General features: G+C 43.0%; 3 protein-coding genes across 6 annotated transcripts; 1 reads left to right on the top strand and 2 right to left on the bottom strand.

The window, feature by feature from the left end:
- Window positions 1-8,276: 8,276 nt before the first annotated feature.
- On the top strand, window positions 8,277-51,280 carry ACOT12 (acyl-CoA thioesterase 12). Of its 4 annotated transcripts, XM_064140290.1 has the most exons (16): window positions 8,277-8,495; window positions 10,966-11,035; window positions 16,757-16,817; window positions 17,774-17,875; window positions 20,053-20,185; window positions 22,143-22,293; window positions 25,491-25,610; window positions 34,508-34,658; window positions 37,515-37,570; window positions 38,419-38,479; window positions 39,796-39,879; window positions 46,594-46,727; window positions 48,099-48,227; window positions 49,751-49,877; window positions 50,274-50,465; window positions 50,621-51,280. In XM_064140290.1, exons 1-16 carry the CDS (start codon window positions 8,354-8,356, stop codon window positions 50,753-50,755), a joined length of 1,848 nt encoding a protein of 615 aa, XP_063996360.1. In that variant the 5' UTR covers window positions 8,277-8,353; the 3' UTR covers window positions 50,756-51,280. The 4 variants fall into 4 exon arrangements, with proteins under 4 accessions (XP_063996360.1, XP_063996362.1, XP_063996361.1 ...); XM_064140292.1 differs by lacking the exon at window positions 50,274-50,465; XM_064140291.1 differs by lacking the exon at window positions 10,966-11,035 and having other exon boundaries at window positions 8,379-8,495.
- Window positions 51,281-58,456: 7,176 nt separating this feature from the next.
- ZCCHC9 (zinc finger CCHC-type containing 9) lies at window positions 58,457-67,985 on the bottom strand. Its single transcript, XM_064140269.1, has 5 exons — window positions 67,087-67,985; window positions 65,831-65,981; window positions 65,472-65,564; window positions 64,427-64,495; window positions 58,457-60,569 (listed from the first exon to the last, which is right to left on the bottom strand). The coding sequence occupies exons 1-5, from the start codon at window positions 67,429-67,431 to the stop codon at window positions 60,454-60,456; spliced, it is 774 nt and encodes a 257-aa protein (XP_063996339.1). The 5' UTR covers window positions 67,432-67,985; the 3' UTR covers window positions 58,457-60,453.
- A 14,242-nt stretch (window positions 67,986-82,227) lies between these two features.
- CKMT2 (creatine kinase, mitochondrial 2) lies at window positions 82,228-105,493 on the bottom strand. Its single transcript, XM_064176805.1, has 10 exons — window positions 105,421-105,493; window positions 102,366-102,538; window positions 99,094-99,292; window positions 97,814-97,909; window positions 95,723-95,944; window positions 93,282-93,367; window positions 90,696-90,819; window positions 87,492-87,626; window positions 87,036-87,161; window positions 82,228-82,419 (listed from the first exon to the last, which is right to left on the bottom strand). Exons 2-10 carry the CDS (start codon window positions 102,515-102,517, stop codon window positions 82,300-82,302), a joined length of 1,260 nt encoding a protein of 419 aa, XP_064032875.1. The 5' UTR covers window positions 102,518-102,538; window positions 105,421-105,493; the 3' UTR covers window positions 82,228-82,299.
- Window positions 105,494-127,369: the final 21,876 nt, after the last annotated feature.

Genomic DNA, 127,369 nt, shown 5'->3' with positions numbered 1-127,369 from the left:
TTGCAATAAATGTTCCTCACAGTTCCAAGCCACTCTGTAGATAAATTCCCTGTATTTCTAAAGTGGGAAAAAAAAAAAAAGTTTCTGCAGATTGCTTCAACTCTTCACACAAAACAACAGGGTAATCCTCATCCCATAACCCCAGGTTATTTGCAGGTCATGTTTAAACAATTGGGCAAGTCTATTTGGGGGGAGGGGGGCGGGGGGGGGGGGCGATTACTTTAAGCATCATCAATTAAACTAACGTTCAGACCCCAGACTCTGAAACTATAGAAAATCTTAGTAGTTTTCCAAACCAGCAAGAACTAAATTTGTCAATATAAATATTCATGTAAAGAAATACATGCAAAACTTGATACTGCCTCTGACCTTAAGCATTAATATTGATAATGGGGATCTCAGAAAGTTCTTGTGTTTCAGAACAGCTGTATTTCTCCTCAGTGTGTGCTTTGTCTTCATTATTGGCAGCTACCACAAAGAGCCAAACCATGCCATACTGAAAGAGTTAAAAAAGACTGTACGAAATTTCCACAGCATCATAAATACGTGGATGTGTAAGTGGTTTTTTAGCTCGATGACCACTCCCAACTCCTCCAGACCTTGTGTGTAACTTTTGAAAGCAGCTTTTGGGATGGTTTCAGAAGGGCAGTAATCTGTGTTGATGAAAGGTCCAACACACTGCCTGACAGTGATCCCTTTCCAAATGGTTTAGGATCTTGCTTTGGGGCATTGTAAATTTTCCAGCTGCAGCCCTTGGAAGGAGTTGTACCACAGACAGATCTTCGTGTGAAGCCCTTTGGCTGTGTCAGAAAACAGACTTACCCTTGAAAGCTTCCCATCTTTCATTTTCCTTTTTGAAATATACAGCTGTTTTCCACAGCTGTTTTGAAGTGCCAAGAAGTTTGGCAGTGTTGGTTTTGTTGTACCAAAACACAACCCTGTGTGCATTTGTATATTCAGAGACCCTCCCCTCGGAGACTGCCTCTGATCACCATTGTGGCACAGCTCTGGGACTCCGGTGTTCGAGGAGGTTCCCTTGTCTAGCACCCAAACAAGGGACACAAGGACATAAAGTCAAGCCTTACTTTTATGTTTTAAAATTCCTTTCAAGATTGGGGAGCCATAAAGACGTGAACCATGTGGGTCACCAACCACAAAGTGTATCTGAGTTGGAGCCTCAGACAAGGCTGTTACAAACTGTGTTTTGTAATGGTAATACTGTACCACCACTTGTTTCTGCTCCACACTGTGGCCTAATTCATCCTACCCTAATTGTAGCTATCTAAGACTTACCAGCCTAGGTCTCTTCTTTAAGTCGGAGGAATGACAGAAGAGGAGATGCCTCTGAAGTATTGAATATGGCAGCAATTGCACTCTCCACTGATGAATCCTTCACACTTTTAAGGGCCTACAACTAGGTGGAATGAATAAACCCATGTGTTTATATATAGCTTTGTATCCTGCTATGCGAAAGTCTTACTTATTTAAGCCTGGTATAGGAAAGAATAATGCAGCTCCTAAGAACCTGAATCTGAGTGGCTACCATAGGAGTTTCTGAGACCTTCAATCTCAAACTCGAGATTTCTGCCCCATAGTTGCTATCATCTTTGTCTTCACTTCCTTTTTTTTTATAAACCAGTGTAACTTGAATGACTTATTTGGACATTTCTAGGTTTATACCTGCCTAGAAATCCTTGCCTGTATCTGTAAATTGGGCTCTCTTTGCCTGCACTCATTCATTCACTGAAAGTAACACATGAAGAAACACATGCATAGAAGAATCAACACCAGCAATAGCATATGCTGCTTTTAAATTCAGCTGTGAGGTTGTAACTGAGATATTAATGCTCATGCTCTCTAGGGATGGTTGAAGATTTCATCCCTGAGAGCTTTAGGGGATAAATCTAGGAGCTCCTAATTTAGGGTTGTGAAAGTACAGGTAGCAAAGGGAGTTTATGGGGGATTTTTTTGTAAACTTGTAGTAACTGTATATGATTTCACATGCTGGTTTGGAGATGAGGAAAGTGTCCAGTTTTAGATAGACCTGATCTTTTCAGACAGCATTACTGCAGATTAGGAAAGCCCATTTACAGGAAGTATCACCTCAGGCTTGCACCATACACCTACTTTATTCTAGTTCAACTTGATAGCTTTCACCATTAACTGCTGGTACAAAATCAAAACAGCAAGTTGTATCAGTCTTGTTGCCAACTGAGGAGTAGCTTAAGCATGAAAACATTGAAGGTTCTAACTTGCACTTCATGAAGTGTCCACATTCTCACAGCTGGGGCTGAGACAGCAGCTGCCTCCGAAGTTGCCGTATAAATTCATCACACAAAAGTAGGTGTGATTTTTATGTGAGTTTAACATTAGTGTTATTGATAGATTTGCCTTATTTCCTGAGCTGTGAGTCATCCCGTGTGGAAAATGATAGGCATCTTGTGTAGCTACGAATAAAAAAAAATGAGAATTGTTATTTATGATATGCTAGTACAATCCCTGCCCTGCTGTTCAATATTTTGAGAGCCGAACTTAACCAAAATGTTATCTTCACTGATTATCTTAGCCTCATCTCTGCATGAAGATGGGTATGAATTTCCAGTTACTGTTTCTGGGTGCTCAGTAAATTCTGGGCCAAAGGTAAGACAGTTGCAGTGGGAAAGATTGCTGTGGCAGCCACTTACTGACAACTTTACAGATCTGTAAAGCCATTCTGTCTGTTGTCTGACACTCTTCCTGTTTTCTCAGTGGATCAGCTTGTTCTTTGAATATCTTGATGAGCATTGCTGGCCACTGTAGGAAAGGTGGATAAGCTCACCATGCAGGAAGGGTGGAAATGTAGCAAGTAATGAGCTATCTTCTCCAGCAATCATTTCTTTTTAGTGCTTAATTTTCAATTAACATTTGCATCTTCAGTTATTATTTTACTATTCAGTATCTTGAGGTAGTATGAGCAAAAATATATGAATATATGTAATCTACAAGAAATACAGGCTTGTATCGTGCCTTCGTAATTCTCTTCAGCTTCAGTATCTATAAGCTATGAGCAGACAAACTTCTTCCCTCTTTTGGGGTATTCTTTACTACATAGTAGCTGATGGCTTCATTAATACTGGCTATTTGAGTCTTCTGGGTCTAACATTTATATTTTCCTGGGTGAAAATGTCCTAGTATTCTCATCAGACATAAGCACAGTGCCATATCACTGCTGCATGCTGTCTCTTAGCTTCTCTCTACATGTACTTGCATGCTGGAAATTTAGAAATACTGCTGTATAAACTGCTACATTGATTACCCAGTACAGGTGTTTTTCTGCATCCTTTTCTGCTCAAAACTCCTACTAACTTGAAAGTTGGAAATGGCTTCTAAAATGGGGTTATTGGAAGCACAAAGGATGCAGGGGGCAACTCTTCAGTAGTTTACAGGCTGCTGTAAATTAATGTCTTCTCAGCAAAGAAATGTAGCATTTTAGCAGTAACTTCCTAGTGAAAACACTGAGCGTGCTTATCACTTGAGATTTTAAGAAAACAAACAAGTGTCAAAGTGTGTAATTGTATCTCATCTAATTTTGACACTTAACCAGTTATATTCAATGTGATATGAACCTCAGTTATAGCTACATGTTCATGATACACCAACCAGCGCAGAACTGAAAGGTGAACAGTCGTATTTTAGCATCGCAGCTACACAAGAAATTGCAGCTTTTAAGAGATTCTGTTTAGATTTTATTTCTTTATCTCTTAAAATTTTGTTTTTAACCACTGAAGTATTTTTTGAGATGATTGCCCGAGGCTTCCCTTAACCAACCAATTGTAGCCTTCTGCACTGTGAAAGGCAAGCCCTGTGGAGAAATAAGGGCTTTGCGCTTGCCCAGCAAATTAGCATAAATTTCATCCAAGCCATAAAAGACTCTTGTTATTCTGTGTTTAAGTAATTAAAGCAATTAGGGATAGGAGCTTCAGGAATGATGAGGTCTCTCTGTCCTCTGTTTTGCTCTCTCTCTGTGCTTCGCAGGGATTGAAGAGTTCTTTTTTTCAAGGCTCAGCTCTGTCTCTTTAAACCACTACAGTCTAAGCATCATGTGAGATTGATTTTATGGAGATAGCTTTGGAGTGTGAAAGATTAACTTCTGGTAGCAAGGAGTAATGCTTGTCCCAGGGGACGTGGACACTTGCAAACAAGTCTGATACCAAGAATAAAACCCAAAATGGTACCAGTACATCAGACTCCATTCTACAGTGGGGGTTTTAGCTTTTGTCATTTGTGTTTTATTTTGCAGGAGAGGAGTTGGGGAATATCAGATCACATGGGGAATTGTAGAAGTATATCACTCAACAATCATTTTGTAAAGTCTAACTTCAAAATGCACTATGATTTATTAAAAAAAAAAGAAAAAGTATTTTCTTCTGTTTGCCGACATGGTCGTTCCATTTTGTGATAAGTTAAACTCAGCAGTTAATTTGTTGCACTGCCTAGCTGCATGAATTCATCCAGTGTACATATGTACCTGTGCGGCATTTCTTTGGGTTTTGTATTTGGATTTGCAGTATTGATTATTATTTTTGTATTTTACTTTGCCTCTGTTATTGGAATTGTAGTAAACATAATTTATACATATGATTTTACAACTGTTTTGCAACTGAAAAGTCTTCTTTAAATTGTAAAGTTTTATTGATGGATACTCATTAAAAATGGTATAAGAATTATATTAACAATTGTTTTGTGTTTTGATGCTCTGTACATAAATATATGTCTATTTATCTGTTTAATGGTGCTTGTGTCTTGCAATTTTGGATACATTTTAGAATAAAGTTTCATTTTACAAGAAGCATTTGTATTTTCACAAGCTGTGTCAAGAAAACAACCCCTTCTTTTTCCCACAAAATAACTAGGGTTATGAAAATAACATATTAAAACTTGAGTCAGCCAGACATTTTTTTCAAGAATGTGGATGTATATGCTTAACAAAGGTGCACAGCTACACAATGTAGTTGATTCACTGCAGTAGCTGACACCTGTATTTAACACAGTATTAAAAATACACATTTTGGAGGCCTGTCCTACAGCTGCTGTCTCCATTAGTAAGAAAATATTTGTCAAAGTGTTAATGATGTCATGATTGTCACATTAGTCTTACTTTCCACAGAACATGAAAGCTCTGCAGTTATGCAGAAAGCATTTTAGTAGAAACCCAAAAGCCAATTCTAGATGACATACTTCTATGGAATTTTGGTTCATAATTGGATCTTCTTTGCTACACTCTTGTTCTATACCATGTCTTAGAATGAATTCAGATGTGGATGAAATGGAGGTCTGGGACAGCTACACTACTAATGGAGGGGAATGCCAGCTTGCCTAAACGATGCATGATTGTATAGTACTTCTTACTAGCCATAGTGGGTTTACTTTACACAAGATTTATTCACATTTAATACTGAACTCATCTTTTATTAATAAAATTATTTACCTCTGCTGGTACAATTCTACAGTGATTGCATTGTGGCCTGTTCTTCACCATGCTGGTGACATATGCTACTGTGCTGCACAAAGCTTTTTAAAGTTAACATTGCCTCAAGTAGAAAGGCATGTTAATAGGAGATAATCTAATGCCCATTCTGGTCTTGCTTTGTAAATTTATTTAAAACAGTGTCACACCTCTTGTTGCTACTATTTCAGTTCAGCAGGAGAAGCCTCACACCATTAAGTGGGAATCACTTATTGACAACTACTTTTTATAACTGCATTAGCAAACAACAGTTTTCAATGAAGTTAGTTTCTTAGTCGGTTAACCAGACTCCAGAAATTAAGTTCAACATCAATTCTCATTTGAGATGAACAATTTCACTAAAGTTAGTGACTGAGTGATGTGTAGGTTTGGATGTAGGGGAGATAAGATAGCTTCCATCTTTCTTTGACATCTCACTACTGGGGGCATCAGTAAAGAGAAATCTTGATGGTTCACAAAGATGCTTTTTACAGACCACTTCAGCCACACAGTGTTGATTCAGCTATCTTCATCTGGTGGTGATACCAGTACAGCCTACTGTGCTACAAAACATACTTTTCAAATGGGAAACCTTTGCAAAGCACAGATCTCCTCTGTGAATTTAAACCAGTAACAAGTTTGCTAATTTTTCAGCTGTGAAAGGAGATTGACCTTGCAGGTATTTTCTGAGGATAAATACAATGAAAACTGTAAAATACTCAGTAATTCCAGTGGAACTAAAGTAGCCAATTAAGTCAACTGGAAGGCAAGCATTAGACACAACAACCTCAGCCAATGAGTGGGCCTAAAAAGAGGAGAAAGGCAGCTTAAAAAAGGGCATTTTAGTCTGTGAGTTCCCTCAACTCACTCTCCAAGTGTGTCTGCCAAATGTCCAACACAGTCATTTGGATTGTGGGTAGCCATTCCTGTTCTTGAAGGGCAACTTCTTTTACCTGGTGTCCTCTCTGAGGCCTGCATTCCAAATGCCAACTTTCTGTTACACCAACATAACTGAGAGAAGTTATCTATTCTGTTACTCTAAAATTCCTCCTAAGAGAGACTGGCTGACCATTTGCTCTGAAGCACATACTCCTCCCCGCACTTCAGGAAGTTGGAATGTGAGCAAATTCAGACTTTATCTCTCTGTGAAATGAGCAGCTTTGTAGCTCCTTATCTCACAGCAGACAACATACACAGTACGGGTTATTACCCAGAATCCATGGTGTGAGAAGTTGGTACTTGAGTTTTCATCATATGTACTATGCAAAGAAGGAAAAAAAAACAGTTTACAAACTCCATTTAGGTAGCAAGACTGAGGTATGACACCACCACTTCCAAAAGAGTGTTTCTTTCCTTCACAGAAGCCAGTCAAAGAAGAAAAGAGAAATCAGTGCAACCTTTTTTTTTTTTTTTCTTTTCCCTGAAGCAGCAGACTAGAAATAAATCTAAGGGATAACACAGCATGCTCATTTTCAGAGCCAGTATCCTCTGGAATGTAACTACTTTGATGGTACAGCCATCCTGTTGCCAAAAGAGTATGTGACAAAGAACCAGAGATCTGCTGTAGTGCAATGATAGCAACAGACCATGCGCAAGAAAATCCCTACTGCACTGAGAAACACGGTCTTGGTGAGGTAGGTTTGTTAAAGTCCAAATTTTCCTGGGTGTTAAGACTGGATCTTTCAGGGTATAAATTTAGTTCTGTATGTTTTTAACAATCTTGGGAAGCCTGTCGTTGCAATTGTGGGTAGCAAGTAGTAACTAGATAATAAAATGGGAAGGCTGAAAACAGTCTTGCTGCTCTATTGAAAACTATACTGGGCATGTGTGTGTGCAGTATACCACAGAGTCAAATATAAGTCACAGTCTTCCCTTAAAGATCATTTGCAGGTCACACACTGCTATATTGAAGCAACAGCTGGTGAGCTGGGCTTATGAGGGATTTCTTATGGGTCTCCAACCTCCTCTCTTGAGCCCTCTATAGTAATAAAGCTGTATCCACAACAATAGTCAAAAGTTGTCCTTCCTGATGACTGAGAAGCATTTTCTCTACTCTTCCTCAGCAGTGCCTGTTGACACACTGAGTCTCCTTCCTTCGTTGTATTTTCATAGTTTGCAGGACCAGCAATACCCTGCAGGACATTACCAGCCACAAGAGGAGAAGGATATGAGAGAAAGAACCCTCTCTAAGGTTTCCAGTTATTAACTTACGCAGGAATACTGACTGAAGCTGTGACCACCAAGGTAGGTGTCAAAATGCCCATGGCAGCAGTGACACTGTTTCACTAGGCTGTGGCACTTTCCTACCAGGGTCACCAGCATCTGGACATGGGAACTGTCATCTCTGGGTCCATCTGCCAGGCTGTAAAGTTGGTGATAAGAGAGCCAGACTGATTTAATTTATTTATTTACTTAATAATCCTAGACAAACTATAGATAGTTTCGCTGGTAAGGTGCATGCCGAAAAACACCTACAGGCTACAGCACAGGCTCTCGGTGGCTGACGCCAGGCCATGAGGTGGCTCCAGAGGTCCCGGAGCACGGGATGGAAACGGGAAGCAGGGCAGTACAAGCGGGCCGCAGTGCCGCTGCCAGCCCCCTCTCACCTTCGCGTCCCCCGTACGATCTGCGGTGCCCCCGTTCGCGATCCAGCACCCCAGGCACCGTCGGCGTGCACGCTCTTTCCCCGTCTGGGCAGCGTCGGAGGCCGGGCCGGGTCCATTCCACCTCTGCCCGGGAGCGCCGGGGCGGGATGGACCCGCCCAAGCACCGCAGGCAGAGGAGAGGCTGGGCTGGTGGCAGCACTGCTGCCTTTCCGTGCCCGGGGAGAGAGCTTCGGCCGCCGCTGCCCTCCGCATTCCCGGCGCCATGGAGAGGCTCGGGACGGCAGGGGCGGCGGGCGGCGATGTCTGCATGTGCCAGACCATCTTCCCGGCCCATGCCAACCACCGCGGCGAGCTGAGCGCCGGGCAGCTCCTCAAATGGATGGATGCGACTGCCTGCCTCGCAGGTACAGGGACGGCAACGCTGCGGCAGGCGGCCGGGGCCGGGGGGCTGAGGGCGGCGGCTGGCGAGGAGAGGTGTTTCAGGCCGGCGGGGAGAGGCCCCTCGGTGTTCCCCCTCCTCCCCTCAGAAATGTGCCTTAAATTTGACGTCTGAGTGGGGAGAGCGTCCCCTTTGCCCTCTCACGACATTGGCTAAGGACAGGCGAGGAGGGGGCGAAATTGTGGCCCTGGGGAGATGGCAGGGGAGGGTGGGGGATGCTTGAGGGAAGAGTTCAAGGAGGGGTGTGAGTTTCGGTGGTTCAGATTAGGAACAGGCATCAAGGGAGTGAGAAAGCATACGAGGATGGAGAGAAGTGTCACATCTCAGGGGAGAGTGAAAAGAGAGACAGGGGCGGTTAGGATGAGGAAAAAAGCAGATGAGGGAAAAAAGGGGATGGAAAAAAAGAGAAGAAAGAAACCTACTAATTTAAGAATACTGGCGCATGGATGGGAAAGAAACCAACAACCACAAATCCAATCAGCGTGCAGAGCACTCTGTGCCTGGTTTAACTCCGCTTCGAAAACTTCTATAATCGCAGCTAACTTCTGGAAGCGAAAGTGGCATCAAAAGCACGACGAAGACGAAGGCTCTGCCATGGGTCTGTCACTGAACTGCGTTTCCAAGTACAGCTGCATACATTAGCAGCCCATAATGAGCCTAGCGGAGAATAGCGGGTATATTTGGGGAACTCGTGTCTGCATGGCGTCTCCATGCGACGCGGTGACCGTGGAGCGCTCGCTGCGTAGGTGTGTGCCGCGCTCGGTGCAGCTTTATGTAATCCGCTGTTCTTATATAGGAGGAGGTGGGATCCTGGAGAACTTGTCCCACACAATAACCCAGAAACTACCTAGCATGTAGCAACTTCCCGGTATGATCATACTGGTTGGTTGTTTTGGGGTTTTTTTTTAGGTTTATTTTAGCTTGAGGGAGTCACTGGATTTCAGCCCTTCGGTGATTCACCCGTTAACAGTGCTTTTTGACATAGGGACTCTGAATTGATCTCAGCCTGAGTCCCTGCGCTGAAGTGGCACAGCCCCAGGTGCTACAAGTTTGTCCTTGCTCTCTGGACCTTGGTTAAGATGTGATGATCTTAATCAATTACAAATATGCCACCAAAGATCACTTTCGTAATTGCTTTTACTTGATTAGGCTTAGAGCAGCTGTAGTCACCCATGTCACAGGGCTACTCCTGTTGCACACAGTGGCTTTTTGACATCTTTTCTCACTTTGCTTTTTGTGTCACATTAAACTCAACATACCAGGCAGGAATTTGTGTGGCTTTACTGTCTTTGACCTGCATTAGTGCCATCAAGTACAGTTTCAAGCGCCTGGGATTTGCACCTTCTTGCTCCAGATGTAATTGAGCTGGCTGGCTGCTTTCTCTGTTTTAAAGCCATTTATGACTACCCTCACCTTACTCATCACCTTGTACCTATTGCAATGCCAACTCCATCCTCTCAGTTGTCAGTGACCTCTTCCCTTTCAGTGTGTTTTGCTGTGGTTCTACTAAGTGCCATCATATATTTTGCTCTCATATTTTCAATGGGAACTGCTTACACAACTCATGCACCATCTAAGTTTTTTCTTGAAATGATCACTAAAAATACTGGACTGCTTGGGAGTAAGAACTCCTGCCAAATGTGTGGTGCTGTTTTCTAGCTTTCCTGCTAGTCCTCTTTGCCTCTTTCACTTATGAAGCATTTTTGGAGTGAGGGTTCCCTTGCTGTAAAAAGAGGGGCTGTTAAATATTAGTAGTAAAGATGCTTATCTTCTCCAGATTAACTTTCATAGTTGATACAAATAGAGTCCATTATTCTTCCTAACCAAATGTTTCCTAGGGAGATGAAGAGCACAAGTTGAACTTTGGTAAATATATTTTCCAGTAATAAGTACTTTGATTTTTTTTACATCATGTTTATATTTGTTTTCATTTAATTCTTGTGGTTTTAGAACAGCACTAAGTATACTTTCCACTGCTGTGACCACACTAATGATCTAGTAGACATTTCTCCCGTGTCTGAGAATCCTCAATGGACAAAACTTCTGCTCTAAGAGAAATAATATTCATGATATCATATTTTGAGGGTAGGCTAACACTTTGTGGCTGTTTTTGTCTTGCAACATGCTTGTCAGCACTCTTTCATGAAAATGTTCATTTTATAAGACCTTTAATAGAGCTTTTCAGACTGAGTGGGATCACTGTCATCATTTGCTGTCATCTCCTGATGTTACCCTTATTTAATGGTAAATATTAACTTTAACCATTTTTAGCTTCTTTTTTTCCTAGGGGCCCACTGCAGATTTGCATTAGGGTGATCAAGAGAAGACCTGCAATCTACTGTGTTTTTTCCCTGTCTCTCATGCACAAGTGTACAGGGGAATACCCTACTGCAAATGCAATGTGTTAATTGTGTGTCCATGTGTCTATTCTGAAGCTGAGAAACATGCTGGTGTGTCTTGTGTGACAGCGTCTATGGATGACATACAGTTTGAAGAGGCTGCCAGGTAAAAAAAAATACAGCTAACAGTCAAATGTTTGCATTCTAGAAATTCTTATTTGGCAGAGATAAATGGAGGCATTATAAAATCTGAGATGGCAGGCCACTGAACTCTCCAGAGTCAAAATTGGTCTTTTCAGTCTGTGGTAGCCTGACCCACTAAGAAAAAAGATCAATTTCACTGGTCAGAAATCAACTCTAGCTAATTTGATGTGGCAACCTGGATGCCAGGTGAGAAACTGATGGCCCAGTGATCTTTGGTTCTAGTTAAGAGAATGTTGCAGGGCATTACTCACCTCTGTTGAATAAGGAATACATGCCTACAACAGTCATTGTATAATTTATGTTATTATTGCAAGTGCTCTTTCAGTTTCTTCCTTACCATCTCTTCCTTTAATCTCTTTTTAACATGTGTTCATGTAACAAAACAGTGTTGTTTTGCTTTATCACTGAATAGTGAGTCTACAAGATAACAGAGGATTTATTTTTTTGTTTTAACCATTTTTCATGATTTTCCAAGAGATAGAAGACACTGTAAGAGGAAATAACACATTTACTCCTAAACTATATTTTACAGAAATGTTTCTATTTTTTTTGTTTGTTTGGTTGAGGGTTTTTTTTCCACACCTTGCAGTCTATAAATTAATGAGTGCTTAGATGGGATGGACCCAGTTACACAGACTAGTGCATGTGCAGTTGTCCTGACTGTGAGCCAAGTAAAGCTGTCTGTCAGATGTACAGCTGATGTAAATTCAAAACTGTTTGCAGTAGACAAGTGCAAAATGAGCATCTACTCGCACTTCTGTACTGAAGATTTTTGGTGTAGTGTCCATTAGCATTAGAACTAGAACACAAAACAAAAGAGTGAGCATGGTCATACTGAATCTAGAATGCAAGACAATTTCTTGGTCTGTTTTACAAGTTTTTTAAAGTGCTTGTCCTGCCTGTAATTTTTCTGTGGTTTTAACTGTCTTTAGGAAAAAATCCTGTCTGTGAAGAGCATAATTTGAGTTGCACAAATTAAGTCAGGGTGATTTCTTTTTTCGGGTGTTATATTTCAGACTTTAGTAGATTCAGAGCAATTTTCCCTCTTGTTTCTGAGAGCAGGACAGAACTTCTAAAATCATTTTCCTTCCATTTTTTTTTCTGTGTCTCTGCTTCTCCTTGTGCTTGTAGTCCCAATGCTTCATTTTTAACATGAATATAAGCTACAGGTGTGTTAACATGAAGTGGTTTCATTAACTGTTTCTCAGCCTCAGGTCATTCTCTTACTGTGTAATTTATTAAATTTTGCCTGATCCTGTTGGTTACACAAATGTCTTGCATACGTGGGATTCATTAAGAAGAGTGTGTCCAGCAGGTTCTCCTTTCACTCTACTCTGTTTCTGGAGTATTGTGTCCAATTCTGGGCAACCAAGCTCCAGAGAGTCCCAACAGAGATCTATGAGAATGATTAAGCAATTGGGACATCTATCTTTTGAGGAAAGGCTGAGAGACCTGGGGCTGTTTAGTGTGGAGAAGAAAAGACTGAGAGGAGATGTTGTCAATGTTTACATGTGTCTGAGGGGTGAGTGTCAAGATGGGGCCAGTCTCTTTTCACTGGTGCCTTGTGATAGGATGAGGAGCAATGGACACAAATGGGAGCACAGGAAGTTCCACCTCTACATGGGAGAAAACTTCTTCTGTATGAGGGCGAGGGAATGCTGGAAAAGGCTGCCCGGAGAGATTGTGGAGTCTCCTTCTCTGGAGATTTTCAACACCCACCTGGACATGTTCCCATATGGCCTGTCCCAGGTGAACCTGCTTTGGCAGGGGGATTGGACTCAATCTCCAGAGATCCCTTCCAACCGCTACCTTTCTATGATTCTGTGAAATAAGAGAGCTCTTGTATCTCACCATAGTAAATCTAAAAAAGATGGTTCTTTAAGTTATTGCTCTAAGGTTTCATTTACCTAACTCAGGTTACCAACTGGTAAGGACTAATTCTGCATTTTTTTTCCAGTTGACATGGAAACAGAGATTTCCACAGGTCTATGTACTGCAAAACTCAGTTTTATGCCATGATGACAAGTCCTTCTTACTTCTCTTTTAGTATGCACCAGTTCATTGGTATTAAGAACATCTGGTTTTAAGCTACGTTTCTTTAAACTTCATTGGTACTCCATACATGAATCATATTCAGTTCACCCCAATACCTTTTAAATCTTTCTGCTTGTTACAAATGAATGCATAGTGTTCTGTGGCATCTGCTTGTTCTTACCTATCTATTTCAGTGTCCAAGTTGATGGGATCTCATGGCTGAATAAATTAGTTTGTTCAGAGTCAGACTTGATACAGTGTAAAACATTTAATCTTGAAACAGTTTCTGAAACTTAGCCCTATCTTACTGTCTGACCATATGAGTTCTGACATTTTTTTTTTCTGACATGGCTGTGGACCCCAAAGGACTACACTTTTGTACAATGAAATGTGAGTCTAGCCCTGTAGAATGCTTATAACAGCAGCAAGATGTAAGTCAGCCGGGGAATCTAATGTCTGTGGGGCCCAAATCCATCTTATTGTGGGTTTGGTGTCTGCTGAGTGAGATCACATCCAGCTTCATTATTTTGTTCCCACCCTGCAGTTTCCTCAAAGACAGATCCAGACTTACCTCTTTCAGCCTCTCTTACGCAATGTTCTTGCACAAAGAAAAGAGTCCACCAGGGAGGTGTCTCTGGCAAAGGTCAAAGAAACAGTCTTTGTCCAGAACAGTGCTCTGCTGGTTAGTCTGATTGAGGCCTCTGTAGTCCCTGCTGTGACCTTATGGACAATCCAACATCATAATCACTGAATCACAGAACTTTAGAGGTTGGAAGGGACCTCCAGAGATCATCAAGTCCAATTCCCCTGCCAAGGCAGGATCATCCATGGTAGTTTGCACAGAAACACATCCAGGTGGGTTTTCAAAGTCTTCAGAGAAGGAGACTCCACAGCCTCTCTGTGCAGCCTATTGAGTGCTCTGTTACCCTCACTGTAAAGATGTTTCTCCTCACGTTGAGATTAAACCTTCTATATTCCAGTTTGTGTTCTTGACAAGGACTATGATGTTCTCTGCAAGTATCCATAAAGTCTCAAGGAAAGCCTCATACTTGATACCAGTATTAGAATTTATCTAATGAATGTGTTCTGTCTTTTTTTACCTAATAGTTGTCATTAACTCTGCTGCTGTGTTACTATTTTCCTCTTGAGAGTTACATGACAGACACAGAGATGTTTCAGGGTACTTGACTGAGTTCTGTCTTTAAGATTTTGAAAGCCTGTTAACTTTGATGCAGGGAGACTTACTAATAATTTTTTCTTACAGTTAGGAACTTTTCCCATTAGCCTCTAGACTTCTAGATGTAAATAACAGTGAGGTCTTGAGCTGGCTAGAGTGAAGATATGACTAAAGGGGGCTAAAGCAATAAAGATTCACACACTAAGAAACTGGTCAGAACGTCAAGAAGAGATTGTAATACTGTTGGAAGGTCAGAAAGTGACAGCAGAGAATGAGAAGTAAAAGGATTTTGTCTATTTAAATGTTTCCACGCATATGTGAATAATTTCCCAACATTTAGTTAATATGTATTACTGTCAGTGTATACAAAGCATGTAGAGATCATCTTAGATGCTTGAGCGTGTCCAGAGAAGGGCGACGAGGCTGGTGAGAGGCCTCGAGCACAAGCCCTACGAGGAGAGGCTGAGGGAGCTGGGGTTGTTTAGCCTGGAGAAGAGGAGGCTCAGGGGTGACCTTATTGCTGTCTACAACTACCTGAAGGGTGGTTGTGGCCAGGAGGAGGTTGCTCTCTTCTCTCAGGTGGCCAGCTCCAGAACAAGAGGACACAGCCTCAGGCTGCGCCAGGGGAAATTTCGGCTCAAGGTGAGGAGAAAGTTCTTCACTGAGAGAGTCATTGGGCACTGGAATGGGCTGCCTGGGGGGGTGGTGGAGTCGTCGTCCCTGGGGCAGTTCAAGGCAAGGTTGGATGTGGCACTTGGTGCCATGGTCTAGCCTTGGGCACTGTGGTAAAGGGTTGGACTTGATGATCTGTGAGGTCTCTTCCAACCTTGGTGATACTGTGATACTGTGATACTGTGATCTTTGGTTATGTGAACTGGGAGGGCTACGCCTTCCCATCTACTGCTGTTAGCTGGAGTTGTTTAGCCTGGAGAAGAGTAGGCTCATGGGAGACTTCTGTACTCTTTACAACTACCTGAAGCCATGTGGGGGGTTGATTTCTTCTCCCAGGTAACCAGTGACAGAACAAGAGGACACAGTCTCAAGCTGCACCAGGTCAGGTTTAGGCTGGATATCAGGAAGAAGTTCTTCACAGAAAGAGTGATTGACCACTGGAATGGGCTGCCCAGGTCGATGGTGGAGTCACTGTCCCTGGAGGTGTCTAAAAGGAGACTGGATGAGGCACTTAGTGCCATGGTTTAGTTAATTAGAAGGTGTTAGGTGATAGGTTGAATTTGATAAACTTGATGGTCTTTTCAAGCTGGTTAATTCTGTGATGCCGTAAAGGAAATGCCTGGCTTAATAGCTATCAGCTATTAGATTTTGATTGTTCTTCCTGTGTCAACTTGTTTTCCAAACTTAAACGTGAATACCATGTTATTTTTCTGGTCACATTATCCCTTTTGTAAATGATCTGGTGCTTCTCTACAGTTTAGAACCATTACATTAATGATTGTGGTTTTTCTTTGCACTGAGTGATAGAAAAACTCCTTCTGCACATACACTTCAAAAGCTGTTGAGGGCCGTGTATCTGCAGATGGTCTTAATTGTTGCTGTAACCACTTTCCACCCCTGTATACTCAAAGGTTTCCCTTTGTGTTCATGATTGTGAGCAACAAGAAAGAGAAAGTTTCTGTGTAGTTGCTTGTTCCTGTCTGGTACTGTAAAGGAGCAGGTTTCTTATTCCTCATTCTAGTGTTTGGTAACAATTTATTTGAAGTACTGGCACTGAGAAAAGCAACTTAAGAGAAGTCTTACCTTTAAATGTCAAAATCCTATTCATTAAATTATGAAGAAATGATAAAGATTATTTTTTAAAAATAAACTGGGGTCATAACTATGCCAAATCCTTAGCTGCAAATGTCTATTTTATGGGTACTCAACTGGTCCGAGTTATATTATCCTGTCTCCGATGTAGTTGGCTGCATTTTTGCCTTCTCTGGGCCTAGTCACAGCAGTTGTAAGGTAGTTTAAATTCCCTGAAGACAGTGGCCTGACGCCCAGTTATTTTGTCTGTTACTCTGACTTGCCATGCACATCACGCCCTGCTCAACAGCACAACTGTAGGAAAAATGTCCTTCTTGTAATCAACATATAATAAGTACTTTAGTAATTCCAAAAAGAAATAAATTATTTTCTCATTCAAATTTAATTCGTGTTGGTAAAAAGATATGATCCTTTTCAGATATTCATTGTAGGTAAATAGGGAAGAGTAGTTGTTCAGATGTATGCTGTCAGGATGGAAGGGAGATGTTATAGCATTTTTCTGGGCCAGAACTTGGAAACTGAAGTCTTTCCCTATCATTCAGAGATGTCAAAGAACACTTTTTGTGTAGGATTATTTCCTCATGTGCGTATATCTGTATGCTGGAGAACACAGATGGAGTGTATCTTGTGTGGTTTTGCAGTCAGATATAATCAGCACATGATTAAGCTGCATGATTATATACCATAAAATGTTATTCTTCTCAACAGAGTTGGGCAAATTATTACCATCAAAGCAAAGGTGAACAGAGCATTCAAAACCAGCATGGAGGTAAGAGATCACCAGTCTTATTCCTAATGATATTTGAAGAGTAAGAGAGGGGTGGGAGGAGCAGAGGAGTGCAGTATGGATCCAGTGTTATTTGTTTCAGAAGGAGCTTTGTAAATGTATATGAACAATAACACCACCTGATGAAACTGTTATAATTGCATGCTTCTTGTAAAATAATCCATGTCAAATTAGAAACTAGACCCTGAAGACTTTAATTCCTTGGTAGGTGTAATGGACAAGATGGTACAGGTGGTGTTGGTGCAATCCAAGCAGTCTGTGCATCAGATCCATGAATAGCGGAGCTCTAAGTATTTTTTAAACTTTTGATACAAAAATATTTCTCTCAGGTGTACTTTTCATATGACTTTTCATATTATAACATTATGCTTACGTGAAATCAGAACTAAAGCATAGGTGTACTTTTCTCTGTTGTGCCCAAGTCCATTTCTCGTTGATGTTAATGTCAGTGATGCAGCTTCCAGTGAATGCATTCCAGAAGGTTCTGAAAACTGTGGAAAAAATCAGAAGCTTTGGTGCACGTCAGGCCTGTCTCACAGGATCAGAGTCAGTGTTTTACCTTCAAGTGTTTCATTATGCTTTACACATTTACACAGAAGGATTCATGTGGGGGCTCCAAATGGCATACAAGTACATAGGAAGAGATATACATCAAATTAAAGCATCTTTCCTAATTTTTATTTTACCTTAGAAGAGATTTTAAGCATACTTACACAGCTGTTGTACTAAAATACATCACAACTTATTGTGACATTTATATGTGTTCAGAGATGTATCAGTGATAAGAGAGTATGGTTTTTTTTTTGCATTTTTCTTTTAGGTTTAAGCGTCTGGAAATGTCAAATATGATAAATTCTGCACCATTTTGTCTCAACTCAGTTGTCAATTATGTAAATACCATTTTTTGTCTCCTTTGTCCACTACCTCCTTCCTTGTAGGTTGGCATCAAGGTTACAGTACAGGATGTTTTGACTAACACTGAAAAAATAGTGAGCGTGGCATATGCAACATATGTAGCCAAACCAGTTGGTGATGGAAAGGTATTCTTTCTGTTTTCTTCTGTGTTTGAAGCTGCTGACAGTGAGTTTCTGTAAAATAAACCAACTTTACTGGTTGTGAAACACAGGAAAACATCCATACCTGTTTATTCCAGTCAGTAATATGAAACCATCATGAAGCCTAGACAGTATGGAGTTGTTTGGTTTTTTCCCTCATCTCTGCTGTGAAGTTGTAGAGTGTGTATTACTGTTCTTCTTCCACTTGCTTATTTGCTAGTAGTAGAACCAGTGTCTTTGTAATGGCTGCAATACTGACAGAGTTAGGTACTGGAAGGGAGACTCCTCTGGGTCTGCACAGTCTCTCTCTGCAAAAAATGATGTATATACATCTTGAAACGTGCAAGGATGCTGGAGGCGGCGTTTCTTTATCTTACACTCACTCTTTTAAGGAGGTTTTCCAGACATCACTACTCAGAACATATTTTTAGTCTAGCTGTCAATCTAAACTAATTCTTTGCCATTTATGTTAATTATCTTTCATGCTAGTGTTGTTTCTTCTTCCCAGAATTTGGTTCCCTAGAGGTAACTGGAAGTCAGGCTTTGTGCTGTTTGGCCTTCACATTGCTGTGCCACATAGGCACAGTTCTTTTAAAGTTTTTTTTTTAATAAGAAAGGCCAAATATTCCTCAGATTCTGTTAATATACTGTCTTTCTTTGTAGTATTGTACTTTCCTGAAATGTGAATGGAATTATTTATCTGACTTTGCTGTCTCACTGAATGTATTTTGACAATGTGTGTTTCTTTTTAACATCCACTGCAGACTGGCAGAGAGCAGTCATCCCATAAGCAATTAATATCAGTTCAATCATTTCTGCTTTTCCTTCTGCAGTGATACATTGCAGTTTGCAGAAGAAAGGAATCAGAACAGTTTTGCTACAACTAAAGCCCAGTTTGTCTCTTAAAGATTAATGGCTAAACAGACTAACCTGCAAGCACTAAGTTAGTATAATGTAAGGATTGTTTATTATTTGTGTGATGTCATATCCAGTGGATCAACCTATTTACCTTTTGCCCAAATTTCTAGGGAGGATAATTCAGGATTAAATTGATGATGATTAACTAAGATTAGGCTTAAGACAGGAATGCCCTAGAGGGAGTTTGAGACTTCAGTTCAAATTCCATCATAAAGTAAAGTCTTGGTGAAATAAAAAAATCCATTTTTCAAATACACTTCTCTGAGCAACTGGTGCTAAAGTTGTGATGAGTCCAACAATGTGCACTCACTGTCTTAATCTTGTAGCTGGCCCATCTGGAAAAAGCTAGGCAGCTCTTGTGATAGACTAGAAAGGAGGCAAGGAAGCTGAAAGAGGTTTTGAGTGAAGACTTAAAGAATGAGAAACATTAGCAGTCCCACTGCAGCACACAAAATGTTGAATTTGTCTGTATTGTGGTGTTTGTGCATTACTTTAAGGTGTCTGAGGCTAGATCTTGCAGACAGACCACACAAGTGATTCTGCAGTGGCACCTCTGCAGTATTTGTCTCAATGTCCTAATTTTCTTAACTCATTGAACTGACACACATGGCAGTTTGCACTTAAGGGAAAAGAAATTCTGATCTTGGCAAAAGAAAGGTGTATATCTGGGCACAAGTAGTATTTTGGGCATAACTAAAATCTGAAACTGTACAAAGTGCTGTATGCTTGTGTTTCTCCACCTCAGAAAACCAGTGCTTCTCTGAAAACAGATCCTCAGATAGACAAAACAGGCTCTGTGAGTATGGAGTGGACTGTGATAGAGGGCTATTTGTGTAGCGAGTGTCAGTAGTCTGTGGGATACACTGTTGCGTAGACTACAGCACTGATCATTGTGACTGGTTTATTTCACTCTTACAAAAATTCAGTACTCAGACCTTCATACTAAGATTTTTTTTATTAGAATATTTTTTTCTTAAGTGAGAATTGCCTTAAATTGTGCATGGCCTCTGGATGTTTGTATTTAAAAGCTAAAAGAACTTTGACATTGAGTTTTGACAAATTATTCTGAAAGGATAATGCAGAATCTCTTGAACTTTAGCTCTGCACTTATTTGTATTAATAGAACTTGTCATCTTGGACAGCTGACAGAAAAAGGTTGTAGAAAATGCTGATGCCATTTTAAGTTCAAAGTGTACATTGTAATGATTATGGCATTCAGGATTTTTTTTTTTTCATTTGTATAGATTGAATTAGAACCTGTAAAGCTTGTATCTACAGAAGACCACCTGGAGCACACCCTGGCTATAGAGAGAAGAAAAATCCGACTGGGCTACGAGCAAGTCTTTCAAAACCTCATGCAGGAGAGTAACAAGGAAGGTGAATATTGTGGTCAGCATAATAGATGGAACAAGTGACTAGTGGGAAGCTGGAAGGCGGTTAAAAAGCAGCTAAAACATCTGAATAGAGCTTCTTGAGGTTGTGATACCATGTAGAAGACTCTGTACTAGTTTTATGAGGATGTATAGCATAAGTATTCTAACTCAGTGGTGTTTCTTTGTCTTTCAGAAATTACAGATATATAAATGCAGAGTTGAAGGCATTAAATAGATACAAAATGCAGATCTTCATGTAGGTTGTATGTGTAAGAGTTCCCAGTATGGAAACCCTTCCTGGATATATGGACCCCTCCCTGGAGGTGTTCAAGGCCAGGTTGGATGAGGCCTTGAGCGACTAGTGTAGTGGAAGGTGTCCCTGCCCATGGCAGGGGCATTGGAACTAGATAGTGTTTAACGTTCCTTCCAATCTAAACTGTTCTATAAATCTAAGTCTTACCGCACAAGTTGTAATGTGTCTCTTCAAGAAAACACAAAGAACTACATTCATGTCATGAAATCATTCACAGCAAATAGAAGAAACTTCATTACAGGGGTAACAGCCTCATGGCCAAATGAGAAAAATTCAGCCAAGAAGCAGGTTTGTCTGTATAACTGGTGATAATCTCTGTTCCCAAAGACAGTTGCTCTCAAAAGTTGCTGTCTTCTCCTGGGGAAAAAAAATATTAAAAAAATCACAACAGTTAAGAAATATGCTGGCATTTAAAAAAATCTGAGCCATAACTCCATATATAAACAGCAGACATTATGTGACTTTACTGAAGAAAGTTTAAATCAGTTGTAAATATAAATTCTAGTCTTCACAATTTAGTAAGACTGTGTAGAAATGGAGACACTTGTTCACTACAAGCAACAAACTTACTTGCCTTTGTGGTGTCTAATAGTACACAGCTTAATACCATGAAAGACAAATTGGAGGTTGATGACTTTGGTTTCCGCTCCCTTGGCTGGAAACTTCCTTAAGGATCTTATTGTTGTTAGCACTGATTTTTCTCCCCAAGGAGGTAGAACAAGCTAAATAGAGGAAAGACAGAGGATAATATGGTGTGTCAAGGCTTCTAGGTAGCAAAATAGGTATAGCTCATATCCAGAAAGTGAAGTTTGTCTTCTGTCTTGTGTAACAGCTTAAGTAGGTCCAAAGTGCAAATTAGTCACATGTGTCCACCCATTTATATAATCATAAAGTTAATTATGTCAAAAGTCAAAAGTGCAATTGAGATCAAGTAGCTTCCAGCACTTTTAAAATGACCTACATCATCTTATGTCTAAATCTGTTCTTGCAAAATGTGACTGAAATAAACAAAGATTAGAGTGAGGATGTATGGCTAAACATTTGAAAGTGAATTTGAGATGCTGAGTAATGGAAGATGGTTATGGATTCAGGTCCATATTTCTCTCTTTCACGTGTTTTATATTGCCTCTGGTAATCCCGAGATTTGTAACATTACGAAATAATCATATCACACTCTAATTAGACACTTTTGTTCAAGTGCCCATCGTGCATGGTGGTCAAAGTCTATGAAAGGTATCTGAATAAGTGATAACCTGCTCTGACAACATCCATTAGAGGTCATGCATGGCAACCATGAATAATGACAAGCGCATGTTGAAGCTGTTGGCTGCCTGCATTTGCAGCTAGCCACGTTCACAGTAACTGCTTCTGACACAGCTTCCTTAAAGGGTGCAGTTAGGGCTGGGAATGATCACTGTCCTGTGATAAGACTGCACCATTCCCCCACCTCTTCTCTTGCAAGAGCAAGGCAAATCTTCAGCATCTTTCCTCCCTTACAAAGAAGAGACATCTTTTGTGTCTTTCCTTTTTCCTTCTTGTCATTGTGTCTGAAGCAAATTGCATGCTTCAGTAACTAGGACTATTTTCTTCTTGGCTATCAGAGCTACTAGCTGAAACAAAGCATTATGACCTTGCTGCTGTCTTTCAGATGCTTTTGAAGAGGAAGATGGAATTTCTACTGACCTTACTCATGTGCAGAGTATTGAGCTTGTCCAGCCTCCTCATGCAAACCATCATGGGAACACATTTGGTGGTCAGATCATGGCTTGGATGGAGACAGTGGCAAGTATTTCAGCAAGGTACTTTTCTGTATGTATCTTTGCATATGGATCTAAATAGATGTGATTTTAATACAGAGGGTTTCACAATGATTTGTTTTATGCAAAATATAGAGTCAAACATTGTAGCTTTTTTTTCTCCTCAGACTGCAGGGGACCTTTGAACTGTTTATATGGTACAGTTCCCACAGTATGCCTCACCGCAGTGGGAGTCAAGTTTCTTCTTCTGTTACAAATGCAGACCCTAAGGCAAAAGAAGCTATGTTATCCTCCTGAAAATCTCTGCAGAAATACAGCATTGGACATAGGAATAGAAAATTTGCCTCCTTGTGGTTGATACAGTGTTTTCAATGCAGAGTTAAGCTAGGATCAACCCAATCCTAACCTTGTATCAATTGATATCCAGAAATAAACAGCCTTCTAAATGCTAGTATGCTAGAAAAAGAATTGAAAGAAACAAATTCTGTTGCACACACAGAACGAATGTGTAACCTTCAGCAAGTCACTTAACGTTTCAGTCTCTCTGGGTCCCACAGATGATAAGTTCTTTTTAGAAGTTTAAAGGGCTCTGACATCTTCAGGTAATAAATACGAAGTATTTTTGTGGCACCACCTAGCATTCCTTGTCAATATGGCCTAGACATATAATCATTAAATTTCCTTTCCCCCAGAGTCAAACCGTTGTTTTTCTCCCTGCTTGTTCTTGGACAGTGTACAAAGCTTCTTTGTAAGCCTCTCTCAAGTTTCAGTCTGAATTCTCCTTGCATACCAAGTGACCTAAATCAGTTCAAAGGTGTTAGATATGTGTTTGCTTTTAAACTTTAATAATTAAATGACTTCTCCATTCATTATTCATACAATTTTGATTTATAGCCAGAAGTTGCACTGATAACAAAAGATTTTCTGTAGTGGACAGATAAACAGCTTGCTCTGGTAATGTTAAAATACAGTGACCATACCCCAGTGTGTAATTCCATTGGCTTCAAAGGGACTGTTTCTGATTTTTCCCATAATATGACCCAAAATATTTACCTGTTTTCAGTTGGTAAATTTTACCTAGTGAGAGTCACGTTTATGTTTAAAAAGATAAACATCAACAATCCAAGTACTGAAAACCATTTATTTGAAATAATGAATGTCAAACATGATTTGTCATGTTGAAAGTTTCAGGAATAATAGCAAGTGACAGAGGCTTGTTGAAAATAGAGATTTTGTAGTCTGTGCTTCAGAAATAGCTAGTCTTGTTACAAATCTTTTGTGAGTCCATTCACAATTATACCTGACCTTTGAATGTGCCAGTTAAAAGTTGCTATGGCTGCAAACTCTGCTGGAGGAACAGGACAGGAGGGCTAACCACTGACAAATAAGTTTCTAAGGTAATTTTAAAGGTTACTTAACCTCCTTCTCCCCTCTCACCCTCACCTCCACTGCTTTTCACTGGATAGCTGATGAAAATCTTGCAGATAGCGATGAAATACTTTAGATGGAATATTTTGGGCAATTTTTTGTTTTTATCCTCTGTTGTTTTCAGTAGCATTGTGTTTGCCTCTTTTTAGTGAACATTGTAAATAAGATCAACATTTAGCATTTTTAAATCAGAAGAGGACATTATTCTTAATGAAATTACAAAGTCATTTGAATGTATTAGTCTATTAAAAAGCTACACCACTCAATTAATTCACTACAGATAATTGTGTTCATTTAATGGTACTAATACATTCTTTTGCAGAGTGCAGTTGAGTGGAAAACTAGGAAAAAAATCTATTCTCACATGTGCATGTGTGGTTCTTACTGAGGAGTTTTGCACACATGCATGAGGACAGAATGTGTTTCTTGAAAGTCCAAAAAGAAATGTCATTATTGCATATTGTTCCTTTTAACAGACAGAGATCCCAGTAAAGAGTGGGGCTTTGACTACACTTAGAACTGCTGAAGAAACCTGGGTTTTGCCTACTATGGAGAGGCTGCAGACTAGATTTCAGTTCCACAAACCCTTAAGATGTTACCTGCACTACAGAATTTTTTTCTGAGATATTGACGAAGGTCAAAAAAAGTAATGAATTGTTGGAATTACCTAGTGTAGGTGAAATAGTATTGCAAAACTTTTCCTTTAGGAGTGCAGCTGGGTTTGATCAGGTGTGTATCTGTTTGCCCACAGCATCAGTACAAAAGCAGCTTTGTCAGTACAGTCATGAAAAGGATACTTGCCAGGCACAGACAATCTTCAGTTCAGCAAGGTTTTACCAGAGTGGCTACAGGCTATTTCACAAGCTGTTCAGAGAGATCCAGTTGAACAACCCAGCTGAACCTGAATGCATATAATTGAACGCAGTAAAGGATCAGGTCTGAAATAAGAACAAACAGGTGAGCAGATGCAACATGCAATTGGAAGCACAACAGAATTACTTAGATTTCTGTTTATAACACTGTTGTGCCCTCGGCTTTTGAAAGGTTGCCAGCAGCAGCACTGTGTTTCTGAATTAAGCACTTGGTTCAACATCTTTCTATCCCTTTGTGTGTGTGAAGATAAATTTTCCTGCTCAGTACTGATTGTGAGCTGCACATAGTAAATCAAACCAAATTAAGAAAAAAAAAAAAAAAGTAGTAGAACCAAGTCCAAAAATGTATCTGGCAGTTCAAATAGTAGTTTTTTTATTCTTGTTTTATATAATATTAGAAAAAACACCTGACAAACAAGCAAAAAAAAAAAAGAACTAAGAAGAATAGATAGACTGACATTGCTTTTCTTGAATGTTGTTTCCACTGCTCAACCTTTCTACTCAGATTTCTTTTAATTGTTTAAAGGCTTTCAGATCTGGCATTTTTACATACTGAGCAATATTCTACTCCCCATGCAGTCATATAGAAATTAATGAAACTCTGTGAAATTATCTGTAGGTAAGGGATTCATGGTGTAGCTCCAAAACAAGGTAACACCAAGCAGCAAGAATTAATTAGTTGGTGTTTGCAAAATGTGTTGAAAATGAAACATAACTTCCAAGCTTATATATTATGTGGCATTATTATCATATTTGACGCTTGAATTATATGCTCTTGGAGCTGAACGTATGGGTTATGAAATAAATTAGTGTAATGTAGTGATCTTCTGGGTTGCGTAAACCTTGTTGTTCTAATCACTACCCTATTCAACCTAACAGAGAAGGTCCTTTAATAGGACTGTGTATTTTCCCCTCTGTCTCTCTTGCTTTCTTTTTCAGCCGTCTGTGTTGTTCGTATCCTGTCCTGAAATCAGTCAATATGTTTAAATTCTGGGGACCATCTGTCGTGGGTGACCGCCTTGTCTTCAATGCAATTGTGAACAATACATTTCAGAACAGGTAAAACTCCTCATCTGCTTGTCTTAACTTCACACACAGGTTTCAGGTTTGAGCTATCAGTACGATTTGCATTACTGAATGCATTGCTTTTTATCTAGAGCTTTAGTGTCTATCTCCCTCTATATCTATAGATATATATCTGTATCTGCATCTCTGTATATCTGGATCTGGATCTATCTGTATAATCAAGTTGTGCCAAGAGAGGCATAGGCTTGAAATTAGGAGGAAGTTCTTCAGAGAGAGAGTGATTTGGCACTGGAATGGGCTGCCCAGAGAGGTGGTGGAGTCACCACCCCTGGAGGTGGTCAAGAAAAGCCTGGATGAGGCACTTAGTGCCATGGTCTAGTTGATTGGACAGGGCTGGGTGCTAGGGTGGACTGGATGATCTTGGAGGTCTCTTCCAACCCGGTTGATTCTATGATTCTATGATCATGGAATCGCAGACTCATAGAATGGTTTAGGTTGGAAGGGTCCTTTAAAGGTCTGTGCTAGTTTGAAGCAGGCTGAAATGTTTTGGTGAGAAGAACTAGATAATTGGCTGAAAAAAGAAAACAATGGTTGTGTCTCCTTCCCTCATCAGTCTCGCTGAGAGCTCTGGGAACAAGAAGTATACATTAGATAACATTCTCCATTTTGTTCTCACTTTGCTTTTGCCTTCAGACCGAGCCACATCACTGCCACTAACCCTCCTTCTTAACCTCTTGGCTGCACCTCTTTTCTTCCTGGGAACTGGGGTAAGGTTGAGAGGGGCAGGGGGAGGTGCTGGGGTGGTTGAGAACCCCTCTTGGGGACTGAGGTTTCTGGGAGGGGAGTTGTGCTTCTGTATTGTTTATCCTTTGTATATTTCTGTATATAACTGTATATATTGTAAATATCTGCTTGTGTATTGTGCTGCTGTAAATAAATATCTTCATTTGTTTTCCTGGAGCCCGTCTGAGTTAGCTGGGGCAAATTGTGTGTGGGCAGATAACATCCAAACCACCACATCTTTATTTGGCGCCCAACGTGGGGCTAAATTCATTTGAGTGACTGTTGATTAACTCTGGGAATCAGGATGAAGCTAATTAAGCAGCTATTGTATTTGTTTGGAGCGTTACTCTGGTCTGGTTTCGGTTTTTTTGGCATTTAGTTGGATCAAAGCTCAAATTGTTGCTTATTTTATTGATTTAGCTTATAAGAAGGCTAAAGCAAAAGTTTCTGATGTTTTTTGGGCCTGGGGTCATTTTATTCTTGGTTATGCTGGTTTTAGTGTCACTGAAAACCTTACCAGTAACATTACAGGAGCACTTGTCAATAATATTACAATCAAGCCAGCCACAGCTCTCATGCGAGTAATACACCCAAGAACTGGCATGCCAGAAGTTTGTTTAGGAAGCTGCTCATGTAAAACTGTTTTTATTCTCTCAATTTTTAATGTATGTCTTATGGGTTTAGTTTTCATATTAATTTTTGCACTATGTGTGAAAAAATTCAAAGGTAGTGCCAAAATTGGCTAAAAAAGGTGTCTGTTTTAAAAGCAACCAGGAAAATCCCTTCCCCCCTGCCAGCCTCTCCACCCTCCTCTCCAGATTCTGGGGACACTGCCAGTGTTCCTGGAGGGAATGTAAACAAAGATAATGCGCAAGGTTTGGCAGGAGTCCCAGGAGTTCAGGCCCAAAATTAGAATGTTCCTAGCAACACTGATAACACCAGCTCAGCCAGTTCGAATTCCCAGCCAGCAGACCAGAATCCTGCTAAATCTAAGGCAGATTTGAACTCACAAGCTCCAGGTCAGACCCCCAATGATTCAAACCCTCCAGCAGACACGTCCAAGTCTGTTGCTGCGCAAGCCCTTCTGGCACCTGCTAAGGCAAAAGCCAAGACAAAGTGTGGTTCAAAGGAGGATGTAAGAGAGGGGACCTCTGGTGATCAGCAAGAGGAGGAAGAGGAGGTACTTAGTCTGTGAGACCTCACAAATGTGCTGAGATCCCAATACTCAAATGAGAGGAGTATTGTGAGGTTGGCTGCCAAGAAAGAGGATGGTTCCAATGAGTTTAAGAGTGCTATGAGGAAGGTTCTGTTAGGCCAGGGACCACCAGGTCAGGAGGAGGAAGAGGAAGAGGATGACATCCAAGGCTCCAATGATCCACTCAGAGAGGTCAGGGAAATTAGGAAGGAATACACAAGGGAATCAGGTGAGTCAATCCTAAGCTGGCTAGTGAGATGACGTAGCGTTAGTGCTAACGCCCTGCAGGTAGGAGACAAATCTGCCAAGCAGCTGGGACCACTCACTAAGGAGAGTGGAGTGGACAAATACCTAGCAAGTCCTCTTGATAAGGTTAGCTTGTGGACACGCCTTCTATTGGCTGTGGCTATGAGATATCCTTCCCGAGATGATTTGCCATGGGCTGCCAAGAAGTGGAACACCATTGAGCAGGGAATTAAGCTTCTGAAGGAGTTTGCTGTGAAGGAAGTGCTTTATGGAGATCATGGCACTCATGAGCCTGATGATATTGCTCTTGGAACAGGTCTCATGAAGAAGCTTATTAAGCTTGCTCCTTCATCCTATGCTAACATCTTGGCCAGTAAGTTTCTATCAAGGAGTGATAATGGAAGATCTTTCACTGTTGGTGAATTCACTGATCAGCTCAGGCAGGTAGAGGACAGCTTGTCACATTCTGGCCTAGTCTCTGCCATACAAACTATGACCACAGAGATTAAAGAGACCATGAAAGAACTGAAGGAGGATCTTAAAACCTCAATTTCCAACCTGGTAAGAGATACCATTCCTGCATCATCTGAATGGGTGCATGTTTCTGCAGTCAGGAACAGACGCCCACCTCCTGCAAGGCAATTCCAGCCCAGGAGGAGACAAATTCCACCCAGACATCAGCAATCACATGCGTCACTGTGGATAATTCTGCATGACACATACGGTGAGAACATGAACAAATGGGATGGTAAACCTACTTCAGCTCTTTCAAAGAGAGTCAGGGATCTGCAGAGTGGCAGAAACAGAGGCAACAATGCCCGAAAAGTAGCTGTCACTTCTTCAGCTCCCAAGAGCAGCTGCAATTATTCCAACAATTGCAATTTCTCTCACAATAACACTAATCATTGTGTACACCCCACATGCCATGTTCAGCATTAGGGGTGCCCTGCCTGTAGCCAGGAGGAGGAAAGGGATGGTGGAGAGAACCTAATCTATTGGAATGTATTCATTGGGTGGCCTGGCAGTTCAAAAGTTTGGAAATACAGGGCTTTAGTTGACACAGGTGCTCAGTGTACTTTATTGCCATCCAATTGCAAAGAGACAGAGTCCATTTCTATTTTTGGAATCACTGGTGGATCTCAAGAGTTAACTAAGATACAGGCAGAGATCAGTTTAACTGGTAAAGAGTGGAAGACACATATTATTGTAACTGGTCCTGATGCGCCTTGCATTTTGGGAATTGACTTTTTGAGACAAGGTTGTTTCAAAGATCCTAAGGGTCACAAATGGGCTTTTGGAATAGCATCTGTAGAGATTGAGGATGATAAATTGAAATTGTCCATTAGACCTGAACTTTCTGATGAATCTGCAGCTGTGGGACATCATGACATAGAGGATCTGGAAGTGCCAATTGCAACTCAAACTGTTCATCACAGGCAGTACAGAACTAACCGTGACTCTTTGTTGCCCATTCATCAGCTGATTTGTCAACTGGAGAGTCAGGCTGTCATCGAGAAAGCTCATTCACCTTTCAACAGTCCCATCTGGCCTGTGCATAACCTTAACGGTGATTGGAGACTCACAGTTGACTTTCGTGCCCTCAACGAGGTGACGCCACCCATGAGCGCAGCTGTGCCGGACATGCTGGAGCTCCAGTACGAGCTGGAATCAAAGGAGGCTAAATGGTATGCAACCATAGACATTGCTAATGCTTTCTTCTCTATTCCCATAGCAAAGGAGTGCAGGCCTCAGTTTGCATTCACCTGGAGAGGAATCCAGTACCAGTTCAACCGTTTGCCTCAGGGGTGGAAACACAGCTCAACCATCTGTCACTCAGTCATCCACAATGCACTGGAGAAAGGTAAAGCTCCAGAGCACATCCAGTTCATCGACAACATCATTGTGTGGGGCCAAACTGCTGAGTAAGTCTTCGAGAAAGGTAACAAAATCATTGACATTCTGTTGCAAGCAGGTTTTGCCATTAAGAGAGACAAGGTCAAAGGACCTGCCAGAGAAATTCAGTTTCTGGGAGTGCAGTGGCAGGATGGTCGCCGTTACATTCCTCAGGATGTGATCAACAAAGTCTCCACCATGGCAGTTCCCACCAACAGGAAGGACACACTTTCTTTTCTTGGTGTGGTGGGATTTTGGAGACTACACATTCCTGGTTTCAGTCAGATTGTCAAACCTCTGCACGATGTGACTCATAAGAGAAACAATTTCGAGTGGGGACCTGAACAACAAGCAGCCTTTGATCAGATCAAGTGAGAAATAGTCCATGCAGTGGGCTTGGGACCTGTGTGATCTGGTCCGGACATTAAAAACATTCTGTACACGGCTGCCAGTGACAATGGTCCAACTTGGAGCCTTTGGCAGAGAGCTCCAAATGAGACACATGGTCGTCCACTTGGTTTCTGGGGATGTTGCTACAGAGGTTCAGAGGTAAATTACACTGCAACAGAGAAAGAGATACTAGCAGCCTACGAGGGAGTGAAAGCAGCTTCTGAAGTGATTGGAACTGAGTCACAATTGCTTTTAGCTCCTAGACTGCCAGTTCTTAACTGGATGTTCAAAGGCAAAGGTTCATCACCGCATCATGCCACAGATGCAACCTGGTCTAAATGGATGGCTTTGATAACCCAACGAGCACGAATAGGTAATCTTGACTGACCTGGTCTGGTGGAGGTGATCACCAACTGGCCGGAAGGCACAGACTGTTCCAAACCTCCAGAGGAGAAAATAACTCGTGCTGAGGAAGCTCCTCCCTATGGTGGTCTCTCTGATCAGGAAAAGAACTATGCTTTGTTCACAGATGGTTCCTGTCGTCTTGTTGGGAACAAGCGAAGATGAAAGTCAGCAGTTTGGAGTCCTACCAGGAGAGTTACCGAAACGAGAGATGGAGAAGGAGAATCCAGTCAGTTCGCTGAGATAAAAGCTGTTCAACTTGCTCTTGATGTGGCTGAACGTGAGAATTGGCCTATCCTTTACCTCTACACTGACTCATGGATGGTAGCCAATGCTCTATGGGGTTGGCTAAAGGACTGGAAGAAGCATGGTTGGCAGAGGAAAGGAAAGCCTATTTGGTGTGCTGATCTATGGCAGGACATTGATGCACGGCTGGAGAAAATTCCAGTGAAGGTGCGGCACGTAGATGCACACATGCCTAAGAGCAGAGCCACTGAGGAACATCAACACAACCAGTAGGCAGACCAAGCTGCTAAGATTTCTCAAGTTGATACCAGCTTAGATGTCAACCTTGATTGGAAACACCGAGGTGAACTGTTCTTAGCTCGGTGGGCCCATGACTCACCTGGACATCAAGGCAGAGATGGAACATACCGATGGGCTCGTGATAGGTCAATTGACTTGTCCATGGACGCTATCACCCAAGTCATCTATGACTGTGACATTTGTGCTGCTATTAAGCAGGCTAAGCAAATCAAGCCCTTATGGTATGGTGATAGATGGTCAAAGTACAAGTATGGTGAAGCCTGGCAGATTGACTACATCACTTTACCTCGATCTCGTTCTGGCAAGCAGTATGTGCTAACGAAGGTAGAGGCCAGCACCAGATGGCTGGAAACCTATCCAGTTCCACATGCTACTGCATGTAACACCATTCTTGGTTTGGAGAGACAGATCATGTGGAGACATGGAACTCCAGAGAGAATCGAGTCAGACAATGGCACTCATTTCAAGAACAATCTTGTGAAAAACTGGGCCAAAGAGCATGGTATTGAATGGATCTATCACATACCCTACTATGCACCAGCTTCAGGGAAGATTGAACGCTACAACGGTTTGCTGAAAACCACCCTAAAAGCCATGGAGGGTGGAACTCTGAAAAACTGGGACAAACATTTAGCAGAAGCTACCTGGTTGGTAAATAGTAGAGGTTCAGTAAACAGAGCCAGACCTGCACAATCAGATTTGGTCCAAACAGTAGATGGTGATAAAGTTCCTGTTGTATGTGAAAAGAATCTGTTAGGGAAAACTGTTTGTGTATTTTCTCCTTCGGGCGAAGGGAAACCTGTCCGAGGGGTGGTATCTGCTGAAGGTCCTGGTCATACATACTGGGTAATGCAGGTGAATGGTGAAATTCAGTGTATTCCACAGAGAAATCTAACCTTAGCTGAGAGAGTTTAAATTCAGAGTGTATAATACAAGCTGTTAGGAGTTTACTGTTCTAGGTACCATCGGTGTCCAACACTGGAAGAATCTACAAGAGAATCTGCAATATGTGAGCACGAACCCAATGTCACCTGGGAGTCCCTGTCCTGAGCTTTTGAATCACCTACATCTGATTGAAATATTGTAATTGTAAATATTGTTTTAGTGTAAATATTGGTTTAGATTAGATTGGATAATTCTCAGCAATACTCTGAGCGAAGTAGACAGGGGTGGATTGTGCTAGTTTGAAGCAGGCTTGAATGTTTTGGTGAGAAGAACTAGATAATTGGCTGAAAAAGGAAAACATGGTTGTGTCTCCTTCCCTCATCAGTCTCACTGAGAGCTCTGGGAACAAGAAGTAAACATTAGATAACATTCTCCATTTTGTTCTCACTTTGCTTTTGCCTTCAGACCGAGCCACATCTCCATAACCTCACTGCCGCTAACCCTCCTTCTTAATCTCTTGGCTGCACCTCTTTTCTTCCTGGGAACTGGGGTAAGGTTGAGAGGGGCAGGGGGAGGTGCTGGGGTGGTTGAGAACCCCTCTTGGGGACTGAGGTTTCTGGGAGGGGAGTTGTGCTTCTGTATTTTTTATCCTTTGTATATTTCTGTATATAACTGTATATATTGTAAATATCTGCTTGTGTATTGTGCTGCTGTAAATAAATATCTTCATTTGTATTCCTGGAGCCCGTCTGAGTTAGCTGGGGCAAATTTAAAAGTGTGTGTGGGCAGATAACATCCAAACCACCACAAGGTCTTCTAGTCCAAGCACCTGCAGTGATTAGGGACATCTTCAACAAGATCAGGTGGCTCAGAGCCCCATCCAATCTAACTTGGAATGTTTCCTCTGCCACCTCTCTGGACACCCTGTGACAGAGTTTCACCACCTTCAGCATAAAAAAAAAGTCCTTATATCTAGTCCAAATCTCCCCTCTTTTAGTTTAAACCATCACTCCTTTCCCTGTTGAAACAAGCTTTGCTAAAAATATTGTTCTCATCGTTCTTGTGTGCCCCCTGCAGGTACTGGAAGGGTGCTATAAAGTCTCCCTGGAGCCTTCTCTTCTCCAGGCTGAACAACCCAACTGTCTCAGCCTGTTCTCATGTGAGAGGTGCTCCAATCCCCTGATCATCTTTGTGGCCCTCCACTGGACCCACTCCAGCAGGTCTGTGTCCTTGTGTTGAGGGCCACAGGGCTGGACACAGTAGTCCAGGTGAGGTCTCACCAGAGCAGAGCAGACTGGCAGAATTATTCTCTTGAATTGCTGGCCTCACTTCTTTTGAGGAAGACCAGGATGCAGTTTGCCTTCTGGTCTGAAAATGCATATATATCTATAATTCTTTATACCCACTTTTTAATACAACTTTTCTCAGTGAAGCTTTAAGAAGTTGCCTGCCTTTCACCCTCAGTTCGAAGAGCATTTGTAATCCGATCCCAATCCTACAAATACCACGGTGAAATTCAGGCATTTTCAGGAGACAGTTTGGTTCCACCACTTTGATTCTTCAGAAAACTCCAGCTTTCTGCCAGAAATTTCCTGTCTCAGCATTTGTTGACAAATCTGGATTGTATTTATTTCTGGTTACTGGCAGCAGTCATATTCTATTTTGTTTATTTCTTCCCAGTGTTGTTTTGGGTGTATGCAGTACATGGCTTTGCCAGTGCAATTTGAAATAAAGGGCTACAGACCATCTGCAAATTTATCTTTACCTGAGTATATGGGCAATATCAGCATGAAACATAGATTTTGACACAGTGAATGTCTGCTTCTGGAATTGAGCAGTGTGGCTGTTGACTAATCTTGCATAGATCGGGTCTGCTAATGGTTTCTTTCTCTTCCATGCATGTATTATCTCCTCTGCAGTTTTAGGGCTGCTGTTGTGCTTGCCTTAGAGAATGATTCTCCTCTGACCCTTGGCAAAGGGATAGCACCTTCCTGCTGTTTCCACATCTACAGGAGGGGCACTTTGGGCCAGCACACACTCTGGTTATGACAGGTGTATAACAAATCATCCGTGGAGCCCTGTTCCAGCAGGAGGCCATGTTCTAAAGTTGCAAAAGGTGTAGCAAGACAAGATGCAAGAAGGCAAAATCAAAAGTAATTCTTGCTCCAAATTTTGTACATGAGACAAATGCTATTCTGGCATTGTTTTATGGCCATTCTCTTTGTAGCTGTGTTTGGTCCCCACAAAATATGAGCAGGGCATGAATTACCTTTGTACTCTGCTTCTCTTGTCAAATCAGTATCATCCTGTTGACTTTTTCAGTCTGTTCTCATGGTACACTTTCTAGTGTTCATATTTTGCTACTTAGCCCACTTTCTGCTCATGTTTTTGATGCTGTTTAGCTAATGCCATCTTTTATTTCTGAAACGTGTATGGCCAGACCAAGTAATGTATTTTGTGTGCTACCAGAGGTATTTGAGTCAGACTTCCTGCACACAAGGAAGTGTACAGCAGCCCTTTTTAGTATGTGTTATGGCTGCTTCTTTATTGCTTGTAGTAGTTCAATAATTGATTTAAACTTCTATTTCAGTGTGGAGGTTGGTGTCCGTGTTGAGGCTTATAACTGTGAAAACTGGATCAAGGACCAAGCCCGGCACATTAACAGTGCATTCCTCATTTTTATCACTGTAAATGACAAAGGAGAGCAGCTCACCTTCCCCAGAATCAAACCTACTACAAAGGTCAGTGTTCATTCTCAGAAGTGGGATGAATGCATATATGAGATTATGTGGTCCAGCCCAGCACATTGTGTGCCCCATAGCCAGCCACAATAACCTTGATGAGAAAGTAAGCACTAAGCAGGGCTGTGCACTAAAATGCATCTTCCTGCCGAGGAGAAAACCCCTAAGTGAAACACTTGGCTTTGGGTGAGAGATTTGTCATTAACTTCAGTCAACCAAAACTGAGAGGTGTAGCAAAAGGAAATGGTCAAGAGAAATTCTGTAGTTAGTTGATGGACAGGGAAGAAGAATCTGCATTTTTTTTCCAATTTTTACACCTGTCTGTGTCAGTCTTGTGCAATCTTCACTGACTAGAAGCTGCCCAGACAGAAAAATCTGACTGAAACTCCTGGTTGTCAAGTGAATGAAGTTATAAATGCTTTATGAAGATCAGAAATAGAGTTAATAAGTCTGTAGGATTTGAATCCCATGATGTGGGTGGGCTTTTTGGTTCCTTTGATGTGAAGATGTCAGCATGTTTTCCAGAACATGGTTTGTGAAGCACTGAGAGAAATTTGGATACTGTTGAATGATTTGCTGTGATGTCACCTGTCATGAACCTTGCTGCTCCAACCATGAGATTTTGAGAGAGCCAGCATAGACATAAATGAAATTGTTATTTTACACTGATGAACATACATTTTTATAGAGTACAAAGAAGTCAATGTGTCCTACATACTTTTGAGGCAGTAAGGTTCATTACTGCCCATTACAGATTATTTCAAGAGGGGAAACTGACTATTCCTCTAAAAAAACCACCACCAACAACAACAACAAAAAAAAAAACAACAAAACCAACAACCCCCAAAACGAAAAGACAAGTGCAAACCATAGCTACTTAGCTGATGCCAGAAAAAAAAACAGGGAACTTAAAGGCCTGCCTAGAAAGATATCCACAGTGTCAAGGTAGGAATATGCACACCCATTCCTTCAGAGTCAAGCAAATGAGCTTGTAAAAATGAGTATGTGCTCAAGTTATTTTAAACTTTCAGTGGTCATTTGACTGAAAGAGACAGCTGGTATGGAAGTGCTCTAAAAAACAGGCAAGAGATGCCTTCAAATTATGTAGTCCTTGGTTTAAAGAAGTCTGAGATGCACTAATATGGAAATTTTTATTCCAGGAGCTACATGTTAGATCTTAAAAGCAGATGAGAGAGAAAGTTTCAATGAAATGGCATATCCTTCAAAATAACAAGTCATAGAATGATAGAATTGACTAGGTTAGAAGAGACCTCCAAGATCATCCAGTCCAACCTAGCACCCAGCCCTAGCCAGTCAACTAGACCATGGCACTAAGTGCCTCATCCAGGCTTTTCTTGAACGCCTCCAGGGACAGTGAGTCCACCACCTCCCTGGGCAGCCCATTCCAATGCCAATCACTCTCTCTGGCAAGAACTTCCTCCTAACATCCAGCCTAAACCTCCCCTGGCACAACTTGAGACTGTGTCCTCTTGTTCTATTGCTTGTTGCCTGGGAGAAGAGATCAACCCCAACCTGGCTACAATGTCCCTTCAGGTAGTTGTAGACAGCAATGAGGTCCCCCCTGAGCCTCCTCTTCTCCAGGCTAAACAAGCCCAGCTCCCTCAGCCTCTCCTCATAAGGTTTGTGTTCCAGCCCCTCACCAGCTTTGTTGCCCTTCTCTGGACATATTCCAGTATTTTAACATCTCTCTTGAACTGAGGAGCCCAGAACTGGACACAGCACTCAAGGTGTGGCCTGACCAGTGCTGAGTACAGGGGAAGAATAACCTCCCTTGTCCTACTGGCCACACTGTTCCTGATGCAGGCCAGGATGCCATTGGCTCTCTTGGCCACCTGGGCACACTGCTGGCTCATCTTCATCCTACCATCTACCAGTTCCCCCAGGGCCCTTTCTGCCTGGCTGCTCTCCAGCCACACTGTCTCCAGACTGCAGTGCTGCTTGGGGTTGTTGTGGCCAAAGTGCAGAACCCTGCACTTGGCCTTGTTCAATCTCATCCCATTGGCCTCTGCCCACCCATCCAGCCTGTCCAGGTCCCTTTGCAGGGCTCTCCTACCTTCCAACAGATCAACACCTGCTCCCAGCTTGGTGTCATCTGCAAACTTACTGATGCTGGACTCAATCCCCTCCTCTAGATCATCAATAAAGATACTGAACAGGACTAGGCCCAGCACTGATACCTGGGTGACACTGCTAGTTACTGGCTGCCAACTGGATGTGGCACCAATCACCACCACTCTCTGGGCCCAGTGCTCCAGCCAGTTCTTGACCCATATCAGAGACATGTTGACCTTTAACACATTTTGATGTGGTGTATGCTCTTGGGTCACTTCCTGCTTCATAAAAAATACCTTAGCAGGGTAATAGCAAAGGAAGGGAAAGACATGCCACCTTGAAAGGCAGATCACATCTGTTTGCACAGTGCTTGTTCTGCATCTCAGATTCATGTGCAATAAAAGGAATTCTTCCATCTTTCCTTTTTTCTTGGAACATCAGATGATGAAGATAAATGGGATTAATAGTTTATTTGGTGAGTGACACATTTAGAAAGAATTGAATGTGTGTAGTGCACTGCCCTGCTGCTGGTTTGGCACCAAAATGTGCTAGCAGTGTGTGCTTTTTTATTGGATTGCTTTTACAAACTTAAGGGAATATTGTCAAGTCAAAAGTGAATCACTGACTTGGGTTAACCTGAGGAAAGTCCAGTGCACAGACCACAATTCTTTTTTTTTTTTTTGTAATAGATCTCTGGCACTTGTCTGTAAGAAATTGCTTTTCATTGTCTTTTTTAGTCTAAAATAATCAGATGTGTTCCTGTGTGGTTTACTTTTTACAAAGGATGGTGTGAGGCGATACCATGGAGCTATCGCCCGGCAAAGAATTCGACTGGCCAGGTATTGTTGGGTTACAAGGGGAGCTTGATTAAAAAAAAAACCAAACAACAAACAAAATCCCACAACTTTTTAGTGTTATCCTTTTGAGTGTATCCCACACTTCTTATGTAGTCAAAGTCTTCTCAAACATAACTGTTACATTAGCTTTCAAATAATTTTGCATCTGAAATTAATAGAGGCTACTTGATTCAACAATATTTTGCTCATAAAGTTATTTTTCTTGCTCATCTTCTTTCTTTCTTTCTTTCTTTCTTTCTTTCTTTCTTTCTTTCTTTCTTTCTTTCTTTCTTTCTTTCTTTCTTTCTTTCTTTCTTTCTTTCTTTCTTTCTTTCTTTCTTTCTTTCTTTCTTTCTTTCTTTCTTTCTTTCTTTCTTTCTTTCTTCCTTTCTTTCTTCCTTTCTTCCTTTCTTCCTTTCTTCCTTTCTTCCTTTCTTCCTTCCTTCCTTCCTTCCTTCCTTCCTTCCTTCCTTCCTTCCTTCCTTCCTTCCTTCCTTCCTTCCTTCCTTCCTTCCTTCCTTCCTTCCTTCCTTCCTTCCTTCCTTCCTTCCTTCCTTCCTTCCTTCCTTCCTTCCTTCCTTCCTTCCTTCCTTCCTTCCTTCCTTCCTTCCTTCCTTCCTTCCTTCCTTCCTTCCTTCCCTTCTTCCCTTCTTCCCTTCTTTCCTTCTTTCTTTTCTTCTTTCTTATTTTTTACAAGAAAAAGGAGTTACTGCAAAACTGTCTTGCAACTGGAAAATGATAAAATATCTGTAAATAATTTAGAAGACCCCCTAAGACTACAGAAGTGTTTGTGTGTAGAATATATAGAAGTGTAAAGAGTTCAGATTCTTTTTCTCTTGCACTTGTTTTAGAAAATGCATGATGTCTGTGAAAGAAGTCAGACCTTCTGATCCTTGGGAGAGAAGCAACCAGGTAAACTGTAGATAGTGTCCTGTTGTCTACTTGCATAAAATGGTGTATTTTTACACTTTTTGGGTGTCTAAAGCAGTTGTACTGTTTCCAAAGTGGACTTTCTGTAATGTGACAATGGTCATGGAAGAATAGATAAAGGTGTCATAAGATGAACATTTCTTTTCTTCTGAAAAGTGTTTCATATAAAACATAAAAAATATCCTGAAGATAGACTCTTCTAATGGTCTATTTGGGGTCCAGGCTGTAAGATCTTCTGTAGATTTACATTCCAGTGTCCTCATCTCATAAAAACTGCATTCTTCTGTAAAGAATTGTTTGCCATTGAATTTCTCAAATATTGTTTTAAGGAGACAATTTAGTAAATACTACAAGTGTGGGGAGAGGAGCTTGGCAATGCCAACAGATGGATGAACAGTGAAATAGTGTAAACTTTGCTTCTGTGGAAAAGAGGTGAAAAGATTATGGTCATTTGTAGGTCCTTTGCATCAAGTCATACACGCTTCTGGTCTGGACATGCTAGGCTGCAGAATCTGCCTAAATGTTCAGTGTCTAAAACGGTGGCTGAATCTTCATTTTATCTAAGAACTGAGTGGCTCCCAGAAATTTTACTGGGTCTTCTTCCCATTAAATTGAAAAATAAATAACTGAGAATTACAATGCATGAAGTGCAACAGTTGCAGTTTGAAGCAGCATTTCTTTTCTGCAAAGGAATAAATAAAAATATGCATACAAATGGCTTATTTAAGATTTATTTAAGTTAAAACTTGCCATTAAAGACTCAAAGGCTGTATTCTGTTTATACGGTGGTTACATAAGAACTCCATCCACTGCAGTCAAGCATAAATAATGGATATATTTGCACTTTCTCTTCTCTGAGCCTGCTGTGTAAAGCAATTGCCAAGAAAGACCACAGCTTGATAGTAGGGAAAAGGTTCATTTTCTAGTAGGTTTTAATTAGGAGGAAAATGGACAAAACCACTAATTTAGTGGTCTGAGAGGTTACCTTTATTATCTCTCTGTTGGTCACAGTTTTTTTGCACTACTATATAATTGAAGAAATCAAAAGTAGTATTTTGTAGTTGCTTAATTAGGGTTGTTTTGCCAACAGCCATGTGCGCACATAATCTAGCTATTGAAACTATTTAATTCAGAAACTGCTGGACTGTGTTTGGAGATCCATGTGGGGAAAATGCACATTTATTCGCAATTGAGGGGTAATGATCAAAAAAAAAAAAAAAAGGAGTGTCTAATTTCTTCAGTGTTTAGTGAAATGAGCCTTTATCCCTTCATTTTCAGAACTGTGTCTTGTGTTTCAGGCCTATGTGAGTTATAGCAATATAGCTGCACTGACACACCTAGCAGCAAAACCAGGATGGGACGTAACCAGCATGCTGGATGATGTAAGTGTGTAATTGTGGAATGTCTCTGTAGCCACTTTATGTATGTTTCATCATAAGAAATGGATGGAGAAAAGCAGCGTTTTGCATTTGTAAATAAATACATTGGCTGGGCAGCGTTTGGTTTTATTGTCTCTGGGGCTGAAAACCAAAACTCCTAGAGTTTCCGTGAAATGTTGCAAAACAAACTCTGATTATCCAGAGTGCTGGACAAGCTTGGATGATCCCAGAGAGGCAGGCTTGCCAGCAACTGATCAGCTGTGTTAGTTTAGCAATAGTAGGCTGCCCAGGGAGATGATAGAGTTTCTGTCTCTGGAGATGATAAAAAACTGTGGACATGGCACTTCAGGACATGGTTTAATGGCCATGGTGGTGTTGGATCAATGGCTAGATCATCAGTTGCATCTTAAAGGTGTTTTCCAATAACAACAACAACAAAAAAAATCACAGGATTCTATGACACATCTCATTTGTGTGAAGATTTTGCCACATCTGCCATATTTTGTGATTTTGCCAAATTGTTTGATTCCAGTAAAACACCAAACTTGGGCAACTTTGTTTAGACAGCACTAATGACAATCTGTGGGACTTCTCATGTCACTGCGATAAGCAAAATGAGTGCAACAATCTGTACTACACTGCCTTTACCAGCTTTGCAATATGGGAGTTACTTATCAGTAGCAGTAAACAGTACAGTAGTATCCTGTGATAGTTACAAGTGGACACTGCCAGTCAGCAGGTGGCAACAATTTATATACCATATTTTATCAGTCACTGTCATCTTGGAAGATCAGTTGACTCTTTTTCTATCCACACTTTTTCTTTCAGATATTTTTCTTCCTGCCCTTTTTTCTATGAAAATATTACAAAAGCCTGAAAGCAAAGCACCTCTCTGTCCAATCATTGGGTGTTATAAGCTTGAAGCCAGTTTTAAGACAGAAAGATGCTATTGAGAACACTTGTAGCAAGATAATTTAGCTGGGAAAACTCGTTTTTAAACCTAGCTGCAGTGCATGTATTCCAAACTATAAAGAGACATCTGTTAAGGTTTGTTTTATGTAATAAAGCTAGTGACTGGCAGATTGCATAAAAATTTGGAGAAATTCTGGGACAAGAAAAGACATTTGGCAATCTTTTAGTCTGGCCTATATGTCAAAGCCCATGAAACGTCACTTGGTGATTCTTGCGTACAGTGAATAAGCATCTTGATTAAGAGCATATGTAAGTGGTAAGGAGTTCCAGTGACGAGCAGATATGCCAGCTCCATGTGTAGGTTGTTCCAGTGCTTAATAACTTTCAGTAAACAGTGCTGTGCCAAATAAACAAAGGACAGCACTTATGCTGAAAAAAGCAAATTTGAATAATTAGACTGAAACACTGAGTTTTATTTTCAACTCTCTGCTGTTATTATCCATGTGAAACTTCCTTTCTGCATCCACTGAGATTGTCATAATCTCAGTTTCATTCTTCCTTCTAAATTCTTGAAACCTGTAATAGAACCAGCACTGAATGTTGTGAAGAAGCTACTGCACAGAAAAACCCAAACAAAACCCATGTAGTCTACCTGGACTTCAGTAAAGTCTAGCCTCTGACACCATCTGCCACAACAAGCTGCTGGCCAAGCTGGCAGCTCAGGGCTTGGACAGGTTCACTTTGATATCAGATCCACCCTGTGCTGGGTCAAGAACTGTCTGGAAGGCTGGGCCCAGAGGGTGGTGGTGAATGGTGCCACATCCAGTTGGCAGCCAGTCACTAGTGGTGTTCCCCAAGGATCAGTGCTAGGCCCAGTCCTGTTCAACATCTTTATTGATGATCTGAATGAGGAGATTGAGTCCAGCATCAGTAAGTTTGCAGATGACACCAAGCTGGGAGCAGGTGTTGACCTGTTGGAAGGTAGGAGAGCCCTGCAAAGGGACCTGGACAGGCTGGATGGGTGGGCAGAGGCCAATGGGATGAGATTGAACAAGGCCAAGTGCAGGGTTCTGCACTTTGGCCACAACAACCCCAAGAAGCACTACAGGCTGGGGACAGAGTGGCTGGAGAGCAGCCAGGCAGAAAGGGCCCTGGGGGAACTGGTAGATGGTAGGATGAAGATGAGCCAGCAGTGTGCCCAGGTTGCCAAGAGAGCCAATGGCATCCTGGCCTGTATCAGGAACAATGTGGCCAGTAGCATGACAGAGGAAGTTCTTCACAGAGAGAGTGATTTGCCATTGGAATGGGCTGCCCAGGGAGGTGGTGAAGTCACTGTCCCTGGAGGTGTTCAAGAAAAGCCTGGATGAGGCACTTAGTGCCATAGTCTATTTGATTAGATAGGGCTGGGTGCTAGGTTGGATTGGATGAGCTTGGAGGTCTCTTCCAACCTGGTTGATTCTATGATTCTGTGATTTTAAACAGCATGTTACTTCTCTCTCAGCAAGGCACCAGGTACCCAGTACTACTGGGGTCTAAAACTTTCTTCCCTTTTTGGAGAGTCTTGTTTGTAAGATCTGCCTCTAAACCACTTAGGCCTTATCTGGTGGAACATCTTGAGTAGCTTTTTCTAGCTGTTCTTTTACCTAATTGAAGCAGGTATCAGGAATCCAGCAAAATCTGTCTCAGCCAGGATGTAGGGTGCAGATCACATTGATGCTGTCAAAGGGTGGGAAGGAGCCATCCATTGTCATTGTTCTGGACATTTCTGCATAGTCTGGCTTTGTCAGTCATTAGATGTTCCCTAAAGAGGTGTCAAGGGTCCAGGCTAGTACACTATGTTTTGGGTTTTCTTTCTGGAAGGATGTCTGCAGCAAGCAGTGCCACCTTGATTGCTGGGTATTCCATTAATCTGTCTTCTTGCTTGGCATCTACTTTAAGGCACAAGGTTGACTGCTGACAAAGTGTGAATGTCACCAGCAGGCAGACGGTGCACTTGTCACCATATGTGACTGTATGTTTACCTCTGAACTAACTCACTAGGTGGATTAGATTTGTTCTTTGGCAAAGAAAATGAGATTCAAATTAATCTTGGACTTCACCTATACAACTCTTGCACTTGAGCACACTCAAGATGTGTGTGGTATAGGCACAGCTTTGCCAATTCCAGTTAATGAAACTTTCCACCTTGGCAAATGCTGCTTTGTTTCATTTGTCACTTTCATGAACACTTTTGTCACATTTGCAAAAGTGAGTACAAGGGACTATCTCTTAAAAAACTGCATGTAGCTGAGAACATTACATAATCTTTCTTTAAACAATGTAGGCCACCACACACATCTGGTGTCACATTTTCTGCAGTCGTGAACTAGGTCTTGGTCCTGCTACTTAGGCTGTACAGAGGTGTAGGCAGGGAATAGGCACTCAGCCTTCAATGACAGCAATAGAACAGGGGACACAGTCTCAAGTTGTGCCAGGGGAGGTTTAGGCTGGATGTTAGGAGGAAGTTCTTCAGAGAGAGTGATTTCCCATTGGAATGGGCTGTCCAGGGAGGTGGTGGAGGCATCGTCCCTGGAGGTGTTCAAGAAAAGACTGGATAGGGCACTTAGTGCCATGGTCTGGTTGACTGGATAGGGCTGGGTGCTAGGTTGGACTGGATGATCTTGGAGGTCTCTTCCAACCTGGTTGATTCTATGATTCTATGATTCTATGAGATGCATATCAGCACCTCCAGATCTCTGCAGTGTCCATGAAATGGTTTCTTGGGAGAGGCTAAAGGAGCCAGCAGGGATCAGGTAGCAGTGCTGATTAGTGCTCTGCCTGAAGCCAGTCATGCTTGGGAAAGGAGACTGTCAAAGACATTAGACAGAACTGTGATTGAAAGTGGCACTGCGAGCAGTTTGGTGTAGAGCTACAAGACTTGTAGGCCTGTAGTAATAATCTAGTCTTGCCGTCCTTCACTTATGAGGGAGGTATTTTAACAGCTGCACATCCTACTTTGTTTTGTGATTTTTCAGGTCTAGAAGACTCCTAAGACAACATGATTTCTTATCGGTGTCTTAGAAAAATATTGATGTGTGTAACCTGTAGCTGGTTTCTGAAGCTCTCAAGCTCCTTTTTTATGCCAAATTTCAGCAAGGTACTTGCTGGATTTTTTTTTGTTTGTTTGTTTTATCCCAAAACATGTAAATAAAAAAAACATGCAAAATATGCATTGTTACATAGATGTGCCATTGAACAGAAGACTGATATTTTTTGATGGGAGGGGGGAAGAAAAAAAAAGAAAAGGAAAGGAAAAGGCAACAAAGATGATGAAGCTTATGAATTCTATATAATGTAGGAATTAAAATCTATTAAAACATTTCAGGATTTAAGAAGCAATTTAACACATCAGTTTACAATTTGGGAATAAAGTCCACTAATTCTTTGCATCTCCTTCCATTATGTAGAGGGTTTACGGAACATGCCAAGCCCTTCTTTTGTAAGGGTTGTGTACACACTGTTAATGTGCAGGTTATTCCTTCTGAATTCTCTCTGTTAGAGTTTAAGCCTATGACTAGAAATACATCCAAAATAACCAAGACAAGCTATTGCAAGTGTGGAGCAAGGATCACAGAGTCATAGTCTTAAAATCATTAAGGGTGGAAAAAACCTTCAAGATCATCAACCCATCACCATCATGGCCATTAAACCATGTCCCAAAGTGCCAGGTTTTTTTAACAACTCCAGGACCTTCCTACCACCTTTGTGCACAACACTTCCACCCAGTTTGGTGTCATCTGCAAACTTACTGAAGGAGCACTCAATCCCTTCCTGTAGATCATTGATAAAGACATTAAAGAGAACTGGCCTCAGCACTGAGCCCTGGGGAACACCACTGGTGACCAGTCACCAAGTAGATTTAATTCCATTCACCACTGCTCTTTGGGCCTAGCCATCCAGACTTTTTTTTACCCAGCAGAGAGTGCAGCTGTCTAAGCCATGAGCTGCCAGCCTTTCCAGGAGAACTCCAGATGAGCAACATCTCCATCCTTTCCCTCATTCACTAAGCAGGTCAACTCATCATAGGTGGAGATCAGGTTGATCAAGTAGAGCACGTCTTCTATGAAGGTTAGGAAGTAAGATGTTGCTCAGCCAGCAGCCCAAGCGAGAGAGAGAAAATGGCGAGAGTGTTACCTGATGTTTTCATTTCTTGTTCAGCAAGACTCTGAGGGAAGTAGACATCACCATAGTTTTCCTTTCACAGCCTGCAATCTGGTTCTTCTCACCAAAACATTCTAGCTAGCTTCAAACTAGCACACTCTTTCATGAAGAGAGACAAAACCATGTTGTGAAATAGTTTCCCAGTGCTTTACACTAAGGAACAGGGGAGGACAATATGGTATTTTGGAAAGAGAAATGTTGAGTCCTTGTAGAATAAGGAGGCATAGGCCAATGTGTGACTGATTTGCTTGAAGAAAGGGAGCTGATGTAGTTGAGCTCTACTAATTGAATGCAAACTACTGGACTGCACAAGTTGGAGATCAAAGAGGTAATCTGTATGTGTAATGAAAAATCATCCCTCTTAAAGCTCTGAAAGTGCTCTCGTGAAAATCTGTTCCCTTTCTGATGTCTCTAGATAAGCTTCCCAAAGCTGCAGTGTGCAGTGGCTTGGTTTGTCTTATTTTGATAAATTTTCACGTGTACTCTCTTGTCTCACCTAGTGTGGCCTCAATTCAGCTTGCTCCTGCACACCAGTGCCACATCCAATGGATTATATTCACAGGCTCACAGGATATTAGGGTTTGGAAGGGACCTAAGGAGATTACTGAGTCCTATCTCCCTGCGAGAGCAGGACCACACAATCTAGCACAGGTCGCAGAGGAACACATCCAGTCAGGCCTTGAAAGTTTCCGAAGAAGGGTACTTTGCAACCTCTCTGGGGAGCCTGTTCCAGTGCTCTGTGACTCTTACAGTAAAAGAAGGTCCACCTTGTGTTGAGGTGGAACCTCCTGTGCTGCAACTTACACCCATCGTTTCTTGTCCTACTCAGATTTCTGCAAAGCTTTAAGTGATCATCACCTTCAGATATTTTACATAAACCCACCTTAATGAAGTTTCTTCTTATCCTTCCTAAAATTGTATGTTACCTTTTCTTGATATCCCATATTTATGCTCTATTTCTCTAACTCAACCTAGCTCAAAGGCCAGGCTAAGAAAATGGTAAACATTCTGAACTGGTACTGACCTGCTCAGGTCATCAGTCCCTGATGCCAAATTCACAAAAAGAATTGTGTGAGGTCCTCAGGTTGTCCTGTTAGCTTTTGGAGTTAGCGAATTGAGCTGTCCCTCTGTGAGGAGACTTCCTATAACAAGGCCGAGAAGAGATTTTTATGTCAATTTCTTCTGCTGCTGCTTATGAAAGTGATGGCATGTGTGTGGTCTAGAAATTCCCTGAAATAGCTTTTTTTTTATTTCCAAAGCTCCTGCAGTTTGAAGGGTATTTGGAGACTATATATGCGTAGTGTGATTAAGAGTTCACACCGGCCTCTCTAGCTCATTCAGTTCCATTTGCAACCTAATTCAGCTGTCCCTAACCTGACGTATTTAAAACTGTGGTGTCACTATGGTCTCTGTTTGATTTCATATTGTGCTGGATTTTGATGGAAAACTAAACTTGAGTACACCTCTGCCTTTCACCTGTTACAGTTTAATACTCCTGAAAATAATCTGCTTAAGCCCTAAATGTGTAACATCATTAAGTGTGTTGAAGTTTATATATTAATAATTCCTTAGCTTTAATATGTTCACTTTTTTTTTTTTTTTCAGATAAAAATATGGACTCATGAGGAGGGTGATGTGCTGTCACTCAAAATTGAAATGCAAGTGAAAGTGCCATCACAGCGAGCTTTCTTGCTTTTGTCTGACTTCACACTCCGCCAACAATGGGACAAACATTTCTTGTAAGAACTTAGATCTTTTTCTCTGTTCAAGACCACTGACAGCTAACCTTTTCTGACACAAATAGTTTTTGAGATGTTGACATTTTCACACCTAATTAAGAAGAAATTGCTGCAAGAAGCTGACATGAAAGATTCATTAGTCAAACTATGGATTGGGGTTTTTTTTACTTTAAAACTTAATTTTTCCTTAGTCTGTAGTCAAAATACAGTTGCCCTGGACTGTCAAAAGAGAGAGCTGGGGCAGAGGTTATCTTTTTCTAAAGTGAGCATAATTCTATTTCGAGACATGTATGTTAAAAGGTTTAACTTCAGTAAGTGGCATACAACTTGAGGTGGATGTATTGTACATGGTCTCTGTAAGAAGTAAGGTCTCATTTTGAGTTCTTGTTGTGCAGAACACTGATTCCCAGCCTCATTGTGCAGTCTGAGTTGGAAATAAAGAAATTCAGTTCCTCAGCATGTAAGTGTGTAGGAATTGGAATGGGTTTCAGAATTGCTTGAGGCTTTTTATATTCCCTTATATAGTGTAGAGAAACTATGAAGAACAGGAGAATTTATATGATATCGATACAATTTGGTGAATATTCTGTTAAAGGAGAGAAGCTTTTTTTTAAGTTAGTCATCCTATTCTGAAACATGTCAGAGTTTTAAAAGTGGAAGTTTAGGGATATTTGATAATATAAATTTTCTGCAGAATTTATGTCTTGCAACCAACGAAAACTGAAAAAATGTAAGTTTTCCATATCTACAGACAAAAAAATCTCATCTGTCTTGTGACCACCATGCATCCTGACTGACTGGTCTGAATGGAACGCCAGCTAGGCAGTGCTTATTGCTGAGGCAGCAGCTGAAATTAAATTTAACTCCATTTCTGCTAGTGTACAGAAAACTGACTTTTTTCCCCCCCTTCTTTTTCCTAGCAAAAATTCAGTGCTAGTGATTCAAGACAGTGTAAGAATATGTCTTGCTCAGGTGGCCCCATCTGAATAGAGTAGAATACAGCTTGGAACAAAATTTTACAAGTGTTTCCAGTCTGTCTTTCCTGCAGTTTGTCATATGAACAATGTTTGGTCATTCAACAGGTACTATAGCTTGCAAACTGCCATCATTCCAAATAGGAATTAACAGTAGAGATGAACTTCAGCACCTTGCAGCACTTTTCCACTGTTTTGTGGCATAGAGAGGTGGCATTAGGTGAGGTGTTCCAGAGAACCTCAGTTTTCACTGGGTCTTTCTCTCTTCTTTGCTGCCTGAACATGAAAGTTGGAGGCTTGATGTTAGGATGGAACATCTATTTGTGCTGTGTTTTTCATAAGGGATGCGTTGCATGTACCAGGGTCAGCATGTGTAAATGTGTAAATTTACCTACAGAACTTGCAAGGTCCTGCAGGCTGTGACTGAAGATGAGAAAATATATTATGTAACATCTCCACCCATAACTGGCCACAAACCCAAGGACTTTGTGATTCTTGTCTCTCAAAGGCAACCCTCTAAGCCAAGGTGAGTGTGGAACTTCCAAGTTTAACTGTGAACACTTTAGAGCCATAGTTCTGGTTTTTGTTGACCTCCATCTGGGCATGTTGTTGGGTGAGAAAGATGGTATTCCATTTTAAAAGAAATTAGCTTATTTTAAAAGAAATTAGCTTAGTAGTTCTTTTAAAAACAATATGTCCATGTCCAGGTTTGCACAACCAGAGTTGTTTTGCAGTGTGAAATGCAAAGAAGTAAATTCAGAGCATCACAAAGTTGCAGTATAGGCCAGTGTAGGCCAGATAGTGACTTGTCAAAAGTAGGCTGTGAGGGAAAATAGGGCCACAATGCCAAGCAGGCAGTTTGGAAAAAAGTCGTGTCCCAGAGTCTCACATCCCAGCCAATCTCAATTGGCTGAAGCATACAAATGGGAGTTTCTGTTTGTTTTGGGCGTTTAGGAGCCACTGCAATCCCATGTAATGCAATTATGGAGATTTTGCTTGGCCTTGAAATGTCTGCGGGACACCATTTATTGTATCTGCAAATTCTGCTGCTGTGTTTGAGTTTAGAAATGCCTTGATCACTTTAGCACACATTGATTTTTTTAAATTCTATTTCCTTTTGCTCTTGCATAACAAAACACAGATAAATGGGTTCTTTATCCTCATTTTCTTTTGTTATATTCAGTAATTCTCTGTATTAACAGAACACTGCTTCTAAAAGGCAGTAGTATGTGCTGTGCTCGCTTTTTTTCTTGCCACTTCTGGGAATTTAATCACCTTTGCTTGGAGCCCTGCTGTAAGGCACCTTACTAAGGGTCACTCCTAGGCCCTGATTGTGCAAAAGTGGGATGTGAAGGGAAAGGGAAGGGAAGGGAAGGGAAGGGAAGGGAAGGGAAGGGAAGGGAAGGGAAGGGAAGGGAAGGGAAGGGAAGGGAAGGGAAGGGAAGGGAAGGGAAGGGAAGGGAAGGGAAGGGAAGGGAAGGGAAGGGAAGGGAAGGGAAGGGAAGGGAAGGGAAGGGAAGGGAAGGGAAGGGGGAAGGGGGAAGGGGGAAGGGGGAAGGGGGAAGGGGGAAGGGGGAAAGGGGAAGGGGGAAGGGGGAAGGGGGAAGGGGGAAGGGGGAAGGGGGAAGGGGAAGGGGAAGGGGAAGGGGAAGGAAAAAGGAAAAAGGAAAAAGGAAAGGGGAAAAAGGAAAGGAGAAAAAGGAAAGGGGGGGGAACAGGGAGGGGAGGGGAGGGGAGGGGAGGGGAGGGGAGGGGAGGGGAGGGGAGGGGAGGGGAGGGGAGGGGAGGGGAGGGGAGGGGAGGGGAGGATGTTGTGGGTGATGGCACTGGCTTCCCACAGAAGTCTGACTGGAGTCTGTGACAAAGCCTTAATAAGACCCAAGAGAGCTGCATCTTGTAACATGTATCTTTAAACATACAAGATCTTGTTTGCTTTCACATGAAAATGACATTGTTTGTATAGCTGTGTGTACTGTGTAGTGGCTTACATCTAGTCATTTACATCTTTTCTACATCTTGTTGAAGATATCTTTGATTCTTGCCCTACAGTGAACCCTACACCATAGCTGTAAAGTCAGTTACTCTCACGTCTATGCCACCTTCTTCAGAATACTGCAGAAGTGAAATCCTTTGTGCTGGATTCCAGATCTACAGTGACAGCAACAGCTCCTGTACAGTGAGTAGTTTTGCAGACATCAGCTGTGTCTCTTTTCTTAAGAGTATTACATGCATATATAATGTCATTTGACTTGACAGTCTACAACAATGACAGCAATACAATAGAAAAAATGAGTCATTTCCCCCTGACTTCAGTGTGATTATTAAGACATTCCTTACTGCACAAAGTGAAATCTGTCTTGCCCAACTTTGGCCATTCTAAATCCTGGGAATGAAATCTAAACTCAGCACTAGAGACGAACAGGCAGCTCCAGAGAATCATTCATTCAATCCTAAAATACACTTCTAGAGGGTGTACATTTAAATGGGTGTCTGGTGGTGTCCACCTCTCTGCACTGACTACAGTCAAAGGAATTTGTTCAGATCACATGCTCATCTCTAACTCTCCTATTAGGGAATTATGCACTCTGAATCCCTTCTCTGGACCAGTGCTTCAATGGCTGGGATTCTCTCCTCAGGCAACAGCTTTGTTCACGAAGCATGCTGTACTTCACAAGTTACACGTGTTTCTTTCTGCACCCCTGTGTACATTTACCTGCACCTGGCAGTAGTGAGGATGCTGAGATCACCAACGTACTGTAAACAGGCATGCTCTTTTTGCTAATTATTGCCTTCAGTTGCAGTAGTGCTCTGTTTCTGTTTGCACCTACACAAACTCTGACACTCATCTAGGCTCTCTGAAAAATGGCTAACTCCTGCGATCCATAGGCTTTTTTGTTTCACTTATTTTTGTTTAAACAGGTGTGTTACTTCAATCAAGTGACATCGGGTGTTATGCCTTACTTAGCTGCAAATCTTACTGGCTCATCACATTCCATTGAAGACACTGCTTTGGAATGTATAAAGTTCTTGGAGCTGAAAGGCAGTGAGTACTGAAGTTAAAGGCAGATATCTGAAGAGACCTCTAAAGATTATTCAGGAGTACTGGTTTAAATTCCTGCCCGTGTCTTGATGGTTTCTCTACAGATTAGTTACTTTGGATCATATAGCAAATATTGTGCTTGAGTCTGAGAATATCTAGTACAAGCATTTTCTATCAAATTAAAACTGGGCCCTAGGGTCTAAATTCAGCTTTTAATTTGAAAAAAGATTCAAGTACAGATTCTGCTCTTGATTACATTAATGAATTTTATATAAACGGAGGCAGAACTTGATCTAGGAGAACTGCAGGTCATGAGACTATTTCACTGTTTTAGTGGCATCCAGACCCCTTAAATCAGTGAGTACAATCTGCAGAGAAGCAGTGCTACCAAGTAGCTTATCCAGTGCTCTGACTAGGTTCTTGCACACTCCTTGTGTACGAATTGATTACATATTGTATAAATTAGAGTTTGTTACTATTTTTTAATACTTGTAGTTTATTGGTTTCTTTCAATAAATTACTGTTTCTGAGGTTACAAATGGTCGTAAATTTTATTACATTATCTCTGTAATGGCTTCAGAGGTTGCTCCAGAAAGACTGCTTTGTTATGGTGATGGGAGCTGTTGGCCTCTTACAAAAGTGCCGTGACCTCCTGCTGGCAAGTTCTATGCGAAACTGTTCTGCTAGTGCTGAATGAGTGCAAAACAGCAAGACTCGGATCCACGTCCTCACAGATGAATACGGAGAATGGTTTCTGAGGTTTTATTGTGGAGTATAGACGTTGTTTTCCTGCTCTTATTTTTGCTCAAAAGAGCCTTGTTCAGAAAACGAGTATGATGACTGGCAGTTAGATCATAACATGAATAAGGGGGTGCAAAGAGAATCAAAGTATATGAACTGTAGCTGTGTTATTTTGTAGTACTTCCATCTCATAATTGGTAGAGTGAGAGTTCTAGGGGTCTGCTGCAGTCACCACTTAAGTTTAACCTATAACAAATCAAACCCTTTCATCAGTGATTCACAGGTTATAGCACATCTGCATATGGACTGTCTTCCAAGTGCAGCAGGAAAGACACAACTGATGGCACAAGACACACACAACAAGGGCCCTCTGGGTACGGCAGCCATTTGAGTCACCCGGCCCCTCAAGACTAGTTTAGCTTGGGTACAGCCTTGAGCCAAGGCCAAAAGCCAAAACTTTGCAGAACCAGATGCTGCCTTTTACATCTAGCAAGGGCTGACCACTGTACACTCTACAACACAGGGATATTGTGGCACTAGTAATAGTTAAAAAGCAAAGCAGGTCCCTTTTCTTTGGCTCTGGTGAAGAGAATACAGGTACAGATCTGATTTTGGATCATTATTTTTATGATGTGGCTATGGTGCAATACCTCAGGCTAGTGAGTGAGGACAAGATGCCTAGGGAGGTGATAGCTGCCCCATCCCTGGAAGTTTTTAAGACCAGGCTGGATGGGACTCTGAGCAACCTGGTCTAGTGCAAGGTGTCCTTGCCCGTGGCAGGAGGGTTGGAAGTGGATGATCTTTGAGGTCCCTTCCAACCCTGACAAATTTGTGATTCTGTGATTAACAAACCTGGAGGCAGCTCCTTCCAGCGCACAGACTACCGAGGCTTTGTCTGCCTCTTCCTGGCTCAGCTGGGAATGGAAGAGTCCAGGCACCTCTGTGGACTGGGAGCTCATCTCTCTGTATCCTGCCCCACGCCAGCTGTGTGCAGATTGACTCGATGATTTCAGAGGTATTTTCCAACCTGGTTGATTCTGTGATGACAGCAGACATGCTTGAGTGGGCAGGTAAGTCTCTGTGGTCCCAATGTTTAGTGAACAGAGACACCTAATGTTCAGCTCTGAACACATGCATCACTCACCAGGAAGAAGGTGCCCAAACACCACCTGCACCAGGGATTTCTTAGCTGTTTGGGTTACTTCTTATGTAGTACAGTTTGTAACTCGCCTTTAGAGACACTTTGCTCAGCCATTCCAGTAGCCCCAAAACTATCTGGAAAACATTAATTGGCATCTTTTTAATACTAGCATTCTGCTGAGCTCATGCCTACATTCAAGTTGTACCCTCTGTCCCCAGCACTGAGACCTCAGCCACTGTTGTATGAATTACTGCAGAGCAGTGCAGCCACCACACATCTTTAGGGGTGCAGGGGAAGTATCTTTCTGACATAGACCAAGAATTGTTTTAACAACTGTAGCCATTTGAGCTAGATTTCTAGCTCAGACATAGGGGAGAGGTGAACATTCCAGGCCCTATAATGGCAACAGTGGGTAAGTTAATATAATTTCATTGGAGCATCAAGAGCTTTATGTCTAGCACAGCTTGTTCTGTTTTGCTGGCTTCTGCTGCTTGAGCTGTGCCTGCCTGCTATCTTCCCCCACTGCTGTTTTGGCTGCTGCTGCTTTTGCTGCTTCACCACTGCTTGACCCCTTCCCCATCTTCCTTAAGGTTATTGTATTTGTCTCTAGGAATTTAGTTCTCTTTATACTGTTAAACTTTAAGAAATACAATTTCATCCTTCCCTGACTTCCCCCAAAAAAATCTGTGTTGTGGTGAGTTTATCCTACTGGGGGGGAGGGATCCAGCCAGGGCAACAACCTCTGTGCAACTTCTAAGACAGGGGGATTCAGACTCCTAGCACACAAACTTCACTTAAACTATCTACCCAACTTTTAAATGTATTTGTGCATACTATATGTCTTTACATGTAGCACCTCTGCAGCAGCTCCTACACCTTTTGGCTACAGGTACCTTTGTGCAATCATCTAAAAAGATTAGTGGATGCATTTCACAAGTAGTTTTGTCTAGCAGTTAATGACTATTGACAACCTGTGCAGCTGCCTCAGAGTGTAGTGCAAGCATTGCAGTGCCTTTTCCACAGCAGTCACTGAGGCAGAGAACAAGGACGAGTATGTGCTTCCAGCCTCACCCAAGCATGGCGATTACCCGAAAACAGCTATTGCCTTATAAAACAACACAGTAGTCACATGTAGAAGCCTGACAAGCACTACAGTGCAAAGCAGATCAAAGCAACAGGTATGAAACTCAGGGCTGTCTTATCCAGTGACAGTTTTTTCCTCAACAACCTCCAGAGAGGCACTACGAGGAGCGCATGACTGCGCTGGAGAAAAGGCGGCTGGGTTCAAGTTGGCAGGACGCATACTAGCACAGCCTGCTTGTGCTCCACCGTGTTGAGAGCAAAGGTGAATCCAGCACTTCTTGCAGGATTTCTTCTGCCACAGGCATAGAATCACAGAATCAACCAGGTTGGAAGAGACTTCCAAGGTCATCCTGTCCAACCTAGCACCCAGCCCTATCCAGTCAACTAGACCATGGCACTGAGTGCCTCATCCCGTCTTTTCTTGAACACCTCCAGGGATGGTGCCTCCACCACCTCCCTGGGCAGCCCATTCCAATACCAATCACTCTCTCTGTGAAGAACTTCCTGCTAACATCCAGCCTAAACCTCCCCCGGCACAACTTGAGACTGTGTCCCCTTGTTCCTCTGAGTCATCCTGGTTTTAGCAGGCCCTCTCGCTGAGCAGAAAGAGCAGTGATCAGCAGCAGGAAGGAAGCAGTGACTTTCCATTTCTCCCAACTTGCACATCATACACATGACTTAGCAGTCTCTCAAAGGAATGTTCTGCCTCTGCCTGCAGCAGCACAACTGGGTGACTGTGTCCTATGTGGAGCCACAGACCCACAGCAGCCATCTCCTCAGGAGAAGAGGCTGTGGTCGCAAACCACTGCTCCCACATTGTACTGTCTACAAAGAGTCACAAAACAGTTAAGGGTTGAAAGTGACCTCTGGACACCAGTCCAATACTTCTGCTCAAGCAGGTTTGCCTAGAGCAAGCTGCACAGAAACACGTGTAGCAGACTCCACAACCTCTCTAGGCAGCCTGCCCCAGCACCTTCAAAGCAAAAAAGCTTTCCCTTAAGTGAAACCTCCTGCATTCTAGTTTAGGCCCATTGCCCTTTGTCCTGTCACTGGGCACCACTGAGAAGAGTCCAGCCCCATATTCTTCACCTCTGCCCTTCAGGTATTTGTATCTATTAAGATTCTCCCTCAGTCATCTCTTCTTCACAGTCTCAAGTTGTGCCAGGGGAGGTATAGGCTGGATATTAGGAAGAAGTTCTTCACAGAGAGAGTGATTTCCCATTGGAATGGGCTGCCCAGGGAGGTGGTGGAGGCACCGTCCCTGGGGGTCTTCAAGAAAAGACTGGATGAGGCACTCAGTGCCATGGTCTAGTTGATTGGATAGGGCAGGGTGATAGGTTGGACTGGATGATCTTGGAGGTCTCTTCCAACCTGGTTGATTCTATGATTCTATGATTCTCCAGGCTAAAAAGTACCTATCACAGAATAGATCCATTTGGAAGAGACCTCTAAGACCATCCAGTCCAACCCTTGACTCAGCACTGAAGGGTCAACACTAAACCATGTCCTTAAGCACCGGGTCCACAATGAAGCTTAAATCCCTCCAGGGATGGTGACTCCACCACTACCCTGGGCAGACCATTCCAATGTCTGATAACTCTCTCTGTGAAGAAATACTAATACCCACCCTGAACGTCCCCTGGCACAGCTTGTAGCCATTTCACAGTATCACAGTATCACCAAGGTTGGAAGAGACCTCACAGATCATCAAGTCCAACCCTTTACCACAGTGCCCAAGGTTAGACCATGGCACCAAGTGCCACATCCAACCTTGCCTTGAACTGCCCCAGGGACGACAACTCCACCACCCCCCCAGGCAGCCCATTCCAGTGCCCAATGACTCTCTCAGTGAAGAACTTTCTCCTCACCTCCAGCCTAAATCTCCCCTGGCACAGCCTGAGGCTGTGTCCTCTTGTTCTGGAGCTGGCCACCTGAGAGAAGAGAGCAACCTCCCCCTGGCCACAACCACCCTTCAGGTAGTTGTAGACAGCAATAAGGTCATCCCTGAGCCTCCTCTTCTCCAGGCTAAACAATCCCAGCTCCCTCAGCCTCTCCTCGTAGGGCTTGTGCTCGAGGCCTCTCACCAGCCTCGTCGCCCTTCTCTGGACACGCTCAAGCATCTCAGTGTCCTTCCTAAACTAGGGGGCCCAGAACTGAACACAGTACTCGAGGTGTGGTCTGACCAGTGCAGAGTACAGGGGCAGAATGACCTCCCTGCTCCTGCTGACCACACCATTCCTGATGCAGGCCAGGATGCCACTGGCTCTCTTGGCCACCTGGGCACACTGCTGGCTCATGTTCAGGCGGGTATCAATCAGTACCCCCAGATCCCTCTCTGTCTGGCTGCTCTCCAGCCACTCCGACCCCAGCCTGTATCTCTGCATGGGGTTGTTGTGGCCAAAGTGCAGCACCCTGCACTTGGAGCTATTGAACCCCATCCCATTGGCCTCTGCCCATCTGTGCAGGCGGTCAAGGTCTCGCTGCAGAGCCCTTCTGCCCTCCAACTCAGTCACATCTGCCCCCAGCTTAGTGTCATCTGCAAACTTGCTGATGACTGACTCCATGCCCTCATTCAGATCAGAGGATGGGGCCCAGCACAGATCCCTGAGGGACACCACTAGTGACTGGCCGCCAGCTGGATGTGGCACCATTCACCACCACTCTCTGGGTCCAGCCCTCCAGCCAGTTCCTAACCCAGCACAGAGTGTTACCATCCAAGCCACGGGCTGACAGCTTAGCCAGCAGTTTGCTGTGGGGGACAGTGTCAAAGGCCTTGCTGAAGTCCAGATAGACCACATCCACAGGCCTCCCCACATCCACCAAGCGGGTCACCTGATCATAGAAGGAGATCAGGTTAGAAAGGCAGGATCTGCCCTTCCTAAACGCATGCTGGCTGGACCTGAGATCTTTGCCATCCCTCAGGTGCGCAGTTATTGGCCACAAGAGAACCTGCTCCATCAGTTTCCCTGGCACTGAGGTCAGGCTGACAGGTCTGTAGTTCCCAGGTTCCTCCATCCGACCCTTCTTGTGGATGGGGACCATGTTGGCCATTTTCCAGTCTCCTGGGACCTCACCGGTGAGCCAGGACTGCTGGAAAATGATGGAGAGTGGCTTGGCCAGCTCAGCTGCCAGCTCTCTCAGCACCCTGGGATGGATCCCTTTAGTTCTGTCACTTGCCACCAAGGAGAAGAGGCTGACCCCTTCCTTGCTCCAACTTCTCTTCAGGTAGTTGTAGAGTGATGACATCTCCCCTCAGACTCTTCTCCAGACTGAATCACAGATCCCTCAGACACTCCTCCTAGAACAGGTGTTCCAGGCCCTCTCCAGCCTCATTGCCCTTCTCTGGACATGCTCCAGCAACTGAACGTCCTTCCTCTAGTAAGGGGCTCAGAACTGAACACTGTACTTGAGGTATGGCCTCACCAGTGCTGAGTATAGGGGGATGGTCACCTCCTTGTTCCTGCTGGAACCTGTGTTTCTAATACAAGCCAGGACGCCTTTGGCTTTTTTGGATACCTGGACACGCTGATGACTCATGTTTAGCCAACTGTCAACCAATACCTCCAGGTCCATCTCTGAGCCCACAAACCACACATCCCCAAGTCTGTAGCTTACCATGGGGTTGTTGTGACCCAGGTGCAGGACCTGACACTTGGCCTTGTTGAACTTCATACAATTAGCCTTGACTGATAGGTCTAACCTGTCCAGATTCTGTTGTAAAGCTTCTCTACCCTCTAGTAGATTGACACAGCCACCCAGCTTGGTGTCATCTGCAGATTTACTGAGTGTGCACTCAATCCTCTCATCCAGATCATTGATAAAGGTATTAAAGAGGACAGGCCCAAGTACTGAACCCTTAGAGACCGCACTAGTAACTGGAAACTAGCTCCACTCACCACCACTCTTTGGGCCTGGCCATCCAGTCAGTTTTTAATCCACTGCAGAGTGCACTTATCCAAGCCTTGTGCTGTAAGCTTCATCAAATCTCTTAGACTCTCATAACAGATGCTCCTGTACCCTAATCAACCATGTGGCCTCCCACTGTACTCTCTCCAGTAGTTCTGTCTCTCTTGAAATGGTGTAGGACTCTTGGACTTTCAAGAGGTTCATTCCTGCACAACTCTCCAGGCTGTCCAGGTCTTGCTGAATGGCAACGCAGCCTTCAGGTGTGTCAGTCACTCCTCTCAGTTTTGTGTAATCAATAAATTGCTGATAGCACACTCTATTCCTTTATCCAGGATGTTGAGGAAGATATTTAACACTATACCAACCCCAATTCCTTATCTGGGAAGCACTGGTACTGCCAGGAGGGGCACCAAGAGGCACAGTGCACAGCTTCAATTTCCTACAAGTAAAACAACATGTTAAAATATCAAAGCGTTTGTAACAACAGGAAATGATCTTAAAAGATGCCTTTAAAACATTATACTTATTCATATAATAAAAAGGCAAACACTCTTTAACCTGGAAAAAATGTCTGCTGCAAAATGTCCACATTAAAGGGCTACTTTGAGCTTTAATCCAACAGATAAAACTCCGTAATTGATTCCATCCACATCCACTCCTCTTCCCCATTTAAACATGTGTTCTGATTATCATAAACTGATTATACATGCCCTGTCTTACTGAACTTATTACACCTTTGTATCAAAAGTAGAACCAGGAAGCCTAAAATTAGAGCTCTTACTATTTTACTTTTTAACAGTCATCTGTTGATGTTGCAGAGGGGAAATTAATTGATGCAAGATGGTATTTTCCAAAAATGTTTATTAATTTTGCTATTCAAAACTCTCACCACCCCGACCACTAATGTTAGTAATATTTTGGTTCTTACATGGTCATAGAAACATTCTATGGATAATATCCAGATCTAGTAATAACCAACAAAACACATAAACATTTAATTGTACTGCAAGAGAAGATTCCCATGGTCAAATGCCGCCTGTGGCCAATATGCTGCTTGCCCAGTGGATGGGCTCAAGGAGCTCTTTCTGCTTGTGACAGCAGGCAATGGAGAATTACAAAGTGGCATTTAAGCATTTACTCACAACTTATTATTACCCGACTCATGGGGCTTAGCCACAGTCCAGACAGTGCCCAAATGCTTTCAGGGGACTCTGTCTTGTCAGACGTTGAGACTTAATTCTTCCCGGCTTCTGGGCAAAGAGGCAGACAATCTCTGACCTTCTCTCCTGGCTTCTTCTGGATGATCTGTATATATGTCCAGGAATTCTAAGCAGGACTTTCAGGTGTAAAGACAGATGTTGTGCAGTCTCAGCATGATGTCACACTGACCACACAGGCTGATCGTGCGCAGGCATCCAGGTCTGCTCCTGGTAACTCACGGCAGTGGAGTTTACCAGCAAACAATAAGACAGTAGGCAATTGCAGCAGGCATCGGCAGAGACAGCAGGGGAGCAAAGCAGCGAAGCAAAGCAGGTTGCTTACCTGCCTATCTCCTTTTACCAACGTGAACCGAGATTGACTGCCCTTTGGACACAAGAATAGCCAATCAGGATGGCAGTTAGCCAAACCTTACCATATTAGGCAAAGCCATAGGCTCTCTTTTCCCTCATTTGGGAAAAGCACAGGCCTTGCACTAGGCAGGCACAAGTTAAGTGTGTGCACCTTGCTCACCACAGGACCCTGGGCAGGCCAGACTCAGTGGCTACAGGTCCTTTTGTGTCCGTTTCCCATGCTTGCCTCTGGTGGAGCAGAAAAACATGCCTAGGCAAGGCTGGACATGCGTATTTTGGGCCTACCAGGACTATCACAACAACTGAAAATAATTAACATGTGCAACTATAGACTACATTCACATAATTAAATTCCTGTATTAGGGGATTTGTTTTTGCTGTAAGAAAAGAATGCCCAAACCTAGTTTCTGTGGCTAGTCCTAAGCAGTTCAGAAGCCAGTCCTGAACTGAAGATTGCACTTTGGTGTTTGCACTCAAGCGATGTATGGACTGTGGGGATGCTTTTATTGAAAGGGTAAATGAATAATTGAGAAGCAACAAGCTTACCACTGGGTGGCTTCCCCATTACTGCATAATGCAAGCTGAAGCTTCTAGAAGGCACATTTAAAATCTCTGGCATACTGAAGACTCATATTTGCCCAATGGTAAGCCACAGCTGCAGCAGAGGACCAAGCCTCGTAGCTACGCCTTGTAGCACTGAACAGAGACCCTGCACAACACCTGGCAGAGCTGTGTCAAGGTGCGAGTTCCAAACGAAGCACTCTGTGTGAGATAGGCTCAAGGTGCACTGCTTCAGGAATGCTGTGCTCCCTTGTTCATCTCAGGTGAGATGACCAGACACAAGAGAAAGCCCACCACCACTGACTGCAGAGGCTGAGTTATGACAGCACCTGGAGAGCTGCGGCAGGAATTCTGTTCATGAGCTGGTTTCTTATCTATTAAAAAATAAATAAATATGCCATTAAGCAGGCAGATACAACACAAAGTTTACTCCGAGCTCACCAATGGATAAAAACTGGAGATTTTTGAGCATTTTTGTTTGGCAGAGAGGTATCAAAATAAAATACACACTTGCTGTATTTCTGTTCCCAGCTTTTCAGTGAGCTAGGTGAGCCTGGGAGGCAATTCAGAAAAATAAAGGGGAATTTTGAAAAAACCATTTTAGCAGCAGGAGTCTGCTGGGTGTCCTGAAACCAGCGATCCACTCTGCCTAGTCACTGCTCTGGAGTGAAGGAATGCAGAGCAGCCATGGTTTACACTCAAGCTGCCTTCAAAACGTAACAACTTTGGCCACTTTTACTTTTGGTTGTTGCTGCTTAGGTGCTTCTGCAATTTCTTCATAATCTGCGCTCATTCCAAGGGCCCAGCGCCCAACCGTGACCTGACCTGCAGAGACAAGAGATTATGGAAAGGCTAAGCATCACCATTGCCATCAAACTTTCATACTTGAGGATGATTTGACCTGCAATGGCTTGTTATTAACTCACCAAAGATCGGTTTGGTTGGTTCTAGCTCTGAAGCCACCTCCCCTTACAGAACCTTTTTATTTTAAAAGCATTTTGTAAACTCCCTTTCCTCCCCCTCACAGACTGTCAAGCTCAGAAACCATAACTACATGTTTTCTCCTATTTAACTGTCACAAGAAACATTCAAAGAGCACGCAGATAACATATTAGTTCTCAGATAAATCTGAACAACTTTCAATTAAGATTCTAGAGTATGTTAAGGAACTCTGGATATAAAGAAAATACCTTCTCTATTATACAGGTGAAGAAACTAAACCCGGGGAGGGACAACAGAACGAAATTCAAATTTCTCAACTCAGCATCTTACTTTTGCTGTATAAACACTATTTAGACCAATTGCCACTAGTTTCCTAGAGAAAACACTGTTAACCAATGGTATTTCTTTTCTGAGTGACAATCTAATTTTGAGAGCAACAAAAAGTATCATACAGACAAACAATTGTTTACAGAATTACAGAATGTGAGGGGCTGCAAGGGCCCTTGAAAGATCATCCAGTCCAATCCCCCTGCCAGAGCAGGATCACCTATACTAGATCACACAGAAACACATCCAGGTGGAGTTTGAATATCTTCAGAGAAGGAGACTTCACAACCCCCCCTGAGCATCCTGTTCCAGTGTTCTGTTGCCTTCAGAGTGAAAAAATTCATCCTCATGTTTACACAAAACTTCCTGTGCCTCAACTTCCACTCATTGCTCCTTGTCCTGCCTTTGGGCATCACCAAGCACAGCCTGGCTCCATCCTCCTGGCACTCACCCTTTACATATTTATAAACACTGATGAGGTCACCTCTCAGGCTCCTCTTCCCCAGGCTAAAGAGACCCAGCTCCCTCAATGTCTCCTCATAAGAGAGATGTTTCATTCTCTTAACCGTCTTTGTGGCTCTGTGCTGGACTCTCTCAAGCAGTTCTATATCCCTCTTCAACTAGGGGGGCCCAGAACTGGACACGGTACTCCAGATGTAGCCTCACCACGGCAGAGTAGAGGGGCAGGAGAACCTCTCTCGACCTACTAGCCACAGCCCTTCTAATACAACCCAGGATGGCACTGCCCCTCCTGGCCACACACTGCTGGCTACTGGTCAACCTCCCAGATCCTTTTCCCCTTCCAACAGGTCAGTCCCCAACCTATACTGATCCCTGGGGTTGGTCTTTCCCAGCTGCAAGACTCTACACTTGCCCTTGTTGAGTTTCATTCAATTTGTCCCTGCCCAACTCTCCAACCTGTCCAAGTCTCACTGAATGGCAGTACAGCTTTCTGGTGTCAGCCACTCCACCCAGCTTGGTGTCATCCGCAAACATACTGACAGTGCACTCAGTGCCCTCATACAGGTCATTCATGAATATACTGAACGGAACTGGTCCCAGTACTGACCCCTTTGGGACCCTACTAGTCACAGGCCTCCAACTAGACTTCATCCCATTGACCACAACTCTCTGACTTCTTTCCTTCAACCAGTTCCCATGCACCTCACTACCTATCACCCAGACCACACTGCCTCAGTTTAGCCAGAAGGATGCTGTGGGAGACAACGTCAAATGCTTTACTGAAACCAAGATAAACCACATCCACTGCTGTACCATCATCAATCCACCTGGTTATATCCTCATAAAAGGCTATCAGGATGGTCAAACATGAAGTCCCCTTGGTAAAACCATGTTGACTGCTCTAATGACCCCCCTATCCTTGATATGCCTAACTTGAATTAAGTTCTGTAAATTAAAGCAGGCCAAATAACTCCACCTAAGGAATCATAAACTGTAGTTCCTCAACATCTTTGCCATCAACTAGTCATCTTCCTGTAGTCTAAAAGTACTTTGCAAGACGCACACTGATTTGAAGAATATTACAATTCTCTTCAGTCGTGTCCCCATTCCAATTACTTCACTTATTTTTGTCTGGCAATGCTAGTTTTGAAACCTCAGTGTAAAGAGGAACGTGTCCCTTGGGAAATGACATGGCAGCTGTCAGTCTCCATTATAGATAGAGAGTTTCTCAAAAAAAAAGACATAATAAGAAATTACAGTTCTGCTTCACAAGTGATTTAGAGCCTTATGACCAGAGACACCAGCACTGGACTGATGTAACAACAGCAGACTGACAGCAGACCTCCCTGGTAACAGTTGACCCAGCTTGGCACAGTGGTGTTCCCTACTAATGTTTCTGTTCTCCTATTGCATCTGTACAGATTTTTGTTACAAAAAGTGTTAACCAAATCAAGGTAGTTTGCCACGAATGTAGGATGCAAGAATCCAGTAAGGCCAAGTTACAGGCTTTCAACTCAGCAGTCATTTGAGCGGGCACTGCCCAACAACCTGCTGCAGAACCACAGAATCACTGAAGGTGGGAAAAGACCTCCAAGAGCATCGAGTCCAACCGCTAACCTATCACTGCCAAGTCCACCACAAACCATGTCTCTAAGCATGGTATCTACACAGTCTTTGAATACTTCCAGGGACAGTGACTCTATTGCCTCTCTGGGCAGCCTATTCTAGTGCTTAATGATGCAAAGAAATTTTTCCTAAGCTCCAATCTAAACCTGGTGCAACTTGAGGTCATTTCCCCTTGTCTCACTGCTTGACAGGACTAGGGGGAATGGAGTGAAACTGGAGATGGGTAGGTTCATGCTGAACACGAGGAGGAAGTTCTTCACCATGTGAGTGATGAGGCCCTGGTATGGGTTGCCCAGGGAGGTGGTTGAAGCCCTGTCCCTGGAGGTGTTTAAGGCCAGGCTGGATGGGGCTCTGGGCAGCCTCATCTAAGGTAGGGTGGCAGGAGGGCTGGAGCTAGATGATCCTTGCGGTCCCTTCCAACCCTGACTGATTCTATGATCTCACTAAAATCTCCTTTCAGGTAACTGAATAGAGAAGGTTAATCAGTAGGGGAAATTAGAAATCTTTTCATATCTGAAGCTTCTGTCACGATCACTTGTTCTAAGCTAGCAAAGCAACACACATCTAGAATGTTACATATGGTCTCAGATGCCATGCTTGTATCTAGAATCAAACACAGAAAATAGCTAAAGCATAGGCCTCTCCTGCCTCTCAGTATTTCTTAGAGGATTTTTAAAAAGGGGCTTAGTAGGACTGAAGTTCTATAAACAATACAAAGTAGAGAAATGCAAAAATCTGGCACCACTTCAATAACAGCATTATTCTTGCTTCATGCTTTTGCTATTTTTACTTTTCTTCAAAGTATATAATGTAATTTTTCCACCCACATAGGTAACAGAAGAACACGTAAGTAAGCAGCCTATTAGCTGGTGAATCCAGCTGGACAGATCTTCTGTTTCCTTCTCTTCACCTGTCTTGAATGACTTGAAAACTTGCCTGCACAGGCACCTTTTGCAAGCTGCCAGTGAGACTACCCTGCAACTGACACTATGTTTAGTTCTACCACTTGACACATAAATCATTAAAAGAATAAACCAATTTTGTTCTGCAGCTGGTAAGTTGTAGAACATCATAAACACTAGCTAACAAATACACATTGGTTCACACTGCCTTCAAAAACCCCTAATTCAGATTTTTCCTCTAACAGAAAGTTCAAGTTTTGCATTACACCTTAACACAAGCACTCATTCCCAAAGGAAGGCAAGCTTTGCTATTTGCAAACTCTCTTCTCAAATTCTTTTTCCTGAACAAAGTCTAGTAAAGCAGTAAATAAACATTATAGAGCTGGGCTCTCAAACTCCACTGCACACCTCCCTGCATCTCACCTGCATTCTGTTTCTCTGGACAGTCTTTTTTGAAGTGTTCCACAGAACCACAAAGTTTGCAACCACCACCTGTTAAGAAGGGAAGTTGTTACTCATTCTTGCAAAGACAAGCAAACACAAAAAAGCCCAAACACAAAACAACCCACCAACGCTGTTTTACTTTTATATGTGTAGTGAGAAATCTTGTTTTACTTATCTGTAGTGGCAATTTGTAAATACAATAAAGAAATGAAACGTGCCTATGGACAGGTCTGTGCTCCTCAGCACACTAACAAGACATGGTGGAGCCACCACAAACTGAGCATTTCTGATGTGCTGGAAGTCCTCTTTGAGAAACAACATTAATTCTTCTGAAATCTATACTCAGAGGAACTTCTGAAATTAACCAGAGGTTCTGACAAGCAGATAATCCAACTGCAGGTACTGAGACACAAAATATAAGTTCCACTCATAATTCAAACCCTGAAAGCAAAGTGATTTTTTAACCAATGTAACTCTGCTGTGAGATCACTCTTGAGTTTGCCAGACTGGTGTTTGTACTTGGAGACAGAATGTTATTTCTTAGTACCAACAGAGAAAGGAGACAAATCAAAATGCAAGTGAAAGCTTCAAACTTGTATTTCTCATTTATATCACTTAAAATGAAAATGTTCCCTTTCTAGTGAGCCCTTGTTTTGAATGAACAAGTCTTAAGCTACAAAATGAAAGTGTTTCTATCACATAGTTTTAGCGTATTTAAATACATGCTGACTACATACACACAGCCTAATATGATTGAGCCTTTGAGTGTCTCCTCATATTGCAAGAACAGTTAAGTTCTCACACTGTGCATCTCAGCTCATTAACACTAAGCTTACAAGCAGAACAGAGGTTCCTAGATATTCAATATTAACACTAAATTCTGCAGTTAACCTGCTTTTACCAAGACTAAAAGATGTTTGGAAATTCCCTTAAGTCACATCCCCATTCACTTGCAGTGTTACTTTGTCTCATATCAAGTAAGTATGGAAAGTGTGGTCTAGTTTAAGAAAATCAGTAAATTGACCTTCAGCATACAATCCCTTGGGATTGTCTGGACATGACCTTGATAGATGCCCCATCTCACCACAGATAAAACACTTCGCATATGGAAATGCCCCTGCAAAAACCACATACAGTTAACAATCCACACAAAAAATGCTGTCAAGTCAGACAAACTGAAAAATGTGTCAGACAACTGAAAAAATGATGGTATTTTATCACACTACTACACTAAAACCCACTATACTCTCCTAGGTTCATTGTTACATTACTGCATTCCTTTAAACATGTTAACCTATCCTTTTAGAACAGTTACATTACTAAAGCAAAAAGCTTGCACTTGGGAAACTCAGACCAAAGACCAAACACAATTTTCTCACTTACCCACAGCTGGATCTACTTTTGCCCTGCATTTGCCAATGTCATGTTCTGTGGATCCGCACCGGTAACAGATTCCTGTACCCATTTCTTCACTTTCAAGTACTGCAGGGCAATCAGCAACACCATGTCCAGGTTCTCTACAGTGGAAACATACCTTTGAAAATAAAAAGTCAGTTACATGTACCTTCACAGACAGCTCATGCATTAAAACACTGCACTTACAAGTGACAATGGGAAAGAATCAATTTACTCCTATTATCTGTCATCCATAGCCAGTTACTAGACCAATGCCTCTCTTGGCTGAAACCTTGAGGGTACTACCAGACACCCACCTCCAGTGTTCAGATTTGAGGTTACTCTGGCAAAAAAGATTCTATGACTGGCATTCAGAGACTTGAAAACCTCAGTCTAAAAATGCCTCTGGATTTAATTGTGCCATATCAAGGGATTTTTTTCCCTCAAGGAAATATCTCCAGACAAAGCAGACATTGTACCCTGTCACAAAATAGCTGCCAGTAGCCTGTGCTATTAAACCATACTACTACTTTTCTTCTTTTACCAGTACTTTTCTTCTTTTGCCAGTAATAAATTATTCACTCACAAGTGGGTGCCCTAGATGAATGATAACATTTACTGAGTACAGCACAATTCCTCAAGTACTCCTTTGGTTAAGTGCTTAGGTAAATGAATACAAGCAATGTTATGCCAGTCCTATAACTTGATCATTGAAAACTTAGGTATGTCTTTACTATGTTCTCAGATTACATTCAGTGGAAGTTTATGCTGAAGATCTTAAATTTGTGGTTTCAGATGGCCTCATGAAAAAGTATGCTGAAGATCATAACCCAATTCTCAAGAAGACACTGTGGAAGGAGACTGGAACAGGAGAAATATTGTACTGATGAATCACATATAGAAGTACACTGAAATAGTTTCCCCCAGGAGAGAAGAGGGGATGGGAATTCATCAAAGAATAGCAAGAACACTGTTGAACTGGAAAATCCATGCCAAAGGCTAAGACATAAGCTGATATTCACTGTTTCTTTCCAAGTTGAACTAGTTAAATTCACTTTATTAACCTGAAATGTGACTTGAGAGCATGCTACACTTCCAGCAGAAAACACATTCAGTTTCCTCACAGAATCATCTCTTGGCAGGATCGAATAAGCCATCTTTGTGCCTTCCACGCAGAGCTTTACCCAAGCTTTTAACAAACTTTCTCGAATATGCTGACACTCAGGGTTCAAGGCAAAACTCACCATAGCATTTTTCTTCATTTCTTTTCTTTTCAGCCTCCTATCCTCCCGCCTCTTGTCCTTCTTCAAGGCTACTGCTACCTCCTTCTCCAGCTCGGCACTTTCTGCTTCGGCCACTTCGCCATTCCGCAGGCTTTGCTTCAAGTACGCTGCAAAGCCATTAACATCTTCGTTCAGATAGTCTTTCTTCTTTTTGTTCTTCTTTTTACTTTTCTCTTGTGCCTTCTTCAAGGAAAGGGGGCCTGAACGGCCCTCCTGCTCAGAAGGGCCGTTCACCATCGCCTCCCAGGGAGTCGCCGCCAGCGGCTTTGAGCCGGGAGGGCCGTTTCGCCGAGCCCACCGGGTCATGGCAGAACCGGCAGCTCCCGGAGTAGCCCCAAAACAGACACAAACACTTAAATATGGAGGGCCGCACACACTCTCGCCCCCGGTGTGCACAACATCCCCCTCGCCGTCTCAGCGAGGCGACTTTCCGACACCGTTTCCACGGTGTACAACCCCAGCCACTGGCGCTTGCGCTGCCGAGGCGGCTTACCGAGCGCAGCGCGGCCCGTCCCGAGAGGCTGCCCCGCAGCCAGAAGGGACAGGCAGGGGGTCCCGGACCGCAGCGGCAGGAGAAGGGCCGCTCACCACAGCCCGCCGCCGCCGCCGCAGACCCCACAGCCCTGCAGCTCCCCCACTCCGCTCTCCCCGCGGCGCGCCGGAGTTTGCGTAGCACGCCCCTGGGTCGGCGCCGACGTAACTTCCTGCCGGCCGCCGCCTGTCCGCCCGTTGCGGGCTCCGGGCGCTGCGTGTCCGCCGGGCGGTTCGTGCTCCCCGCGCCGGCCGCCGCTCCGCACAGGCGTACCGGACCGCAAGAGGCTGACTGATCGTGTAAGACCGTGAGGAGAGGAGCAGGAGCTGCGTGCGCAGGGGGGCTGCCGCACCGCTCTGCTCCACTGTAGGAGGTCCTCATTGTCCCCAGAGAGGAGGGGAGGGAGGAGCCAGGCAGGCTCAGGGGGTACCTTGGTGCTGTGGTTCACTGCCCTCTGCAGCCTCTTGCTTGTCCGATAGAACGTTGTGGCGCACGGACTTGATACACCTTATATCGAGTGCGCTCTGAGTGAATTGGAATTGTACTACCAGGGTGCACTCCGTGAATAGTTTCATCTGTAGAATGGTAGTGTGGTTGCCTCACAGAGAATCACAGTATCAATCATCTTGGAAAAGAACTCTGAGATCAAGTCCAACCTAGCACCTAGCACCATCTAATCAACTAAATCATACATTCAGCTAGGTTGGAAAAGACCTCCAAGATCCTCCATTCGAACCGATCACCCAGCCCTATCCAGTCAACTAGACCATGGCACTAAGTGCCACATCCAGCCTTTTGTAAAACATTCCCAGGGACAGTGACTCTACCACCTCCCTGGGCAGCCCATTCCAATGAACAATCACTCTTAATGCAACGAACTTAACATCCAGCCTAAATCTCCCCTGGTGCAGCTTGAGTCTGTGTCCCCTTGTTCTGTTGCTGTTTGCCTGGCAGAAGAGACTGACCCCACCTAGCTACAACCTCCCTTCAGGTAGTTGTAGACAGCAATGAGGTCACCCCTGAGCCTCCTCCAGGCTAAACAATCCAGCTCCCTCAGCCTCTCCTCACAGGGCTGTGTTCCAGGCCTCTCACTAGCTGTGTTGCCCTTCTCTGGATGTGTTCCAGCATCTCAACATCTCTTGAATTGAGGAGCCCAGAATTGGACACAGTACTCAAGATGTGGCCTGAACAGTGCTGAAGACAGGGGAAGAATAACCTGTCTGATAATCATCTCTGTGAAAAAATATTTGCTAGCGTCCAGCCATGTAACCATTTCCTCTATCCTGTTGCTTGATACCAAGGAGAAGAGCCTGCCCCCCTCCCCACTGCAGCCTCCCTTCAGCTAGGTATAGAGAGTGATCACGTCTCCCACCAGCCTCCTTTTCTCCAGACTGAACAGCCCCCAGCTCTCTCAGACACCGCTCACAGGTGCTCTGGACACATTCCAAAACATCCTTCGTCTAGTGAGGGGCCAAGAACTGAACACAGTACTCGAGGTGTTCCAACACCTCAGTGTACTTCCTGTAGTGATGGGCAGAACTGAACACAACACTTGAGGTGTGGCCTCACCAGTGCTGAGCATAGGTCACCCCTCTGTTCCCGTTGGCCACTGTGTTTCTAATACAAGTCAGGATGCCACTGGATTTCTTGGTGAAAAGACTCTCTTTGCAGGTGGGAAACTCTGCCGGTGCAGTTACACCAGTTTAAATGTTCATACTGTTCAGTAAAGTCAGTCCTGTTTAGTTAGGTTTTATCTTTCATCAAGATCAGTGCCAGAGCACCAAATTGGTCCCTACCTCCATCACTCATCAGTGAAGCTGATCCAAAACTTCAGCTAAACAAATATACAGCTGGTTTTCTCAAAGAGGATGGCTGTTTGAAGTGTAACTTAGAGCACATTTTCCCCTCTTTGGATCACGCCCCTAAGGTTCACAAAGTCTGCAGGACTGTGGTGTTAGAAGTCCCTGCTTTGCAGAGAAATGAATGTTTTTAAACACAGTAAGATTCTTTTTCTTAAGCCAGTCTTCTGTTTCTTGTATTTTTATCATTTCCCTAGGCTTTTATTACCTTTTCTAGTAATCACATTATCACAGTATCACCAAGGTTGGAAGAGACCTCACAGATCATCAAGTCCAACCCTTTACCATAGAGCTCAAGGCTAGACCATGGCACCAAGTGCCACGTCCAACCTTGCCTTGAACAGCCCCAGGGACGGCGACTCCACCACCTCCCCGGGCAGCCCATTCCAGTGTCCAATGACTCTCTCAGTGAAGAACTTTCTCCTCACCTCCAGCCTAAATCTCCCCTGGCGCAGCCTGAGGCTGTGTCCTCTTGTTCTGGTGCTGGCCACCTGAGAGAAGAGAGCAACCTCCTCCTGGCCACAACCACCCTTCAGGTAGTTGTAGACAGCAATAAGGTCACCCCTGAGCCTCCTCTTCTCCAGGCTAACCAATCCCAGCTCCCTCAGCCTCTCCTCATAGGGCCTGTGCTCAAGGCCTCTCACCAGCCTCGTCGCCCTTCTCTGGACACGCTCAAGCATCTCAATGTCCCTCCTAAACTGGGGGGCCCAGAACTGAACACAGTACTCAAGGTGTGGTCTGACCAGTGCAGAGTACAGGGGCAGAATGACCTCCCTGCTCCTGCTGACCACACCATTCCTGATGCAGGCCAGGATGCCATTGGCTCTCTTGGCCACCTGGGCACACTGCTGGCTCATGTTCAGGCGGGTATCAATCAGCACCCCCAGATCCCTCTCTGTCTGGCTGCTCTCCAGCCACTCCAACCCCAGCCTGTATCTCTGCATGGGGTTGTTGTAGCCAAAGTGCAGCACCCTGCACTTGGAGCTATTGAACGCCATCCCCTTGGACTCTGCCCATCTGTCCAGGTGTTCAAGGTCCTGCTGCAGAGCCCTTCTGCCCTCCAACCCAGTCACATCTGCCCCCAGCTTAGTGTCATCTGCAAACTTGCTGATGACTGACTCCATGCCCTCATCCAGATCATCTGTGAAGATGTTAAAGAGGATGGGGCCCAGCACAGATCCCTGAGGGACACCACTAGTGACAGCCGCCAGCTGGATGTGGCACCATTCACCACCACTCTCTGGGTCCGGCCCTCCAGACAGTTCCTAACCCAGCACAGAGTGTTGCCATCCAAGCCATGGGCTGACAGCTTAGCCAGCAGTTTGCTGTGGGGGACAGTGTCAAAGGCCTTGCTGAAGTCCAGATAGACCACATCCACAGGCCTCCCCACATCCACCAAGCGGGTCACCTGATCATAGAAGGAGATCAGGTTGGAGAGGCAGGATCTGCCCTTCCTAAATCCATGATGGCTGGACCTGAGCCCTTGGCCATCCCTCAGGTGCGCTCTTATCACCCCCAAGATAACCTGCTCCATCAGTTTCCCTGGCACTGAGGTCAGGCTGACAGGTCTGTAGTTCCCAGGTTCCTCCATCCAACCCTTCTTGTGGATGGGGACCACGTTGGCCATTTTCCAGTCTCCTGGGACCTCTCCGGTGAGCCAGGACTGATGGAAAATGATGGAGAGCGGCTTGGCCAGCTCAGCTGCCAGCTCTCTCAGCACCCTGGGATGGATCCCATCTGGTCCCATGGACTTGTGGGTGTCCAGATGGCTCAGCAGGTCCTGAACTAATTCTGGTGCTACAAGGACAGCTGGGCATCATTCCTTCTTTATTAGTTATCCTTACTATGTTTGTCTCCCTAGAGAGGCTGCCTCGCGGTACTCTCCTGACTTTCCCGGAACTTTGCGTCCACTAGAGGGAAGTGTGCACAAAGCATGCTTTCATCTTGCTGTTCGACTGCCTCTGCAAGTAAGAGCAAGCAAAGATTTAAGAATCATTATAGTACATTTACTGCAGACAAAAAAAAAAAAAATTGTTGCATGCCATTTAAAACCTATTGCTAATAACCTAGGAGGTAAGGAATCAAGAATGCATTTTAAAAGAAAAAAATAACTACTTTGCTGATGTAGTAAAAGGTCAATCATAGCATGAGCTCCCAGTTATTTCTGCATGGCCAAAGCCGATTTGTACAGCCAGAAAGGGCTACTAGAAATAGGACACTGTCCCAAGGATAGGGAAGGTAAAGGCAATCAAGAACTCCACGGGCATCACATCTCACACATTTCAGACATACATATGCTGCATATTTATTAGGCTTTGTTTTATGAAAAGTATGTATTGTTGTGCTAGAACATTTTTAAGTGGTTATTGGTTCTTTCTTTAAACAACTGGGGTGAAGTGTTTGCCAGTCTGTATGTAGTGTACATGGCCAGATTAAGTTTATGCCTTACAAAGGGTGAGGATTGATATACTTGTCAAATTCATAGGAAATGCATGCACACATTTACCCACAATCATCTATATATGTCCCTCTGCCTGTCAGCTTGTTTTCACCAAGCAGAGAGTAGCATGACTCCCAGTGTGTGCAGGCTGCTTGCTGGTTTCACATCAGTGAGGAGTTTTGTTTGGCTGCAGCTTCCTCTTCGCTCCTTACCGAGCTCACAACAAGTCATCAATCACTGTACTGGACATAAATGGGCATGGAGAAAAATGAAAAACAGCATAAGCAAGACTAATGACAAGGGACATGCTTTACTTTGTGTTCTGCTGAAGTATTAAATGTTTTGTCTTTGAGTCTGAAGTTTTATGTGCATGTGTCTAGGCAGGATCAATGGCCCTTAGGATCCCTGACCAGTTTTTGCAGGCAATGGAAATGGCTGTTTAATACCCTTCTACTAAATCAGTGAGACAGTGTTTCCTCCCAATTCCCAAAAGAAAAATCACTTCATTGATAGCTACAGCACTTGCTGAAATTTGTACTGTTTTAGGTTTGTTTCAATTTCACATCAGTCAGCTGGGAGCTGTGCTAGGTACACGGGCAGAAGGTGAAAAATGATCAAGACAGCAGCCATGCAAATTATTGTACAGTTTTGTTGCCCTTTTTTTTCATGTTTTACTAAGACACAGCAGACTGCCTGTCCATAGCACAGTGTTTGTCACAACACAATCTGGTGCCTCTCTTAGGAGACTTTCATCATAGTTCCATCACAAACATAAATTATTTGGAGATTTGGGTCAGTAGAATTGAAAATCTGGACCAGTGGATTCTGTACCAGAACTTTTGGTAACTTGAGATTAAATCTCCTGGAATGTTGTGATTTAAATCATTACATGTTAGTAACCAGAGAAAGAGGAGCATGTACAAATCCTTCTGTCTCCTTCAAAGATGCTCATTTACAAGTAGAGATGATGCAGGTGTATTTTGGGGGACAAAATGACTGTAGTAAATTGGAAAAGGAGTATAAAGACGTCCCCTGTAGACTGGTGTTTGAAACGGGCATAACCATGAAACTGAGCGTTTCTCAGCATCATCTTCTTTACAAAGCTTGACAAGTGAATCTGGTTTTATTCTAGCTGACAATGTTCATAATCCTCAACTCCTAAAAGGAATTTTTTGTATTAGGAAGTACCAGAGACCTTACTTGTACATATATATAATTGATGGCATCTTTGTTTACTCCTTTTTTGCCTATGTTGTTTAGATAGTTAATAGTACTTGCCAAAATGCCAAGATTACGTGGTTTTTCTTTTTTTAATTTCAGTTTTGATTTAAGACTGAGGAAAGAAAGGAAAAAGTAAGAGCTGTTTCTGCTTAAATTCTTCTTTGTCTTCAGTGTTCTGTTCACTTTCATTTATTTGCCATAATCTAAACAGGTCCTTTACTTAGTTTCTTATCTGTGATAAATGATTATATATCCTGTATTTTATCTTAAATATTCATGGATTTTCATTGCTACAACCTTCACTTCACAACCTTATCTTCAGCAAGCCTACTCAGCTGGCCTTCACCCATATCAGGCTGGGTTACCTGCAGCTCGTAATTATTTCAGGATGTTTAACAAGTGCTCAAATGTGTCTCAATCAACTCATGTATTGCTGGATCACATTTGGAGGTTTATATTTAGGCAAGTGCTTATGTGTCTGGATGGGCAATAACCCCATCCACGTCTACAGACTGGGAGATGAGTGGCTGGAGAGCAGCTTGGCAGAGAGGGACCTGGGAGTGCTGGTTGACAACCAACTGAACATGAGCCAGCAGTGTGCCCAGGTAGCATGGAAGGCCAATGGCATCTTGGCTCATATCAGGAATTGTGTAGCCAGTAGGCCCCTGTACTTGACACTGGTGAGGCCTTATCACCTTGAGCACTGTGTGCAATTCTGGGGCCCTCACTGCAGGAAAGATATTGAGGTGCTGGAGTGGGTCCAGAGGAGAGCAACGAGACTGGTGAAGGTGCTGGAGGGAAATTCTTATGAGAAAGGGCTGAGAGAGCTGAGGTTGTTAAGCCTGGAGAACAGAAGACTCAGGGGAACCTTATCACTCTACAGCTATTTGAAGGGAAGTTTAATTAGGTGGGCATCAGGTTATTCTCCCAGACAGATTGTGACAAAACGATAGGGTATGGCCTGCAGCTGCACCAGGGAAAGTTTAGATTGGATGCTAGGAAGCACTTCCTCATGGGAATGATAATTAGACACTGGAATGGACTGGCCAAGGAGATGGTGGAGTTACCATCCCTGGCGGTGTTTAAGGAAAGATTGAATGTGGCACTTAGTGACATGGTATAGTTGATGTGGTGGTGTTAGGTCATAGGCTGCACTTGCTGATCTCAGTGGTCTATTCCAGCCTCAATAATTCTGTGATTCTGTGAAATGAAGCCTTTAATGGTTAGCCTGTGGTCAGCTATTTTATGTAGTTACTTTACACTGCAAAGAAACACTCCTATTACTGTATCAAAATTAAAACCTCAAAAATGTGGCTCTAGTGAAAAAGGATTATTAGACATATACTGTCTTGACAGCACAAGAGTTTTCCCAGTTGTTAGATTTGATGGATGCCTGTTAAGGAAGCACTTTCTCATTGGAGAAGATGATTTTTGATTTTTCAGAAACACACAGGGAGGACAAACACTAATTGAAACTTGAATTGAGCAGCACTACACTTTAGCAAGTCTCATCAGTATCACAGAGTAAGTTTTCATTTATAGGGTTGAAAAGAGTAAAGAAATTAAGAATGTATTCATCTCTCCAATTCACTAATCTACCTTTAGAGGCAGTGGCTTCCTCTGCAATAGTGGCTGTATTGTGAATAAAGCTACTGTGTTTCACAGAATAAAGGAAAAGCAACAAATGTAAAATTGCAATCTGAGGTACAGAGAGGTACAGATGTATCAGACATAGTAAGCAGCAAGGGTTAGTGCTACATGCTTCTAATCTTTCCAGTCTTACTATCAAAAAAGATACAAATCCCTCATTTCTGCAAAAGAAGGTGCCAGAGTCTATGCAGGTTTTTTTGCCTAGTACAGGCCAGTCAGTAGCTTAAAGGCATGGGTAACTAGCTCTTGTTTAGCTATCTCCTTCTTAACTTCTGCTGGAGCTGGGGACCCAGATGCATTTTCAAAATGTACCACTAACTTTTGGAATTAGTGATTTATCTTTGCTTTCTTCATGGGTTTGAGAAAGTGTTTTGGATTGGAGCAGGAAAGTCAACCTCCAGATATGTGTATAAAAGTATCTCCCTATTTGGTGATACAGATTTAGCTAGCTAGGTAGTCTTTTGAACATGTGGGCCTTCTTAGCCTTAAAAAAACCCCATAGATACTAATTATTTTTAATGTGGTTATCACTGGTGTCCATGAGGTGAGTATATTTTCCTGATAATTGTGTTCATGCCAAATCATCAGCAGTATAACTGAGAGGAAATTCTGCTTCAGAAAGCAGAGCTACAAAAATGGGACGAGAACTGATACCATGACAGAGACATAGCAGAAAACTTACAAACATTTTTATTTCAAACAAGAATATGCATGTGCACAAAATGAACTAAAATTAACAGATACTGTTAATCAATTTTCCCCCACTTTGTCTAGGAAGCTTTTGGATCCAAGCTCCCAGAAATGTGGATAGGGATGTTCATTACCCTTCTTCACTGATAAATTTAGTAGTGTAATATAGCTCGTGTTTTCTTAATAGAAGCCCTGTCTTCTTTTCACTGAGTGAGTTAAAAATGGGATAGCAATCTTTATACTGTGTGATAGATGACTGTATTTTTGTGCCTTTCTGATAGACTTCATTTGGTAGGACTTTTATACTATATGCAGTGCACTTTGGTGTATGTTGTGTCTTCAGGCATAGTTTCAGGCAAATGAAAAGACTGTTTAAAGACTTTATTATTTTTAATTAAGCCTTAATGAAAGTAAACTTTAGAAGGACTTGCAATAAAAAGATGAACATTAATTATTTCAGCATATGTTAACTTACCTTCCAACAAATCTTACTAGTAAAGTAATTCTGCATGTAAATATTAGCTGTAAATCATTGCCCATTTTATCTGCTCCCTTTTTTTTGGTTTTATGGAGGAAAATTACTTCACGTCTCTTCAGGTATGCATTAATCTTGTAAGACTGACAGTTTCATGAACTTTTGAAGTCTGACAGTCAGTTTTCCTTAAGACAGCAAATGATTTTGTGTGTACAGTGTCACGAGTGAAATCCATTACAGCTGTCACATCTACAAGCTTGGGATCCTAAATTTTTAAATCAGGCTTCAGAAAATAAATCAGTTCTTTGCCTGTAGTCCCACCTATATAAGTCTTATTACAGAGAATCCTTCTATCAAGGCATGAATTTTGGTTGCTCTTTCCATGAATTATGTGATCACCAGTGTATGAAATAAAGCCAAAATTCAAAGTTAACACAGTGGGTCAGTCTTCAACCACTCTGGTGCTGCTACAGCACATGGTGTGTTACATTTGTTGGGGAAGAAAACAGTGTTAAAGCAAATCCTCCACTGTCTTGCAGGTTTTCAGCAAGCTCATATTCAGCCTTCTAGTGAACCTTACAACTTACCAGAGCTCCAGACAGTAGATGTTTGTTCAATACTCAGTCACATGAGACCTACATTTGTCTTCTGCATGTGTTGTAGGAAGCATTTACGAAGTACAGAAATGTTCTCACCTTCATTGTGAAGGCAGATAAGTGTGTTTCTCTTTGAATCTGCTCTCCTGAAGCATCCCCTGGCCTCTCCAGAGGCAGCCCTACACCTGATACTTTGTGCCCTATGTTTGGGCCTTCCTCACCTTGGTGCAGCCTCCCACCCAACTCCTGGCCTGACAATTATGTTTGAGCCACACTGGGACTTTTGAGGTTTATTGACAAAGATTCACAGTGAGGCTTGTAACAAGAGGTGGCTTTTCTCAGGGTCACTTGCTGTGTATGTTGACTTCAACACAGCTCGAAACCCAGTTCAGATTTGTCACAAATAATGTAACTTACATGTCCATGCTTATATCTCCCAATATATGTACTTATGCTCTACAGTGGTTGAGAATGACATAATTTCTGTTTGCTTTGGCTCTTACCTTCCGTGCTTTCAGCCTGTGCTTCTCTCATCCACTACTTGGTCTCTTCTTTTACCTTGTACACGCATTGAAAAGGTAGGTCTGCCCTAATGCTAATCTTTTTGCAGCACATGAGTCAAAAGACGTGAAAGGCTTTCTGAAAGCCTTTGATCCTCCTGTGATGTGAAGGCAAATTGACAGAGTTTATTCCCATTAGACAAAGCGTTTATTGGTAAAGTAGTATTTGTATGGCAGTTCCAACACAGAAGAATCTGTTTATTATCATACAGAGGCAGTTCTTGTAAAGTCATTGTTCTTTTCCTGGTAGACCTAAGAGTACAGTGACTGCTCTTCCCTCTTTCCTGTAATGGCACATTTCTCTTCCCTTCTCACCCTGCATGAACTGCCTGATATGGACCAGAAGTGGTCTTTTATGGAGCAAGACCTGAGAGTTTACTTCTGCTGATCCCCAGTCACTGATGTGTTCATCTAGATTGTAAAAATATTTGAGGAATAGCAAATTTTGGAGTATTTAATCAAATTAATGTCAAAGAGAACCAGAGTCTGGAATATATCAGGAAAGAATTTTATTGGCAGAAAAGGATTTCAGCAGTGCAAAATTGGTGGCATGGAAAAATTAAATATGAGAAAGTAAGAAGTAACTTCATATGTCTTGAGCTGGTGCAGCAACCCAGGTTTTAAACCTCTAATATATTTTGATTGAATCATATTCTGTATAATTCTCTTTCTATGTTGATAACCACTCAGGTTTTTTATTTCACCAGAGCATATCCTCTGGAAATGGTGCAGCTGCAATATGCTGCCTTTAAGCTGTCACTGAAGGCTCACAGAAATAGATGCCCCGTGTTCCCACAACCCCTAGCTCCAGGGAGTACTCTGCTTGGGGGCTAACACTGTCTAAACAGACAGCAAACTTCTTTGAGGACCATAACGATGAAGTAGGATTGAGCAGAGATATCTAGTATAATGCTAACAGATACATGATTGTCCAGGTTTCATTTAAAATGTTAAATAGTGGTGAAGTAACGAAAAATGAAAATGCATCACTACTCTTGCTGACAGTACAAAGGTCATGGAGAGTGAGAAAGATCGGGAAAGTTGAAAATGTAGATAACAAATAGCAACCCTTTACAATATAACCCACAGGAGGAAGGACACATTTGGAAGCCAACAGTACAGAGAAAGCCACAGTTTAATTGTAGCAGGGGCAAATCACATCAAGCTGTTCATATTTTGTGCAGACTCACAATTCCATGTCTAATCAGAGCAGTGGAGTGCTAGGGAATTTCTCTGGTGTATTTACTCATCTGCAGACATTTTGCAGTAATTAATTCAATCACAGCATCACAGAATTACATGTGCTGGAGGTCTGGTCATGATCTGATTCAACACAACCCATCCAATCTAATCCCAAGCCCAGAGCAGGGCCAATTTAGGTCAGGCTGCTCATGACCTTGTTCCCTGAGTTTTGAGTTCTTTGAGTTTGTTTCATTGTTCAACCACCCCTGACACAGAGCAGAAGATTTCCTAATATCTAAATGGAATTTTCAGTGTCCTAGCTTGTGTCTGTTGCTGTTGTCCTGTCACTGTGTACCTCCGAGAAGAGTCTTGAGCTTCTCTTCTCTACAATCCTTTGGTGCAGACAGCCGTTGTGAACAATATTAAGATCTCCGCTTAGGTTTTCCTTCTCCAATCTGAACAAATCCAGCTGCCTCAGCTTCACATCAATCATCATGGTCCAATACCCCTGACCCTCTTTTGGCCACGTCCAGGACTTGCTGTAGTGTGTTCCTGTGTTTTCTGTACTGGGGAAACACCAAACTGGCCATGGTACTCCAGATGGAGTCACTCAAATACCAGATGGAGGGGAAATAGTCATGTCCCTCAAACTGTTGGCTGCACTCATGTGAAACAGCACAGCTTGGGCATACTGCTGTCTCCTGTGCAACTTTCTCTCTACCAGGACCTTAAGTCCCCACAAAGCCACATTCCTCCCCGTTGTCTACCAGCTTGTGGTGTTATGTTGTTGTGAAGGGGTTTGTCTGGGTTTTGGGGGGAATGAAATATGAGGCTGAAATTAAAAGGGTTTAAATAATTTAATATTATATACACAAGGAATTCACCCTTCCCCAAACTTATTTACAGCTACCCCACACAAGTTCTTTGTATGCGGTTGTGAAATTATATTACAGAATGTCTATGTACAGCAAAGTTGGGAATTTAGCAGAGGTTTGGGAAGATTTAGATAGAGAGTCTGTGGCATGGAAGTGCCAGAGGTAAAATTACTGAGAGTCTATGCTGGTTTAAATCGAGTTTGCTCACTTACTCATTGGCTGGAGTCAGTTTTGGTGATCCCAAATATGTGTGGCAAAGCCACGTTGTTAACCCTCATGGGTTTGAATAGTTCAGCTCAGGGGTTATTGGGGCGCGTTGTCTGAGGCTCCATGGGCACAGTCAAGCTGGGAACGGCAGCTGGAGCAGCGGCTGGCCAGGAGCACCTTGGTCAGTGCCCTGGGCTGGTGCAAGGCGCCGTGGGCTGGAGTCATGCAGTGGCAGTGGTCCCCAAAAGCGGCAAAGCAACCAGGAGCGGCAGGTGGAGGAGGGTGTCAGGAACACTGAATTGTCCCTTTTATGAGGTTTGACCCCGAGATTGATGGTTCTTGGCCACAATTCTGTGCAATAAGTGTCTGGCAGCAGGCCAAAACATACCAAATAAGGTGAAATCCATGGGTCCGGTACCCCCACTTGTGGAGAGGGGTCAGGCGGATCCCCACCCTAGGGTTGTGTGAAGTAAACACAACCTGTTTACTTCAACCTTCAAGCAGGCCAGGCCAGACTTGAAGGCACCAGTGCTGATGTGCTCCTTTGTCCCCCTTAACTTGTTTTCCCCAAGCTTAGGCAGGGCAACATCTTTTGGGGGGACAAGATGTCCGGGCATGAATAGATTTGTAAACACGGCCATTTGGGGCCCGTATGTAACCGTCCACCACATATGTGGAATTGGTTCATCCCAGAAGCAGGATGCCTCTGCCTCTGTTTAAGCTGATGAGATTTCTGTCAGCCCATTTCTACAATCCATTGCTCTCTGAAGAGTAACAGCACTCTGAAGTGTACCAGCTACTCCCTTTATTTAGCACCACCAGTGAGCTGGCCCCATGTAGTGCACCTCATCATCCAGGCTGTTATTAAAGGTGTTTAAACAGGACCATCAGCTCCAGCATAACCCCACAGAAATGCTCTTAGGAAGAAAAGGAAGTAGAGGGTATAATCTGAGCACATTTGTCCGACAGATTTGTGTTCTGTGTATTTTGGAATGCTAATAATGAAACTTTTCCAGTTTTACTTGTTTGTTTTCCGTGTGAAACCAACAGAAAGCTCTTTCCCTCTCCCAAGATTACTATTATTAACTACCATTTAGAAGGAAGTAGCAAAATGTTAGGGAATGTACCCAGCATAGATGAGGGAGAAACAGCAATCATATGGAAGTTCCAACCTACTTCATACGTAGCAGCTGTCCTGAGCAAGAAACAAAAGTGCACAGTGCTGCTGATTTCCAAGAGCTGCTAATTCACCAACTAGCTCTTAATTAGCTTCCAGTTGCAATTTTTAAAGCCCATAACTGGTTATGACCTATCTATCCGGATATGAATCACTCTAAAATCATCTAAAGGGGCTTTGCAGAAGGCTGGCATTGTACAGCAGCTGTCAGATAAGAGTTTTCTGATGAAGGATGCTTTATAAGGGGAGTAGCTACCACATGAGAATCAAAGTAAGTTAATCTATGTTTTCTGAATGTTTTCTGAGACCTTAGATGTGTTAGATGAGAAGTATCAGCAAACTGATTTGCCTGCTGATTCTTGGGCCAGCTTGCTGAAGCAAAAGCCCATAGGACAGAAATGATGCCTGAGGAAAACAGCTGAGAAGTGATTTGGTCAGTTCTTCAGAAGTGACAAAGTGTGAGGGTTTGGTGTGACACAGTGAGGAATTTTGTGTGCAGACCAGTCCTGGACAGACAAGACACACCACTGGGCTCCTGATGGCAGGTCAAGTGGTGGACTTCAAAGGCATGCATGTTCTGGAGTCCTGTATACCCCAAAATTCCTCTCCCTCCATGGTTTGAATGGGAGAGGAGAGGTGTGAAAAACATGTTTTCCCTCCCTGCCCTGCAGGCATGAAGGGGGGAAGCAAAGGGCTCTTCTGGCATGAGGGGTGCCCTGTGCAGATGCCCACACTGGAATCAGGCTGGGGATCGGCTCTGGTCTTTGTGCCTAGGAAGTGGTAACTCAACTCTTTGTCTAGGAAGGGTATAAATATTGGGGTACTTCCCACCTTGGGGTTCCCACCTTAGTGTTCTCCCCCACCTGGATAATTCCTGCAGAAGGAGTCCCCTGGCATTCCGAAGGACAAGCTCCTGAGGGACAGGACCATCCCTGCTTTGGATGGCTTCCCACCATAAGCACACTGTGCAAGCTAACGAGCCTTGTGTGTGTTTTGAAAAGAGAGCCAGCCAACAGGCATCTGGAGTGTCCTTTCTCTCAGACAGCCTCACTCACCTGTGAGTATACTTTGGCTCAGCCTGATTAATAGTGGGAGTGCTAAGTTTAGTAGCTTAGCCTTTCCATCTCCTGACTTGTAAAATAGTCAAATTTATCTATGGTATCCTTGTAAGATCTTCTCAATCAAACTGAATCTGCTAATTAAAATAAAATTAATTTCTATATATAGTTTTGGGGGCAGGTTTCAGGAAAAATAAAATAATACCATTTTTATATATATTCCTGACTTGGCCATGTTAATTCCCTGCCTCCACAACAATGCACAACTGCCTGCTCCCATTAAGTGCCAAACTCACCGTGATGTCCAAAGGTTGGTAAAAAAAGCAATGAGCACTTTGCAGTACCTGCCACTCGGGCTGTCAGATTTTGACTGCCTGGACATGCAAACAAAGGATAGAATTAGAGTTTTCTGCTTTTTGCATCACTGAGGTAGTACTTTTCTTATCACCAGCCAATAAAGAAAGGGAAGCAGTCCCCACTGAGGAGCATACCACAGTGGTTGTTTGGGGTGCACGCTTGTGAAGCTGCATGAAGACACCAGGTATCAGGTAGTGTTTTATTACACAAGCTATCTATACAGAGATATACAGAAGTGCCATCCCATCAGAATGACAACCATATTTACTATCAGTTGCCACCAGTAGCAGTAAGATCACTTCCTGCCAAACTGGGGCAATGGTGGTGGCACTCTGATGTCTTGACCTCTTTCTAGTTTCTTCTCGCAGTCAACTAGATAATTGACTCCGTCAATGACAATCTGGACTAGCTCCACCTACAGCAAGGAGAAGAAATATTAGTAACAGAAGCTTTAACACAGGAAAGGAAAATCTGCTTGTGCTGCAGTGACAGCAGATCCTGGCATAGGGACTGCACAGCCTGTGTCAGAGGGAGTACAGGTCATGCTGGTCCAGTGGAAAGCCACAGTAGTTCTGTTCTCCTTTTTTCCCTGAGTTTGGACCATCAGCAACAGCGATTTTCAAATAGGATTATAAAGTTATTTCCACAGAATTCTACTCCTACTTGTATTCCTATAGGAACAAAGCAAACAAACAAAAACTCTTGTATAAATCTTTAAGGTATGACTTGAGAGATCTATTTCAAAGGTGTCCACTGTGATTTATCTCAAATATTTGCTGAGAGGTAATGCCTGGTACAGCCAGGAGGCCTGTCTGTTGTGTTCCTCACATTCAATGAGAATGAAGAAACCAAAACAGCAGTGTTCTGAGTGTTCAGCATCAACAGCCAATTCCTGCTGAAGCTGCCCTTGCTGTATCTTTCCAGTATTTGAGCCTGTACCACCTCTATGCTTCCAGAAGCGCAGAGTCAGAAGGGAACCAACTGGGACAGTGGTAAAAGGAGAGGACAGAGGCTGATTGCCTTAATTCAGGCTGGCCCTGAATGCTTCTGGAAGTGTGGATAGGAAGCCTTCACACGGCTAAGACTGGAAGGACGGCAGGACTTAGCAGTTTAGCTGGAGCCATTTACACTGCCTGAGAAAACCTGTCAAACCAGACTTGTACTTCTTCACAGGCATAGCTCTGGACCATGTGTTCCCCAACAGCTGACCATGAACCCTGCTGTGGGGAAGGATGTCTGACTCATTCTACCAAGTGTTCTGGCTTTGCTGAGGCAGTTTTGCCAGGCCTAGGACCCTCATCTCTGAAGCAAGGACACTCTAAACTTGTGCTGGCTTTCCATCATCTATGACTCCTTCGTTTTCAGCTCGTGATTTACACAGGCAGGGGTGGGATTAGCTCCAGATGCAAGGAGTAGTGGCCCAGGTGAGGAGTACAAGGTGCTTTGTCCTCAGCAGACCTTTTTTGTAGGTAGTGGCATGTGAGGACCACAGTTCTGAGCTGTTGTTAGCTAACAAGCCATGGCACTTATTTTCTTAATCTCCATGAAAAGGTTCATTAGCAAGCTTTAACGACTGGCTTGTGTGCTAATTTGAACCTAGCTAGAATGTTTTGGTGAGAAGAACTAGATTACAGGCTGTGAAAGGGAAGCAGAATTATGTCTACCTCACTCATAGGCTTGCTGAGAGATATAAGAACAAGAATCCAAACATAGATAATACACTTCTGCTGGGGACCTCCAAGCTGCATTTCTTCTCTTGCCACTCTGCCATTTCTCTGATTAATCTGCTTTGCTTCCTAATCCCCTGGTCAAACCTCCATTCTTCCTTGGGACTGGGGTAAGGTTGAAAAGGAGTGGGAGAAGGTGGAAGGGCAGTTGGGAGCCCCTCCTGGGGACTCAGGTTTCTGGGAGGGGAGTTGTGTTTCTGTATTACCTTTTTGAGCGTGTCCAGAGAAGGGTGACGAGGCTGGTGAGAGGCCTTGAGCACAGCCCTACGAGGAGAGGCTGAGGGAGCTGGGATTGTTTAGCCTGGAGAAGAGGAGGCTCAGGGGTGACCTTATTGCTGTCTACAACTACCTGAAGGGTGGTTGTGGCCAGGGGGAGGTTGCTCTCTTCTCTCAGGTGGCCAGCACCAGAACGAGAGGACACAGCCTCAGGCTGCGCCAGGGGAAATTTCGGCTCGAGGTGAGGAGAAAGTTCTTCACTGAGAGAGTCATTGGACACTGGAATGGGCTGCCCGGGGAGGTGGTGGAGTCGCCGTCCCTGGGGCTGTTCAAGGCAAGGTTGGACGTGGCACTTGGTGCCATGGTCTAGCCTTGAGCTCTGTGGTAAAGGGTTGGACTTGATGATCTGTGAGGTCTCTTCCAACCCTGATGATACTGTGATACTGTGATATTTCTGTATATAACTGTATATACTGTAAATATCTGCTTGTATAGTCTGCTAAGCTGTAAACATAAAGCTTCAGTCCATTTCCAGAGCCAACTGAGTCTAGTCTGGGTGATTTCCAAAGTGTGTGGGGGCAGGTAACACCCAAACCATCACAGCTTGTTCAAATGGACTGTGAAGACTAACTCCTGTTGTTTCTTTATTGTGACAGTGCTGATTTTCAAGGGATTTGTTTATACTGTAAAGCATTTCAGTGGCTTATCAGTTTATTTTATTGCCTTTTACAGACCAGCTGTGCTGGGAAATCAGAGGTTTGAATTTGCAGCCTCCAGGAGAAAAGGTATTTCGTATCAAGTTTGTATTGACCAGTAACTGGAACAAAGTGAAAACACAAACAGTTTTATCTTGCACCTTTGGAAAGATAATTCGGTTCTACAAACACATTTACTGCAAAATGGAATTTATTTTACCATGCAATGAAAAAAAAAAATCCTTATAATAAAACATTTCTATCCCCTTGAGTTTGCCTTTGTCTTATCTAGTTTTAAAAATCTTTGAGATATGGATTGTATTTTATCTCTTGGGTTAATCCTTTGAATTCTTGCTGTACCAGGTAGCACTAACTTCAATGGAAGACTTCTTTCAAACAAAAAATTGGAGGCTTAGGCTGTCTGTCATTCAAACTTGTATCAATTAATCATGCAGTGTTGTCCTTTTGTATTATCAGTATTTTGTATTATTAGTGTTGGCACAAAGACCATGTGATGATGTTTCAGGTATTAATAACTGTTTTTGTTATATACTGGTTTTGGAAAGAGTAGGTTTTCAGTGTTATCTATTTCAGTTTAGATCCAAAGGAACATAGCTGCCCAAATCAAACTTTGATATGTCCAAATGTCCCTTGGCTGTAAGGATATTCAAGGGCATGTCTGAATTAGAAAACACAGAAGACCTGACTTGACTCTCTCACTTGACCTCTGGGACACCCAAGGTGAGCAAGTGAAAGAAGCTAGTTGGCTGTGGGATCAGTTTGGATCCAACTATACTCCAAGCATCAGGCTGAACTAAGGTGTTGTAAGGTGTTGGTCTACAACACCAAGACCAAACTACATCCCTGTCTAAGCTGCCAAAGCCTTTAAATGCTGTGCTGTTCTGGATAAACACACCTTGACAGCTTGCCTTTCTTTGCAATCAAGGCTTAACATGCAGCAAACCACCCAAGGTAATTAAAACTTTGAGCAAGTAGCCAGCCCTTCAAATCCTAGCATGTTCAAGCAGGTTGGCATCTGATCCCAAATCATGTATTGCGTTGCTAGTGGAGGAAAAAGGTCCTTAGAAGATATCAGTTCCACCAATGCCTACCCAGTTGACCATACCTAAGAGGTTACTGCTCCCCCGGGGGATAAAAGTAATTTTTGACAGGAAATTTGAACCTCTATTTCCTTTCTACTAGCAGAGTACTCAAATCACTGGACTTACAGGGGTTTGCAAGGTAAGTGTTTGTCTCTGTTCTTGATGTGTCCAAACATGAACCTGGCCCTGATCTCAGTAAGGAAAGGGAAACTGTAATGGTGCCACAGGGCTCACAGTCTGTGACCTGGAGTAAGGGTCTGGCTCAGGCTGAACAGGTGAAAGGAGGCTGCAGGTCTTTGACATGGCAGTTTCTCCCCCATCCTCCAGTAGGTTTGCTCTTATCAGCTGTTCTGCTTTACAAAGCACTTAAATATTAAACTGGATTGAGGTCTGGGACTCGAGAGTCCCAGGAGAGCAGCAGCACCACTAGGCTGTAGGGTCATTTCCACTCTGGCTTGAAAAATGCTCATTCAGACTGAAAGACATTCTAAACAGATGCCTGAGATGAACCCATCTCATCATAGTGAACAGCTCTACAGGGAGGACTCAGAGCTGGCAGTTAAATCTTTGTCCTGGTTTAAACCTAGATCTCTGGCATCCTCTGTGCAGTGCTACACAAGACATGTGAAGATGTCACCAACTCCTCCTCCATTATTTTGAAGTGAAAGGACTAGCCTTGTTGTGCTGCTTAACTGTGGAGAAGGTGCATGAGTCTGAATACTAAAGGAACACAATAGCTTAAACCAGTCTTGCTATCAGTGCCTGATTCTCTGTCTGAATTAGGACTCAATCCATGCTTCTTTCCCTGACACTGCAGCAGGTACCACTCAGCATGTTGTAGCTCAGTGCCCACTGCATGACATACAAATATATCTTATCTCATGTTGCAGCACTACGGAGACCGATGGACACCAATCTGCTAGATGGGCACTAGCAGGCAGGCAGGCCTAATGCTGAAAAGCATTGTCCTGAGAGATGCCTGTTACCAAAGCCAAACCTTTCCAGCACCAATGTGCTTTCAACAGAAATCTTCAGCACATAGTGCAAGCACATCCAATTTGTATAACTTGCTCAAGGTTAGTTGGGCATTGCCATACAAGAACATTTGTCAACCACTACATGCACATCAGTAATGTTTCTTTGAGTGAGCATTTCTGTTGGACTGGATTCATCAGAAGTAACTCATGTATCCACTGAGGTCAGCAGAGCAGACCTAACCAGATGGAAATTGTCTTACATTAACCTGGATCTGAGCTAAAAAAGCAAGGGGGGAAAACCAGAAGAGGTTACCTCTGAGCGACCCATGCGGTCCAGGTTGGAGATATCATACACATCTGCCACCGCTGCTGTGTCTACTCCACCAGTGCCACGCTTCTGAAGACGCAGATTCTCCAGGATTTTTGGAAACCTGGGATCCTATCAGAATAAACAGGTTTGAGCTTAATCCCTTTCACCCTGTGTGTTGTGCTGTTATACATAGCTTAATAGCATCTCTCAAAAGACCGGCAGAGATGGATAGTTTCCTCAGTTCTTGGATTACAGCCTGCTGTCTGCTAGGTAGATTAATTTCCATAATAAATATGATAGTTACAGAATAAAAGTGTGCTCAATTAGTCATGCATTATCCCTGGGACCTTGTTAGACATCATGCTAATGTGCAGTTGCAGAAGATGTCGTTTTTCTCTTGTTCCTTTGTAAATCACAAGAGGTGACTTGTGTCACTGGCCTTTTAAGTGACTTGCATACCTTGCTAAGCTTGGGCAGCTTAACGTGGACTCCAGCGCGTAAGCCAGTTCCCAAGTTGGAAGGACAGGTCAGAACGTACCCAAGACGCTCATTCCACATGAATTCCCAGCCACGTTCCTTAATTAATCTTTCCACCTGTGATGACCAAAAAAAAAAAGAAATAAAGAGCCCGAACAAACACAAAGCAGCAAAAAAGATAAAGGCATCATACAAATGTCTTATATTAAGACAGTCTAACAGAAAGCTATAAAGATGATTGGAGGACTTAAATATCTCTCCTGTGGAGAAAGACTGAGTGAACTGGGGGTGTTTAGTCTTGAGAAGAGAAGGCTGAGAAGGCTGAGAGGGCACCTGGTCAACCTCTGTAAGTATGAGGACAGGTGTTAAGATGGAGGTGATAGTCTCTTTTCAGTGGTGCCCAGTGACAAGGCAAGGAACAATGGGTACAAGCTGGAACACAGGTGGTTCCATGTCAACACAAGGAGACACTTTATGGTGAGGGTGACAGAGCACTGGAACAGGCTGCCTAGAGAGGTTGCAAAGTTTCCTTCTCTGGAGACTTTCAAAACCCACCTGGATGCATTCCTGTGTGTCTTGCCCTCGGTGGTCTTGCTTTGGCAGAGGGATGGGATTCAATAACTCATGGAGGTGCTGTCCAACCTGTGATATTCTGTGATTTTGTGATTCACTAACACCAATCAAGCTGCATAAATTTATACCCAGGTACAGTTTGGTTTGGATCTGATAAAAATGTTTGTGCTCATCAGGTATCAAGATCCCCAATACATATTACTATGATTTCTTAATCATTTTATCATAGCCACTGGCTTGAAGACTCTTCTTCACTTTCACAGAATCACAAAGGTCCCTGTCACCATGGTTTGGTATAGGCTAAAGCCATGAAGCTGAGTTTTGAAGCTGAGTTCAAGGTAACTCTTGAGGGAGGGGGACATCTGACTTCTAAAAATGCCTAATATTAACAGCCACACTTCCATTATAATGTGACAACGTAGCTTGTATGTAATGCTTTTCACTAGTAGATCTCTGACTGAATTTGAAAGGTGACTGAAACTATCATCCCCAGGAAAATTACACAGGTGTGATGGCCTTTGAATAGGCTGCTACACTGTTAATTTGTTTACACCTCCTGGGCTTCTGCAATTAAATACAATTTTCAGCTGAGTTCTCTTCTCCTCCAGGGGAGAATCAGATACATAAACCAGCTCATGCTCACAAGACCTCTGCAAATACAGATGAATACTTCTGCAGAAGGATACAGAATAGAGGACTCACCATTTCTATACTGTATAAGGATACCAGAATTGGTGGTGGGATACTAGACCTGATTTCCTGTCTCAAACACTTCTTCTGCCTGCTGTTTGACCACTGCTTACAGCCAGGTCTGTGTGTTCACTGTTCACTGTGAGCTAAGCACAGTAGCAGATGCAAAGCTGGGAACAGCAATGCAAGACATGTTACTGGGGTCACCACTCTGTACACTCCTCAGCCTCATGAGTGTACCTCAGAAGCATAACCAGTCCCAGTTAACCACCTTAATGCCAAAGAAGCATCCATTGGGGACTTTCATTTGTCTGTATTCTCAAACACATGGGATGCTGCTGCTTCTCTGCAGATGCTCTGAACTTCTCTGCTTCCACAATCAAAAGACTGTTCATAATTGGCTTTGCTTTCTTCTTTTCTGAAGAGGTGTGGAAGTGGTTCAGAGCTGTATCAGCTCTACAGCTACTTGGGACTTTATTTTAGGCAGAGCTATCTCCAGAAAGCCAGAGAAGCTCTTCTGCCGAAGTGAGGGAAATGAAACAAGTTGTCCAAGACTGGCTCCATTGCCCTGTTTGCTTTTCCATAGCAAGGAAGAAAAGCAGCACAATGGAGACAATGCTGTTCCTTCATCCAAAGTGCTGTTTGGATGAAGTGACTGTGCCAAAGATTTGAATGGGGAGAAATAATTATTTTATGCAGCATTAATATTCTTACAATCTGGGAAAGAATTTCAAGCCATTTCCAGTTTTACATAGTTTAACCTCAAGGATTTCACTTTTTATGGTAATTTGACCAGAAATAATGTGGACAAGAGCAATGGAAAATAGTGTTTTGACCATGTCAGCTGTCCTACTGCATCTTGCTGTGTTGCCTGTGGGACACAGTAAAGTCCTCTTCCTGTTTTAAAACAACTTTTTCTGTACAGAGGGCTGCACTGGTCTGAGGCCAGCTTGCAGCCATACCTGAATTGTCTAGATAAAACTCTTTTAACCAACATGCCACTGCATGAAGACTTTTTTTCTGTTCTTTGTGAATATCTAGAGCAGAATAAAATCCCAGCATTCCAGCTATCAGTTCTGGGCATTTTTATCACAAAACTCATTCTCTCTAGAAGTGGCAGTGAACCTAGGGGTCCTAAGCTCCCATCCCAGCATGAGGGATGAGAAGTGGGAGACTGGGGCCAGATAAATTCTTCATTCACAAAAGTCCAGCAATCCAAATAAAATGCTTGGTGTATGAATTCCCACAGGCATAAAATGGAAAAAAAAAAAAAAAAAAAAAAAAAAAAAAAAAAAGGAAGAGAATCATAGAATCATAGAATCAACCAGGTTGGAAGAGACCTCCAAGATCATCCAGTCCAACCTAGCACCCAGCCCTAGCCAGTCAACTAGACCATGGCACTAAGTGCCTCATCCAGTCTTTTCTTGAACACCCCCAGGGATGGTGCCTCCACCACCTCCCTGGGCAGCCCATTCCAATGCCAATCACTCTCTCTGGCAAGAACTTCCTCCTAACATCCAGCCTATACTTCCCCCAGCACAACTTGAGACTGTGTCTCCTTGTTCTTTTGCTGGTTGCCTGGGAGAAGAGGCCACCCCCCACCTGGCTACAATGTCCCTTCAGGTAGTTGTAGACAGTAATAAGATCACCCCTGAGCCTCCTCTTCTCCAGGCTAAAGTATTTCTTTAGCCAGTTTGCACTTAAGATTTTAATGGCAAAGGTAGAGGGACATTTTATTTATTTCCCCCTACAACTCAGCTATCAGTTTGCCCATGTTTCCTTCTTTAACGGCATTAGTGTGGGCTGCTATGTGTGCTGGTGTCACTTAACTTTGTTGCTGCCAGAGATGTCAGTTCAGTATGGACCACAATAAGCAGTGCTGACAATAAACAAGCAGGAACAATAAAATAATTGAGACAGTACCTCTAGTAAACCACGGCAAAATCTTTCAAACACCCGTTTCATGTTGCCACCCTTCTCCATGGAGATGACCCTGGTGTGGTCCTCCTCATTAATCCAAATGAGAAACGTCTTGTCATGGTTATGCCTAGTTAAGAGGAGAATTAAAGAGTATCTTTTAAAAGAGAAGTGTTGAGAAATGATTCACTATATCCTTAGTTTTATCTTTCAGGGCTGTGGGAGGTTAAGTGTGGCAGAAAAACATTGTTCTGCAGAGTCAGAGATCTGAGATGCTTCCACGTTTGAGTCCCCCATTCCAATGACATCACATGGGTTTCACAGGCACAAAAAGAAGGCTTTTTTTTTTTTTTTTAATGTCATCATGCTGCTGTGATGCTGAGCAAGAAAAAAAACCATGTTCTTCTCTAGTATGAGCAGAGCTGGGAGGTGCAACAAAGGGAGAAGCCGAGCTCTGCATCCTGTGTCACTGGGGACAGGTTTTTATTGATTTAAGGAAACTATGCAGCTAGGGAAAAAGCTCTAACCTTTACATGCTGCTGGGGGCTGAGCAATATGTCTTTATGTCTCCCCTAAATCAAATCCCAGTGCCCTCTATATTGCTTAGTAGCACTGAATTACCACATCAGTCATGTCAGTCAAGTTACACGTCTGAGGACAGCAGCCGCACATTGCTTCCAGACAACACATTAGCAATGCTGCCTTGTCAGTCAAGGTAAAAATGCTTGAAGATACCCACACTTCCTTCATACAGATCAGTTGTGGCTAGATTTATTAAGTACTGGGTCAAACCTGAGGTCACTTTTCCTGACTTTTTCTTCACTTGCTCTGTCTTCTGCTACAGTCTTTCACAGCATATAAAAGGGTTCAGACTGATTCATACAAATAGTGTGGTATTACCAGGTTTGAAACACAATGAATCCAAATGTTTAAGTTCCCTGACAAGCCTGACTTACAGCTAGTTTCTTACTGTGTCTCCTCTCTTTTTTTTTCGTACTTAGAATTTTCCAATGTGCTACCAATCAGCCATAAACATCCTGCACCCTGACGTTACAGTCAGCTGAGGTCTGCTACCTCTTCAGTCACAGACAAGTGTTCAAGGGAGGCTTTTCCAAATACTTTGGGGTTAGCTGGACTGGGCACCACATTTAAGTAACTAAGTGTCCATGCTACTTTAAGGAACGTAGAGGAAGGCCATGTTGAGTGCATTTAAATTGTGCCACTGCTGCCAGTAAGGTCTGTGGGAATGGACCTGCAGCCCATAGCAAGGATGAGATAGGAGTCATTATAAGCAAAATGATTTCTGGAATGTGCACTTTATTTTCATTTCTTGCAAGAGAAAAGCAGGTTTTCCAAACACAGCTTACTTAAGTCATGCTATATTTTTTTTTCCAATCTGCCTGATATTTCATGTGGAAAACAATTAAAAAAAAAAAGGTCTGATTTATTCAGGAAATCCCTGGCTAGTAATGAAGTGATTTTATTGTGGGTGCTTGTTTGCTTTTAGAGATAATGAAATGGATGCCTCAGCTTTATCTGTTTCCTCTTTCTCAGGTTTAGATGGGGACCAGGGATCTAATCTGAAGCTTGCTGAGATAATAGAATCCTCACAATTTTCCAACAGGTCATCAGGTTTCATGGGTGATCAGGTTTTACAGCACTTGCTCCCTGACAGAAATCAGGCTTAGCTCATCACAGAAGTACTGACATGAGCCAGCATTGTCAGACACTGCCTGGGGAGTGGTTGGCAGGTTTTTTTTCCACATGAAGTCCCCTCCTCTTTGAAAGTCCATAACCTGCCTGAGGCAAGGACATGGACTAGGTGATTCCTCAGAATCATTTTTAGTCTGGATTTTCAGAATTAAAGCATCTGGTAATGCCTAGAAGAATAGCTGGATGGATGCAGATGCTGTGCACTGCATAGCTGCCTCCATTCTCTGCTAGTGGGTGTATGCACTGGTCACAGAGCTATTATCTCTTTCCACAGAAAATATAACATTTGAGTACAAAGTATGTCAAATGTGTTGTGAAAGTAGAATCAGACATAGAAATAGAGAATTCAATATTTGTATCTCCTTTTTGTCCAGTTCATTCAGACAGAAATGGTCAGTTTTAGCTCTGGGAATTAAACTTAACAGTCTATCTCCTGACAGTGAGGGAGGGCACAGTGATTTGCAATGTGGTGTCCTGCAGTCATATAGTTGATGGTTCCTAGCTGACAGCATAGCTGCAATCTGTTATTAGAGCTGCTTTTGTAACCCTAAGCTCTGCCAACTACTCATGGGCTCCTTCTCAAATGATTGTTTTTCCTAGAAATAGAAAAAAAAATGGAGACATAACCCCAAAGAGCCATATCTGTGATGCTGTGTTGTGTGGATGGCTTCTTGGATATAAAGATCTTACTCATTCTACTGTTCATTACTGGAAATAGTTTGTTTGTTTGTTTTATTAAATTAAGCAAGAAAAATACATTTTTAAAAAGCAAAGCAAACATGCTGTGAGTATGGACAGATTGACTGCAAGGTTAGGACAGGTAAGGAGGTTTGTAACTCAATCTTTAAAATGCAACTCAAGCTTCTGTGTGTCACATACCAAATTCCTCTGGCATCTGGCCAGTCACGTGCCATCCCTGCACATGTTAGCAAAGGGGACACTGGCTTATCAAAGAGAAAATGATCCTGGACACCAAAATGGGGCCAAGGGGAGGGAGAAAGAGAGAGAAAACAAAGCAAAATTCAAGTTTATTCAAGTAAGCAGTATAGCACCCTTTAATACATTTTATGCGAAGGCAATCAAAATACAAGTAAATAACATAGTACAGCTTGTGAATCTAGGTCCTCCTAAAAACCATTTTAGCCAATTGGTTCTCTTCCCTCTTGCATGTTCTGACAGCATTGGCAACGTGACCATATTTTGCCATTTGTTTTGTTTGGTTTTGTTTTTCAAATATAGGGACAATTGGGAAATGAGGGCCTAATATCACACACATGTCCCAAAAGCTGTCTTGGAGCGTTAGCACAGAAAATATTTCCTGCATACAGGCATATTTCAAGGTTGCAGGAGGCAAGAGGTTCTTAAAGACTACGGGGGAAGGGGGAAAGAAGAAGAAGAAGAAAAAAGTGCTAGTCCTGAGAAGATATTTCTCCAGTACAGAGATTTAGCAATTTATTCTGAGCATGAAGTCAAGGTAGGAATTAAATCACTGCAAAGCTTGACCTTTTGGAAATACAGAATTGTTCTGTTTCTTAACAGAGATGCTATTTCTGATTTAATAAATGGATAAGTTTAGCACTTGCTGTGTGACCAAAGTGCCCACATTCCAGATTATTTTCTTTTTTCTAATGGAAGCTTTTTTTTTTTTCCTAAACCACATAATTTTATTCTCATGTGTGTGCTGAAAAAAAAAAAGGTTAGTTCTTAATTCCTCGAAAACTGCCATATGAACTGTTATGTGGGGGTCTGGGATGGGATGTTAGCTATTTTTTTACATCTAGGATTTAATTAAGAATTCTGAGGCATTCTACCCTAAATAAACATGACATGGTAGACAAGCTGATATGCTCTACTTTATTTTCTCATTGGTGTAGAATTTTGGGGGTTTGCCTTTGAGTAGCCTGTGATGCACACAGTGGAGCCAGAACTCCAACTATGAAGGAAGAACAGGTCTTTGCTCATTGCAGGGACACATTTCCTTCATCAGCTTGCTCCTCTTGACATTTCTGCTTGAAATAAAGATGCCTCTTTTTGCAAGAAAACAACAGAGCGATATTAGATTCCATTATGTGCACATGGCCCAGATCTGCAAAGGGCCAAATGCCTTCTGTGCTGAATGCCATTTAGCTAGCACTGATTTGATCTTACTGAGATCAAATGGTGTTTATTAAAGGCTGGCAGAAAGCCTGATACCATAGAGATTTAAAGTAGTAAAAGAAGAGGCAAGCAGTGATTTCAAATAAAGATAGAATCTGAGGTTATAACATTTGGTGCCCTGCTTTCTATAAATAAGTATTATCATTTGAAAAAGAAAAAGGCACCTCCCTCCACCCAACCTCCCCCAGTCCCCAAGGTAAAATGCTGAATCAGTGAAACCTATTCCCCTTCCAAAAGACTTAGCCTTAAACCATGAAGGAATTGTATTCATCACACTCCTATTTCGATCTCTGCTTTCTGAGGAGCACTCTCCTGCTGAAAAAGGCAATGAAATAAAAGCTGATGACAACAGGTCATCAACATCTTGTCAATAAATGTATTACCAAGGACATTCAATTAGAAAATTTACTGACCTTACATAAATTCTTAACTCCAGGTTAATCCAGATTGTGACACCTCGTTCCAGGATTATAAATAGCGATGTTACTTCATCACCTCCCTTTTGGTTAAAGTTAGGGACTAATGTGCCATGAATATAGCTAACAGAATACAACTTTTAAAGTGCACAGTCAAGGTTCGTTTAACGTGGTGAAAATCCTTGTGTTTCCTTCCATATGACATGAAAACTCTTGTTGTGGGCCTGATACCTCAAGTCCCTAGACACAACAGGACTAGGGAGAGGTCACTCGGATGCATCTGGCTACAGCCATTCTGAGGAAATTAGAGTTAGTGTAGATTTAACATAAAGAAGTTACAGCCAAAGTCCTCCATAATGCCAACCTCAATGCAATATTTCTAGTTAGAATGCTCATTAATATAGAAAATATAACTCTTATATGAAGGAAATGACCAAGGGTAAGTCCTGAATTTACGTTGGTATTTGTCCAGAGAGATGGCAGCAGCTGTGTGTATTTGATTTGACACCGAGCTTGCGGTCTGAAATGTAACTCCACATTTTGGACCTGCACAGTTGTGTGCTTAGACAAATATAGATGGTGGCTGATTTGCCATTACATTAAAAATATTGGCAAGCCATTACCTACTGGGTTAGTGCTGTGGTTATCCTCCTTAGCTACACAGGAAAGCGGGTATCCTGAGTGAAGACAAAGATTAACGTAAATGAGAGTAAATGAAGTTCATGTCAGCACTGGAGCTATACTTACATCAATAAGCTGCTGCTGCTCCCTCTCGGTCATAGTGGTTAAGCTGTAGTATTTTCCAGAGAGTTCTCCCTTCAGCCCGGCAAGTGCAGTGACCACAACGTTCTCCACCTCTCTCCGCTCTGCCCTGGAGCAGGCAGGAGGAAGGCTGAGGCCCCGGATGCTGCGGCCCGTCCGCACCCGGGATGAGAGGACATAGCGCTCATCAAACTGACCGTGGGTGATCTGAGGGGAGAATGATTTATCAGTTCACACACAGCCCCCCGTTGTGCTGTCCACCATTAAAAACATCCAGGTCACCTTGTCCAAAGAGAGGGGCATCTTCCTAACCTGCAGACATTCGGGATACCAGGAGTCCCTCAGATGCCAGAAGGCGTTTTTCAGGGACCTGTTTCTTTTCAGAATGTCTGCCTTTGCAGGGGAATCAGCGCCAGACAGCCTGACTGGCCCCTTGACCAGCCTAGTATCCTCATGTGACCAGGCGAGCCACCTAGTGGGTGAAGGAAGGCCTGTGGAGCTTATCTACCTGGGCTTCAGAAGCTGGTGGCTCATGCGTTAGACAGCTGTGATCTTCACTAGGTCAAGAATTGGCTTGATGGCTGGGCTCAGAGAGTTAATTTCAGCTGGTATCTGGCCACAAGAAAAATTCCCCAGGGCTTAGTACTGGGACTAGTTTTGTTTGATATCTTTATCAGTGATCTGGATGAGAGGGTTGAGTTCTCCTTCAGTAAGTTTGCAGATGACACCAAAATGAGTGGGAATATTGATGTGCATGAAGGTAGGAGGGCTCTGCAGAGAGATGTGGACAGGCTGGATTGATGGGCTGAGGTCAGTTGTGTGAAGGCCAAATTCAGGGTCCTGCACTTGGGTCACAACAAACCGAGGCAATACTACAGGTCTGGGGCAGAGTGGTTGGAAATCTGTCCAGCAGAAGAAGCCCTGTGGGTGCTGTTTGACAGCTCTCTGAACATGAGCCAGCAGTGTGCTCCTGCAACAAAGAAGGGCAACGACATCCTGGCCTTTATCAGTAACAGTGTGGCCAGCAGGAGCAGGGAAGTGATGGTGCCTCTGCACTCAGCACTGGTGAGGCCACAGCTTGACTTCTGTGCTCAGTTTTGGGCCCCTCACTTGAAGAAGCACATTGAGGTGCTAGAAAGTGTCAATAAAAGATCAATGAAGCTGGTGAAGAGTCTGGAGAACAAGAGTGGCTGAGTGAGCTAGGATTGTTTAATGTGGAGAAGAGAAGGCTGAGGGAAGACCACATTCCTCTCTATGACTGCCCCAAAGGAGGTTGTAGTGAGTGTTCATCTCTTCTCCTGAGTAACGCACAACAGGATGGGAAGAAATTGTCTCAAGTTGTGCCAGTGAAAATTTTCTGTACTGAGAGAGAGGTCAGGCATTGGAACAGGCTGCCCTTGAAGGTGGCAGTGTCATCACCCTTGGAGATGTTAAAAAAACACGTGGTCATGGGACTTCAGGACAGGGTTGAGTGAGCATGGTAGTTCTGGGTTGATGGTTGGGCTTAATGATATTAGAGATCTTTTTCAATTTTAATGATTCTATGGTTATATGACTGAATTAATGTTGCAGACTGCCCAGCTGATCCTTCAGGGCCCCATAACATGAAGGAAATTGCATGGCTTTCAGAAATAATTTATGGGAAGGGGCAAGGGGCCAGATTAGGAAAGATCCTCTGAAAGAGGAAAGCCTAGAAAGGTACTATACTGTGTATTTGAACTGTATTAAGTGGTAGACAAGGTTTGATCACATGTATGTGAGCATATTGAAATCAACCTCTTCTTTTATTCAAACCCTTAGATGCCTATCTATAAGCTCATAAAAACCCCAGAGTGCCAAGTGGGACTGTGTTCCAAATGCTCACCACATTTGGGACTGATGCTCCTGCTAGCAGCAAGGCAAAAATGCAGCTGTCTTGCTGATGGGGCCACGAGTGGCATCCCAGTTTCCTTAACTCTAAAATTAGTGTTCCTAGAGATGGATCAGGAAAAAAGAAAAGTACTATTGCATACAATATCATCGCTGTAAGAAGCAGCCCTGAGTCTTTATTGTCTCACTATTTTATTTCAATCCTACCTTGGATGCATCCAGGTCCGTGTGATGCTTCATTGTCCGTGGATCATAGCCATTATGTCTTGCTTTAATGACAGGGTCAAAAATTTCAGCAAAGACCTATGGAGTCAAGAGAATCTAGAAAGAGACTGCAGCATCATAGGAACACCTCAGTGCGCCAACTTCAGCCACAGGAGGAGTCCCATGTCACAGGCTCCTGGGTGACCGACATAAAGGGAGTTTTTACAAGTGCACACAGGGTTAAATATGAAAGGAGGAGATGCTTCTGACTTAGACAATGCTCTGTAGCAGTTGCTCGTCTTCACAACAAAAAGAAGCTGTAATTGCATTTTACTCAAGTTATAAGCTTACTCTAGTTAACACAGACAGGTACTTGGTATGGTGGCAGCCAGACTGAGTTTCAGGATGTATTACTAACCAGAACACACAGTGTCCCCTGGCAGCTTGCTTCTTGGTTTTAGAGTATCTCTGTGTCTTCACTGTCATGGGTTACTAGTCCTTGTTAGAGCCATTTGGCTCAGGTGTGTCAACACAAATCACAACCACACCTTCATGCAGATGAGGAGCAGTGGCAGTAGTACACCTAAATGAGTAAACTGAACCACAGGAGTTGGTAGTCCAGAATTTCAGATGTCCCATTGCATCCTCAGCAGCCCAGTATTTGGCATACTGTTAGGAGACTGTGTAATAATAGGTACCATTGTAGGGAGACTAAAGGAAGCAGAACACAGAGATCAATACAAATAATTATTTTCTTTTTCTCTCTTCTCCTTGTTTCATGGTTAAATCAACCTGTCCCCCTAATACTGTCTGTCCAGTTTTCATCAAAATCCAAAAGCTGTGCCTTAACGATGTCTGGCACTTCCCAGAAGGCACTTTTGTTTTACTTGTGTCTCTGCTGTTCCATAATGTAATTTCCACATTACCTTTATTTTGTGTCTCTCAGAGTTGCATGCTTTTGCCATAAACTAAGATTAGTTGTAGGAAGGAGGGCAGCTGCTGGAGGCAGGTAGCAGCTATTCCCAAGCAGGTACATTTTATTAACTCGAATGGCAGCAGAGAGAGGGCTCCTGTGGTAACACCTCATGTTCATGGATTTCCTAATGTAGAAGAGTAGGAAAATACCATCTTTATTCACATGTCCTACCTCTTAGTTACTGCCTGGATTACAATTTATCCTAGGAGGACATACTCTCCTGGACACCTGTCTTCATCTAATGAGCTGTCATGAATGGCACCATGAAAACTATACCAGATACAACTGTATTGTGGAAATGTCCTACCTCATAGGATTCTTCATCGCCTGCCACCATGCCTACAGTTTTAATGAAAGGGTGGCCAGGATTGTCAACCCCGGTTTGGATGCACTGATCCAGGGTGTAGCCATTGGGAGTCATCTTGTCCCTCAGCCGGGAGTAAATGGCTGGTGTGAGGCACTCAGCCATGCAGTTGTTATGTTTGCGGAGATCAGGATAGTCTGCACTGAAGAGAAGAAGAATACCAAGCAATTAATAGGTCACCTCTGAAGAGTAATCCTTGCTAGTTTCTGAAGCTGTTAGAGAGATCATGAGATACAGAACACAAAACATGGTTACAGGTGTACTTATTTATTGGTTGTGCTAGTTTGAAGCAGGCTAGAACGTTTTGGTGAGAGAAAGTAGATAATTGGCTGTGAAAGGAAAATGATGGTGATGTCTCCTTCCCTCACAGTCTCTCTGAGAGGTATGGGAACAAGAAAGTAAACATTAGATAACACTTTTCACCATTTTCTCACTCTGCTTCTGGCTTCAGACTGAGCTACATCTCCCTAACCTCGCTGCCACTAACCTTGCTCCTTAACCTCTTGGCTGAATCTCTTTTCTTCCTAGGACTGGGGTAAGGCTGAGAGAGGCAGGGGGAAGGTGTAGGGGTGGTTGAGAGCCCCTCCTGGGGACTCAGGTTTCTGGGAGGGGAGTTGTGCTTCTGTATTATTTTTACTTTGTATATTTCTGTATATAACTATATATACTGTAAATAGCTGCTTGTATATTGTGCTAGCTGTAAATAAATAGCTTCATTTATATTCCCAGGGTCCGGCTGAGTTAGCTGGGGTTCTTTCTGAAATGTGGGGGGGCACATAACAGCCAAACCACCACAACTTTTATTTGATGCCCAACGTGGGGCAAATTCATGTGAGTGACTGTTAATTAACTCTGGGAATCAGAATGAAGCTAATAAAGCAGCTATTGTACTTGGTTGGAGCTCTAATCTGGTCGGGGTTATGTTTTTTGGCATTTAATTGGATAAAAGCTCAAATTGTTGCTTACTTTCTTAATCTAGCTTATACGAAGGCTAAAGCTAAAGTTACAGATGTTTTCTGGTCCTGGAGTGATTTCATTCTTGGTTATGTTGGTTTTAATGTCACTGAAAATCTTACCAGTAACATTACAGGGGTATTGGTCAATAATATTACAAGCAATCAAAATACTGCTTTATCTACAGCCCTTATGAGGGTAATTTACCCCCAAACTGAGATGCCAAATCCTTGTAAAGATTTTTAGTAAAAAAAAATTGTGGCATGTCCAGTGTGTGTCATCCTGGCTCTTATAATTTTTGATTTTATAATACTTTCAATATTCTGTGTGAAAAATTCAAATGCAGTGCCTGTAAGAACTAGAAAAATTTCTGTCTCAAAATCACACAGCTCAGTGTCTCAGAAACAGTGTACGAGTGGAAATCAACAACAATTACTTTCTTCTCAGACAAATTCAGGGTTACAGGCAGGGATGATTTTGCAGCAACCAAACCAAAGCACAGATAATTTGGGAACATCACCACAACCAGCAGGCAGACCAAGCTGCTAAGATTTCTCAAGTTGATACTAACTTAGATCTCGACCTTGATTGGAAACACTAAGGTGAACTGTTCCTAGCTCAGTGGGCCCATGACTCATCTGGACATTGGTTTAATTATTGTGTTGAGTTTTAGAAAGGAAGGAATATTCAGAGCACTGAAAGTACCCCCTATTGCACACCACATCAATAGACAATTGCAGCTTCCTGCTACTTGGGGCTATCAGAAAATGAATCCAGATCAGCTCTGGAAGTGAACTAAGCCTGATGAGAACTCTGCTGAGACACTCCTATTCAGAAATAAAATCAACCTGACATTGTTTTGTTTAAGTAGGAAGGTAATTAAATTTAACTGAAGACGTTTCCTCTAATTTGAAGCCTAGGTGCTCTCACAGCTACATGAATGTCAGTGGGACTCTCTGATCAATGTTGGCTGGGAAGCTCATTCTTCTACAGTATCTGGGTATGCTTTAATGGCACTATTATTGACAAAAAGCTGCATGGTGTACTAGGCCAGGGAGAGAAAAGATGTTGTGTTTTAGCAACTGAGTCAGACCACATCTAACCATGTAACTGGTATTGATTTGCTAAAGCACAGCCCTGTTATTTCTGTAAGAATGTGTTTTAGGCTAGTATGCCTTACTTAAAAAAAAACAAAGCTTCTGTCAGAGCCTGATGCGAATTGTTTTTCACAAGTATGGCCAGCTAGGTCAACCTACAGAAAAGAAGGCCTATAGTTAGTTTCTAATCATCAGCCAGCCACTTTGTAACAGAATTAGGAATATGTCAAGTGCAGGAGTTGTATAGGAGATTTCTTTAGCACTTGCATAACAAAAATGTTTTCATGGTACCTGATGGTGGTGTTTGTGCAGTCATCCAGTCCAATACAATGAGGTGCAGAGCATTTCATAGCTGATGAGTTAGGTAAGGGCTAATACAGTGCTCTGCCTAAAATTTTGACCATGTCTAGACTTGTCACTGTTCAGCAATGGGTTTCTTTTTTGAGTATTGATACTATCTCACATAATATGGAAAAAGAGGTAGAGAACATAAAGTGTAGAAACCTACTTAAATCATTAACTATGTGAGCACCAATATAAAGCATCAGCAATCAGGTGAGCACAAAGGAAGTGGGTTAAGCTTGAGAGGGTCTTGAAACATGGAGAAGAAGAATACTGTATTCAAAGATGAGAACATTGCCAAGAATGTGACCCACAAGGCATGTCAGGTGGATGAAAGGTAGAGAAGTCAGAGTGAGGAAGACTTCGACCTTCCTCCCAAAGACCCCAAAAGGTGACCACCAGCTGGCAATGAGCATGCCTAAAGAGGTGGACATTATGGAAATGAGTTCCAGGAACTGATTGTAAAAACTCCACCTATTCCCAGAACTAACTGTAATAACCCTACCCCTGTACTGAATATGTATGATTTTTGTAGCATAAATATTTTACCTGAACAAAGTGAAGTTGTTTCCTGATAATACTCATTTTCTGTAAGTCACACATCCCTGCTTCTTGGTCTTGAAGGCCATTTGTTAGTGCTACCAAAAACTGGGGTGATTAGCAAAGGGTGCTGGTTTTCAGCTCGGCCAGCCCATGGGCAGATACAGACAGCATGGCTACATGTGGACTCTGCAACTTTGGTAGGGATCTTCTTCCTCCAAAGAGTTAAAGATTGCTCCTGGCATAGTTAACAGGGCTTTCTACCTAACCCCAAGTCCTTACCTCGGAGGGAAGAGTTTCCTTTTCTCATGAACAGCAGCCTTCACATTTTGCTGGCTGAGGAAGTACCCAGTGGTTAGCACCCCTGTGCCTGCAGCTGCAAAGAGTGCAGTGGTCGCACGGCCAGCCAGGAGACGAGAGAAGGTGCTAGCCATTCCTCTCAGAGTATGCAATGCCTGGAAGAGAAGACAGCCCAGTGTCAACCCAGAAGCCCTCCGGCAGTGTAAACGACAAGTAAAACCTCACTTTAAAGGGTAGCTTTGGAAGAGAAGAAATATATTTTTATCATCAATCTGTACTTATATAGTGTTTTTAGAAAAATGGTTAGCATTTACATGTTTGGGTTTTTTTTCTACTTAATTTTACTATGATCTTGTCTGGAATACATCAGATCTCTGTTGTTGTTGTTCTTTGGGGGGGTTTGTTTGTTTGTTTGGGAGTATGTGTTTTTTTGTTTTGCTTTGTTGTTTTTTTCCCCCCAGAGTTTTAAGAGATGTAATTGTTTATTCAGTCTCTTTGTCATTCTTTCAGAGGTTAAACTAAACACTTTGAAGTGTTTGGTTTTATTTTCAGTGAACAAAACATTCTAATTCCCAATTTTACTTTTTTTTTTTTTTTTTTTTTTTAAATTGTGAGGGTCAGCTAGCCCCAAATCCTGTACTTGTCTGCTTTTGCACTTCTCTCTAAAGACAAATGAAATGTTTCTTCCATACCTTCTCGCTTGGTAAGAAAGATCTCATCTGCTTGTATGGTTTTCTGTTCTAAAGTAGCAACTTTGTACTTTAGTCACACACGAGACAGAGATGTGTAAAAAGTTCGAGAGTAATTTGTTTCATGTCTTGAGTCTTATTTAAACCATTTTATACCCAACTTTTGTTATTCTGTCTTCTCCATGCTTTTGAAATGCAATATACATTTATCTAACCTCCTTTCCAGAGAAAAGTGCTCACTGAATGACAAAAATGTCATGGCTTTTTTTTTTCCCCACTGGAGGAATTTCCCTAAAACAGAAATGGGGAAGGATCACACAGAGAGGGCAATTTCCCCCCTACTGCCCCCTCCATTAGGAATACATCATGGTTTCCTCAGATAATCTGGGTTCTCAATAATGAGTTGCACCACGCAGGAGCATAATGAAATACTTGCTAACACTGGTTTGGGGACAGAAGGCAGACTGCTGACCGTAGCCTTATCTTATCTCTGGCAGCAGCCCTCATCCATCTATGAGTTTCTGTAGGTCACAGTTGGATGGCAGGTTCTCATGACTGCTACAGGATTTCTCCTTCCCAAAATGCAGTAGGAGATTGTTTCACTGTACATCAAATCAAATATGATGTTTGTGATAGAAGTTCTTACGTTGCTTTCTTTTCTGTATATTTAGCAGATGGTTCTTGTGCCTTTTCACAGGATAACAACCCCACCCTACACTCTGGAAATATTTGCTTATGACTAATCTGTTCAAAACTGTACTGTTGTTATACCTAAGTGTCTGAGAAATAATACAAGTATTTTCACAGCAGCTCTATGTATTTATAGTTCTGTTTCACAGATGCCATATTTACTGCAACGAATTGGCTGGCAGTCAAAATCCTGTCCTGAAAACTAGAAGTTGTATCAAAAACCCCATTGCAAATGATGACATTATGACTTCAATAACCCCAGGCATTTGTCGGCATCTCCACTAGGCTGGACTTCTTGGGAGCTTCTAATCCTGTGACACTTTGAGGGACCAATCTGGTCCATAGATCTGATTAAATTAGTGTAATCATGTGCAATATGTGTTCAGAAACAAGTGTGAGGCACAACATTATAACTACAGTGCTTTAGAAATAACTAGAGCTGTGCATCTCTTGATAATAGTGTGTTACCACAACCTAAGAGGTAAAGCTAACAGCCTTAGACAGGTCATTATATTTAGCCATGTCACATAGCTGCTGGCAGGGCTGTACTGCGTTTGTTGTTTTCACATAAACTCCACTCCTGGTACTAATGCAATGTGATGGGGAAGTCCCATCCTATGCAACAGCAGCTATTATTGACTGGCTGCATGTTTTTTTTTAACTTTCAAGGCTTTTCCAATGGTCAACCATGCACAATGGATGGAAGCAAAATCTCAGCCAGAAAGGTACTCTCCAGACCAGCACAATATTGTGATCTAGGACTGGAAGGTAAGCACAGTGTGATCTTCACTTGGCATACATTTCTCTTGGAGAAGCTGGGAAGCACATGAGGTGAGGCCGAGGGATTCAGGAAGCTGCTCTGATGTCTTTGGGAGACAAAATCTGTTTGCTGAAGATGTTAAAAGCTAAAGGTTGTTTGGCTACTGGTTCAGTGGTCCTTGTGTTCTTTGCTTTACCCTTGCAACAGCTCTTGGGTGAGAGAGCACCTGATTCTGAGCACTGAGCAGAGCAACCCTTCTGCTCAAGGTGGCCTGGCATCTTTAACTTTCAGGCTGAACTACACTTCTGTGTCTGAACTATAGAGTTGTAACAAAAATAAAAGATGGTTAAAGAGAAATTATCCACTTGGAGAAAAAAAATAAAAAAGAGAAGGATGCACCTGGAGAGGAGAACATTATGAAAAGAGCAGACTGCTTTGGTAACTCAAACGGTGGTGTGCCATGGCTGGTCTGGTAAATACAGAGATGTTGTGCCTTGATACTTGTGGTGAATGAGCCCGAGTACCCTCTTCTTACTCTTAGTTATGCCTGTCTTTGACCAAGTGTGCATGCCAGGCTTTAATCCCTAAAGCTGACCCTCTCAGCATGAACAGTTTTGTTGTCCCTTCCCCCGCTGATGAGGCAGCATCTCTTTCAGGGTCTGAGACAATAAATGGACTGCTGCATTTGTGAAAGATTTTTAGACACCTGACCAAAGGCAGATTTTGTGCTCATAAAATTGCTTTCATTGTCAAGTTTCACTTTCAAGCAAGCATTTTTCTTGTTGGTGATGTTATCTTCTGTTGTGGCTCCATGCGTTGTCCTCCAGGACATTCTTACATTGTTGGATCACAACAGATTAGGAAAGTGTCCCTGGGCCTAGGGCAGTTTCTGCCTTACCTGGCAGATGCTTCTTTAACAGCTCTTAAGAGCCTCCAACACTGGAGATGCCACAGTCTGCGCAGGTTCTACCTAAGGGGGGAAAAAAAATCAGAGTAAGATGAGCTCTTTTCCTTTTAAAGAAAACAATAATGTCTAACTACACATCTCTTCTTAAAACTGAAGCCCAGCACTCCTCATTCTAACATTTTCTTCCCCAAACTTTGCAGTTCTGTAAGCAGAAGTTCAGTTTCTGTCTTTACCGGTAAGCGCCTCAGCTTTTTAAACCCAGTCATTCCTGCAGAAAAGGTGACTCTGCTGAGAAGGTGACCTGACAAGCATCAATCATAGCATCACGCGGCTGCTGCCTGCAGGAACTGGGAGACGACAGCGGGCCTGATCTTCTGCTCCTTAGGTAGGACCTTCTGACTGCAGCGTGGCATTGCCATCGCAGGGACCATCATTTGTGACTGTCAAATGCAAAGTGTCTAGAGGAACATGAAAGTTAGAATTTCTTGTGAGAAGAAAAACATCATGTGGACTGCTGTGGAGAGGGGAATGTAATCTTTATCAACATGGTGTAAATCCAAATTCAGTAAACATCTCTTGCCACAAGGGTGGGCTATAGTTCTGAATATAAATGCATATAATAACGCGGCACAAACTGAGCCCATGTCATGCCTGCACAGGTAGTTCAGTCAAAAGTATACAGCATATAATAAAATCAAAATAGCAGGAATAAACTTGCACCAAAACCTGGTGTACAAATTCAGCAGTTTTTTTATGTAATGAGAGTGTATTGTGAGCAAGACATGTTATTTGACAAGAGACAAGACTGGTTTGTTTTTGCTCCCCCACCCCTAAAAATAGCATGATTTCCAAGTAGTGCATTACTTCAGAACATTTCGGAAAGATCAGGTTTTGAAAGAGCCTGAATAGAATGGTCTCAAACTAACAGAAAATAAAATCTCATCAAAGCCATTTGTCAGATCTGACCTCAAATGATTAACAGATTCAGCTGTATTTTTTTCCCACAGAAAATGTCAGCCTGCCCTAACAGTAAGTTTGCGCCATCACCACCTCAGTGGATTCAGAGAAAAGTAATTATCCCAGCCAAAGGTGTTGTTAAAGGCTTAAGGTTTTTCTAAGAACACTTTACCAGAAATACCATGCTGTGATTCAGGTTTCACTGCAGTCTACCATTAGGCCTCCACTGCAAGGATTTCACTTTTATTGGGAAATTTTAACCACTGCTCAGCCTAAAAAATGAAAGTGCACACTTTTCTTTCACAAGAGTTTCCTAAGGGTCTTCCCTTGTGCTCATTGTGATAGAAAATCCATTTTCTTCTGGATGCCTATGGCGTTAATGTAGTGCAGCTGAGAAAGGGAAAGAATAATTTTTCAAGATCAAAAGGACTTTTGTGATTATCGATTTTGACCCTTGAAAAGACCCTGTTCAGGGGTGCTTGAAGAAAAACTCCTACATAAGGAAAGCATCTGTCTTGCGTTCAAAACTATTGAGAAAGACCGTGGTCTGCAAAAGATAAAGGAGTTCCAAGGGTTAGTCAATGTGAGTTTAAAAAAAAACAAACATGACAAACATCACGTTTCAGACCTTTGTCTGGCTTCAGTTTGAATTGTTGGCCTTTGTTATTACTTTTGTCATGTTGTCAGAAATGCTCATAATTTGTTTCACTTACTAACTAGCACTTTTGATGTCTCTCCATCTTTTTTCTTGATTTTTTAAATCATACTTTGAAGTTTATTAATCACTCTTCAGCTCTCCCCTGAACCCTCTCCATTTTGTTTCCTTAACTTTCTCCTGATACTAGAAAGGTGAGGTGCTGAGGTGGGTCCAGAGGAGGGCAATGAAGCTGGTGAAGGGCCTGGAGAATCTTATGAGGAGCAACTGAGGGCACTGGGGCTGTTCAGTTCGAAACAGAGGAGGCTGAGGGGAGACCTGAAGGGACATCATGGAGAGGGTAGTGCTGGTCTCTTCTCACAGGTAATTAGTGATAGAACAAGGGGGAATGGCCTCAAGCTGAGACTGGGTAGGTTGAGGTTGGACATTAGGAAAAAAAAATTCACAGATTGAGAGTTGCCAGGCACTGGAATGAACTGCCCAGGGAGGTGGTTAAGTCACCGACTCTGGATGTGTTTGAGGGTCATTTGGAGGGTCATTTGGATGTGGTGCTTAGGGATATGGTTTAAGGTGAATCTTATAGAGCAGGGTTATAGGTTTGACTTGGTGATCCTGAGGGTCTTTTCCAACCTGGATATTTCTCTGATTCTGGTAATTGTTGCACCATGTCTCCAAAATGGAAGCACCAGAGCATTTCTGCATCTACTAAATAGCTTTTGCGTTCAGAAATTGTGTTGTCCCCTTGGGACCACAGCAGGTCACTAGAAGCACACACCATGGTCATCGCATGCCAAGTCCTGGCCCCTTTTGGGAGTCACACAGTTCTCTGAACTGCAAGTATGGAGTAGTGACTGCAGTCCTCAGCATGGCCTGGGGACCTACATGAGTACAGGGGACAGGGAACTGTATCTGATATGGACATAGTTACACTTCCAGGTAAGATTATGTGCTGGAGTTATCTGCAACAGCAGGAACCTGGCTTACTTAAATCCTATCACCATTTTAAAAACATTATTTTGTCTCAAAAATGAAATTTCAACAATGAAACACTTCCTAATAAACGGAGAAGTTTTCTCCTGTATTGTGGGATTCTGAATGTACTGAGAAAATATTCTTAAATGACTACCAATTATAATTTATGGTTTTCTACTTCCTCCCCACCTCTGCTAAAGGGTTTATTGACAGCACTGACTTTGTGAAACTTTCAAGTTCTTTCAGTACATCACAAGCTGAATTTGGACTTTATTTTGGTAACAAACAGAATTAGCACCATCTAATCTTGCACTGAATTTTAGTTCAGTGAACTTCTGTTCTTCACCTATCCAGATGATGTCCAGTTTTGCCAATATGGGGCACAACAACTTTTTTTTTTTTTTTTTTTGACGTCTAAAGCTTAATAACTTTATTTAGTGGATGCTTAGAATTCATGGTGTGAGGGTTCAAAGATATCACTCCTGATTGTAAGAAGGCTGCTTTTGAAGATGGTTAAGGGTCTGGAGAGCAAGTCTTATGTGGCTGAGGACATTGGGGTTTGTTCTCTAGAAGAGGAAGCTGTAGAGAGACCTTGAAAGGAGGTTGCAGTGAGTTAGGTGTTGGTCTTCTCTCTCAAGTAACAAGTGATAGGATGAGAGGAAATGGCCTCAGGTTGCACCAGGGAAGGTTTAGGTCGAACATCAGATATATGTCTCTGAAAGACCACTCTGAAAGAGAGGTCAGGCATTGGAACAGGCTGCCCAGGAGGATGGTGGAGTTGCCATCCCTGGATGTGTTCAAAAATATGTCAACATGGCAGTTTGGAACATGGTTTAATGGCCATGATAGTGCTGACTTGATGATTGGACTTGACGGTCTTAAGGGTCTTTTCCAAACATAGTGATTCTATGATTCTAAATCCCTTAGAATACAGCAAAAGTAAAATAAATGGTGCTCGTGAGGTGGGCACGGTGGTGCCTGCCAGTGCTGTAACTGGGAGGGTGCACCTACTTCTGCTGCACATGACATCACTGGGATTTGGCTCACCAATTCTCTAACGTGTGTGCCAAGGTTTCCGGCTCTTATGCAATGGTCCTGTTGAAGTAATTTATCTCCTGCTTTGCCTTACCGCAGTCAGGGCTGACCTGCCCTGTTGTCAGTCATCACTTACAACATGTTTGTCCTCCTTTCCTTTGCAGATAGCATGGTCTTCAGCAGCGCCCACAGCTGGGCATCCTGTAACTGTTGAGGGTGAAGGGTGAGATACACACCTCGGCTAGTATCCAGCATCAAGTGGATTTTCTATGGGTAATGTGGCAAGGGAGATTTATTTTTTGCATTAGTCAGGTGTGCTGAAAACCACTTTGATGGCTCCTGGTATTTGAATCTGACAGCTTTACAAAGTGCTTGGACATCTTGCCTTGCACATTTTCCAGTTATTATGTCATTCTGCTGATACTTTGGATACTGGCTTTGCCTCATGATAACTAGTTGAGGTGTCTTTTTTATGGCTCCAGAAATACACTTGCCTTTGTCCCAAGGGCAGGGCATGGATAACAGCTCATTGGCTCAGAGAGTGGCACCACTCAGAGTTATAGAATAGTTAAAGTTGGAAAGAACCTGTGAAGGTCATCCAGTGCAGCCCCCTGCAGTAAGCAGGGACATTTTTAACTAGATCAGGTTGCTCAAAGGTCTGTGTTAGTGTTGTGTCTGCAGATACAAGGTTTCTTCATGCCAGAGCACATTTATTCCTCTTCTCTCAACATACCAGCACCATAAAGGGTGAATAAATTGGGTCAAATCAGCATTGCCTATTTCAAAGCAGTATTCCCATATGCTGTGGGGATTTATGGCCAGTGAATCAGCAAAATGTATCTAAAATGTCATGATCTTAAGTCACTGCCTTTATGTCTGCTTTCCATCAAGACACACTCAGGTATGTGTAACCAACCTTCAAGACATTAATGGTGTGGCCTAGGAGTGCATTTTGGATTTAAAATTTTAATTTAATGTATGTATCACCTACTATGCACAGAGGATGGAGACAAAAGCCAACAGCAAGATCTAGCAGTAGTTCCTAGTGCAAATCTGGTGCCAGGTGAGAAACAGCCCAAAAGACTGCAGGTGTCATTTAAAGTGGAGAATCTTTCGAACCCCAGGATGAAAAAATGTGTAGGATGTCCATTTCAGGACCTTAAACCAGTTTTCTCTCTTGTTTACAATACATCTAGATTAAAGTCTTGTTAAAGGAAAACATTCTGCATAAGAAATATTGCTTTTGTATAGTGTGTTCCTCACCAACACTAAAAGGTCCTCTTTTAAATCAACAACTTAGAAAAACTCTGGCAGCTCCAAAGTCCTCTCTGTTCAGAGGCTGTATAGGATCTCCAGGATATTTGATTCACAGCTACCACCACTTTCAGATTGCCTCAGCTGTGTCCCATCATATGGTGATCCTGTGATCTGTGAACAGGTGAAGCTGCTGCATCCCTCTCTGCAAACTCAGAGGAGAGTGAATCATCAGAAATGCACAAAACATCTCTTTATCCTTTAAGGAGCTCACAAACTTTGCCGCTACTTTTAGAATCTAAAAATTTATACTTTTGCTAATAATTCTTTAGTTTCTTGAACTTATTTTAAAGAGGAAGTTGTCAGCTCTGCATTACTCCTGATGTGTTTGGACACAGGTATTGGTTATCCCGTATTTCACACGAGGCAGCACATGTGCTTTTAGCCAAGGGGGGAAAGAAGGTACAAGGGTTACAGTGACATTTCTAGAAATAGAACTAGATTAAATATTTGAACCTTGTCATGGCTAGGATTAATTGCCACACCATGTGATTCTGAGTGACATTTTAGAGGAATGACAGGTCATAGCTAAAGTTCATGCAGGCTCATAACCACAGATCATGTATATGCACATCTTAGACTGCTAAGGCGTTTAGCTAACGGAATCACTGCTGTGAACTGAACTTTCACCTGGTGAAAAGAGAAGGAGGCTGGTCTTTTATATTTGAGACGTAATTCCTTTGAGTCATCCTTAGCTTGAGCTAAAGCCTAGAGATGCCAGTGGAAAGTTTTCTCTGCCCATCTATGGAAATTTCTAACACCTTAAAAACACCTGCAATAAATGTCATAAGAGACTGCATGCACCAGAGACCATTTTTAGATATTCAGAGAACAGTTTAGGTTGCTCTTGGTTTGCTATATCACTCCAGATAGGTGGAGAGGGTAACATAGAAGTTAAAACATTAAATATCATGAGGAAATATTGGTTGTTCTCAGTTTCTTATAGCTCCCCCTTAGCAAGATTTGTACCTTTTCAACTAGCCTGTGGTTAAGATACGGTCTCCAGAGCGCAGAAACAATGCTAGTGCAGGTAACACTCTGCCTTAATCACAGCACGGAATGTCTCTACCAAAAAAAACACCAACCACCACTGAATTTCAATTTCTTTCCCCTTGTCATGTCAGAGGTCAGTGCATGATTATTAAAATCTAATAAGTCATTTATTTGTTTAAAAGATACAAATTACGAAGCTATGAATAGATTTGCATGAATATGAAATATAAGTCTATTAATAGATTCATATGATTAAAGACTACCTGAAGAAGACTGTAATTTTTCATAGATCAGACAACTACCCCTTAATAACAAAATGATTTTTTATTTCTATCAGCTGAAGGTCTGTCAGGTCAGATCTGACCTGGTGAGACTCAGAAACCCAAATTCCCCCATCAAAGTCCAACCAAGATTCAGGGAGTTCCTGCCCTTCTGAATCAACCCAATATTATTTTACAGTATAAATCCCTCATCTCTGCAGTGCATAAAGCTACAATTAAAATCTAAAAAAAACATGCTGAGAACTGCAGATGTTTTCTTTGAGCCTGCTGCACATCTACAGTGATTTATTTTCCCCTTAAACAGTTAGTTAAAGGTGGGCATTCTAAGCAGCTGCACCGTGGGCTGACACGTTTCTTCCTGCGCCAGGTAGGCAAATCAATAAATTATAGCCAATTTACACCACACGCTGTGGTGCTTTGAATTCATTTTTAATAACCCTCATATTTGAAATGCTACCATTTGAGGCTAGAAAAACACAATATAGATAGTTAAACTGACCTTGAAGCTGAAGGTAGAGACCTCCTGCTGCCTGCAGCGTTTCCCAAGTGTAAAGGGAGTAACAAGTTGGGGCACAGATAAAAGCCTGGGTAATATGAGAGGGGGAAAAGGACGTGAGCGAAACAAAAATAATTACTGCTGTAGCCAATCCTGTTTCACTCAGTTGCGTGAATGACATTTACTTACACAAGGGTGCCCTTGAGGGCATAAGCAGGATGTGGCAGGGGGGAGTGCACGTAGCACTTGGGTGATGGCAACATCGTGTTTCAAACACTTCTCAAGGGGAAAGAGTTCACGTCAGCAATGGCTGGCCAGACGCCCAACTGCAACAAGATGCACCTCCACTGGTTCACCCCCAAGGACCCATTTAGTAACAGCCAAACGACAAAGGTCAAGAGCAACTTCTGGACTGGATTTCCTTGCCTGGCTGAACCACTCCTGAGAGACACAGAGAGCAGGATATATCCACCTGCACAGATTGGAAACAGGTCAGAGAGGGAAAGGGATCCAGAAGGAGCTGACATCAGACTGAGGGTTTGTTTTTTTTTTACTTCTACTTTTTGAATTCTTGACTCTTTGTAAGGCAGAGAGGTCCAGCACTGTAAAATGTAAAAGCAGGATGTCTGAAGTGTTCTGTTTGCAATTACTATAGCTGCCTGTATTAAAATACTGGAAGGAATAGCACACAACAATTCAGAAAACAAAAAAGAATCCGTAATTTAATGCACCTAACTGTGTTCCCACCAAAGCTGAGCAGTAACTGAGGCTGACAGAGGAACACAGATGCCAGTACCATGCAGCTTTTAAAAATCTAAGATTTTAAAATGCATTTTTAAAACTTTGTACATGTATTGTTCCTTGAAATGTACATTGCAGTTTCCTAACACCACATCTCAGACATAAAGAGATAAGCATGGATATCTTTAACCCACAATGCTGTGGCTTGTTTGGACTGATGAGAGCCACGCATGCCCACCATAATTAAAAAAAAAACCAAACCAGCCACTCTGGATCAGTGTCTCTGCACTATGAGGTATTTGAAACACCCCCTCTTTGCCACACCTGCTTTTTATCAACACAACAGTATGTTTCTGGTATTAATAGAAAAAAAGAAACAAATCACAGCTGAGAATTTATTGAGGTAACATGAGTACAGAAATAAAAGCACAAGAAATTTAGTCCCGTGCAGGAACTGGCAAAGAAAACAGCTTTACCTCTTCTACTCATCGAGAACTCCCTTGAGCTTGTGTCACATCTTTTTCTCCTACTGCAAGCATCCCAGCCTTCATTTAATGCAGAGCTCTGTATACTAACACTTCTGCAGTAGCTGCTGTCACCTCTTTACCAGCAACACAGCCCCACCATGCCAGTTCAGCAGCTCACATCTGAGGTGTGTAACTCATTGGAAATTTGTGACCAATGTCACCCATGTTCACTGTGATGGTTTGGGGGTTACCCCGCCCCCCCACACTTTTGAATTCACCCAGCTAACTCATACGGACCCTGGGAATATAGATGAAGCAATTTATTTACAGCTAGCAGAATTTACAAGCAGCTATTTACAATATATACACTTATATACAATTATATACAGAAATATACAAAGGATAAACAATACAAAAGCACAACTCCCCTCCCAGAAACCTGAGTCCCCAGGAGGGGCTTTCAAACCACCCCAACACCTCCCCCAGCCCTCTCAACCTTACCCCAGTTCTCAGGAAGAAGAGAGGTGCGGCCAAGAGGTTAGGGAGCAAGGTTAGTAGGAGCAAGGTTAATGAGATGTGACCAGGTCTGAAGGCAAAGGCAGAAGAAAAAAACAAAATGGAGAAAGTTTACTTCTTCTTCCCAGAGTTCTCAGCGTAACTGTGAGAGAAGGAGACACAATTGTTTTTCATTCCACTGCCTGTTATCAAGTTCTTTTACCAAAACATCCCAACTTGCTTCTAACTAGCACATTCACAAAGCCCCTAAACAGATTAAAACCTTCCTCTCGAAGTGAGTGATACCACCAACTTAGCTGCCTTGCTGGCTTATGCAGATATTTAAGCTACTTACCATCACAGAGCCTAGAAGAACAGAAGATACAAACAAAGATCAGCCTAGTAACTAACATCACAAACACATGGTTATATTACAAACACAGTGTTAGCAGGTTCTTTTATGATTTCTGAAGAATATATCATTAATACTTCAAAAACAAGGCTGGGTTTATTTCTGTTCTATAATATGTTTTCTGATGAGCTCAACTGCAGAAACAGTCGGGATGCTAAGAATCCTCCATAAATAATGTTGTGTTTTCATCTCTATGTAGCCTAAATATTTATATGAAATCTCCCAATTAAAATGCTGTTTTGGTTTCATTGCTTGGGCTGAACAGGTAGCAGTAGCTAACTCTTAGTTCAGCTGCTGTTCATATTAATGCCAACTGTCTCTGCGCAGGGAGTTCAGATGAAATTCAGCAATAAATTGTATCCCATTGGAGTTTGTTGTGGAAGCTGATGAACAAAGAAGTTACCTACGTGGACCAGCTAAAGGTAATTTTGTTTTATGGGAAAGCTTTTCTAATTAACACATTTCTTTCAAAGGAAATGTCTATGAAGTAAAATTTTTGAATGTAGGGAATAATTTATTAGTAACCAAAGCAATCAGGACAGAATTTATAAGCTTAGATATTCTTACTCTGTGTATGTATGCAAGCAGAAGTTGAAGGATGCTGTGTTTGTGAGGACACTATAATCACTAGCTCCCCTGCTGCTGAGCTCAGAGCTCAGCAATGTGCAGTTGCAAAAAGAGACACTGCACACAACATTTTTAACAGATAGCAGCCAGTTTTCTCCTGGTACAGTGGCAATTTCCAGTTTTCAGGTTCAATGGGCCTTTAATTCTTGGGGCTCCTAAAGACAGAGTAATGTGAAGCATTGCCGTCCTGGGAATAAATACCGCGCTTTGCTAAATGGTTACCAGCCCTCTTACTGAGATCTCCCTGCAGCTGGGGATCTTCAATATCCTATTACATAGAGTATATGCAGCTACCGAGATCTCAAATGTGAAGAAACATTTGTGCTAGTTTGAGCCTAGCTGGGATACTTTGGTGAGAAGAATCATAGAATCAAAGAGGTTGGAAGAGACCTCCAAGATCATCCAGTCCAACCTAGCACCCAGCCCTAGCCAGTCAACTAGACCGTGGCACTAAGTGCCTCATCCAGGCTTTTCTTGAGTGCCTCATCCAGGCTTTTCTTGAACACCTCCAGGGAAGGTGCCTCCACCACCTCCCTGGGCAGCCCATTCCAATGCCAATCACTCTCTCTGCCAACAACTTCCTCCTAACATCCAGCCTATACTTCCCCCAGCACAACTTGAGACTGTGTCCCCTTGTTCTGTTGCTGGTTGCCTGGGAGAAGAGACCAACCCCCACCTGGCTACAGCCTCCCTTCAGGTAGTTGTAGACAGCAATGAGGTCCCCCCTGAGCGTCCTCTTCTCCAGGCTAAACAACCCCAGCTCCCTCAGTCTCTCCTCATAGGGTTTGTGTTCCAGGCCTTTTACCAGCTTTGTTGCCCTTCTCTGGACACATTCCAGCACCTCAACAAGAATTAGACTATAGGCTGTGAAAAGGAAACAATGCTGATGTCTACTTCACTCATAACCTTGCTGAGATGCATAAGAACAAGAACATAAACATAGATAAGGAAGTTGGTTGCTCTCTGTATCTGGGGCTGCATGAACTTCTCTCTCTAACCTAACTTGCTGCCTGACTAATCCATCCGCGTCCTAACCCCCATGGCCATGTTGTGGAGGCAGAGAATTAATGTGGCTAAGCCAGGAATATATAGAAAAATAGGGTTATTTCATTTTCCCAAAAAACTGCCCCCAAAACTATATACAGAAATTAATTTAGTTTTAATTAGCAGATTTCATTAGATTGAGAAGATCTACAAGGATACCATAGGTAATTTGACTATTTTGGAAGTCAGGAGTTGGAAAAGGCTAAGCTATTAAACATAGCATCCCCCACTGTTAATAGTGCTGAGCCAAAGTTACTCACAGGTGAGTCAGGCTGGCTGAAAGGAAGGGTGATCCAGATGTTTGTCCCTTCACTCTCTGTCAGAGGCCATCCGTGGATCGTTAAGGCCTATGGAGTCTGCATAAAGGGTGCTTAAGGTGGGAAGCCGTCCAAAGGAGAGGCGGCTCTGTCCCTCAGGAGCTTGTCCTTCGGAGTGCCAGGAGCTCCTTCTGCAGAAGCTATCCAGGTGGGGGAGAACTCTAAGGTGGGAACCCAAAGGCAGGAAGTCCCCCAGTATTTATACCCTTCCTAGACAAAGAGCAGAGTTACCACTTCCTAGGCGTGAAGACCACAGCCAATCCCCAGCCCGATTCCAGTGCGGGCACTGCATGGGCACCTCTCGTGCCAAAAGGGCCCCTTGCTCTCCCCCCTTCATGCCTGCAGGACGGGGGGGGGGGAAACAGGTCTGTTCCTGACTTTTTCTCTCCCATTCAAACCACAGAGGGAGAGGAATTTTGGGGTATACAGGACTTGAGGACAGGCCAACCCGCCCCAAACTTACATTGAGTGTACGGCAAAGTCTGGGGTAAGGTAGAGGGGTGGGGACTAAGTGGATGAGTGGTTGGGAGCCCCTCCTGGGAGATCTGGATTCTGGGAGGGGTGGTGTGTTTCTGTATTACCTTTTTAACTTGTGTATTTCTGTATATATTGTAAATATCTGCTTGTATATTGTGCTAAGCTGTAAATACAAAACTTCATTCAATTTCCAGCTCAGTTGAGCCTAGTCTGAGTGATTTTTTTAAGTGTGGAGGGGTGGCTAACACTCAAACCATCACAACATTCCATGTTGAGGCGACATTAAACCACTTACACATTGCAGTGAAGTTGGTGAAATTTACGAAACTGCTAAGCAAGGGCATAAGTAACCCCAGAACAGTCCTCCCACAGTTACGATCACCCCAAAGAAAAGTACTTTAAGGTGGTAGTGCCTGTCTACTAAATTAAGAGCTCTACTAGATCCAGCTAACTTTCTAAAAATAGCTTTAGTTATTTTAAGTTGTTGGAGCTGCTTTTCACAGAACATCCACCACATATTGTAGGAAAGGTTCAGTATAATTAGCAGTGTGCTTTCTGGCCAAAGAGAGGAGAAATGGTTTTTTTTTTCTTAAATTGGAGTAGACCCTTTGGAAAAGCAGGAATATGTAAAATTGCTGCAAGAAAACTATGTGGCCTTCATCACAGTTACCTGAAGTGTCATCACATGATTTTTGCCAGCTGTGTTCCAGACTACACTGAACAATGCCACAAAGCATGTTTTGAATCTGAGCAGCAAGACTGAAGGAAGCAATTGTCTACACTAGCTCATGCATGTGAAAGGGGTAACAATTCTGTTTCAGACAGCTTCAGCCCTTTGAGAAGTTGCTTCTGCGTGGCATTTTGGCAAAGCTTCTGTCTAATTAAAAAAAAAATGGGAAAAAATCTCATGGAAATGCTTTTTTTTTCTGAAAGGCATATGTTAAGAACACAGTTACAAACAGTAAGTTTTGGTGTTATACCTGTCAGGGAATTCAGAAGAGTAGTGACTACAGAAATACAGTCAACGAACATTTTCAGGTACGTTGAGCTCTGGACCCCTTCCCTCTTTCCGTCATGATTGTGTCAGTTCTAATTCAGATTACCAGACACTCAGATAAATTTGATAGAACCAATAACAATTTGTAGAGTGCCCTTCCCTCTTCCCCCTCCTTTCCCAAAGAAAGGAATTAGAAGTAGAGAGAGTGGAAAGGTAAACACACCCAAATAAATGAACCTCACTCGATTTGGAAGTTAAAAAGTTTAACAATAACTGAAAAGAAGTGTCTGAGGTAGGGAAGTTACAGAGGATAGGGAAGGGAAAATGTATAAATACTGTTCAATATCTTTATTGATGACCTGGACGAGGGCATTGAGTCCAGCATCAGTAAGTTTGCAGATGACACCAAGCTAGGAGCAGGTGTTGATCTGTTGGAAGGTAGGAGAGCCCTGCAGAGAGACCTGGACAGGCTGGATGGGTGGGAAGAGGCCAATGGGATGAGATTTAACAAGGCCAAGTGCAGGGTTCTGCACTTTGGCCACAACAACCCCAAGCAGCACTACAGGCTGGGGACAGAGTGGCTGGAGAGCAGCCAGGAGGAAAGGGACCTGGGGGTACTGATAGATAGTAAGCTGAAGATGAGGCAGTAGTGTGCCCAGGTGGCCAAGAGAGCCAATGGCATCCTGGCCTGCATCAGGAACAGTGTGGCCAGTAGGACAAGGGAGGTTATTCTTCCCCTGTACTCAGCACTAGGCAGGCAACACCTTGAGTACTGCGTCCAGTTCTGGGCCCCTCAATTCAAGAAAGATGTTGAGGTGCTGGAACGTGTCCAGAGAAGGGCAACAAAGCTGGTGAGGGGCCTGGAGCACAAATCCTATGAGGAGAGGTTGAGGGAGCTGGGCCTGTTTAGCCTGGAGAAGAGGAGGCTCAGGGGTGATCTTATTACTGTCTACAACTACCTGAAGGGGCATTGTAGCCAGGTGGGGGGTGGCCTCTTCTCCCAGGCAACCAGCAATAGAACAAGGGGACACAGTCTCAAGTTGTGCCGGGGTAGGTATAGGCTGGATGTTAGGAAGAAGTTCTTCACAGAGAGAGTGATTTCCCATTGGAATGGGCTGCCCAGGGAGGTGGTGGAGGCACCGTCCCTGGGGGTCTTCAAGAAAAGCCTGGATGAGGCACTCGGTGCCATGGTCTAGTTGATTGGTTAGGGCTGGGTGATAGGTTGGCTGAATGATCTTGGAGGTCTCTTCCAACCTGGTTGATTCTATGATTCTATGAACCCAATTGTGATGGCTTTGTCCCCCTTGTGGGTGATGGCCACGAGGTAGAACTAAGAGAAACCAGGAACAAATGGTAGTGGTGGTATGTGTTGTGGAGGGCCTGTAGGCCCCAAAGCAGGCTTATTTATGCCTGCTCTGCCTGGACATGTCTCTCTGCCTGCACCAGGAGTAAACGAGCACAAAGGGACACAACAGACCGGGGCCATAAAGTCAGTTGCCCAGGACACCTGATTGTGTAAGTCCCCACATGCCCAGCTCAGGCCTGCCTGGTGCTGGGCCCATGTGATTCCCATATTTGGAGTCCAGGCCTGTGGGTTTTGCCCAGTATGGTAAGGTTTGGCTGACTGCCAACCTGGTTGGTCATTCGAGTGGCCAATGAGACCATTAACTTTCAGCCCACATTTAATAAACAGGGGTGCACAGGCTCACCTGCAGCCTTCCCCACATTGCTTGCGGCTCTGCCATGTTGCTTGCTTGCCTGCCTGCATACTGCCTTGCAGCTTTTTGCCTGCCTTTAGCCAGCATTAGACCTGTGTTCAGACTGCATGGAGTCCTGCCTCTGCACCTGGAGATCCTGCCTGTGTACCCCTGGAGAGAGCAGCCAGCAGGATCCAGCCGCACAAGGTCAGAGACTGTCATTTACCCCTGACGCCGGAGGATTCCAGCCTCAACGTCCACAGGCAGAGACACTGAAGAATTGGACACTTGCAATAGGCTGTGACATAGGCCCCGGTGGTGGTTTGGATGTACCCTGCCCCCCCTCACACTTTAAAAGGTACCCAGACTAGTCTCAGCCAGCTCTGGGAATATAAATGAAGCTATTTATTTACAGCTGGCACAATATACAAGCAGATATTTACAGTATATACAGTTATAGACAGAAAGATACAAATGAAAAGGTAATACAGAAACACAACTCCCCTCCCAGAAACCCGAGTCCCCAGGAGGGGCTTTCAACCACCCCTGCCTCTCTCAACCTTACTTACCCCAGTCCTAAGGAAGAACAGAGGTTCAGCCAAGAGGTTAAGAAGCAAAGGTGAGTGGAAGGAGAGGTTAGGGAGATGCAGCTCAGTCAGAGCCCAGCCACAAAGTGAAGACAAAATGGTGAGAGTGTTATCTAATGTTTACATTTCTTCTTCAGTGAGACTGTGAGGGAAGGAGACATCACCATTGTTTTCCTTCCACAGCCTATCATCTAGTGTTTCTCACCAAAACATTCTAGCCTGCTTCAAACTAGCACAGCCCCAGAGGGTGATTTCTTATTAAGCCTAATTGTGAGTAAATACTTGGAATGCCTCTGCAATTTCTATTACCTCTGCCATAAAGCAGAGAGCAGCTCTCAGCTCAGCTTTGCTGGGCAAAGAGTATAAGACCCCAGGCGGCATTAAGCTGCGGAGAAAACTCTCTGTTAATAGTTTGAATGTTTGCTAGTTATTAATGAGTTTCTGTAGATATATATTCCCATAATGTCTTCATAACCGTGTAAAGAACAATTTAATATTAAAGTTCAGTGGTTGGGGTGGTGAGAGTTGAAAATATTGGAAGTTAATATATATATATATATATATATATATATATATATATATATATATATATATATATATATATAAATATTCTCTTGCATTAATTAATTTCTCCCCTCCTCCTAATCGGCACAGGTGTCAGAGCCCCCCTCCACGACAGTATGCCGAGAGTGCAGGGAGATGCAGAGAGGTATGCAGAGAGTGAGGCAGAGAGAGAGTGAAACAGCAAGTTCCCCTGTTTTTATGGGACAGGAAGGGGGAGTGGGCTAACCATCACCTGGTGGTGTTCAGATCCACCCCTGGGGAGTGGTCAAGACCACCTAGGGTCAGGTTCAAGGTTACTCCCCCTGGAGGATTAACCCTATACAATGATGATCCAGCATGTTTTGTTATGGAAGTGCCCACAGGCATAGTTAGAGAAGAAATAAGGTGCTAAGAAATAAGGTGCTCTTTTTCACATGGCTCTTCCATGGGAGATTAAATTTTAACAGTAAACAAAATGGAATAAATTAAATATTTATTGTTATTGTTATTACTGTTAGATTTAGATTTAGATTCAGCAAACATACTACTTTTGATTTATGTGGCACGTACCTAGGGCATAGACAAGTCTTATACATATCATCCCCCATCTGCATAGATTAAGAGCTTCCAGAAAGAGTAACAGAAGTCTTAGACAGACTTATGTGTTGGTACAATTTAGTTACCTGAAACAGCCATTACTTCCTGGATCCAGCTCCTGGAACTGGAGACAGGCATGGGAAGCAGAATGTAGTCTCCATTATCTGGGGTGGTGGTAGTGGTAGTGGTTAGCAGATTGAGAGAGGTTCTCCCTTGCTACTCTGCCCTGTTAAGGCCATATCTGTAATGCTTTGTCCAGTTCTGCATCCCTCAGTTCAAGGACAGTGCAGAGCCACAAAAATAGTGAAGGGAGAGAAGAGGCTGAGGGAGCTGGGGCTCTTTAGTTTGGAAAAGAGGAGTCTGAGGGGTGACCTCATTAATGTTTATAAATATGTAAAGAGGATAGAGTCAGGCTCTGCTTGGTGATGCCCAGTGATAGCACAAGGGCCAATGGGTGGAACCTGAGTTTCATTTAAACACGAGGAGTAATTTTTTCACTGTAAGGGTGACAGAACAATGGAACAGGCTACTCAGGGGGATTGTGGAGTCTCCCTCTCTGGAGATATTCAAGACCTGTCTGGATGCATTCCTGTGTGATCTGGAATAGGTGATCCTGCTCTGGCAGGAGGGTTGGACTTGAGGATCCTTCTCTGGGGACTTTCAAGCCCTGTCTGGATGTGTTGCTGTGTGGCCTGTGCTAGATTGCATGGTCCTGCTCTGGCAGGGGGATTGGACTCAATGATCTATGGACGTCCTTTCCAGCCCCTAACATTCTGTGGTTCTGTGAACACAAGCCTTTTGTAATAATTATCGCTCTATTTCTGACCCATCCATCTAGGCATGTGCACACACCATGGGCTTTAACATGGTAGGGTGCTGTCCAGTTCAAAGAGGCTTATGCAAGGTGGTTGCAGTCTCTAGCCACACAAATATTTTAAGTGGCTTCTGCCTCTACACTTAACCAACCTCACTGCACAGAACTGGCTTCATTGGTCAGGGAGTTGGAATGTACACTAGTGACTATCTCAGTCATCTTTGAACCTGGACACTTCAAGCAAAAGCCTGCTTTTCTTGAGTTTTACTTCTTCTAGTCTATGCAGAGATGGAACATTAGCATATAAGCATAGTACAGCCTTCACAATGCTCATTCAGTATCTTTGTGCAATCATTCAAGACCAGTTTCAATTTTTTACTCACAGAGGTGAGGATTTTGAGCAGCTTGATGATGACCTTAAGAGAAAGATGTAAAACCAGCCAAATCTTAGACATAAGCGTAAGGAAATGATTGACATTTCAGTGAAAATTAAATTAAAATAAACCTGCGGTACATTTAAACAGAGATTTTTGGTAAGTAGTTTGTTTTCTTTTCTTGCACTGAAGGTATCTGACAGCTTCAAATGTAAATTATTCACCAAAAATTAAAAGAAGGCTGCAGAAAATGTGACTGTAAAGTCACAGAGTATTGAACAGATTCTGATTTTAATATGCCACTAGTATTGTCTCTGTCTTAGACAAACTTGTGTTGTTACTGCTTAGTTACTTAAAATAACCTTTGGATCCAGCTCTTGGAACTGGGACACAGGCATGGGGAACAGACTGTAACCTTTATAAGCTGGGAGGAAAGCATCAATGACCTACTGTGCCACTTAGACGTACACAAGTTTGTGAGACCAGTGGGATCCACTCTAGGGTACTATAGAGGCTGAAGGAAGTGCTCACTGACCCACACTCATAGACTTATACATTCAAAGAATGGTTTGGTTTAGAAAGGACCTTAACTATCATCTAGTTCAAATCACCCTGCCATCGACAGGGACTCCTCCATTACACCATGTTGCTCCTCATCCACCTTGGCCTTGAACACCTCCAGGGAGGGGGGCATCTGTGACCTCCCTGGGCAACCTGTTGCAGTGTCTCACCACCCTTAATGTTAAGAATTTTTTCCTGACAACCAGCCTAAATCTCCTCTCCTCAAGCTTAGAGCCATTCCTCCATGTCCTATTTTTACAAGCCCTTCCTGCCTCTCCTGTAAGCTTCCTTCAGGTACTGGAAGGCTGCTATAGTGTGTCCCCAGAGCCTTCTCTTCTCCAGGCTGTACAGTGCCCCTCTGGACCCACTACTGCAGTTGTGGTGGGGGCACCAGAAATGGACGCAATATTCCTGTGAACAGGTGGGGTCTCAAGGGAGCAGACCAGAGGGGCAGAATCACCTCACATGTCTTGCTGGTCACACTTCTTTTTGTGCAGCCCATTTGGCCTCCTGGACTGCAAGTGCACATTACCAGCTCATGTTGAGCTTTTCATCAACTGCCATCCCCACATCATTCTCATCAAGACTGTTCTCAGGCCACTCTTCACCTAGCCTATATTTGTGCTTGAGATTGCACCAGACCAGGTATAGGACCTTGAATTTGACCCTGATGACCTCCAAGAGCTTGTCCAAGCACCTCAGCATGGCATGTCTTCCTTTCAGTATGTGTGCTAGTTTGAGCCTAGCTAGGATGTTTTGGTGAGAAGAACTAGTTTATAGGCTGTGGAAGGAAAACAAGGCTGATGTCACTCATAGGCCTGCTGAGATGTATAAGAATAAGAATAAAAACATAGATAAGGCACAACTTCTGCTGCTGGAGAGCTCTGAGCTGCATCTCTCCCTCTAACCTCACCCTCCATTTTTCTGCTTAATCCACTTTGCTTCCTAACCCCCTGGCCAGACCTCCATTCTTCTTTGGAACTGGGGTAAGGTTGAGAGGGGTAGGGGGAAGGTGAAGGGGTGGTTGGGAGCCCCTTCTGGGGACTCAGGTTTCTGGGAGGGGAGTTGTGTTTCTGTATTACCTTTCACCTTGTCTATTTCTGTCTATAACTGTATATACTGTAAATATCTGCTTGTATATTGTGCTAGCTGTAAATATAAGCTTCATTCAATTTCCAGAGCTGGCTGAGTCTAGTCATGGTTGATTTCTAAAGTGTGGGGGGGCAGGGATGTCGTGAAGGGGTTTCTCTTATTCCTCCTCTGTTAGGGGGAGGTGAGAAATTAATTTGAGGCAGTATTAATTTTTTATAATTTTTTAAATTAAAATTAGTATTTACAAATTTATGCCACCCCCAACCACTATGAAATCAGGTTCATTTGCAAGTTTATGAAAACAGCTTGGGATATATTTACAGGGATTGATTATTAAATGGAAATATCAAATTATCAACAACTATAGACAGAGAGAAAGATTCCCTTAGGCTTAATGCCTCTTAACAATTATACTGTTTGCCCAGCAAGGGCTGAAACTGTGTCTGCTCTTAAGATAGAGGTAACTTATATTACAAAGGAATTAAAGCTTGCTTAGATGTATTGCTTTAAGTATTAATCATTAATCACCCTCCTGGGATTTTGTCACAGTGTGTGCCCAATATTCAGGTCTTGGTGAAGCTGAAATCTGTCCCGTCTTGTAGAGGAATTGATAAGTGTTCCCAGTCTCTGGGGTAAACAGGATTTCTCTAACCTTCTCTCCTGGAGTGAAGTGGTCTCTGGCTTGGTGCTGCAGCTTCTGGATGCTGTGTGTGTCCAGGGATGATCAGCTGGCAGGTTTTCCCGATGCAGGAGAAGGATCTGTCTGTGCAGCTTCTAACATGGTCTCACAGCTAGCAGGCTGTGTTTGCAGGTTTGCAGACAGTCTGAAGGTCTGCTGGGCCTAGAATTTTCCAGGCTTACAAGACAGCTGATTAGCAGTACATGCCGGGCAAGCAGAGTCTGGCGGGCTTCAGGGAGACTTGATCTCCATAGATAAATGCAAGATAGCAAGCCAGTATGTATGGCTGCTCTAGGCTTAGGCAGAGGGCTCTCAGCTCCCCATATATGTAAGAAGTGCAGGTGTGCATGCGCTCTGCTTCTCAAAGGGTACGCAGACAGCTTAACTGCGCCCTGAGATCAATGCAAGAGGTCTGTGCCTCAGTAATGTTTGCAAGTGAGTAAGGCCTGATCCTGTGTCTAGGCCATGCAATCAGGTCAGGGCAGCTATTTGCTGCTATATGGATCAGAGCTGAGCTTGATCCTCTGAGTCTGGACACTCTGAATGCTCTGAACTTCTGAACAGTCTGAACCTCTGACCACGTGGTGCTCTTTTGCACCCCTCTTTATAGGCTCTGAGCCGAGATTCATGGCTCATTTGGACATCTAAAGGACCAATCAGACTGGCAGTAGCTGTTTGCTTGACCCTCTCAATAGGGGATCACCTGGTCAGACCCCAGGGGCACATGGGCTGGGCATGTGTTTATTATACAACCTGTTTACTGCCAAAAGTCCCTGTCAGAAAAACATGTCCAGGCATGTAGAGGCATAGAGAGGTCTCAGTTTTGGGGCTGCTGCCCCTCCACCACAAGGGAACACCCACACCATCACAGCATGTCAGCCAGACCACACATCTTGGTGTCATGGATGCATGCTGAAGGTGCGAAGGTGTCAAATGGCACTGATCCCAGTACTGATCCCTGAGGAACACCATTTGTCACTGGTCTCCATTTGTACCTAGCCAGCAGTCCACCTTATCCAATTTGGTGACCAGGATGTTGTGTGGGACAGTATCAAATGCTTTACACAAGTCCAGGTAGACAACATATTTCCCTCTTTTCTTTGATGATGCTGTAACTCTATCACAGAAAGCTATAGATTTGTCAGGCATGATTTGCCCTTGGTGAAGCCATGCTCGTTACCACCTCTTCTTTCTTAGCAAGGCGGTCAGGAGGATTTGCTCCATAATTCTGCCAGGCATAGTGGTGAAACTCAATGACCTATATTTGCTAGGGTCTTGCTTTTTCTCTTTTTGAAGATAGGGCTTATGTTTCCCCTTTTCCAGCCAGCAGGTACTTTACCAGATTGTTAAGACTTTCTGAGTATGGTGGACATTGTTTTGGTCACTTTGTCTGCCTATTTCCTTGAGATCTGTGGGTGGATCTTGCTGGGCTCCTGGGCTTGCACATTTATGGTTCTTTAGATGGTCTCAAACATGATCTTTTCTTAACATGGGCTTCTTTCTGTCAGTGTTTTTGCCCACTTGCGGTGGGGCAGATCTCGCGGAGAAGGGCTAATCTCAATAGGAAAGGACACTGCACAATCCAATGTGGATCAAAAGTGAGTGACCACTTTATTTGGTAGACGAGTGCTTATATGTGTTACGGATAATATATGCATACATGTAAAAAGCTAAATGGCTGAATCTCTAAATAGCCCATTTGCATGGTGCACCTACTTGCTCTACTTGTCACTACAACTGCAAGCTGCAAATCTGCTTTCTTATCTCATTCAGGGTTAGCTGGATTCTGCTTTGCTTGAGTTGTCTGCTGACTCATCAAGGACAGTGTCTCCCTGCCTAGTTATATTAAATGCTGCCTTTGTTTTTTCAATGTGGCCTTTGTTTCAGTGTGGCCTAGCACAGCCTTATTTTAGTTCTATATACTCATCCTGCTTGGCCAGATCTAAGTCATGTCCATTTTCCTTTAGCCATTCTGCAACACCCACTATCCCTAGTTGTAGCTGACCAGGGAGATCCCAGCTGTCTGGAGACCACCAAATGTGTTACCTATCCACAAGGTGGGGCAGAAAGACAATCCCAGGAACTACAAACCTATAAGGCTGCCCTTATGTGCCAGGGAGTGTTATGGAGCAGGTCATCTTGAGTGCCATCTCAAGGTGCATGCAAGACAATAGGCAGCATGGGTCTATGAAAGGCAGATCCTGTGTGAGTAACATGAACTTTTACGTAAAGGTGACCTGCTTAGTGGGTGAGGGTGTGACAGATTATGCAAAATTAATAATCTACATTAATTTTGATATCCAGGCGAAGATTGTTAATAACTATGAAAACTGTTTATTAACATTTAAACTCATCAGAAAACTTATTCACAAGGTTCAAAACGCAATGGTTTGAAAATTTATACACACATGCAGGAACAGGCAAAACCAGAGCACTTATTTCTTAGAGTGGCAAATGCAAACATTATACTGGAAGATTCTTGTGGTTAATTATAGCACTTATCCACTAGAGGACACAGAAAGCTTCTTTCTGCTTATGGCAGAAGGCAATTAGTGAATTAGAAGAAAGCTTTAAGTGTTTACTCACAAAATATTATCGGACAGTACCCAAAACCCGTGGAGGAGTTGCTGTCAGTTTCCCAGGTTCTTTCTCAGGAAGCTGGGAGTCTATAGCATAGTCTCTGATGTTGTTCCTCTTGATTGCCCATTTAGCAGAA

The sequence above is a fragment of the Pogoniulus pusillus genome, chromosome Z (assembly GCF_015220805.1).
Source record: "Pogoniulus pusillus isolate bPogPus1 chromosome Z, bPogPus1.pri, whole genome shotgun sequence".
Lineage (NCBI taxonomy): Eukaryota > Metazoa > Chordata > Aves > Piciformes > Lybiidae > Pogoniulus > Pogoniulus pusillus.
The sequence above is the reverse complement of the archived record's forward strand: the minus strand, read 5'-3'. Positions and strand labels throughout refer to the sequence as shown.

Coding starts and splice junctions, on each gene's coding strand:
- ZCCHC9 (XM_064140269.1), bottom strand. CDS start 67,431: ATGACCCGGTGGGCTCGGCGAAACGGCCCTCCCGGCTCAAAGCCGCTG. Junction 64,496..65,471: donor CAAGGGATTGTATGCTGAAG/GTCAATTTACTG, acceptor CCTTCTTAACAG/GTGGTGGTTGCAAACTTTGT. Junction 60,570..64,426: donor TCCAGAGAAACAGAATGCAG/GTGAGATGCAGG, acceptor TTGTCTCTGCAG/GTCAGGTCACGGTTGGGCGC.
- CKMT2 (XM_064176805.1), bottom strand. CDS start 102,517: ATGGCTAGCACCTTCTCTCGTCTCCTGGCTGGCCGTGCGACCACTGCA. Junction 95,945..97,813: donor CGGACCTGGATGCATCCAAG/GTAGGATTGAAA, acceptor TTCTCCCCTCAG/ATCACCCACGGTCAGTTTGA. Junction 82,420..87,035: donor ACCGCATGGGTCGCTCAGAG/GTAACCTCTTCT, acceptor TCCTTGCTGTAG/GTGGAGCTAGTCCAGATTGT.
- ACOT12 (XM_064140290.1), top strand. CDS start 8,354: ATGGAGAGGCTCGGGACGGCAGGGGCGGCGGGCGGCGATGTCTGCATG. Junction 17,876..20,052: donor AACCAGTTGGTGATGGAAAG/GTATTCTTTCTG, acceptor TCATTTGTATAG/ATTGAATTAGAACCTGTAAA. Junction 37,571..38,418: donor CAAAGAATTCGACTGGCCAG/GTATTGTTGGGT, acceptor CACTTGTTTTAG/AAAATGCATGATGTCTGTGA.